Source organism: Oncorhynchus mykiss, chromosome 23 (genome assembly GCF_057628025.1).
Source record: "Oncorhynchus mykiss isolate SJ-2025 chromosome 23, ASM5762802v1, whole genome shotgun sequence".
Taxonomy (NCBI): Eukaryota; Metazoa; Chordata; class Actinopteri; order Salmoniformes; family Salmonidae; genus Oncorhynchus; species Oncorhynchus mykiss.
The window spans coordinates 1,800,034-1,944,212 of NC_143044.1; the positions used below are offsets into that span (position 1 = coordinate 1,800,034).

Below are 144,179 nucleotides of genomic sequence, written 5' to 3' on the forward strand. Positions count from 1 at the left end.
CCGCCAGTGCCGCCCGTCTGCCAGGGGCCGCCAGTGCCGCCCGTCTGCCAGGGGCCGCCAGTGCCGCCCGTCAGCCAGGGGCCGCCAGTGCCGCCCGTCAGCCAGGGGCCGCCAGTGCCGCCCGTCAGCCAGGGGCCGCCAGTGCCGCCAGTCAGCCAGGGGCCGCCAGTGCCGCCAGTCAGCCAGGGGCCGCCAGTGCCGCCAGTCAGCCAGGGGCCGCCAGTGCCGCCAGTAAGCCAGGGGCCGCCAGTGCCGCCAGTAAGCCAGGGGCCGCCAGTAAGCCAGGGGCCGCCAGTGCCGCCAGTAAGCCAGGGGCCGCCAGTAAGCCAGGGGCTGCCAGTGCCGCCAGTAAGCCAGGGGCCGCCAGTGCCGTCAGTCAGCCAGGGGCCGCCCGAGCAGCTGCCCCTCTGTCCAGAGCAGCTGCCGCCCCTCTGTCCCAAGCTGCTGCCACCCCTCTGTCCCGAGCAGCTGTCCCTCTGTCCCGAGCAGCTGTCCCTCTGTCCCGAGCAGCTGTCCCTCTGTCCCGAGCAGCTGTCCCTCTGTCCCGAGCAGCTGCCCCTCTGTCCCGAGCAGCTGCCCCTCTGTCCCGAGCAGCTGCCGCCCCTCTGTCCCGAGCTGCTATCGCCCCTCTGTCCCGAGCTGCTATCGCCCCTCTGTCCCGAGCTGCTATCGCCCCTCTGTCCCGAGCTGCTATCGCCCCTCTGTCCCGAGCTGCTATCGCCCCTCTGTCCCGAGCAGTTGTCCCTCCGTCCCGAGCAGTTGTCCCTCTGTCCCGAGCAGCTGCTTCACCTCTGTCCCGAGCTGCCCCTCTGTCCTGAGCAGCCCCTCTGTCCAGTGGGGTCATTGAGAGGGGTGGCCATGGTGAGTAAGCCAGGGAGGCGGACAATAAGGCGGACTAAGACAATGGTGAAGTGGGGTCCGCGTCCCGCGCCAGAGCCGCCACCGCGGACAGACGCCCACCCAGACCCTCCCCTATAGGTCAAGGTTTTGCGGCCGGAGTCCGCACCTTTGGGGGGGGGGGGGGGGGGGTACTGTCACGTTCTGACCTCTTTCTGTTGTTTTGTATTTATTTAGTATGGTCAGGGCGTGAGTTGGGTGGGCAGTCTATGTTTGTTTTTCTATGTTTTGGGGCATTTCTATGTTTTCGGCCTAGTATGGTTCTCAATCAGAGGCAGGTGTCATTAGTTGTCTCTGATTGAGAATCATACTTAGGTAGCCTGGGTTTCACTGTGTGTTTGTGGGTGATTGTTCCTGTCACTGTGTTTGTCGTCACAGGATAGGACTGTTTTGCGTTCTCACATTTCTTGTTTTCGTTAGTTTGTTCATGTGTAGTGATTTATTAAAATATGAATAACCACCACGCTGCGCTTTGGTCCGCTTCTCCTCCTCCTACAGACGAACGCCCTTACAGCAATTCACTTTTTGGCTTTAATACAAAGTGTTAAGTTCGGGGCAAATACATTACTAACTACCACACTCCATATTTTCAAGCATAGTGCTGGCTGCATCATGTTATGGGTATGCTTGTAATCATTAAGGACTAGGGAGTTTTTCAGGATAACAAAGGAATGGAATGGAGCTAAGCACAGGCATAATCCTAGATTAAAAACCTGGTTCAGTCTGCTTTTTGACACTGAGAGATCAATTCACCTTTCAGCAGGGCAATAACCTAAAACACAAGACCAAATCTACACTGGAGTTGATTACCAAGAAGACCGTGAATGTTCCTGAGTTTCCGAGTTACAATTTAGACTTAAATCTACTAGGAAATCTATGGCAAGACCTGAAAATGGTTGTCTAGCAATGATCAACAACCAACTTGACAGATCATTTAGAAAATAATAATGGGCAAATGTTGAACAATCCAAGTGTCACGTCTGGAGGAAACCTGGCACCATCCCTACAGTGAAGCGTGGTGGGGGCAGCATCATGATGTGGGGATATTCTTCAGAGTCAGGGACTGGGAGACTAGTCAGGATCGAGGGAAAGATGAACAGAGCAAAGTACAGAGAGGTTCTTGATGAAAACCTGCTCCAGAGAGCTTAGGACCTCAGACTGGGGTGTAGGTTCACCTTCCAACAGGACAATGACCCTAAGCACACAGTCAAGACAATGCAGGAGTGGCTTTGGGACAAGTCTCTGAATATCCCCATCCAGCTTGACAGGATCTGCAGAGAGTAATGGGAGAATCTCCCCAAATACAGGTGTGCCAAGTTTGTAGCGTCATACCCAAGAAGACTCGAGGCTGAAATCGATGCCAAAGGTGCTTCAACAAAGTACTGAGTAAAGGATCTTAATATTTATGTAAGTTTTTCATTTTGAATACATTTTCAAAAATGTCTAAATACCTGTTTTTGCTTTGTCATTATGCTGTATTGTGTGTACGTTGATGAGGGGAAAAACGATTTGATCAATTTTAGAATAAGGCTGTAGTGTCACAAAATCTGGACAAAGTCAAGGGGTCCGAATACTTTCTAATGCACTGTACATAGCTAGCTCAAAGCTAGGATAGGTTAAAGATACTACTAGTAGCTAGCGACTCAGTTGCCACCTAATCATTAGCGTCACAATAAACGGGAGGCAACGGTCATATAATATAATTGGCTTAACAGCCAATGTGTATGATTTAACATAAATATTAAAATAATACCCACTTATAGGAATGGGTCATTTTTTACAAGTTGCTAGCTATTCCATGAAGCAATAACCGAAAATCAAATATTTTCATCTTCAGTGGTTTGTTCTTCTACAGACTCTGGGTGGACTTAAAATGCCAGCTGGTCAGCACATGCTCTGTACGCGTTCTGGTAATCCGTCTGTGAATGTTAACCTGTTTAAAGGTCTTACTCATATCGGCTATGGAGAGCATGATCACACAGTCATCCTGAACAGCTGGTGCTCTCATGCATGGTTCAGTGTTGCTTGCCTCGAAGCGAGCATATAAGGCATTTAGCTCGTCTGAAGGCTTGCATCACAGGGCAACTCGCGACTGGGTCTCCCTTTGTAATCCGTGATAGTTCGCAAGCCACGCCACATCCGACAAGCATCAGAGCCGGCATAGTAGGATTCAATCTTAGTCCTGTATTGACGCTTTGCCTGTTTGATGGCTTGTAAGAGGTCGTAGCAGGATTTGTTATAATGACACAAAGTTTGGAAAATGTAAAAGTATGTGGTGTCCATCTCGCAATGAAGCCTTCAACCGCAAGCGGGCGTTGCGATTCCATCACCTTGTGGATGTCCCCATTGAAATGCATGACATCCGGCGCAGTGTAATGGAGTGCTTATGGGTAACGTGAACAAGCCTTTAGATTACGAGCGTTTTCAAGTGCAACGTTAATAACGATGGTTTTGGGAAACAGCTCAGAGATTTAACAATGCTCCTACAAAGGTTCTAAAGACGAACTTAGCCTTAATCTGTTTTTTGGAAACCGGGCACAGGTCAGTGAACCTGAAGTTTTCGCATCCTCTGCCACAGAAGTTGAAACTTTGTTTATGGTACAATGTTTATAACTGGCTTCCAAACATTATTGTCACCATTCTATGGAGGACCAAGACAGCCAAAATAAAAAATAAATGAATAAATAAATAAATCTATAAATATACATGCACATAAATGTAAAAATAAATGAATGTACATGGAAATCAATCAATACATAAACCCAATTTGATATAAATGAGTACTTTTGCACCATTTATTCCTGTATTTATTTATTTGCTTATTTCTTTATTTCTGTCAACTTTTCTTCATTAATTTATCTATTTATTTACGTTTTTCTTCATCCCTATGCAAATGACGAGGCTGTCAATCAAGCATGTCACTGTGACCTTACTCCCATTGGTTGATCGGTATCAGAGCACAAAGTTCGACTTCACATGCCTGGTTGCTATGACACAGACACTACGCAATATGGCTACACACATGCAAGAGATAGCCAGATATTTGAGAGTGTTGGCTAACCTTGCTGAAAAGGCTAGTGCTGAATCTGATTATTTACTTTTTCGTATGGAGTCTCTGGCTGACAATTTGTTACAGTTAGCTGCAACTACTGACACAGAGGTTGACCCTTTAGTGTTCAGCAATTTGGATGAAGTGTGCCATCGCCTGAATCCTTCAATCCAACATTCAGATGACACCGGAGCAGTTGGATGCCCTGCTCACATACTGCCTATGGATGCTGTAGAAAGTTATTTGTTCGTGACATTGCAACTCTTTTTGGGGTTGGTTAAAGAACAGTTCACCATCAAATGGTAGAGCATGGGATAAGGGGAGTGTACCTGATATCATGTGGGAACAAGCCCCCAAAAGAGTCGGTGTGTGAATGTGTCTTGAGGTTAAGGGTAACGTTAGCTGTTTAGATTTGTATGTTTTTGTCTGCTACTGGCTTAAAAGCATGTGGTGACATCTAGCTGATGAGGACCCCGATCCTTAAGAAGTTTAACAATTGTTGGAAAAATTACTTTTGGCATGCACAAAGTAGATGTCCTAACCGACTTAACAAAACTATAGTTTGCTAACAAGAAATGTGTGGAGTGGTTAAAGAACCAGTTTTAATGACTCCAACCTAAGCGTATGTTAACTTCTGACTTCAACTGTATATTTATTTATTTATGTTTTCATTTATTTTTTATTTTGGCCATAATGGTCCTCCATACCATTCAACATCATCTTCACTAGATGGTTATTTATAAACAATGACATATTATATTGACACATTTGGATTCAATTACTTTTTATTATTACAATTCAATACACACAGCTGCCTATATAGAATTTTTATTTTATATATTTTTATTTAATCTTTAACTAGGCAAGGTTGAAGGACCTTCATTTAACTAAACAGTCTTTTACCATCATTCTAGCTTGAGCGACCAATGTGTCTGGGCCAATAAAACATTTAAAACATGAACACAAACCATGAGGTCCATCCCTTTGACATCCTTGTGCGCATTGTTTGGATAGAGGGAGGTATGTACAGTGCATTCGGAAAGTATTCAGACACTTTTTCCACATTTTCTTAGGTTAAAACCCTATTCTAAAATTACATTTTTTCCCCCCTCATCAATCTAAACACAATACTCCATAATGACAAAGACAAAACAGGTTTTTAGACATTTCTGCAGATTTCTGCAAAAAAAAAACAACTGAAATATGACATTTGCATACCTATTCAGACCCTGAACTCAGTACTTTTTTGAAGCACCTTTGGCAGCAATTACAGCCTCTAGTCTTCTTGGGTAAGACGCAACAAGCTTGGCACACCTGTATTTTGGGAGTTTCTCCCAGTCTTCTCTGCAGATCCTCTCATGCTCCTTCAGGTTTGATGGGGAGCGTCGCTGCACAGCAATTTTTAGGTCTCTCCAGAGATGTTCGATCGGGTTCAAGTCGGGGCTCTGGCTTTGCCACTCAAGGACATTCAGAGACTTGTCCCGAAGCCACTCCTGCGTTGTCTTGGCTGTGTGCTTACGGTCGTTGTTCTGTTGGAAGGTGAACCTTTGCCCCAGTCTGAGGTCCTGAGCGCTCTGGAGCAGGTTTGCAGTTTGCTCCGTTCATCTTTCCCTCGTCCTGAGTAGTTCCTCAGTCCCTGCCGCATACCCACAGCACGATGCTGCCCCCAACATGCTTCACCGTAGGGATGGTGCCAGGTTTCCTCCAGACATGACGCTTGGCATTCAGGCCAAAGTGTTCAATCTGGGTTTCATCAGACCAGTTAATCTTGTTTCTCATGGTCTGAGAGTCATTTAAGTGCATTTTGGCAAACTCCAAGCGGGCTGTCATGTGCCTTTTACTGAGGAGTGGTTTCCGCCTGGTAAAGGCCTGATTGGTGGAGTGCTGCAGAGATTGTTGTCTTTCTGGAAGCTTCTCCCATCTCCACAGAGGAACTCTGGAGCTCTGTCAGAGTGACCATCGAGTTCTTGGTCACCCCCCTGACCAAGGTCCTTCTCCCACGATTGCTCAGTTTGGCTGGGCAGCCCGCTCTAGGAAGAGTCTTGGTAGTTCCTAACTTCTTTCATTTAAGAATGATGGAGGCCACTGTGTTCTTGTGGACCTTCAATGCTGCAGACATTTTTTGGTACCCTTCCCCAGATCTGTTTCTGGACACAATCCTGTTTCGGAGCTCTACGGACAATTCTTTCGACCTCATGGCTTGGTTTTTGCTCTGTCATGCACTGTCAATTGTGGGACCTTATATAGACATGTGTGTGCATTTCCAGATCATGTCCAATCAATTAAATTGACCCCAGGTGGACTCCAATCAAGTTGTAGAAACATCTCAAGGATGATCAATGGAAACAGGATGCACCTGAGCTGAATTTCGATTCTCATAGCAAAGGGTCTGCATACTTATGTAAATAAAGTATTTCTGTTTCTGCAAAAATGTCTAAAAACCTGTTTTCGCTTCGTCATTATGGGTTATTGCGAGTAGAGTAATGAGGAAACATTTTTATTTAATACATTTTGGAACAAGGCTGTAAAATTTGGAAAAAGTCCAGGGGTCTGAATATTTCCCAAATGCACTGTATGTACAATATTAGTGAATGAGGACCTAGGGTCTTGTTCAGTAGGCTTAAAACATAAAGAATAGTCCAAAACCGGGAGGTACTCTCTGAACGTGTTCAATAAGAAACCCTCGTTTTAATTTTCTGTTGCAATTTTTTTTTCTGAGGAGTGTACTAATGAAGATGACCCAGGACTCTATTACAACAAGCATGATCAGTGTCACAAAAACAAAACAAATTCCCCTCTCTCTCCCTCCAGTTGTTTGGAGGGAGAGAGAGGAGAATTGAGAAGCGGTGATGCTGTTTTGTGGAGGATATGGTAGATGTGAAGGATATTGTGGTGGTGTGTCTGCTGCTACCAGAGGACTTGACTGGTGCTGCCAACAGCAGATAATGTGCCTCTTCAACACCTCATCATGTTCAACTATTGTTCTCTCAGTGTCAAAGCCTGAGGGATATAAAGGACCAACAGACGGAAAGACACCTCAACTCGCCAAGTCCATCCTGTTTAGCCTGGCTTATTCCCCCTCTGACTTCTGCAGCTATCTGCAGGCACAGCTCTCCACAGACATACTGGGGTAGACCTTGAGCACCAGATTACCCCTTTCATCCTGGTAGAGAACCCCCAGGAGGCTCATCTTCTCTGGGACACAGCAGGGCTCTGGGACCCCTGGAACTATCCCAACCGCACAGACTATACTCTGGATGGTAGCATGGTTAGAGGGATGCAGTACCTAGTAGAGAGAGGGAAGGGTGGGTGGAGTAGAGAAAGAGGGAGAGAGAGAGGTTACAGCATTTACTGGCAATGCCGATAATAATTCAAATGGAAAAATTACATTAAGGTTACTCTGTATTTAAAAAAAGGAAAAGTGGTCTTGATAAAAGCCGTCTATGATTTAGAAGCACAATGGTTCATTCATTTAATAAAGTGCAAGTTGGAAAACATGATACAGTTGTACAATTAAGTACATTTAAGTGTGTCTGCAATGGCCAGTAATGCTGCTGAATTATACTATTTCCTAAGTGTTGTAGTCATAACATCAGACTATGAGCAACGGAGCAGTTCTAAGTTGGAAACCATAAAAACATTCTCGGCTGTTGTGCTCACCTTAAAATAAGTGTGACGTTATTCCTCTCTGTCCTATCGTAGCTTTGTTCTGCTCTCTAACATTGACCATGTTTATTACGACTGCTTTAGTTCAGAGGAAGACCAGATTTGAACCAGTTTCAGATTTGACACAGGTTCGTCACAGTCTTTACCTTGGGAGCAGGGATTCCACAGGTGCCAGCGCAGTAGTAGCAATCGAAGGCTTTGGGCACCAGGACCCACTCACTCCAGCCAATGTCTGCAAAGTCTACCCTGAGTGTCCTCCTAGCTCCTAACCTGGGGCTTCGAGCCCCACTGTTTCCTTTTTGCCTTATCCAAGGTTGGCTCATCAAAACTCAGCATTGAAGACTTACCTCCTCCTTCATTCCCTATATCACTCTTTCCTTCCCTCACTGTTGTCTTGCGACCTACTACCTCCAACGCTGCTCTTTCTTGTGGTCCTCTCATCCAAGCTCAGGACTGGCGAATTACCCCCTCCATCCCTCTCCCCATCTTTCACTTCTTCCCCCTTCCTCCTCCAAGCGTGGGCTTGATGGGTTTCAGGGCATGGTAGGCAGTTTCAAATGAGTCCTCTTTCATGGATCCGCTAGGCCTGTACTCCACTTCTGGCAGTTCGTTGTTCTGGATGGAGTATGGGAGGGATGGTACAGTGCCTTGCGAAAGTATTCGGCCCCCTTGAACTTTGCAACCTTTTGCCACATTTCAGGCTTCAAACATAAAGATATAAAACTGTATTTTTTTGTGAAGAATCAACAACAAGTGGGACACAATCATGAAGTGGAACGACATTTATTGGATATTTCAAACTTTTTTAACAAATCAAAAACTGAAGAATTGGGCGTGCAAAATTATTCAGCCCCTTTACTTTCAGTGCAGCAAACTCTCTCCAGAAGTTCAGTGAGGATCTCTGAATGATCCAATGTTGACCTAAATGACTAATGATGATAAATACAATCCACCTGTGTGTAATCAAGTCCCCGTATAAATGCACCTGCACTGTGATAATCTCAGAGGTCCGTTAAAAGCGCAGAGAGCATCATGAAGAACAAGGAACACACCAGGCAGGTCCGAGATACTGTTGTGAAGAAGTTTAAAGCCGGATTTGGATACAAAAAGATTTCCCAAGCTTTAAACATCCCAAGGAGCACTGTGCAAGCGATAATATTGAAATGGAAGGAGTATCAGACCACTGCAAATCTACCAAGACCTGGCCGTCCCTCTAAACTTTCAGCTCATAAAAGGAGAAGACTGATCAGAGATGCAGCCAAGAGGCCCATGATCACTCTGGATGAACTGCAGAGATCTACAGCTGAGGTGGGAGACTCTGTCCATAGGACAACAATCAGTCATATATTGCACAAATCTGGCCTTTATGGAAGAGTGGCAAGAAGAAAGCCATTTCTTAAAGATATCCATAAAAAGTGTCATTTAAAGTTTGCCACAAGCCACCTGGGAGACACACCAAACATGTGGAAGAAGGTGCTCTGGTCAGATGAAACCAAAATTGAACTTTTTGGCAACAATGCAAAACGTTATGTTTGGCGTAAAAGCAACACAGCTGAACACACCATCCCCACTGTCAAACATGGTGGTGGCAGCATCATGGTTTGGGCTTTTCTTCAGCAGGGACAGGGAAGATGGTTAAAATTGATGGGAAGATGGATGGAGCCAAATACAGGACCATTCTGGAAGAAAACCTGATGGAGTCTGCAAAAGACCTGAGACTGGGACTGAGATTTGTCTTCCAACAAGACAATGATACAAAACATAAAGCAAAATCTACAATGGAATGGTTCAAAAATAAACATATCCAGGTGTTAGAATGGCCAAGTCAAAGTCCAGACCTGAATCCAATCGAGAATCTGTGGAAAGAACTGAAAACTGCTGTTCACAAATGCTCTCCATCCAACCTCACTGAGCTCGAGCTGTTTTGCAAGCAGGAATGGGAAAAAATGTCAGTCTCTCGATGTGCAAAACTGATAGAGACATACCCCAAGCGACTTACAGCTGTAATCGCAGCAAAAGGTGGCGCTACAAAGTATTAACTTAAGGGGGCTGAATAATTTTGCACGCCCAATTTTTCAGTTTTTGATTTGTTAAAAAAGTTTGAAATATCCAATAAATGTCGTTCCACTTCATGATTGTGTCCCACTTGTTGTTGATTCTTCACAAAAAAATACAGTTTTATATCTTTATGTTTGAAGCCTGAAATGTGGCAAAAGGTTGCAAAGTTCAAGGGGGCCGAATACTTTCGCAAGGCACTGTACCTCCCTTCTCACATGATCCTTTGACCCCAATTTAGCGTGAAGAATAGAACGGTGAGGAGACTCTTTCTCCTCCTCAGGATCATACCTCTGTAAAGTCTGTGCCAAACTATTGGGCTCATCTAGCTCCTGGTCGTCAGCATACACCAACAAATAAGGTAGGCGGGCCCCAAACAGTATGTCCTCTGGTTTTCTGTGGTACTGCAGCCCAAAGTCCACCTCCACCGACACAAAATGGCTTCCCTTTCCCTGGCCTCCTTTATCGCTGTGGTTACGTCTTTAATCTGCCAATAATAGCCCCCCTTCTTCTCAATTTCCATTTCTGAAAACTGCTGTTCACAAATGCTCTCCATCCAACCTCACTGAGCTCGAGCTGTTTTGCAAGGAGGAATGGGAAAAAATTTCAGTCTCTCGATGTGCAAAACTGATAGAGACATACCCCAAGCGACTTACAGCTGTAATCGCAGCAAAAGGTGCAGCAAAAGGTGGCGCTACAAAGTATTAACTTAAGGGGGCTGAATAATTTTGCACGCCCAATTTTTCAGTTTTTGATTTGTTAAAAAAGTTTGAAATATGCAATAAATGTCATTCCACTTCATGATTGTGTCCCACTTGTTGTTGATTCTTCACAAAAAAATACAGTTTTATATCTTTATGTTTGAAGCCTGAAATGTGGCAAAAGGTTGCAAAGTTCAAGGGGGCCGAATACTTTCGCAAGGCACTGTATATAACATTATATAGGGATTCTGTATGGAGATATGAAAGAACAGAGTATTATTTCCGAATATGAGGCTATTCTATATGTATAGAAAGATGCATATGTTGCATTTCCTATGTAACGACAGGAGAATCGTTGAAGATGCACATGAAGTAATAAGGGAGATTACTGAGTATGTTTGGGAATAGTACTAAGTGAATGTGGATGTGAAAGTTTTGTGAGTGTGGAAAGGATGTGTTAGCTGATTGAAATTTGGATGATAAACTGATTGATTGAAATTTGGGACAGAGGTATGAATTATTGAATAAGGCAGGTTTTTGACCATTTCCAATTATTAATAATCAAATCTATAGTTTGGGTAGCACCAGTTCGTACAGAACTGTATTTCAATGCAACAGGTCAAAATAACAATGATTACAAGAGAGGGGCTCTGGGATTGTTTACTTTAGAATGTGCCAATTCAGCTTGACGTAATGGTAAGACCTGGCCATTTGGTTTGTTTTTACCCTAAGAGTTTTACCACACACACACCAGCACCCACACACAACCCACCTGTTAATTCATATGTGTTAGTGGTTAATACTCTGATTTATTGTGTGGTGTATATTTATTTTTGTTTTAGTGGGTTGGAAAGGATGCAACGGTAAACAAATTAATTTATCAATAGTCCTATAGTCCTACGAGAAGGAGAGCGTCAGAACGGTTTGGCCTACAAAATAATATGACCACTATGGATGAGACTCTCACGAAAACGATGGCGTTCTCCATTTCTATTTACGACCCCCACAAGCCTCACAAACTAGTCTTAAATCGGTACTGCTGATGTGCCAACTTCTGTCTGTAACCATTTGGGTTACAAACTACACATAACAAAAATATCAACGCAACATGTAAAGTGTTGATCCCATGCTTCATGAGCTGAAATTAAAGATCCCCAAAATGTTCTCCAATTTTGTGCACAATTGTTTTTGCATCTCTATTCGTGAGCATTTCTCCTTTGCCAAGATAATCCATCCACCTGACAGGTGTGGCATATCAAGAAGCCCCTTGTGCTTGGGACAATAAAAGGCCACTCAAATGTGCAGTTTTGTCACACAACACAATGCCACACATGTCTCAAGTTTTGCGGCAGTGTACAATTGGCATTCTGACTGCAGGAATGTCCACCAGAGCTGTTGCTAGAGAATTTAATGTTAATTTCTCTACCATTAAGCTGCCTCCAACTTAACATTTTAGAGAATTTGGCAGTACGTCCAACCTGCGGTTTGCTGATGTCAACATAGTGAACAGAGTGACCCATGGTGGTAGTGGGGTTATGGTGTGGGTAGGCATAAGCTACAGACAACGAACACAATTGCATTTTATTGATGGCAATTTGAATGCACAGAGATATCGTGACGAGATCCTGAGGCTCATAGTCATGCCATTCATCCGCCGCCATCACCCCATGTTTCAGCATGATAATGCACATGATAATGTCGCAAGGCTCTGTACACAATTCCAGGAAGCTGAAAATGTCCCAGTCCTTCCATAGCCTGCATACTGTTCTCACCAGACATGTCACCCATTGAGCCTGTTTGGGATGCTCTGGATCGACATGTACGACAGAGTGTTCCAGTTCCCGCCAATATCCAACAACTTCGCACAGCCATTGAAGAGAAGTGGGACAACATTCCACAGGACACTATGAACTGCCTGATCAACTCAATGTGAAGATGTTTCACGCTGCATGAGACAAAGTTTGAGCAATTGTTGCATGTTGTTAAATTTAGTTCAGTATATTATGACCACACTATGGAAAGGGGATACTCTCACGAACATGATGGTGTTCTACGTTTTGCTCTATGCCCCTCATAACTGTCACAGGACTCGTCTGAATGTAGTTAAATATGAGTTAAATATGTGTCCAAAAAAAAGTAATATTTGCTGAGCTTTCGTATGTTTCCTAGATATTGGACAGACACTTCAAAATGTTACTCCTTATGATATTTTTTGGACCTTCTGTTTTGCCATTTCTGCGGGCTATAGTTTTTTCTAATAAGTTTTATTATATTATTTCATACTTACAGGGATCCTAAAATTCAGAATCAAATAGATAAATGATCCATGGTATGACCATCTTAAAACAATTCCATATGTTAGCTTAGTAGCAACCCCCCCGAAGGAATAGATTTGTATGAGTTCAAATTAAGTGTATCTTGAGGGGTACTTACTTGTAATTAAAGTGTCCTTATACAGTACATTACCCATCCTGACAACCTGGCCCTTTTTTAAGCTTCCATCACCATCCAAGTGAGAAAATAAACACACTAATACACCACAGAATGCATGTAATATCTGCATAAGTACAAGGTAATTACAAGGTGTATCTTGAGGGGTACTTACTTGTAATTATAGTGTATCTACAGTACATAGTAGGGATGTGACAAATGTACAATTGTTCTTAACATTTAAACCGCAATCATAAAATAACGTCAATTCAGAAATGGTCCTGTATATGACCCAATGATGTATGTAAACCGTTGGTATGACTGTTAGGGGGCAATGCAGTTCTACCACTGTCCTGGCTACATAACAGACAGCGCTCACCTTATGCTGGGCATACACTACACAACTTCTAAAATCTTAACAACTTGGATGTGCTCACATTTCGCAAATTCCGTGTCTCAGATCTTTCATTCCATCCATCCTCAACCCCAGGACGTGGGTGCTAGTTGATCCTGCCCTGTGTTTCTCAGTAGGTGTAGAAAAAAATGTAGACACGCAAACATTATGTAGACACATTAAGAAACATTAAAAAAGAGGCAGAGTTGCAGAACATGGAATTAATATGAAATAATAATAATATGAAATTCATTTTTTTGTTTCTGTCATAGTAGGACGCAGATGTACTACTGGTGGTGTTCATTTTGCATGGCCCGGTGCCTAGGGTGGGTGGAGATTTCATTTAAGGACCATTGGAATGGTCTAAAATAATCAAACTCCGCCCCATGTAAAACAAACTTGCCTGTTGAAAAGGCAGCGGTGTTCTCTCCACAGCGCCTCCAATCTGTCTTCTATCACCTCGGTCCACACGGTGCGTGTTGTTGCTTTCCTCTTCACCATCTTTGTTTTGGTTTTAGATGCTGGATGGTCATTGGCTATTGGCAGCAGTCCTTGCCCAATTGCATCATACCACAGCTCATACTACAAGTGGCACGACCAACATTTCTGAACTCAGAAAATTATTGTGAATATCAGACATTGGTCTGGAGAATGGAACAGCCATCATCGGTGTGTCCTTGACCTGCTCGAACTACGTGAGTCCCGACGTACTGAATCTAGCCCAAGTTCAAAGGATTTCACCCCGATCATGAAAATTAGTCTTGGACTGGAAAAAATTGTGTAGTGTATGCCTGGTATTACATTCACCCACTGAGCAACGATGGTAGTTAATGCCGTTTTAGGTTCTCTGTTGTGTCCCTCTCCTCCATGTTCTCAGTTGCCAGTACATGGAACTTCATGTCCCACTTCTCATCAATGTGAAGGCTTGTTGCAGTGAAGTATGAAAGCGTGTTCATAGACAGCCAACAATTTGCTGTTACCGCAAGCCGTGTATGGTGTTGGAAAGCTCACTCTTTGTATAAAATTATGAAATAACACACATGGAATCATGTAGTTACCAAAAAAGTGTTAAACAAATCAAAATATATTTGATATACCTCAAAGTAGCCACCATTTGACAGCTTTGCACACTCTTGACATTCTCTCAACCAGCTTCATGAGGTAGTCACCTGGAATGCATTTTAATTAACAGGTGTGCCTTGTTAAAATACATTTGTGGGATTTCTTTCCTTCTTAATGCATTTGAGCTAATCAGTTATGTTGTGACACGGTAGGGGTGGTATACAGAATATAGCCTTATTTGGTAAAAGACCAAGTCCATAATATGGCAAGAACAGCTCAAATAAGCAAAGAGAAATTACAGTCCATCATTACTTTAAGGCATGAAGGTCAGTCGCAAAAACCATCAAGCGCTATGATGAAACTGGCTTTCACGAGGACCGCCACAGGAAAGGAAGACCCAGAGTTACCTCTGCTGCAGAGGATAAGTTCATTAGAGTTACCAAACTCAGAAATTGCAGTCCAAATAAATGCTTCACAGAGTTCAAGTAACAGACACTTCTCAACATCAACTGCGTGAATCAAGCCTTCATGGTCGATTTGCTGCAAAGAAACCACTACTAAAGGACACCAATAATAAGAAGTGACTCGCTTCGGCCAAAAAACACTGGACATTAGACCGGTGGAATGATATGTTAATGATATGTTAGAGGAAGAACCCAATTAACAATTTAGAACATTAATAACCCTATTTGTCTTGGCAAAATGTATTTTATAACATAAGGAAGTGAAATGTCATCACCAAAGTGTGCTTTCACCCACTCTGGTCAGAGTTCTACACATTCTGCAATGCAGTTCTACAAATGCATCCCTATACAGTGTTGGATTCGGGCTTAACTTTGAATATTGAGATATTAAAGACATGATAGACGCATAGTATATAAAGGAGTGAGATCTGTAGAAAGACAGAGTGGCTGTGGAATGTGTTGGGTGGACGGGAGAGAGTCACGGGATTGCGATAGGTGATACGAGAGGACATCTGTGGATTAGGCGAAGGAGGGGTTGAGGTCAGGAGGTCAGGTCAGATCCCCTGTATCCTGTTACCCTCTTCCTGTTAAACCATACGATGTAAAGATTAGAGAGGAGTGTCCAAAGTGGGGTATATACACTTGTGATGGTGAGAGCACGTTTTTTTGTCTGAATACAGCTGTGTGGACCCTTTAGGAAGAATAAACTTGGTCAAGCTTCTCTAGGGTTAGGGATAGTCTGAGTTATTTACCCTCGACTCACGTTGGTTGATATCCCTCTCCTTATATAGAAAACTATTCAAATTAACAACTATTTATATAAAACTAGGAAGGCAAGTAGGATTTATGTAACTCTATAAACCTATAAAAGTGACTGGACCCTGAATAACCCACGTCGGGCCTATCATGCAATAACTCACAACTATAATAAGGTCTGGGTGAGAGAGGGAAGTAGGGAAAGAGTGCGAGAGAGGGAATGAGGAAGGGACTTAGTGAGTGAATGAGTGAGGTTGGGAGTCCTGATGGAGACACTGAGTGGGAGAGAGGGAGACTGTACAACAGGGCTTTCCACAAACTCAGGTTTTAAGATTTCCCACTCCAGAGCCTGTGTGTGTGTGGCTAGCTGTTTCCTCTTAGGGAGCATACTGTTAGATTTTTTTCTCTCCCATACAGTCACAAGGGCCCCTCTGAGATCACTTATTTACCCTTCAGTAAGCCTGCAGAGGGACTCTTTTCCATGTTCTGTCAGTTAGCACTTGTAGGTAAATCTCTCACTCTCTCTGCTTGTAGATATTACTATAGCCAACTGCCTTGTCATATACCGCACCTGTGACCTACCAAATAAAAAATATCAGTTTCTAATTGTGATCCAGCCCTTACGACGCCGTGAAACAAAGCAGTATTTCAGAACAACTTTTATTTGATGGTCCAAGGTAATAGGAGGATCAGTGATCAGACCGAGGCTATACTGTACTGGTAGTGAATGTTACAGCATATTATCATGCTACTGAAACTGCAACTACAATGGTGATGTTACTGTACAATGATTTTGTGCATTTGACCCCCATTATATTTCAAACTTCAAGCACTTGTTCAGTGGTCATAGAGATTAGACTGCAAAATGAATAGAGTTTCACTACTGTGCTGCAAAATTCACACACAGTAAATCAGAGTTTTGGGACAACAAGATTTGAACAAAAACAGTATCGGACAGACATTCCTTACAGAATCACACAGAGCATTTGTACTGAGGTTACTGTTCAATCAAACCTGGTTTCCAGGTTTCTGGGGGTGAAACAAACAAAAATATGAGTCTCTTAGCACTCCAAGATCGCATGTTTGGATTCCCCCCCAGAAACCTGGATTATTAATCAGTGTCACATAAAGCTGCAAGTCTTTCCAAGGCACTTGATTCTATTCACTTTTGGTTTCAGTCATGGACAGAATTAATAAATGATTAACATGCACTTATTTCACAATTTTTAAAATACTATAATCACAGTTTGAGAACACAGAAAGAACCAACAGTAAGAATGTCTACCTCCATCAATAAATGCATAACCCAAATATCAAAACACTGCAGAAACATAGCCTGGTCTTCCATCTATACAGTGCCTTGCGAAAGTATTCGGCCCCCTTGAACTTTGCGACCTTTTGCCACATTTCAGGCTTCAAACATAAAGATATAAAACTGTATTTTTTTGTGAAGAATCAACAACAAGTGGGACACAATCATGAAGTGGAACGACATTTATTGGATATTTCAAACTTTTTTAACAAATCAAAAACTGAAAAATTGGGCGTGCAAAATTATTCAGCCCCCTTAAGTTAATACTTTGTAGCGCCACCTTTTGCTGCGATTACAGCTGTAAGTCGCTTGGGGTATGTCTCTATCAGTTTTGCACATCGAGAGACTGACATTTTTCCCATTCCTCCTTGCAAAACAGCTCGAGCTCAGTGAGGTTGGATGGAGAGCATTTGTGAACAGCAGTTTTCAGTTCTTTTCACAGATTCTCGATTGGATTCAGGTCTGGACTTTGACTTGGCCATTCTAACACCTGGATATGTTTAATTTTGAACCATTCCATTGTAGATTTTGCTTTATGTTTTGGATCATTGTCTTGTTGGAAGACAAATCTCCGTCCCAGTCTCAGGTCTTTTGCAGACTCCATCAGGTTTTCTTCCAGAATGGTCCTGTATTTGGCTCCATCCATCTTCCCATCAATTTTAACCATCTTCCCTGTCCCTGCTGAAGAAAAGCAGGCCCAAACCATGATGCTGCCACCACCATGTTTGACAGTGGGGATGGTGTGTTCAGCTGTGTTGCTTTTACGCCAAACATAACGTCTTGCATTGTTGCCAAAAAGTTCAATTTTGGTTTCATCTGACCAGAGCACCTTCTTCCACATGTTTGGTGTGTCTCCCAGGTGGCTTGTGGCAAACTTTAAACGACACTTTTTATGGATATCTTTAAGAAATGGCTTTCTTCTTGCCACTCTTCCATAAAGGCCAGATTTGTGCAATATACGACTGATTGTTGTCCTATGGACAGAGTCTCCCACCTCAGCTGTAGATCTCTGCAGTTCATCCAGAGTGATCATGGGCCTCTTGGCTGCATCTCTGATCAGTCTTCTCCTTGTATGAGCTGAACGTTTAGAGGGACGGCCAGGTCTTGGTAGATTTGCAGTGGTCTGATACTCCTTCCATTTCAATATTATCGCTTGCACAGTGCTCCTTGGGATGTTTAAAGCTTGGGAAATCTTTTTGTATCCAAATCCGGCTTTAAACTTCTTCACAACAGTATCTCGGACCTGCCTGGTGTGTTCCTTGTTCTTCATGATGCTCTCTGCGCTTTTAACGGACCTCTAAGACTATCACAGTGCAGGTGCATTTATACGGAGACTTGATTACACACAGGTGGATTGAATTTATCATCATTAGTCATTTAGGTCAACATTGGATCATTCAGAGATCCTCACTGAACTTCTGGAGAGAGTTTGCTGCACTGAAAGTAAAGGGGCTGAATAATTTTGCACGCCCAATTTTTCAGTTTTTGATTTGTTAAAAGAGTTTGAAATATCCAATAAATGTCGTTCCACTTCATGATTGTGTCCCACTTGTTGTTGATTCTTCACAAAAAAATACAGTTTTATCTTTATGTTTGAAGCCTGAAATGTGGCAAAAGGTCGCAAAGTTCAAGGGGGCCGAATACTTTCGCAAGGCACTGTATGTGCTATAGCCAACTGTTAATAGTCATGTTAGGCATGACAACAAATAAAGTAGTTGGCTAAAACACATACTTACAGTGCTCATAACAAAATAAACTGCTAACAAATGTATAACTTACACAGTCAACTATTCAAATATTACACATCTTCATTGATAAAGTATATTCTTTGGGAAGGTGGGAAGTAACTGGTTAAACAAATTGGGGGCTCTCGGGTTGCCATCGGCTACTGTGTTTGTGAGGGCCCATAAGTTTGCGGGGGGCTCTCGGGTTGCAATTTGCGGGGGCTCTCAGGATGCCATCGGTTACCATGCAGCTGCAGGATGCCCTGTAGAACCTCCAACCATACCTTGTAGCAGAACAGGTACTGTTCCTATGCAGAGACAAGACAGGTGTTACAACATGCGCGCGCGCACACACACAGTCTTTCATAACTAACCTCAATTCAGTCTCATTGAAGATCCTATTTTCCCTAAGCCTAAACCTAAACCTAACCTCAACCCTAAACTTAATCCTAACTCGAAAACGAGCCCTAGCTCCTAACTATTAACCTAATTCTAACCCTAACACTAATTCTAATCTTAACTAAATCCCCCCCTAAAAATAGCATTTGACCTTGTGGGGACTAACAAAATGTCCCCAGTTGGTAAAATGTTTGTTAGTTTACTATTCTTGTGGGGACTTGTGGTTACACACACACACACACACACACACACACACACACACACACACACACACACACACACACACACACACAGAGTGCAGTAAAGAGCCGACTGTAGTCAAATTATTATAGGATGTTTTAATGACTAATGATGTGGTACATTAGTGGTTAGGGGGAAATAGCTTCTGGGTGGAAGCCTCTTTCTCTAGCTCTCTGGGGGTCCACTTACTCTATTCACACACTGTCATTAATGATGAGGGTGGGTTTCTCGTAAGTTTCTTAGCTAAAATACTTTCTCTGGTCCAACCAGACTCAGGCCGCATTGGTTTTATTGTTGTTACTCTCTTGCTGCTGTGTGGCAGAGAAAAATAAAATACAACTAGCTATGAAGTCTTTGGAAACCCACACCAGGTTAGTACGTCCAAAGTACTACTACTCAACCTGGGTTTCTGGAATATGTGTCATTTAATATCTGACTATGTAGGAAACAATAGAGTGGACAGGATTATGGAAGCCATAGACAAAGAATCATTGGTACCCTGAATGGCCCAAAAAACGTTTAACCCCTGACCTATGAACACTAACCTCTGTATGGTAGGCCTACCGTACTGACCTTGGTCTGAATCATGCCATATCGCTGCAGTCTCATCTCCCTAACAATGCTACTGACCTTGATCTGTGGACAGAGAGAGGGACAAGGAGTTACTGTAGGTTCATGGTGGTCAGTACAGGTATATGTCTGTGATATACACACAAACTTTTGTGAACACCAACTGAAGAGCATAGTTTGTGTCCTTATTTTAAGGTAAGGAGTGTGTGCGTGTATGTGTGTGTGTCTGGGTGCGCACCAATGATGTACATAAACACTAGAAGACAGTCTGTCAGTCAACAAGGGTGGCCATTTTAACAAAACCCATTCGGGTTTCCTGTTAGAATAAAATAGGGTTGAATCATTCCAAACAATCTAAAAATGACTTTGTAATGTTATCTACCCACTAAATAAACCCCACAATTAATGTAGACAATAATGCTGATCATAAAATACTCAAGACCTTCATGGGGGTCATATTGAGGTCCTTTTAACCACAGTCCAGCGGCGAGGCGAGAACATTTTGGACTTGTGATAGTCACCAAATTTCACACACAGCTGGAGCATGTCTAAAGAAGATTTTGCCCATTACCCCCTGGTGGCCAACCAGCTACATGGGGACATATTGGACAAGATTTTCTTGGTCATACCTCCATCAATAATTTGTAAAGTAGATACAGCCCAATGGCTTAAAATTGTGAAAACACAATAAAATGGCCCAGAAATGCCACATATAGATGCATCCTTTAAGTAGAAATGTGGTGAAAATGCATGCCAAAATACAGTTTTTGTCAATGTTTTCATTGTTAGTTCCAATAGTTTACAAGTAAACACAAAAAAGTAACATGGGTGTTCCCTGAAGTCTACTGTGATTGCAGTGATATATAATATGACATTCTGTTTTGTTTCAATTGTAAAAAAATAAAATAAAGAGGAAACCTGCCCTGTACACGTCACTTTAGGGCAAATCCCATTGGAATGAATACATGTCCACCAGAGAGACAGGTAACCGAGGGTTCGCCCCAGGATTTTGTAACCCATTTTAACAAAATACTTTTATGTTGAGACCTTTCAGCTAATTGTGAAAGATAATTATTATTGTTTTACGGGTGAAACATCCAAGCTGCATCCGAATGGCAGTTTTAACTGCATCATGAGAAAAATTGTAACCATTCAGCACACAATTTCAAGAAAGGTGACAAGAAACCTTCCCTGTATTGGGGCGTGAGGTTTCCTAGTGGTTAGAGCGTTGGGCCAGTAACTGAAAGGTCGCTGGATCGAATCCCCGAGCTGACAAGGTAAAAAGCTGTTGTTCTGCCCATGAGCAAGGCAGTTAACCCACTGTTCTCCGGGTGCCGAAAATGGCGATTAAGGCAGCCCCCCTGCACCTCTCAGATTCAGAGGGGTTGGGTTAAATGCAGAAGACACATTTCAGTTGAATACATTCATTTGGACAACTGACTAGGTATCTTCCCTTCCCTATTTAGGAAACATGGATGTGAAGCCATTCCAATAGAAGTCTACCTTTTTAAATGGGATGTATGGGACTACTAAGGCTGCCATTATGCACATGTTGTATATCATTTTAATCCACAGATATCACACAGTATTGTGGAGCATGCTGGAGCATACTGAACCATAATCCGCTCAATTGAGATATGAAAATATCATCAAAATCTGTGATTTAGACAGCATTTTGGGCAATTATTTTGTTTATTTTCAAAAACATCTTAAAAAAACATACATGATTCATTATATTATATTATATTGTATTTACCAAGCTATCCTGAACAAGTTAAGCTATCATTAGGCTAAATAGACCACTTACTAATGAAGTTATGGCCAATTCAAAGTTTTAGGGGGCATTTTCACCACAAGGCATACTTGGGTCATTTTATTGTGTTCTCCACACCAGCACAAACATTTTAAGCCATGTATGTACCAATTATTTATGGCGAAATGGCCATGTGAATCCTGTCCAATTAGAACCAATGTAGCTGGTTGGTGGTTATTTTGGAAAACTGGTCTTTTAGAGTATAATAGCTTATTACATCTGCGATGGCACTATAGCTAGACATCTTTATGTAGTAGTTGACTCACTTTGTGTAAAGACCGAAAGGTATAATATTAATGGATTACCTGTCTGCTGGACACAATGCATTCCTATTGGATTTTACCTAAAGTGATGTGTACAGGGCTGTTTCGTTTCTTAAAATTGACACAAAACAGAATATCATATTATACTGTATATCATTGCAGCTGTTTGGCAGCTGTACAAAAGCCCTCGGAGTGGAGCAGCATTCAACTGAGATTAACTTGATCAACCAAGTTGATTTCACCTGTTGGCTCTCTCTCTCAATGCCACACTCTTGCCACTCATTATCAGGACTGCCCTGATAGGCCGCCCTGGTTGACTGACAGTCTTCCCAGACTGAATATGATCTTTAAAATGTTCCTTAAGGTATCTAGTATTAGTGTACCATGTTTGATACTTGTATCATAAAATGAAACAATGATTTCACCTACCTGCTGGACTATGTGATTTGTATGTGAACTGTATGTCCAATTACACAAAAAAACCTGTTCAGTAATAATCTCACTTGTTAGCTGGTAGTGAATTATGTGGCCATTGAGGACAGCAGTGACGATCAAATGGAAAACTATCTTCTTATACCACTTGGTAGTTTTCCAAGCACATTCCACAAATGTCTGCTTTATCCACTGCCCCCATTTTGAGGTTATCGTCAAGTACAGTCTGACTTGATCTTTCTCTTTCTCGTTAGGTCATGCAGACTCCTTGTGGCTGACATGGTTGCGGTATGGCAAGGATCCTCAACAAGATTCAGCCGTGGGCCAATTGTTTCTTGGGCCAGGGGGCCAGAATATAATAAAACAAATATTTTTAGATTGCAAATTGACTTCAAGAAGCCTAAACAGATATAATATTTGACTTAAATAATCAATTCAAATCTTCATTACATTTGGGGACATTGCCCTGCGTAGGGTGCCGTCTTACAGATGGGACGTTAAAACGGGTGTCCTGACTCTCTGTGGTCATTCAAAGTCCCATGGCACTTATTTTACGAGTAGGGGTGTTCACCCCGGTGTCATGGCTAAATTCCCAACCTGGCCACATTCAATCATGGCCACCTAATAAGCCCACTCATTCCTAATTCGCATATATCACTCCTCACCTGATAGCTGATGTGTGGTGAGCAATCTGGCACAAAAATAGTCGGGTGCTACACATTGATGGTGGATGAGGCAAGTTTCTCCCTAGAGCTCTTTGAGTACCTCAGTTGGTACAAAATCACTATATAAATCAAATTAATTATGATTTATTATTAGTATATGACCACATATGTCTCTATAATGCATGATAATATTTGGGAACAAATTTCCTAAATAAAATTACTTGGAGCTGATTTCCTGGTGTTTTTATAATTGTTGTCATTGTTGATAGACAAAAAAAAATGTTTTCACCTCTTCCACACTCACTTTACAGAATTCAAAATTACAATTTGTGTCTTTCATAATTTGGTCAGATATAGAGTACCAGAAAAAAGTTTGGACACACCTACACATCAAGGGATTTTCTATATTTGTACTATTTTCTACATTGTAGAATAATAGTGAAGACATCAAAACTATGAAATAACACATACGTAACCAAAAAGGTGTTAAACAAATCAAAATATATTTGAGATTTTAGATTCTTCAAAGTAGCCACCCTTTGCCTTGATGACAGCTTTGCACACTCTTGGTTTTCTCTCAATCAGCTTCATGAGGTAGTCTCCTGGAATGCGTTTCAATTAACAGGTGTGCCTTCTTAAAAGTAAATTTGTGGAATTTCTTTCCTTCTTAATGCTTTGTGAACAAATCAGTTGTGTTGTGACAAGGAGGTAGGGTATACAGAAGACAGCCCTATTTGGTAAAAGACCAAGTCCATATTATGGCAAGAACAGCTCAAATAAGCAAAGAGAAATGACAATCCAGCATTACTTTAAGACAAGTAGGTTAGTCGATCCGGAAAATGGCAAGAAATTTGAAGGTTTCTTTAAGGGCTGTCGCAAAAACCATCAAGCGCTATGATGAAACTGTCTCATGAGGACCGCCACAGGAAAGGAAGACCCAGAATTACCTCAGCTGCAGAGGATAAGTTCATTAAAGTTACCAGACTCAGAAACTGCAGCCTAAATAAGTGCTTCACAACAGACACATCTCAACATAAACTTTTCTGAGGAAACTGTGTGAATCAGGCCTTACATGGTCGAATTGCTGCAAAGAAACCACTAATAAAGGACACCAATAAGAAGAAAATACTTGCTTGGGCCAAGAAACACGAGCAATGGACGTTAGACCGGTGGAAATCTGTCCTTTGGTCTGATGAGTCCAAATTTGAGATATTTGGTTCCAACCGCCGTGTCTTGTGAGACGCAGAGTAGGTGAACGATTGATCTCTGCATGTGTAGCATGGAGGAGGAGGTGTGATGCTGGTGACACTGTCTGTGATTTATTTTTGAATTAAATTCACACTTAACCACCATGGCTACCACAGCATTCTGCAGAGATACGCCATCCCATCTGGTTTGCGCTTAGTGGGACTATTATTTGTTTTTCAACAGGACAATGACCCAACACACCTCCAGGCTGTGTAAGGGCTATTTGACCAAGGAGAGTGATGGAGTGCTACATGAGATGACCTGGCCTCCACAATCACCCAACCTCAACCCAATTGAGATGGTTTGGGATGAGTTGGACCGCAGAGTAAAGGAAAAGAAAAGTAGCCAACAAGTGCCCAGCATATGTGGGAACTCCTTCAAGACAGTTGGAAAAGCATTCCAAGTGAAGCTGTCATCAAGGCAAAGGGTGGTTACTTTGAAGAATCTGAAATATACTTTGATTTGTTTAACACTTTTTGGTTACTACATGATTCCATATGTGTTATTTCATAGTTTTGATTACTTCACTGTTATTATACAATGTAGAAAAACCCTTGAATGAGTAGGTGTGTCCAAACTTTTGACAGGTACTGCGACATGTATGCTCTAGTCGGCTGGCCCTCGCTACATATTTGTCGCCAGACCCACTGGCTCCAGGTCATCTACAAGTCCATGCTAGGTAAAGCTCCGCCTTATCTCAGTTCACTGGTCACGATGGCAACACCCACCCGTAACACGCGCTCCAGCAGGTGTATCTCACTGATCATCCCTAAAGCCAACACCTCATTTGGCCGCCTTTCCTTCCAGTTCTCTGCTGCCTGTGACTGGAACGAATTGCAAAAATCGCTGAAGTTGGAGACTTTTATCTCCCTCACCAACTTCAAACATCTGCTATCTGAGCAGCTAACCGATCGCTGCAGCTGTACATAGTCTATCGGTAAATAGCCCACCCATTTTTACCTACCTCATACTGTTTTTATTTATTTACTTCTCTGCTCTTTTGCACACCAATATCTCTACCTGTACATGACCATCTGATCATTTATCACTCCAGTGTTAATCTGCAAAATTGTAATTATTCGCATACCTCCTCAAGCCTTTTGCACACAATGTATATAGACTCCCCTTTTTCTCTACTGTGTTATTGACTTGTTAATTGTTTACTCCATGTGTTGTCTGTTCACACTGCTATGCTTTATCTTGGCCAGGTCGCAGTTGCAAATTAGAACTTGTTCTCAACTAGCCTACCTGGTTAAATAAAGGTGAAATAAAAAATTAATAAAAAATTAAATATGTTATTGATATTATAATAAATATATAATATACAGTGCCTTTGGAAAGTATTCAGACCCCTTGACTTTTATCATATTTTGTTAGGTTACAGTCTTATTCTAAAATTGATTACGTTGTTTTTTCCCCTCATCAATACCCCACAATGACAAAGCAAAAACAGGATATTAGAAATGTTGCTAATTTATTTACAAAAATAAATAAAATGAATATGACATTTACATAAGTATTCAAACACTTCACTCAGGACTTTGTTGAAGCACTTTTGGCAGCGATTAAAGTCTAGAGACTTCTTGGGTCTACACCACAAGCTTGGCACACCTGTATTTGGGCAGTTTCCACATTTTTTCTCTGCAGATTCCCTCAAGTTCTGTCAGGTTGGATGGGGAGCGTTAATGCACAGCTATTTTCAGGTCTCTCCTGTCACGTCCTGACCATAGAAAGCCTTTATTTTCTATGGTAGAGTAGGTCAGGGCGTGACTAGGGGTTTAGTCTAGTTTATATTTTCTATGTGGGGTTCTAGTCTGTTTTTTCTATGTTGGTGTTTTGGTATGATTCCCAATTAGAGGCTATCGTTGTCTCTAATTGGGGATCATACTTAAGTAGCATTTTTTCCACCTGTGTGTTATGAGATATTGTTTTGAGTTAGTGCACGTAGCATCTCTGTAGTCACGGTTAGTTGTTAGTTTATTGTTTATTTGTTTTTGTCTTTGCTTAGTTTCACTTTCTAATAAATAATGTGGAACTCAACATCCGCTGCGCCTTGGTCCGATATTCATTCCAACGAACGTGACAGAATATCCCATCAAACCAGGACCAAGCAGCATGTTCACCAGGTGAAGGATTTCTGGACATGGTAAGAAGTGATGGGTAGATACGAAACCCTTCCTTGGCGACAGACACAGGGTGGTCGGCGAAGTTGAGGGGTGAGTCAGAGACCGTCGAGGAGTTATTGGATAAATTGGAGGAGAGTGAACGGAGGGGAGAGTTAGAGACCTTCGAGGAGTTGTTGGATAAATTGGAGAAGAGTGAAGCAAGAGAGCTGTTGGTTTGGCATAGTATGCACGGCATTCGCCCTGAGGAGCGTGTTAGCCGTCCGATGCCACCTGAGTCAGCTCCCCGTACTCCTCCTGAGAAGTGTGTTAAAGTTCCGGTACAATTGATTCCGGCAATACGCACCAGGTCTCCAGTGCGCCTTCACAGCCCAGTACGTCCTGTGCCAGCTCCTCGCACTTACCGGGTGAGGTGTGTCATCGAACCGGTACCATTGATGCCGGCTATACGCACCAGGTCTCCAGTACGTCTCCACAGCCCGGTACGTCCTGTGCCTGCTCCTCGCACTCTCCCTGAAGTGCGTGGCCCCAGTCCGGTACGTCCTGTGCCTGCTCCTTGCACTCTCCCTCGAGAGCGTGTTCCCAGTCTGGTACGTCCTGTGCCTGCTCCTCGCACTCTCCCTGAAGTGCGTGTTCCCAGTCAAGTACGTCCTGAGCCTGCTCCCCGTACTCGCCCTGAAGTGCATGTCACTAGTTTGGCGCCATCTGTCCCGCCGGCTCCACGCACTAGGCCTCCAGTGTACCTTCCCAGTCCGGTGCGTCCTGTGCATGCTCCTAGCCCTGAGGTGCGTGTCACCAGTTCGGTACCATCAGTACCGGCCCCACGCACCAGGCTTCCTGTGACAATCCCCAGTCCAGAGCTTCCGGCGACATTTCCCAGTCCAGCACTTCCGGCGATAGTTCCCGGTCCGGAGCTTCCGGCAACGTTTCACAGTCTAGAGCTTCCGGAGACGTTTCACGGTCCGGAACCTCCAACAACGGTCCACGGTCCGGAACCTCCTGAGACGTTTCACGGTCTGGAACCTCCAACGACGGTCCACGGTCTGGAACCTCCAACGACGGTCCACGGTCCGGAACCTCCTGAGACTGTCAACGGTCCGGAATCTAGTCCCACTCCATGGCAGGAGTCTTCTTCTGCACCTAGGTCCAGTCCAGGCACAGTGTTCAGACTGGGACTATGGCTGGATCTGCGGGATCAGCGGGTTCTTCGTCCCGCACCAGTACCGCCCTCGATGCACCAGAGCCTCACCAGAGCCGCCCCCGCCCTCGATGCTGGCAGATCCGCGGGATGAGCAGGTACTTCACCACGCACCAAAGCCGCCACTGATACTAGACACCCCCCCCCCCCTAACCCTCCCTTTTTGTTTCAGGTTTTGCGGTCGGAGTCCGCACCTTTGGGGAGGGGGGGAGGGGGGTACTGTCACATCCTGACCTTTATTTTCTATGGTAGAGTAGGTCAGGGCGTGACTAGGGGTTTAGTCTAGTTTATATTTTCTACGCAGGCTTCTAGTTTTTTTTTTTATGTTGGTGTTTTGGTATGATTCCCAATTAGAGGCAGCTGGCTATCGTTGTCTCTAATTGGGGATCATACTTAAGTAGCCTTTTTTCCACCTGTGTGTTTTGGGATCTTGTTTTCAGTTAGTGCACGTAGCACTAATAAATAATAAATGTGGAACTCAACATCCGCTACGCCTTGGTCCGATATTCATTCCAACGAACGTGACATCTCCGGAGATGTTTGATCGAGTTCAAGTCTGGACTCTGGCTGGGTCACTCAAGGAAATTCAGAGACTTGTCTCAAAGCCACTCCTGCATTGTCTTGGCTGTGTGCTTTGGGTCATTGTCTTGTTGGAAGGTGAAACTTCACCCCAGTCTTAGGTCCTGAGCGCTCTGGATCAGGTTTTCATCAAGGATCTCTCTGTACTTTGCTCCGTTCATCTTTGCCTCGATCCTGACTAGTCTACCAGTCCCTGCCGCTGAAAAACATGCCCACAGCATGTTGCTGCCACCACCATGCTTCACAGTAGGGATGGTGTCAGGTTTCCTCCAGGAGTGACGCTAGGCATTCAGGCCAAAGAGTTCAATATTGTTTTCATCAGACCAGAGAATCTGGTTTCTCATGGTCTGAGAGTCTTTAGGCTGTCATGTGCCTTTTACTGAGTAGTGGCTTTTGTCGTACCATAAAGGTCTGATTGGTGGAGTGCTGCAGAGATGGTTGTCCTTCTGGAAGGTTCTCCCGTGCCCACTGAGGAACTCTAGAGCTCTGTTAGAGTGACCATCGGGTTCTTGGTCACCTCCCTGACAAGGGCCCTTCTCCCCCGATTGCTCAGTTTGGCCGGTCGGCCAGTTCTAGGAAGATTCTTTGTGGTTTCAAACTTCTTCCATTTAGGAATGATGCGGCCTCTGTGTTCTTGGGGACCTTCAGTGCTGCAGACATTTTTTGGAAACCTTCCCCAGATCTGTGCCTCAACAGAATCCTGTCTCTGAGCTCTACGGACAATTCCTTTGACCTCAAGGCTTGGTTTTTGCTCTGACATGCACTGTCAACTGTGGGTCCTTATATAGACAGGTGTGTGGCTTTCTAAATTGAAATTCATTGAATTTACCACAGGTGGACTCCAATCAAGTTGTAGAAACCTGAGCTCAATTTCGAATCTCATAACAATGGGTCTTTCTGTTTGTTTTATTTTATTTATCTTGGCAAAGAGTAATGCTCACTAACAGGGATGTTTTGTTTGTCACATGCGCCGAATACAACATGTAGACCTTACCGTGCATATCAAAAAGCTGATTAAACAGCACGTTCATTACACAGGTGCACCTTGTGCTTTGGACAGTAAGGCCACTAAATATGCAGTTTTGTCACACAGCATATCCCTAAAGTTTTGAGGGAGCATGCAATTTGCATGCCGACTGCACGGATGTCCACCAGAGCTGCCCGAAAACTGAGTGTTCAATTCTATACCATAAGCCTCCGACCTAAAAACAGCAGACCAAAAACCGCAGACACTTATCTCCCTCACTAGCTTTAAGCACCAACTGTCAGAGCAGCTCACAGATTACTGCACCTGTACATAGCCCACCTATAATTTAGCCCAAACAACTACCTCTTTCCCAACTGTATTTAATTAATTAATTAATTTTGCTCCTTTGCACCCCATTATTTTTATTTCTACTTTGCACATTCTTCCATTGCAAAACTACCATTCCAGTGTTTTACTTGCTATATTGTATTTACCTTGCCACCAAGGCCTTTTTTGCCTTTACCTCCCTTCTCACCTCATTTGCTCACATTGTATATAGACTTGTTTATACTTTATTATTGACTGTATGTTTGTTTTACTCCATGTGTAACTCTGTGTTGTTGTATCTGTCGAACTGCTTTGCTTTATCTTGGCCAGGTCGCAATTGTAAATGAGAACTTGTTCTCAACTTGCCTACCTGGTTAAATAAAGGTAAAATAAATAAATAAATAAAAAATGTGCAACCATGCCAGCCCAGGACCTCCACATCCGGCTTCTTCGCTGGGCCTGGCTCCCCAGTGGGTGGGACTGGCTCCCCAGTGGTTGGGTCTGGCTCCCCAGTGGGTGGGCCTATGCCCTCCCAGGCCCACCCATGCTTGTGCTCATGCCATGTGAAATCCATAGATTAGGGCCTAATTCATTTATTTCAATTGACTGATTTCCTTATATGAACTGTAACTTGGTAAAATCTTGAAATTGTTGCATGTAGCATTTTACATTTTTGTTCAGTAGCATTTTAGTCCAATGTTTGTAAACAAAGTGAATGTAAACACACACTGTAAAGCATCAAAACATGATTAACAACTAAAATTTTGGTCAGGCGTTGCATCCATAGCTCAGTCTATGAATATGAGAGTGGTTACAATTTTCCAGCCCCATACCTCAGATGTTTATCGAAACAGTGGCGGGGAAACACTTTGTTAATGTTTCAATTGCAGATTGAAGAGCGTCTGAACTAACCAATATTGTCTGGGCTTTTCTGCTGCTCAAAACAAGATTTGTTATGTTCGCTATATCGTACCCTGACATTTGTTGTTCTTTGTCCATCTTGAGTCACCATAGCAACAACATTGCCACTACTACTTTTTTCAGAATTAATCTTTGATGAATCAGGAAGAAAACTTGACATTTTTACAGAGGTTTTAGTCGCACAATTTTACATCTAGCTAAGGTGTTTTGTGCATTATTTCTGAAGAAAAACAATTTCCATTTAAAGTAGACAGTGTAGACAGCTGACACAACATTGTTTAGAAACATGCTGTCAGTACGGACTGATTTCTGAGAACACTTATTCATCAGAAAGAGGTCAAACTATTGTCAATAAAGAACAAGTACATGTTGTTTATCAGTGCCTAAAATCAGTAACTAGTAAGAACATAGCTCTGTTTATCAATTTGAAATTGGTTACATTTCTCCTGGCCCATCCGTCAGCTTTTATTGTGTCAACTGTGGATTGCCCCTTTAAAATAGAATTTGTAGAGAGTACTAATGTTACTGTCCCCACTACAACAATAAATACTTAAATACAGTGTACATTTACTTTTGTCCTTGAAACATTTAATTGAAATACTGTAGAATTCCATTCAATCCGATGGAGGAATGCTCCTTCTGAGGAGTACCAATATGGTGGACGGGGGATTCAAAATCTCTCATTGCCAAAACATAGCATCAGTAATCTAGCGTTTACATCATTGGTGAGCACGTGTGCTCCAACTTACCGGGAGATCGTATTCTATGAGACTCAGTATGACATCGGTGCAGATCAGTACTCCTGTTTGTCCTATTCCAGCACTACAGTGTACAGTGACAGGTCCTTTATGGTGGACCGCTCGGAGGTAACGGATAAACCTGACCAGCTGCTCTGAACACTGCGGCACACCATGATCAGGCCAACGGGTAAACTTCAGGTGACGGACAAAGTGGGTCTTACCAGACTGGAACAGGAGGGAACAGATATCAATCAACTGATCAATCAATAAAATGTAAAATTATAATATTTGTACAAATGCATTTTAACATAACAAAAACCAGGGCCTAAACCCTCTAAGAGATGACAGTGGCTTATTGACGACTTAATTGAAATGAGAGAGATTGTGCATCCTTCAAAACTGCTTTCATTGGATTTAGTAGATACAAAATTAGCACATTATACTCATGCTAATTCATGCTTTACATATTTCAGTTTCTACTATCCTCTCTCCGTCACATCTATGAGTAGATCGTATTTGAGCTGTGTTCTCTTTCTGTCATCCCTCTCTCCCCCTCACCTCTTTCTCCACCATGCGGATGATCTTGATGTGGAAGTATTCCTGGATCTGCTGGTTCTCCAAGCAGAGATGGAAGCGTCCCGTGTCCAGGGGACAGCTAACCTTCTCTGGCCAGTAGCGGTGACACTTCACCCTGCCTCTCTCCACATCCTGGGTCATCATGGCTATCACATCAGACCTGGGAAGTGGGGGAGGAGGGTTGTTAACAACTTTGTCCTGTTCAATTATATGCTATAAGATTTTAGTTAGAGGTCAGCACTGACACACCAGTATAGTGTTCATTAGGCATCAAATAGAAGAAAACAGACTGAAACAGGGAGGGAGTACATGGGCTAATAAACATGGAATAATAAATGCAGATTTTCTACTGGAAAATGTTTTCTGTCAAAACACTTGTGTGTGCACTGATGTCATGTACTGTCTGTAAACACTTTTCACAACACAGTAATCACCACAGACCTGTTCTCCCAGACCATCTGCCAGAAGTCAGGCACGGTGGAGGGCAGAGGACCCTGGCAGGAGATATAGAATAACTCCTCACTGCCAACCTCCATACGGATATAACTGGCGTTAATATAGTCCTGGTTATCACCCACTAGAACACGCGCCTTATCATCTAGAGAATGGGAAGAGAGAGCGAGAGAGGGGTTAGAGAGGGACAGAGAAAGTTAGTTACAGTGGGGCAAAAAAGTATTTAGTCAGCCACCAATTGTGCAAGTTCTCCCACTTAAAAAGATGAGAGGCCTGTAATTTCCATCATAGGTACACTACAACTAAGACAGACAAAATGAGAAAAAAAATCAAGAAAATCACATTGTAGGATTTTTAATTAATTTATTTGCAAATTATGGTGGAAAATAAGTATTCTTTCTTTGACGAAAAGCTCATGATCATTAGAAAGCAAATTACAGACTCCTCTTTAAATCTGTGTATTTCTCCAAAGCTCATTTGCAGTCTGCACAACACTGCCAGGACCTAGTATCAAGGGAGACACTCAAGTTTTTCAATACTATATCTCTTGACACGTTGATGAAAATAGTAATGGACCATAAACCTTCAAGCTGCATACTGGACCCTATTCCAACTAGACTACTGAAAGAGCTGCTTCCTGTGCTTGGCCCTCCTATGTTGAACATAATAAACGACTCCCTATCCACCCGATGTGTACTAAACTCACTAAAAGTTGCAGTAATAAAGCCTCTCTTGAACCAGAAAATATAAAAACTATTGGCCTATATCAAATCTCCCATTCCTCTCAATTAAAAAAAAAAAGCTGTTGCGCAGCAACTCACTTCCTCCCTGAAAACAAATGTATACGAAACGCTTCAGTCTGGTTTCATACCCCATCATAGTCTGAGACTGCACTCGTGAAGGTGGTAAAATACCTTTTAATGGCGTCAGACAAAGGCTCTGCATCTGTCCTTGTGCACCTAGACCTTAGTGCTGCTTTTGACACCATCGATATCCACATTCTTTTGGAGAGATTGGAAACCCAAATTGGTCTACATGGACAAGTTCTGGCCTGGTTTAGGTCTTATCTGTTGGAAAGATATCAGTTTGTCTTTGTGGATGGTTTGTCCTCTGACAAATCAACTGTAAATGTCAGTTTTAGGACCACTATTTTTTTCCCACTATATATTTTACCTCTTGGTGATGTAATTCGGGAAACATAATGTTAACTTTCATTGCTATGCGGACGATACACAGCTGTACATTTCGATGAAACATGGTGAAGTCCCAAAATTGCCCTCCCTGGAAGCCTGTGTTTCAGACATAAGGAAGTGGATGGCGGCAAATGTTTTACTTTTAAACTCAGACAAAACACAGTTGCTAGTTCTAGGTCCATAAAAACAAAGAGATCTTCTGTTGGATCTGACAATTAATCTGGATGATTGTACAGTCGTATCAACTAAAACTGTGAAGTACCTCGGCGTTACTCTGGACCCTGATCTCTCGTTTGAGGAACATCAAGACAGCTTTTTTAGATCAACATAACATTGCAAAAATCTAACTTTTTGTCCAAAAATTATGCAGAAAATTTCATCCATGGTTTTGTCACTTCTAGTTTAGACTACTGCAATGCTCTACTTTCTGGCTACCCAGATAAAGCACTAAATAAACTTCTGTTAATGCTAAACACGGCTGCTAGAATCTTGACTAGAACCAAAAAATATGATCATATATCTCCAGTGCTAGCCTCTCTACACTGGCTTCCTGCTTCCTGTTTCAAGGTTTTACTGCTAACCTACAAAGCATTACATGGGCTTGCTCCTACTTATCTTTACGATTTGGTCCTGCTGTACATACCTAAACGTACCTTATGGTCACAAGACGCAGGTCTCCTTATTGTCCCTAGAATTTCTAAGCAAACAGCTGGAGGCAAGGCTCCTATAGCGCTAAAGTCACTGTGTACTACTATAATAACACACATCATATATCATAAAAATCAAATTATTTTTCTATGCCACATACTCTCTGGTCAGTTTCATAATCTTCCCTAACCATGTTTCCTCATTACAGGAGTTAACTCGAGGACAAACCCATAAACCATTTTAGGTTTATAAACACTACATTTATTGTCCATGGAACGTCCTGTGAAACACACATTCCTCAGTAGTTTTCCAAAATAGAACAATAAAACAGCATTTCCCAACCCATTCAGGTCAGACATATTGCACACAAACACACACACACACACACACACACGCACGCATGCACACACACACTTTACGAGGTGACCAGTGTGTTCCACTGGTCAACAGTCTAACAATGCTCTGTTGTTGTTTTACCAGGAACAGTTCAGTCCAGGGAATAGTAAATACTACATAGAGGAAAACAACATAGAGGAAAAAACATAGATTAACGAATAAAGAGAGGGCACTGGGGAGTAAATGATGTGGGAGGAGAGGCATGATAGACATAGGGTGAGAAAAGAGGAGACGAGTGATGGAGGGAGGAGAAGAGAAGGAGACGAGTGTTGTGTATATACATACAGTGGGGCAAAAAAGTATTTAGTCAGCCACTAATTGTGCAAGTTCTCCCACTTAAAAAGATGAGAGAGGCCTGTAATTTATGACAGACAAAATGAGAAAATAAAAACCAGAAAATCACATTGTAGAATTTTTAATGAATTTATTTGCAAATTATGGTGGAAAATAAGTATTTGGTCACCGACAAACAAGCAAGATTTCTGGCTCTCACAGACCTGTAACTTCTTCTTTAAGAGGCTCCTCTGTTCTCCACTCGTTACCTGTATTAATGGCACCTGTTTGAACTTGTTATCAGTTTAAAAGACACCTGTCCACAACCTCAAACAGTCACACTCCAAACTCCACTATGGCCAAGACCAAAGAAGTGTCAAAGGACACCAGAAACAAAATTGTAGACCTGTACCAGGCTGGGAAGACTGAATCTGCAATAGGTAAGCAGCTTGGTTTGAAGAAATCAACTGTGGGAGCAATTATTAGGAAATGGAAGACATACAAGACCACTGATAATCTCCCTCGATCTGGGGCTCCACTTAAGATCTCACCCCGTGGGGTCAAAATGATCACAAGAACGGTGAGCAAAAATCCCAGAACCACACGGGGGGACCTAGTGAATGACCTGCAGAGAGCCGGGACCAAAGTAACAAATCCTGCAATGCCAGACGTGTCCCCTTGCTTAAGCCAGTACATGTCCAGGCCCGTCTGAAGTTTTAATAGAGAGCATATGGATGATCCAGAAGAAGATTGGGAGAATGTCATATGGTCAGATGAAACCAAAATATAACTTTTTGGTAAAAACTCAACTCGTCGTGTTTGGAAGACAAAGAATGCTGAGTTGCATTCAAAGAACACCATACCTACTGTGAAGCATGGGGGTGGAAACATCATGCTTTGGGGCTGTTTTTCTGCAAAGGGACGACTGATCCGTGTAAAGGAAAGAATGAATGGGGCCACGTATCGTGATATTTTGAGTGAAAACCTCCTTCCATCAGCAAGGGCATTGAAGATGAAACGTGGCTGGGTCTTTCAGCATGACAATGATCCCAAACACACCGCCCGGGCAACAAAGGAGTGGCTTCGTAAGAAGCATTTAAAGGTCCTGGAGTGGCCTAGCCAGTCTCCAGATCTCAACCCCATAGAAAATCTTTGGAGGGAGTTGAAAGTCTGTGTTGCCCAACAACAGCCCCAAAACATCACTGCTCTAGAGGAGATCTGCTTGGAGGAATGGGACAAAATACCAGCAACAGTGTGTGAAAACCTTGTGAAGACTTACAGAAAACGTTTGACCTCTGTCATTGCCAACAAAGGGTATATAACAAAGTATTGAGTTAAACTTTTGTTATTGACCAAATACTTATTTTCCACCATAATTTGCAAATAAATTCATAAAAATTCCTACAATGTGATTTTCTGGATTTTTTTTCTCATTTCGTCTGTCATAGTTGAAGTGTACCTATGATGAAAATTACAGGCCTCTCTCATCTTTTTAAGTGGGAGAAATTGCACAATTGGTGGCTGACAAAATACTTTTTTTGCCCCACTGTATATATATATATATATATATATATATATATATATATATATATATATATATATATATATATATATATATAGTTGCACAATTAGTTAATACAGCCGGAAAGGGCTAGTGTAGGCCTAATTTGGCATGTTTTTTTTTCGTGCAACAGTACCTTATACATCACAGAAATAGGCAAAGCATGAAAATATTATCTACATGAAGCAAGAAAAAGAAAAGGTCCCACTCCCCTGTTAAACACCCTGTCACAAAATAAATCCGTAGAGATCTTAATAGTATTCTAATTCCTAATTCTATGAACAGATCCCTGGATTTTTCATTGAAGTCGGAAGTTAACATACACTTAGGTTGGAGTCATTAAAACTCGTTTTTCAACCACTCCACAAAGTTCTTGCTAACAAGCTATATTTTTGGCAAGTCTGTTAGTACATCTAGTTTGTGCATGACACTAATAATATTTCCAACAATTGTTTACAGACAGATTATTTCACTTATAATTCACTGTATCACAATTCCAGTGCGTCAGACGTTTACATACACTAAGTTGACTGTGCCTTTAAACAGCTTGGAAAATTCCAGAAAATTATGTTATGGCTTTAGAAGCTTCTGATAGGCTAATTGGCATAATTTGAGTCAATTGGAGGTGGACCTGTGGATGTATTTCAAGGTCTATCTTCAAACTCAGTGCCTCTTTGCTTGACATCTTGGGAAAATCTAAAGAAATCAGCCAAGACATCAGTAAAAAAAGTAGGCCTCGACAAGTCTGGTTCATCCTTGGGGGCAATTTCCAAAACGCCTGAAGGTACCACGTTCATCTGTACAAACAATAGTACGCAAGGATAAACACCATGGGACCATGCAGCCGTCATACCGCTCAGGAAGGAGACGCGCTCTGTCTCCTAGAGATGAACGTACTTTAGTGCGAAAAGTGCAAATCAATCCCAGAACAACAGCAAAGGACCTTGTAAATATGCTGGAGGAAACAGGTACAAAAGTATCTATATCCACAGTAAAACGAGTCCTATATTGACATAACCTGAAAGGCCTCTCAACAAGGATAAGCCACTGCTCCAAAACTGCCATAAAGAAGCCAGACTACGGTTTGCAACTGCACATGGGGACAAAGATCGTACTTTTTGGAGAAATGTCCTCTGGTCTGATGAAACAAAAATAGAACTGTTTGGCCATAATGACCATCATTATGTTTGGAGGAAAAAGGGAGATGCTTGCAAGCCGAAGAACACCATCCCAACCATGAAGCACGGGGGTGGCAGCATGTTGTGGGGTGCTTTGCAGCAAGAGGGTCTGGTGCACTTCACAAAATACATGGCATCACGAGGGAGGAAAATTATGTGGATATATTGAAGCAACATCTTAAGACATCAGTCAGGAAGTTAAAGCTTGGTCACAAATGGGTCTTCTAAATGGACAATGACCCCAAGCATACTCTCAAAGTTGTGGCAAAATGGCTTAAGGACAACAAAGACAAGGTATTGGAGTGGCCATCACAAAGCCCTGACCTCAATCTTATAGAAAATGTGTGGGGAGAACTGAAAAAGCGTGTGCGAGCAGGGAGGCCTATAAACCTGATTCAGTTACACCAGCTCTGTCAGGAGGAATGGGCCAGAATTCACCCAACTTATTGTGGGAAGCTTGTGGAAGGCTACCCAAAACGTTTGACCCAAGTTAAACAATTTAAAGACCAAATACTAATTGCGTGTATGTAAACTTCTGACCCACTGGGAATGTGATGAAATAAATAAAAGCTGAAATAAATCATTCTCTCTACTATTATTCTGACATTTCACGTTCTTAAAATAAAGTGGTGATCCTAACTGACCTAAGACAGGGGATTTTTACTAGGATTAAATGTCAGGAATTGTGAAAATCTGAGTTTAAATGTAGTTGGCTCAGATGTATGTAAACTTCCGACTTCAACTGTACATTCTAACTGTAGAATTAGAAAAATGATTCTATTTCTATAATTTCAACAGATCACCCAAGTGTTTTGATCTAAATCACCAGTCAAAAGGAAATAGCAATATTTGTTTAAGGCCTAGATTTTTTTGCCCATATTGTGCAGACCTATGTGGCAGTGTGTAAATGATCTCAAATGAGATAAACTTTTGGTTGAAGTTTGAGTAATGAAACAATCAGAAAGCCCCACTGAAATGGCGAAAACCCCATTGAAATGGCGAAAACCCCATTGAAATGGCAAAAACCCCATCGAAATACTTAAAATGTATGTGTTGCTAAGCTAGGGTCATGCACAACTCATAAAGCCAATGTAGAACTTTTATTATTCAGAAAATACCGTAAAAAATAGAATTATATGATATTCTGTCTATATCGCCCAGCTCTAGTGTGTGTGTATGCATTTGAGGATCAGGTCTGATCTTTTCCCATGATAATGTTCTCAACCCCTCTAACGTGCTAAACTGTTAATGTTTGGAGAACTTTCTGTCTCCATCTTGTAAGAGGGAGAGAAGTCTCTGACAAGCAGACTTGCCTCACCTATCACTCACATAGCCGTAAATGACCACAGCAATCGGATTCGTTTCATTTAATTGCCATGCTGCATGTAGTCCAGTGTGTGTGTGTGTGTGTGTTGTATGGATTCAAGTGCTCCACTGTTCACCTGTAAACGTGTACCTTCTGTTACACTCTTTCCATCCTGTCACTAGCTGCTGTATATGGGGGTGCTGTGGCAGTTTCCTCTCAGGTAATAGTGATCAGTCAACACAGTAAACATGCTGACTAAAAATGTTTCATTTGTGAGAGAAAAGAAATATCCTAAATACGGGAAGTCATAAAATAAGGGATAAGATTGGTGTAAACACTGCCCAGCAAGCAAAACTGGTTGCAATGACGATATTATGATCAGGTTATATACTGGTTGTATAAGGACGTTTTGTTGATGTCTTTAAAGCGGCAACCTGCGATTGCTACATCAATTTCTGGACTTTTAAATTTATGACATACTGTATACCCATTGATTCTTGAAGAATATAACTTGTGAATGCCTCATGAGCTTAGTTCAACTGTGCTACCCCTTCAGAACCCAAAATAAAAGCAATGTTTGTAACCAATGTCATTGTAAACAAACACTGTATAGCCTCAAAACATGGCTAGAACTGTACAATTGATCTCATGGATGGTAAGTCCTTGCATCCATAGCTCTCTCTATGAATTTGAAAGTGGTTACATTTATCCAGCCCCATCCCTCAGCTCTTTAAGCTACCACAAAAAAAACAATATTTATCTTGAACTATTAACTGACCAGATAACAACCAAAATATGACATCTTTCCCATAATGTCTTGTTATTGTCATTAAAAATACCTCTTCATCTGGTTGCAACAAGGACCACTGGGTTGTAATCTTACAACCAGAAAGTGATGACATTAAGACGTCTTGTGTCAATTTGGCCCGCAGCTGTTCTCTCCAGCCCCAGCCCAGATGAGATAGTTCTAGTGCAGACTACACAGCAGGGTAAAAGGTACTGTAGTTTAACTAGTTTAACAGAGCTTACAGGGCAGGATGTCCCGGTAGAGGTTCCTCTCCCGGTTCTCAGGAGCTTTCCCCACCAGACAGTTATCAAATGGCTGTAGATGCTCCAAGGCCTAAAACAAACAACACAAATAACAGCAACTGAAAATGTTTGCTTCTTCTATTGAAAAGGCAGACCAACGTGCATGATATGGTTAGCATACTTCATTAGTGTGTGTTTGCGTGCGTGTATGTGTATGAGGAACACAAACTGTATACCCACCATGAACTCTCGGACCAGTTCTTGCTGGTCTAGTTGATGTTGTAGTATCTGTATCAGGGCTTTCACTCTGGGTCCAGAGTATTGACTGGTTTTAGCTGGACTGATCATGGCTAGGCTGGCCAACTCTTCTTCTGAAACTATAGATGGGCCTGGAGAGAGAGGGGAGGGAATCAGTTCTTACATTTTAGTCATTTAGCAGACCCTCTTATCCAGAGCGACTTACAGGCACAATTAGGGTTAAGTGTCTTGCTCAAGGGCACATCGGCAGTTTGCTAACTAGTCGGCTCGGGGATTCGAACCAGCGGTTTTTGTAGACCAACCATTTAACAGTGCTTGAAAAAGAAAAAGCCATGATGCAAGAGCTCCTGGAGCAGTTTAGTGGTTAAGTGCCCTTGCTCAAAACATTTTGGGGATTTGAACCGGTGGCCCTGCCTTGTACCTGAGGAAGGTGACATCGTCTCCTGACCATTAGCTTCAAACGCCCCATCATCCTCATCCACGCTGCTCCAGCCGTCTGATTGGCTGTTCTTGCTGCCCGTGATGGGTTCGCCCAATGTCGTCACAGAGATTTGGTTCCTGGAAGGGGGGGGGGGGGGGGGTCAGGGATGAGACCATTCCTACTCTTCTGTAGGGGTCAGACCAGACCATATATAGTGTTCTGTAATAGGGTTGAAATCGTGCAAGGCTGACCCTCCTTTCCCTGCTTCTTTTTTACCTGACCTACAGGGTCGCGCTTTACATGACTTTTAGCTTATAAAGGCTTCCTAAAACCGTACTAATGCTTTCATAAGCACTAAGCATCTATAACCATATGTCATGCTTTATAAAGGGTTCATAAATGTGGCATAACTGTGTGACAATCACCAATGTCAAATGTGACATAACAAATGTGACATATAATGAAAACATGTGCTTTATTAAGGATGACATTTTGGGCTGAAGGATGGCATACGCTCTAAAGGGATGACATCTTAGACACATTACACCTAATCTCATTCCTAGACACTTCCGCCCAAATGTGCAAAAGGTCTGGTGGACCAACGCATCAAACTTCATTAGTTAGGGTTAGGTTTAAAATACAATTTTAAGAAGATAAATTATGGAAATGGGAAAGGTTAAGTAGTGTTAAGTAGTGACAATGACAAATACTTTACTCAGTAAGGTCATTCCTATAGAATTCTATGGTCACTCCCACTAAGGCCAAGTTGGTTGATAGATATTCACAGGCTTATATGTGCTATGTGTGCAATAGCCTGGGGATGACGCTACCACAAGAAACACTTGATGAAAGCCCCCAACCTAATGAAATTGAAAGTGTCTTTCTTCTGGAACCAAGTTACATGTTCCTTAGTACACAAACATGCACACAACAAAAACATTCACACCCTACAAATACCTCTCACACCCTACAGTAACCACCTGCGGATCATGAAGGAACCTTCATAAATAAAAAGAACATTAATAACCTATTTATTGACACTATGTGGTGTCCTGTAATACTTTGTTTAAAGTGAGACACCTTTGGTCATTCATAACACATACTTAAATGCCTTGTATCATATGACGATGTACTTACTGTAAAGTCTGACACCTTTGGTCAATCATAACACATACAGTGCCTACGGAAAGTATTCAGACCCCTTGACTTTTTGAAAAACAAATTATGTTACAGCCTTATTCTAAAATGTATTCATCGTTGTTTTCCCTCATCAATCTACACACAATACCACATAATGACAAAGCAAAAACAGGTTTTGAGAAATTTTTGCAAATTCATAAAAAATGTAATACTGAAATATCACTTTTACATAAGTATTCAGACCCTTTGCTCAGTACTTTGTTGAAGCACCTTTGGCAACGATTACATCAGCGAGTCTTCCTGGGTATGGCACTACAATCTTGGCACACCTGTATTTGGGGAGTTTCACCCATTCTTCTCTGCAGATCCTCTCAAGCTCTGTCAGGTTGGATGGGGAGCATTGCTGCATAGCTATTTTCAGGTCAATCCAGATATGTTCAAGTCCGGTCTCTAGCTGGGCCGCTCAAGGACATTCAGACTTGTCCCGAAGCCACTCCTGCTTTGTCTTGGCTGTGTGCTTAGGGTCATTGTCCTGTTGGAAGGTGAACATCACCCCAGACTGAGGTCCTGAGTGCTCTGGAGCATGTTTTCATCGAGGATCTCTCTGTACTTTTCTCCATTCATCTTTCCCTCAATCCTGACAATTCTCCCAGTCTCTGCCACTGAAAAACATCCCCACAGCATGATGCTGCCACCACAATGCTTCACCGTAGGGATGGTGCCAGGTTTTCTCCAGAAGTGACACAAGGCATTCAGGCCAAAGAGTTCAATCTTGGTTTCATCAGACCAAAGAATCTTGTTTCCCATGGTCTGAGAGTCTTTAGGTGCATTTTGGCAAACTCCAAGGGGTTGAATACTAATGTAAATAATGCTGTAATGCTGTAATTCTGTTTAAAAAAAAATATATTTTGCAAAAACGTCTAAACCTGTTTTCGCTTTGTCATTATGGGGTATTGTTTGTAGATTGCTGAAAAAAGAAAAATATTTAATACATTTTAGAATAAGGCTGCAACGTAACAAAATGTGGAAAAATCAGTGTCTCATTACTTGGGAAAGTATTCGGCCCCCTTGAACTTTGCGACCTTTTGCCACATTTCAGGCTTCAAATATAAAGATATAAAACTGTATTTTTTTGTGAAGAATCAACAACAAGTGGGACACAATCATGAAGTGGAACGACATTTATTGGATATTTCAAACTTTTTTAACAAATCAAAAACTGAAAAATTGGGCGTGCAAAATTATTCAGCCCCCTTAAGTTAATACTTTGTAGCGCCACCTTTTGCTGAGATTACAGCTGTAAGTCGCTTGGGGTATGTCTCTATCAGTTTTGCACATTGAGAGACTGAAATGTTTTCCCATTCCTCCTTGCAAAACAGCTCGAGCTCAGTGAGGTTGGATGGAGAGCATTTGTGAACAGCAGTTTTCAGTTCTTTCCACAGATTCTCGATTGGATTCAGGTCTGGACTTTGACTTGGCCATTCTAACACCTGGATACGTTTATTATTGAACCATTCCATTGTAGATTTTGCTTTATGTTTTGGATCATTGTCTTGTTGGAAGACAAATCTCCGTCCCAGTCTCAGGTCTTTTGCAGACTCCATCAGGTTTTCTTCCAGAATGGTCCTGTATTTGGCTCCATCCATCTTCCCATCCATTTTAACCATCTTCCCTGTCCCTGCTGAAGAAAAGCAGGCCCAAACCATGATGCTGCCACCACCATGTTTGACAGTGGGGATGGTGTGTTCATTGTGATGAGCTGTGTTGCTTTTACGCCAAACATAACGTTTTGCATTGTTGCCAAAAAGTTCAATTTTGGTTTCATCTGACCAGAGCACCTTCTTCCACATGTTTGGTGTGTCTCCCAGGTGGCTTGTGGCAAACTTTAAACAACACTTTTTATGGATATCTTTAAGAAATGGCTTTCTTCTTGCCACTCTTCCATAAAGGCCAGATTTGTGCAATATACGACTGATTGTTGTCCTATGGACAGAGTCTCCCACCTCAGCTGTAGATCTCTGCAGTTCATCCAGAGTGATCATGGGCCTCTTGGCTGCATCTCTGATCAGTCTTCTCCTTGTATGAGCTGAAAGTTTAGAGGGACGGCCAGGTCTTGGTAGATTTGCAGTGGTCTGATACTCCTTCCATTTCAATATTATCGCTTGCACAGTGCTCCTTGGGATGTTTAAAGCTTGGGAAATCTTTTTGTATCCAAATCCGGCTTTAAACTTCTTCACAACAGTATCTCGGACCTGCCTGGTGTGTTCCTTGTTCTTCATGATGCTCTCTGAGCTTTTAACGGACCTCTGAGACTATCACAGTGCAGGTGCATTTATACGGAGACTTGATTACACACAGGTGGATTGTATTTATCATCATTAGTCATTTAGGTCAACATTGGATCATTCAGAGATCCTCACTGAACTTCTGGAGAGAGTTTGCTGCACTGAAAGTAAAGGGGCTGAATAATTTTGCCTGCCCAATTTTTCAGTTTTTGATTTGTTAAAAAAGTTTGAAATATCCAATAAATGTCGTTCCACTTCATGATTGTGTCCCACTTGTTGTTGATTCTTCACAAAAAAATACAGTTTTCTATCTTTATGTTTGAAGCCTGAAATGTGGCAAAAGGTCGCAAAGTTCAAGGGGGCCGAATACTTTCGCAAGGCACTGTACTTTTGGGTCACGAGATTAAAATACAAAATCTAACTAAAAGTCCCCCACGTAATAGTAGAAAAGTGTCAATAACTATTCATGATATATGTACATGTCTAAACATTAACAATGATTTATATTTGTTCATATTTAAGTGACATGCATTAAATGACTGTTTTAAAACATGTTCCATTGTCAAATAAATGAAGACAATGCGAATCACTGTATATGGAATACATATTGGCTTAGAGAAATAACTCATTCTGCAACAGCAAAATAATTGTAGTGAATACTCAGTAGGGTCTGTAGAATGTACTGTATGGTAACATTTCATGGCGGTCTGAATGATACAGAGTGGCCTTTTCCTCCACCCATTCCATTGGCGGCCGAATCACATTCAATGTGCGCTTACTGCATTACAGAAAATCTGCTAACCAAACAACAGTGCAGGGCATGCTCACTGAATTAAAGGACAAGTACACTCAAAAATCAATGTTTCTTAGATTGTTTCCAGACCTCAAAAGACATCCCCTGATGTGGTTTAAGCAAGAAGTTGAGATCTCAACTTCCCCCAAAATGTTGGTACGGCCTTTTAAAATCAGTTGAAATGTTTTGCCTACTTCTGTTTTTTCTAATATTCCGTTTTCTTGGTTTTGGTTTTCCAGGTTTCGGTTTACCCCAATTTCAGGTCCAATATTGAATATGCACCCTAGTGGGAAAGAGGTTTGGCCATCCTAAAAATGTTTTAGTGAAATATAATATAATTAATAAAATGTACCATACAGTCATGCGTGAATACATTCTTACGTATGGGTTGTCAAGGGAATTGAATCCAATATGTAATCCTTTATGAAGCACAGGTTTATGTCATATTTGACATAGTGGGTTATGTCAGATTTGACATTGGTGGTTATGTCACAGAGTTAGGCCAAATGTATGAACCCTTTATAAAAGCATGACATATGGCTATAGATGATTTGTAACACATTTATGTAGGGTTTATGAAGGCTTTATAAGCTGCATGTAATTTAAGCGGGACCAAATACGGTCTAGAAAAGCTGCTATTATATCTGATATCAAACGAGATGGTAATTTTACATGAAGTAAAATGATGTGCCTTGCTTCATCTCTTTAAAATTGTTTTTTCTAGTACTGTAAGAAGTGTTCTGGCTTTAGATTTGAATAGTTGAGAAGTAAGATCAATATTTCATACCCACTAAGTTTGTGTCAAAAGTGCTGGTAAATGGTCAAAATTTCTGTTATTTGTAAAAGTTGAGATGAAAAATAGTTGATGTGGTTACTAAAACAGAGGTCACTCTTGATTTCTGTTCTGATTTTAGATTTGAAAAGCAGAAAAGTAGACCAAGATGTCATACCCTCCAAGTTTGTGTCTAAGTTGTTGGGAAATGGTCAAAGTAGATGATTTGTATCAAAAGTCATAATGTTTACTCATCGTCTCAGGCTTAGAATGTTATAAAGGAAATACTGTAACTTGGAAAGTATACCCACTACATGTATAACGTTTCCTTACTGTGCTTTGAGCATGTATTATTAAAAATGATGAACGTGTTTTTGTTCAGAGTGGGATGTGATTTGATTAGCTATAAGAAGTAATTGTTTTTTTAAGACTTTGCAAAGTGTGTAGTCACCGCCACTGAGTGAGATCAGAAAGTGTGCCGGAACTGCCCTTTTCCTACAAACTGTATAAATGATGGTAAATGCAAAGTATATGGTTACTGTAAGTGACAATCATTTCTGAATGTACTAATGCTAAGTGTCTCTGTCCCTCTCTCTCTCCATCTCTTCTTTAACAAGCAGCCATATTGTTGTCATTCTGCGAGGGACCTGTCTTCAGCATATTAAGTCAATAACCGATGCAACGTGAGAATGTTTATCCCGTGTTCCCATTTAATTAGCTAGTAAATAAATAATTAAACCAATTTGTGTAGTACTGAATCATAAGTAAGGCTCAGGTTTTTGCAGAAGCAAGGAGGTTACAACTGTTCAGAGTGATGATATGATACGAGGTTATGATTAATAAGTTAACTGATTATAGATGTGACAGCTAAAGACATTTTAGAGTTTAATTCAAGAGATGGTAACACTTTAAAGAACTGCTTTCATGGTGCCCCAGATCCTAATGAGATAATTGTTACATTAATTTAATCTGGTAACAATTAAATATAGTTAGTTAATTAGATAAATAAGTCTTCAGATTGATGTTAAAGTAAAGTTACGACACTCTTAATTGGTAGAAGATAATTGTGTTCTTATTCCAGATTTAAATAGCAGAGAAGTACATCAAGATGTCATGCCCTTTAAGTTTTTGTCTAAAGTACTGGGAAAGTGGTCAAAAATTCAGTTGTTTCTAAAAGTTGAAAAAAATGGAGTTGATGCAGTTACAGCTGTATTGTTTTGATTTTATATTTGAAAAGCAGAGAAGTAGATAAGGATTTCATACACTCTTAAGTTTTGTTTTAAATTATGGGAATGTGGTCAAAGTAGCTGATTTGTGTCTAAGGTCACAATGCTTAGAATGTGCTCACCCAGTGCTATAATTAGACATTTCTGAAAGGTCTTTAACAATTAATTCAACAGTAGGAAGTTAGCTAATGAAAGTAGTTGATGCGGTAACTAAAACAGCTCTACCTCTTGATAGGTAGTAGATAATTATGTACTTATTCCAGATTTGAATAGCAGAGAAGACAAAGATTTCATACATTTTAAGTATTTCTCTAAGTTGTTGGGAAAGTGGTCAAAGTAGCTGTTCTGCATCAAAAGTTACACTGTTTAAAGTGAATAGAATGTTGAAAGTCATAGCTTCAGCACGGGAGTTTTTAACAATGGGAGGTTTACAATGTTCAATAAATCCCATTAAAAGGTAGATGAAGTTTAATACATATTAGTAGTAAATAGGTCAATCGAATGCAGACCATGGGAGATAGAAGGACACTGGATTGGCGCACATTTAACACATCTGTCTAACAGTGGATATTTGTCAAATCTGTCATGATTGATGTATTATAACAGGCCCACAGGTCTACAATGTGGTTACTAAAATATTAGATTTAGATATATAGATTTAGATATATTTGGCTGCATAGCATTTAGAAGTTGTCCCTTTTAAGGTTTAGAAAAAGTGACTGCCAAATGCTAACTCCCATTCGTATAAGCTGGTAGCATAGCTGGCACACAGAAATCGGTTATGGAAGTCAAAGTAGTTTTTAACTGTTATGTAGTTGATTGATGACAATGGGGTTGAAATCCATACAAGCATTATACTCAGATTTTTACTTCAACTTTGTTTGAAATACACAAATAAACAATAGCCTAAATGTAGGCTAATTTAGCTGAGAAATTTGGTATTGAGATGCAGGTGGGAAAACAGGGCAGTCTTTTTATTTCATGCTATCTTGGCTGAGCTCCTATGTCAAGCACCGGGAAATGAACTCCAACATCTCAGAAGAGGTAAGGTATTTTCATTGAGCCAGTTGCTTGAAATTAACTGGATGGCTATAGAGATTAGCCCTCAATCATTACGAGTAGCGCAGTACAGAAAAATGTATTGGATGTGAATGACAGCTCCCTGAAGTGCAAAAAGCATGAATGCTCTGACTTTTGGGCAGTAAATGCTGTATGGCCACTGCAGTTCGGATTGACCATGAAGAGCCTTTAAGAGTCAAGTCAACTTCTATTCAACTAGAACATTCTATTGTGATATGGTTATATCATCATAGGAAACATGAGTTTGTGTTTTATTAGTGACTCTTTGCTCCCTCCTTGTGGTCAAAGTCAGTCTACACTACAGTAATGTGTAGTAACAGTGTGTGGTCTGGCACTACAGATGTACACAGGGTACTTTGAGAACAACAACTGAAACATGACTTTAATATTAATACACAGAGCTTACATGGCAGTTAACTCATCATGTAAACATCTATTTTGTGTCTGAAACTGATCATTCAAGTAAAGTGAATTTAGCTTTAAGAATCCAAATCGCACAGGCCCAAATGTGCGATTGTTATTGAGAGACAGATGGAGCAGAGGAAGAGAAGAGAGGAGGATAAAATTAGTCTTACCTGTCAGAGGCATCATGCAGCAAGTTAGCCACACTCTTGCTAGACAGGCAACAAGCCGGATGAGAGGGTATACTGGTACAGCTCTCCTACACAAAACACACACACACAGAGAGAGAGAGAGAGAGAGAGAGAGAGAGAGAGAGAGAGAGAGAGAGAGAGAACAAGAGAGAGAACAAGAGAGAGAAAGAGAGTGAGGTGACAGGTGGCTCTTAAGATACACTGCAATGTTACAGTGGTGTGTGGGTGTGTATGTGTGTAAGGCTCTAAAGTGCAAACATTTTGTTACATACAGAAAATATTGACTTTTCCCACATTTTGTTGTGTTACAGATTGCATTTAAAATGTATTAAATTGAGATGTGTCACTGGTCTAAACACAATACCCCATAACGACAAAGTAAAAACATGTTTTTAGAAATGTTTGCAAATGTATTGAAAATGAAGTACTGAAATATCTAATTTACAACAGTACAAAAGTATTCACACGTTAGAATCACATTTGGCAGTGATTACAGCTGTGAGTCTTTCTGGGTAAGTCTCTAAAAGCTTTGCACACCTGGAAAATAACAATATATGTGACCGACTGGCTCAAATCATGTAGCAAAATTTGAAATTGTGTTTTTTACATTGGATAAAAGTAGAGACTAGGAGCTAGGAAATGGTATATCATACACTACAGTTAAGGAGCAATGGGGAAGTTATTTTGCTTTTAAAGTTTATAAACTCACTTTTGAGAAAATGGCCTTTGAATGTTTTGCTACTACTACTGGAGAGACTTTCTTTGTCTACACCCACTCAGCATCGTTCACACCCTTTTAAGCTTTATCCCACCCATCTCTTTAAAGGTTTATCTGACTTTTTTTAGTCAGATTCAACATGTCTATTGATAACAAATTTGTATTTTGTGGTTGTGACCCAAAGACTCTTGACCATTTATTTTGAGACTGTTTTGTCAGAAGATTTTGGAGTACGTTAGAAGATTTTATTATAAAATGAACTACTCTTAATGTTAATTTTTTATGATTCATATTTTTTTTTACCCCTTTTCTCTCCCCAATTTCATGGAATCCAATTGGTAGTATTTACAGTCTTGTCTCATCGCTGCAACTCCCATACAGACTTGGGAGAGGCGAAGGTCGCGTCCTCTGAAACACAACCCAATCCAACCCAACCAAGCCGCACTGCTTCTTGACACAATTCCCATCCAATGATGTTTTATTTTGATCCAAATTATACGGACCCTGATTTAACTTACATTGTTAATTTGTTTATTTTTCACAGCAGATTCTTTATCCATAAAATGAAGTGTGTGGAGAACAAACCCATCTTTACATTGTTTAAAATATAATCTAAATATTATTTTGAAATTATCAGTACGTATAAAAACAAAAAAGCAATACATACCATTAAACTTTTTGACAAATTGAAAATGTATCATCTCGATATGTAATACTGTTAGGTTTATGTACTCTTGTTTGTATATTTCTGTTTTTGCATTTGTTTTGTTGATAATAATAATAATAATAATAATAATAATAATAATAATAATAATAATACAAAACACATTTTAACTTCTAAGGGCTAGGCCCTTTTTTTTCTCAATTTCCGCCTGGAAATGTTTTTTTTTTTTGAGAGACCATCCTCTTAGAAATACAAGAGAAAGGTCATTGAAAATGAGCTCCTTGGATGGAATTCCTATGGCTTCCACAGGGTGTCAGCAGTCTATGTTCAAGGTTTCAGGCTTGTAACTTCAAAAATGAATAAGAAATAATAGTTTTAGTTGAAGGACACAGTCTTAGAAATTCGTATTTGCATGCGTCATGAAGAAATTACGCAACTGCTAAAATTTCCTAAATAAATATTATAGTTTGATTACATTTTAGGGTATCTGAGGGTTAAATAGAAATGTATTTTGACTTGTTGAAACAAAGATTTTCGGATTCCTTTCTCTGCAAATTGAACGAGTGGATTACTCAAATCGATGGCGCCAACTAAACAGACTTTTTGGGATATAAAGAAGGATTTTATCTAACAAAATGACACTACAAGTTATAGCTGGGACCCTTTGGATGACAAATCAGAGGAAGATTTTCAAAAAGTAAGTGAATATTTAATCTTTATATGTAAATGTATGAAACCTGTGCCGGTGGAAAAATATGTTGATGTGGGGCGCCGTCTTTAAACAATCGCATGGCATGTTTTCGCTGTAATAGCTACTGTAAATCGGACAGTGCATTTAGATTAACAAGAATTTAAGATTACATCTGATATAAGACACTTATATGTACCTAAATGTTAAAATCCATAATATTTACGATTATTTATTTGAATTGTGTGCCCGCTAACGGGACACCGATCCTGATTAAAAAGCAGTCAGGCACCCAAGCTAACTTTCTAGCTACTTCCAGACACAAGTGATGGAACAGCTCACTGAACATTGCTCGCTATAGCAGAGCTGGTTAGGCTGTTATGTTATCCAGAGCGTTGGTAACTGCAACTGGATAAAGCACTAAATAAACTTCAGTTAGTGCTAAATACGGCTGCTAGAATCCTGACCAGATGTCACGGATGACTCGGAGGTGATGGTAGGAATCAGGCGCAGAGAGCAGAGGGTTCACGGAAAAATGCACTTTAATCCGGCACAAAATGGTCATGCCCAAAACACAGGGCGGAAAACACAGACCAATCCAAACACAGGGTAACAATGGTCCGGAGCACAATAACACCTCCAATACAAGATGTGAACAAAATATAATCCCGCACAAACAAGGGCGGGCTACACAAGCTTAAATAGGAAAGCAAAATAAGAAATCACAAATACAGTGCCTTGCGAAAGTATTCAGCCCCCTTGAACTTTGCGACCTTTTGCCACATTTCAGACTTCAAACATAAAGATATAAAATTTAATTTTTTTGTGAAGAATCAACAACAAGTGGGACACAATCATGAAGTGGAACAACATTTATTGGATATTTCAAACTTTTTTAACAAATCAAAAACTGAAAAATTGGGTGTGCAAAATTATTCAGCCCCCTTAAGTTAATACTTTGTAGCGCCACCTTTTGCTGCGATTACAGCTGTAAGTCGCTTGGGGTATGTCTCTATCAGTTTTGCACATCGAGAGACTGACAATTTTTCCCATTCCTCCTTGCAAAACAGCTCGAGCTCAGTGAGGTTGGATGGAGAGCATTTGTGAACAGCAGTTTTCAGTTCTTTCCACAGATTCTCGATTGGATTCAGGTCTGGACTTTGACTTGGCCATTCTAACAACTGGATATGTTTATTTTTGAACCATTCCATTGTATATTTTGCTTTATGTTTTGGATCATTGTCTTGTTGGAAGACAAATCTGCGTCCCAGTCTCAGGTCTTTTGCAGACTCCATCAGGTTGTCTTCCAGAATGGTCCTGTATTTGGCTCCATCCGTCTTCCCATCAATTATAACCATCTTCCCTGTCCCTGCTGAAGAAAAGCAGGCCCAAACCATGATGCTGCCACCACCATGTTTGACAGTGGGGATGGTGTGTTCAGCTGTGTTGCTTTTACGCCAAACATAACGTTTTGCATTGTTGCCAAAAAGTTCAATTTTGGTTTCATCTGACCAGAGCACCTTCTTCCACATGTTTGGTGTGTCTCCCAGGTGGCTTGTGGCAAACTTTAAACGACACTTTTTATGGATATCTTTAAGAAATGGCTTTCTTCTTGCCACTCTTCCATAAAGGCCAGATTTGTGCAATATACGACTGATTGTTGTCCTATGGACAGAGTCTCCCACCTCAGCTGTAGATCTCTGCAGTTCATCCAGAGTGATCATGGGCCTCTTGGCTGCATCTCTGATCAGTCTTCTCCTTGTATGAGCTGAAAGTTTAGAGGGACGGCCAGGTCTTGGTAGATTTGCAGTGGTCTGATACTCCATCCATTTCAATATTATCGCTTGCACAGTGCTCCTTGGGATGTTTAAAGCTTGGGAAATATTTATTTGCTCTCTGCGCTTTTAGCGGACCTCTGAGACTATCACAGTGCAGGTGCATTTATACGGAGACTTGATTACACATAGGTGGATTGTATTTATCATCATTAGTCATTTAGGTCAACATTGGATCATTCAGAGATCCTCACTGAACTTCTGGAGAGAGTTTGCTGCACTGAAAGTAAAGGGGCTGAATAATTTTGCACGCCCAATTTTTCAGTTTTTGATTTGTTAAAAAAGTTTGAAATATCGAATAAATGTTGTTCCACTTCATGATTGTGTCCCACTTGTTGTTGATTCTTCACAAAAAAATACAGTTTTATATCTTTATGTTTGAAGCCTGAAATGTGACAAAAGGTCGCAAAGTTCAAGGGGGCCGAATACTTTCGCAAGGCACTGTAGGAACAGGTGCAACTCATAAGACTAAACTAACAGAAAAGGGGAAAAGGGATCGGTGGCGGCTAGTAGGCCGGTGACGACGACTGCCGAGCACCGCCCGAACAGGCAGGGGAGCCAACTTCGATGCAAGTTGTGACACTAGAACCAATTTTTTAAATCATATTACTCATTTGCTAGCCTCCCTACACTGGCTTCCTGTTAAGGCAAGGGCTGATTTCAAGGTTTTACTGCTAACCTACAAAGCATTACATGGGCTTGCTCCTACTTATCTTTCCGATTTGCTCCTGCCGTACATACCTGCACGTATGCTACGATCACAACGCTGAGGCCTCCTAATTGTCCCTCTAATTTCTAAGCAAACAGCTGGAAGCAGGCCTTTCTCCTAGAGCTCCATTTTAATGGAATGGTCTGCCTACCTATGTGAGAGACGCAGACTCTGTCTCAACCTTTAAGTCTTTACTGAAGACTCATTGCTGTCTCTGCCTGGCTGGTTCCTCTCTCTCCACTGGGATTCTCTGCCTCTAACCCTATTACAGGGGCTGAGTCACTGGCTTACTGGTGCTCTTCCATGCCGTCCCTAGGAGGGGTGAGTCACTTGAGTGGGCTGAGTCACTGACGTGATTTTCCTGTCTGGGATGGCACCCCCCCTCCTTGGGTTGTGTCGTGGCGGAGATCTTTGTGGGCTATACTCGGCCTTGTCTCAGGATGGTAAGTTGGTGGTTGAAGATATCCCTCTAGTGGTGTGGGCGCTGTGCTTCGGCAAAGTGGGTGAGGTTATATCCTGCCTGTTTGGCCCTGTCCGGGGGTATCATCGGATGGGCCACAGTGTCTCCTGACCCCTCCAGTCTCAGCCTCCAGTATTTCTGCTGCAGTAGTTTATGTGTCGGGGGGCTAGGGTCAGTCTGTTATATGTGGAGTACTTCTCTTATCTTAGCCGGTGTCCTGTGTGAATTTAAGTATGCTCTCTCTAATTCTCTCATTCTCTCTCTCGGAGGTCCTGAGCCCTAGGACCATGCCTCAGGACTACCTGGCATGATGACTCCTTGCTGTCCTAAGTCCACCTGGCTGTGCTGCTGCTCCAGTTTCAACTGTTCTTCCTGCGGCTATGGAACCGAGACCAGTTCACCGGACGTGCTACCTGTCCCAGACCTGCTGTTTTCAACTCTCTAGAGACAGCAGGAGCGGTAGAGATACTCTTAATGATCGGCTATGAAAAGACAACTGACATTTACTCCTGAGGTGCTGACTTGTTGCACCCTCGACAACTACCGTGATTATTATTATTTGACCATGCTGGTCATTTATGAACATTTGAACATCTTGGCCATATTCTTTTATAATCTCCACCTGGCACAGCCAGAAAAGGACTGGACACCCCTCATAGCCTGGTTCCTCTCTAGGTTTCTTCCTAGGTTTTGGCCTTTCTAGGGAGTCTTTCCTAGCCACCGTGCTTCTACACCTGCATTGCTTGCTGTTTGGGGTTTTAGGCTGCGTTTCTGTACAGCATTTTGAGATATCAGCTGATGTAAGAAGGGCTATATAAATAGATGTGATTTGTTGATCATTGCTAGACAGCCATTTTCAAGTTTTGCCATATATTTTCAAGATGATTCAAGTCAAAACTGTAACTAGGCCACTCAGGAACATTCAATGTCGTCATGGTAAGCAACTCCATTGTATATTTGGCTTTGTGTTTTAGGTTTATTGTCCTGCTGAAAGATGAATTTGTCTCCCAGTGTCTGTTGGAAGCAGACTGATCCAGATATTCTTCTAGGATTTTGCTCATGCTAAGCTCTATTCTGTTTCTTTTTATCCTAAACTCCCAAGTCCTTACTGATGACAAGCATACACATAACATGCAGTAGTGGAAAAAGTACTAAATTGTCATACTTGCTTGAGTAAAAGTAAAGATACCTTAATACAAAATTACTCAAGTAAAAGTCACCTAGTAAAATACTATTTGAGTAAAAGCATTTGCAATAAGCATCACTGTACTGCTGTTTCCAAGTGCCCTAGAGAAAAAATTAGTGCAGATTTGTGACCGTGGTGGTTGTACCATTACTACATTGAAAACCGCTTGTCTCTAGCCCAAACTGTTCAGAATTTGTGACCCATATAATCTACGTTGCAGCTGGATGCATCTCAATTGGCGGGCCACATTTTACAGTCATAAATCATCTTGTTTTAAAACTAATTGTAGGCTGTTAACACCTTGTTCATGTTACCTCAATAGGTAGCTAGCTAACCACCTGCCAACTTTACCAGTATATCCAAGCATTTTGGGGCACAGAAAGAATGGAAATTAGAGATCAATGATCATAGCAATTAATGAATGGCATATTTGCATGTTGTCACTCAGAACGTCACTGACATTCTTAAAGAGGCAGTGAACAATTTTCAATGTAATGCATCTCAATTGGAAACAGTGCACTTTGTAATTTCAATGACAGGTATTTGTATCAAGATTTTAGCTTTTATAATAAACAAATGTCTTTACAGGGTTACATATTTGTTTCTAGGGCACAACATCTGCTTGAAAACTATAATAACTAGAATTATCATAGGCCCAATAAAGACTGTCTCAATCAACAAGAAATTGTATTTTCTGGTGCTCCTAAATGTTACGTGGTACTCCTAACTTTCTAAAGTTGGGAGCACCAGTGCCACCATTTATGCTATTTTATTTAGAGCTCTGTGAGTTTGTGTGTGGGTGTTACCTGTCCAGCCATGCCTTCTGTCAGGGCCTGCAGGCGGTGTGCGGGATGATGGGGAGGAGAGAGGTGGGGGGGAGAAAGGGGGGCATCCTCCTCTACATAAGGTACTGGATCTGAAGTCAACTCTGGAATCAAACACACAGGCAAAATTACATACAGTATAACTCAATTATTTAAGTACATTTTGTTTAGGTTTGAGGACTTCAGATTGGAATATATACTTAGCTAAAAATAGCTAAAAATACAACTTTTTAAGTATGAAACCCCCCCAACAAACATTAATTTGGGATTAACTGGCCCTCTTATATCTCACCAGGGGGAAGGTCCTCCTGCTGGACATCAGGTAAGGAGCAGGCAGCAGGTTTAGAGACAAGCTCTGCTTTATCCCCCATGTTGACTCCTTGGCAGGTCATCATATTTGACCCTGGACAAGGGGAAATATTTGATCCAGGACAGGAGGCCATATTGGATCCAGTACAAGGGGCCATATTTGATCCAAGACAAGAGGCCATATTGGATCCTGATCCAGGACAGGAGGCCGTATTTGACCCAGGGCAGGCGGCCATGTTGTCTCTAGGGCAAGAGGCCATATAGAAGAAACCATCAGTGCAGGGTGCTGTATTGGCCCGTTGTATGATGTCTCTACAGATGTTGAGCTGGACGTTTCCCTTTACCTTACGGAGGATATCCACCACCTTACTGTGGCTCAGACCTGATACTATTATCCCATTCACCTAAAACACATTGGAATACAACAATGACACATACAATGAGCTCCAAAAGTATTGGGACAGTGATACATTTGTGTTGTTTTGGCTCAGTACTCCAGCACTTCGGATTTGAAATGATACAATGACCATGAGGATAAAGTACAGACTATCAGCTTTAATTTGAGGGTATTTTCATCCATATCGGGTGAACAGTTTAGAAATTATAGCACTTTTTTGCATAGTCCCCCTATTTTAAAGTATTGGGACAAATTCACTTATATGTGTATTAAAGTAGATAAAAAGTTCCATATTTAGTCCCATATTCCCAACACACAATGGCTACATTAAGCTTGTGACTGTACAAAAGTGTTGGATGCAAAGTTACATTCATGTGGGAAGTTGCTTGTTACGGTTTTCTTCTGGTGAAAGAGAGGCGGACCAAAACGCAGCGTGGTTATCTTTATACATCTTTAATGAAAGATGAAAATACGAACAATTTACAAAAAAAAATAAAAGTAACAGAAAACCGAAAACAGTCCTAACTGGTGCAACAAACACAAAGACAGGAAACAATCACCCACGAAATACCCAAAGAATATGGCTGCCTAAATATGGTTCCCAATCAGAGATAACGATAAACACCTGCCTCTGATTGAGAACCACTCTAGGCAACCATAGACTTTCCTAGACAACTCTACTAAACACAACCCCATAAATCTAATAAACCCCTAGACAAGACAAGACACATAAATCACCCATGTCACACCCTGGCCTGACCAAAATAATAAAGAAAACACAAAATACTAAGACCAGGGCGTGACAGTACCCCCCCCCCCCCCCAAAGGTGCGGACTCCCGGCCGCACACCTAAACCCATAGGGGAGGGTCTGGGTCGGCGTCTGTCCACGGTGGCGGCTTTGGCGCTGGACGTGGACCCCACTCCATCATAGTCTTTGTCCACCTCCTTAGCGTCCTTAGATTGGCGACCCTCCCCGTCGACCCTGGCCTACTAATCTTAACAAAGGGCCCCACTGGACTGAGGGGCAGCTCCGGACTGAGGGACAGCTCGGGACTGAGGTAGCTTGGGACTAAGGGGTAGCTCAAGACTGAGGGGTAGCTCAGGACTGAGAGGACGCTCAGGACTGAGAGGAAGCTCAGGACTGAGAGGAAGCTTAGGCAGGTTGACAGCTCTGGCAGATCCTGGCTGAATGGCGCTTCTGGCAGATCCTGGCTGATCCTGGGAGACTCTGGCGGCTCATGACAGACGGGAGACTCTGGCGGCTCATGACAGACGGGAGACTCTGGCGGCTCATGACAGACGAGAGACTCTGGCGGCTCATGACAGACGGGAGACTCTGGCGGCTCATGACAGACGGGAGACTCTGGCGGCTCATGACAGACGGGAGACTCTGGCGGCTCATGACAGACGGGAGACTCTGGCGGCTCATGACAGACGGGAGACTCTGGCGGCTCATGACAGACGGGAGACTCTGGCGGCTCATGACAGACGGGAGACTCTGGCGGCTCATGACAGACGGGAGACTCTGGCGGCTCATGACAGACGGGAGACTCTGGCGGCTCATGACAGACGGGAGACTCTGGCGGCTCATGACAGACGGGACACTCTGGCGGCTCATGACAAACGGGAGACTCTGGCAGCTCATGACAGACGAGAGACTATGGCAGCCCTGGAAAGGCGGGAGACTCCGGCAACGCTGGCGAGGAGGGAGGCTCCTTGATTTTTTTGTTTGTTGGGGGGGTATGATATGTATGTCTCTGTAACTTTAACAATAAAAGTGACTCCAAAAGGACAATACATTATTTACCATGAATTACTATTGGGTACAAAACAATTTGAAACACAAGCGAAACAAACAGCAAATGCATGCAACAAATTGTAGAGTCACAAGCTTGATGTAGTCATTGCGTGCTTTGAATATGAGACCAAATACTTCACTTTTTACTATTTTTATACATATATAGTAAGTGAATTTGTCCCAATACCTTTGGTCCTCTAAAATTGAGGGACTACATACAAAAAGTGCTGTAATTTCTCAAACGGTTTACCCAAAATGCACTTTAACCTCATAGTCATTGTATCATTTCAAATCCAAAGTGCTGGAGTACAGAGCCAAAACAAAAACAAAATGTTACTGTCCCAATACTTTTGGAGCTCACTGTATTTACTACAAATATATTAAAAGTAATGTTAGGACTCATAATCAGTTATTGATAAGTGTGTGTGTGTGTACGTGCTTGTGCGTACCTCGAGCAGTATGTCTCCCACTCTGAGCCGCCCGTCTTGGTGGGCCACGCCTCCAGTGCAGATCTTCTTCACTCTGAGCACGCTCCCATTGCATCCTCCAATCAGAGCAAAGCCCAGCCACCCTCCCTCTGGCTTACAGAGATCTATCTGCAAGATACAGCTCTGATAGAGGAAAAGGGGGACGTTACAAATCCACTCATAAGGGGTCAATTCTAACTTCCACTTAAAGTCAAATTTGCACTAAGTCTCCCATTGATATCAATGCATGATTAAGTGAAAATTCAGTTTAGGAAGTTAGGCATTTCCCCATACCCCTTGTACCCAGACAGTAAAAATATAAGTGCATTAAGCAATTCTCTGCCAACAGGCTGAAGTGAGCAGTGTTTGAGCAGTAAAATATGAATGCATTAATCAGGTGAAGAGAATGCCCACACAGCCCCCCAGAGCCGAAAGCACAGATGACTCTAGCTTCAACCTGTGTCATCACTGAGAGAAAGAGAGAGGAAGAGAGAGAGCGATAGAAAGAGAGAGAGATAGGTAGACAGCGATATTACTTACATCTTGATCTGAGGTGACAGAGAGACGTGATCTGAATTTCCCAGTGGTCTCGGTCACGGCTTTAGCTGCAGAACAAACACAAAGAGACGGAACAAAATGAGACAGAGGAGAGCTTAAAAAACATATCTCTGCAAGAACATAAAAGTTTGCTATGTTATGTAAGTCCTATGGTCAACGCAAAGGCCAGTAGGGCAGGTAAGGTAATTGATAGCTACTGTTCCTCAACCCTGATCAACGTAACCAAATCTACTGAGAGGCAAAAGCTATTTGCAAAGTATTAGGAACAACCATCATTGATCAAATTAAATCAAACTTTATTTGTCACATGCACCCAATACAACAACAATACAACATGAAATGCTTACTTACAGGGGGGAACTAAGCACAGACCCCTGAATATTGTTGCCTACCCTTACCACCTGGGGCCGACCCGTCAGGAAATCCAGGATCCAGTTGCAAGAGGGAGCTGTTTAGTCTAAGGGTCCTTAGCTTAGTGATGATCTTTGTGGGCACTATGGTGTTGAACACTAAGCTTTAGTTAATGAACAGCATTTTCACATAGGTGTTCCTTTTGTCCAGGTGGAAAAGGGCAGTGTGGAGTGCAATAGGGGCGGCAGGGTAGCCTAGTGGTTAGAGTGTAGGACTTGTAACCTGAAAGGTTGCAAGTTCAAATCCCTGAGCTGACAAGGTACAAATCTGTCATTCTGCCCCTGAACAGGCAGTTAACCCACTGCTAGGCCGTCATTGAAAATAAGAATTTGTTCTTCACTGACTTGCCTAGTTAAATAAAGTTTAAAAAATTAGAGATTGCATCATCTGTGGATCTGTTGGAGCGGTACGTGAATCAGAGGGGAGGTTACCCGGGATGATGCTGTTGATGTGAGTCATGACCAGCCTTTCAAAGCACTTCATGGCTACTGACGTGAGTGCTACGGGGTGGGTTAATTTAGGCAGGTTACCTTCACTTCCTTTGGCACACAACCTTTGATGGTCTCCCTGAAACATGTAGGTATTACAGACTTGGTCAGGGAGAGGTTGAAAATGTCAGTAAAGTCACTTGCCAGTTGGTCCGCGCATGCTTTGAGTACATATCCTGGTAATCCGTCTGGCCCCGCAGCTTTTTGAATGTTGACCTGTTTAAAGGTCTTGCTCACATCGGCTACCGAGAGCATTATCACACAGTCGTCCGGAACAGCTGGTGCTCTCATGCATGCTTCAGTGTTGCTTGCCTAAAAGTGGGCATAAAAGGCATTTAGCTCATCTGGTAGCCTCGTGTCACTGGGCAGCTCGCGGCTGGGTTTCCCTTTGTAGTCTGTAATAGTTTTCAAGCCCTGCCACATCCGACGAGCGTTAGAGCCGGAGTACTAGGATACAATCTTAATCCTGTATTGATGCTTTGCCTGTTTGATGGTTCGTCTGAGGGCGTAGCGGGATTTCTTATAAGAATTAGTGTCCCGCTCCTAGCCTTTATCTTGATGCGGATGTTGCCTGTAATCCATGGCTTCTGGTTAGGATATGTACGTACGGTCACTGTGGAGATGATGTCGTCGATGCACTTATTGATGAAGCCGATAACTGAGGTGCTATACTCCTCAATGCCATTGGATGAATCCTGGAAAAAAGTCCTATCTGTGCTAGCAAAACAATCCTGTAGCGTACCCTCTGCATCATCTGACCACTTCTGTATTGAGCGAGTCACTGGTACTTCCTGCATTAGGTTTTGCTTGTAAGCAGGAATCAAGAGGATAGAGTTATGGTCAGATTTGCCAAATGGAGGGCGAGGGAGAGCTTTGCATGCATCTCTGTGTGTGGAGTAAAGGTGGTCGAGAGTATTTTTCCTCTGGTTGCACATGCGACTTGCTGGTAGAAATTAAGTAAAAATTATTTAAGTTTCCTCGGCAACACTAGGTGAGCATTTTCTTGTTTTTCTTATACAGCTGGTTGAGTGCGGTGTTAGCGCCAGCAACGATTTGTGGTGGTAAATAGACGGCTACAAACAATATTTGTAGATGAAAACTCTCATGGTAGATTTTGTGGTCTACAGTTTATCATAAGGTACTCTTCCTCAGGCGAGCAATACCTCGAGACTTCTTCAATATTAGACATCGCACAGCTGTTATTGACAAATAGACACACCCCCGCTCCTCATCTTATTCATAAGCAAAGGTACCATAACCAATACAGACTTATAGTGAAACAAGATTAATCTAACACATACACTGTATCAATGCCTGTTTGACCTTGAAAATAGTTATATCCCTCCAGTCACAAAACAAAGCCTCTTCAAGAGCCACATTTCTTTTCACTTCAACAATATACAGTGCATTCGGAACGTATTCAGACTCCACTACTTTATCAACATTTTGATATGTTACAGCCTTATTAAATTATTTTATTCCCTCATCAATCTACACACAATACCCCATAATGACGAAGCAAAAAAGGTTTTTACATATTTTTGCAAATGTATTAACAATAAAATCTTGAAATAACACTTTTTAAGTATTCAGACCCTTTACTCAGTGTTTTGTTGAAACACCTTTGGCAGCTATTAGAGCCTTGAGTCTTCTTGTTTATGCCGCTACAAGCTTGGCACACCTGTATTTGGGGAGTTACTCCAATTATTCTCTGCAGATCCTATCAAGCTCTGTCAGTTTGGATGGGGAGCGTTGCTGCAGTTATTTTCATCAGAAATGTTCGATCGGGTTCAAGTCCGAGCTCTGGCTGGGCCACTCGGGGACATTCAGAAACATGTCCCGAAGCCACTCGCGTTGTCTTGGCTGTGTACTTTGTGTCATAGTCCTGTTGGAATGTGAACCTTTGCCCCAGTCTGAGGTCCTGAGCGCTCTGGAGCAGGTTTTCATAAACCTTTTGCGTGTAGGGGGCAGTATTTTTGTTTTTGGCAAAAAAACGTACCCATTTGAAACGGCTTATTTCTCAGCCCCAGAAACTAGAATATGCATATAATTGTCAGATTAGGATAGAAAGTTTCCAAAACTGTAAAAGTATTGTCTGTGAGTATAACAGAACTGATATTTCAGGAGAATCCAATCAGGAAGTGCCTCTTATTTTGAAACCTCTCTGTTCCTATGCATGCCTATCCTCCATTTAAAGGGATATCAACCAGATTCCTTTTTCTGTTGCTTCCCTAAGGTGTCAACAGTCTTTAGACATAGTTTCAGGCTTTTATTTTGAAAAATGAGCGTGAAAGATCACATTGCGTAAGTGGATAGGTGGGGGCTCTCAGAGTGAGTTTTGCGCTACAGAGTACAGCAGCCATTGTTTCTCCCGGTGTTATTGAAAAACCTACACACCCGGTTGATATATTATCGAATATATATTTTAAAAACAACCTGAGGATTGATTATAAAAAATTTTTGACATGTTTCTGTGGACTTCAAAGATTTCTGTGACCGCTCTTTCCTGTGGATTTCTGAACATAAAGCGACAAACAAACGGAGGTATTTTGGGTATAAAAATAATCTTTATGGAACAAAAGGAACATTTGTTGTGTAAAAGAGTCTCATGAGTGAAAACATCCGAAGATCATCAAAGGTAAACGATTAATTTGATTGCTTTTCTGATTTTCGTGACCTAGCTACTTAATGCTTACTGTACATGTTTTGCTATGCTATCGATAAACTTACACAAACGCTTGGATTGCTTTCGTTGTACAGCATCATTTCAGAATCTGATACGACAGGTGGATTAACAAAAGGCTAAGCTGTGTTTTGCAATATTGCACTTGTGATTTCATGAATATGAATATTTTTTAGTAATATTATTTGACTGTGGTGCTATGCTATTCAGCGGATGCTGACGAAAATGATCCCGCTAACGGGATGGGTAGCGTCAAGAAGTTAAGGATCTCTATGTTCTCTGCTCCGTTTATCTTACCCTCAATCCTGACTAGTCTCCCAGTCCAAACCGCTGAAAAACATCCCCACAGCATGATGCTAACACCACCATGCTTCACCGTAGAGAAGGTGCCAGTTCTGCTCCAGACATGACATGTTAGGAGGGTGTATTGGAGGTGAAGTCAGGTGCAGGAAAGCAGAGTGTAGTGAACAGGCGCACTTTTTTATTCCGGTCCAAAATGACAGCACAAAGTAACATAAAATGTGCCCAAACACGGAACATAGACAAAAAGTAATGCGCGTAACAATATCCATAATTCCAAAATACACGTAACACAAATAATCTTACACAAAGACATGATGGGGAACAGAGGAATAAATACATATGGATTGATTGGGGAATGCAAACCAGGTGTGAAGGGAACAAGACAAAACAAATGGATACATGAAATATGGAGCGGCGATGGCTAGAAAGCAGGTGACGTCGAACCGCCAAACGTCGCCCGAACAAGGGCGTGACATGGTTTCATCAGACCAGAGATTCTTGTTTCTCATGGTTTGAGAGTCCTTTAGATAATTCCTTCGACATTTCCAAAAGTAGCTAACGTCACGTTAGCAAGCCATCTTTATTTTTTTTTAAATGCATATTTGGACAGTCCTTGCATAGAGAGTAATTGGTTAGTTAGTGATACTTTGTCGGGTGGTGAACAGAGCTCCAGCAGTCAGATTCAGTGTCCAGATAGCTAATCAATAACTGTACTGTCAAAACTCTGCTCAAAAATTTGCTAGGTTTCTAATTAAGCAGCACTGCTGCTAGCTAGACTGGGTAGTCCCTCACGTTAATTAGTTATCTTAACATTATCTGTCAGTGCAGCTTTTGAGTCAACATGTTTAAATGTAAGTTAGTCGAATCTGTCTTAATGTGAGGTCAATAACTGGGCTAACAAAATGTGCTATAGTAATAGCAAGCCAACAAAGTTCACCTCCAGTTCTCCTTCTCATCTTTACACTTTCTTGTAAGTCGGTGATGCGTTGTGCAGACCTCACTACCCTCTGGAGAGCCTTACGGTTGTGGGCGGAGCAGTTGCCGTACCAGGCGGTGATACAGCCCGACAGGATGCTCTCGATTGTGCATCTGTAGAAGTTTGTGAGTGCTTTTGGTGACAAGCCAAATTTCTTCAGCCTCCTGAGGTTGAAGAGGCGCTGCTGCGCCTTCTTCACGATGCTGTCTGTGTGGGTGGACCAATTCAGTTTGTCTGTGATGTGTACGCCGAGGAACTTAAAACTTACTACCCTCTCCACTACTGTTCCATCGATGTGGATAGGGGGGTGTTCCCTCTGCTGTTTCCTAAAGTCCACAATCATCTCCTTAGTTTTGTTGACGTTGAGTGTGAGGTTATTTTCCTGACACCACACTCCGAGGGCCCTCACCTCCTCCCTGTAGGCCGTCTCGTCGTTGTTGGTAATCAAGCCTACCACTGTTGTGTCATCCGCAAACTTGATGATTGAGTTGGAGGCGTGCGTGGCCACACAGTCGTGGGTGAACAGGGAGTACAGGAGAGGGCTCAGAAAGCACCCTTGTGGGGCCCCAGTGTTGAGGATCAGCGGGGTGGAGATGTTGTTGCCTACCCTCACCACCTGGGGGCGGCCCGTCAGGAAGTCCAGTACCCAGTTGCACAGGGCGGGGTCGAGACCCAGGGTCTCGAGCTTGATGACGAGCTTGGAGGGCACTATGGTGTTAAATGCCGAGCTGTAGTCGATGAACAGCATTCTCACATAGGTATTCCTCTTGTCCAGATGGGTTAGGGCAGTGTGCAGTTTGGTTGAGATTGCATCGTCTGTGGACCTATTTGGGCGGTAAGCAAATTGGAGTGGGTCTAGGGTGTCAGGTAGGGTGGAGGTGATATGGTCCTTGACTAGTCTCTCAAAGCACTTCATGATGACGGAAGTGAGTCGTTTAGCTCAGTTACCTTAGCTTTCTTGGGAACAGGAACAATGGTGGCCCTCTTGAAGCATAGGGAATAGCTACACTGTTTGTATTCGGTCATGTTTCTGGTCACCTTGCCCTGATTAAAGGCAGTGGTTCGCACTTTCAGTTTCACGCGAATGCTGCCATCAATCCACGGTTTCTGGTTTGGGAATGTTTTAATCGTTGCTATGGGAATGACATATTCAACGCACATTCTAATGAACTCGCTCATCGAATCAGCGTATTCGTCAATGTTGTTGTTTGATGCAATACGAAACATATCCCAGTCCACGTGATGGAAGCAGTCTTGGAGTGTGGAATCAGATTGGTCGGACCAGCGTTGAACAGACCTCAGCGCGATGGAGCTTCTTGTTTTAGTTTCTGTCTGTAGGCAGGGATCAACAAAATGGAGTCGTGGTCAGCTTTTCCAAAAGGAGAGCGGGGCCTTATATGCGTCGCGGAAGTTAGAATAGCAATGATCCAAGGTTATTCCAGCCCTGGTTGCGCAATCGATATGCTGATACAATTTAGGGAGTCTTGTTTTCAGATTAGCCTTGTTAAAATCCCCAGCTACAATGAATGCAGCCTCAGGATATATGGATTCCAGTTTGCAAAGAGTCAAATAAAGTTTGTTCAGAGCCATCGATGTGTCTGCTTGGGGGGGAATATATACGGCTGTGATTATAATCGAAGAGAATTCCCTTGGTAGATAATGCGGTCGACATTTGATTGTGAGGAATTCTAGATCAGGTGAACAGAAGGACTTGAGTTCCTGTATGTTGTTGTGGCCACACCACGTCTCGTTCACCATGAAGCATACGCCCCCGCCCCTCTTCTTACCAGAAAGATGTTTGTTTCTGTCGGCGCGATGCGTGGAGAAAACAGCTGGCTGCACCGACTCCGATAGCGTCTCTCCAGTGAGCCATGTTTCCGTGAAGCAAAGAACGTTACAGTCGTGGGAGGTGGTCTATTAGTTTACCTCCACAGCATCCAGCAAACTCTGCTGCTGAGCCGGAGAGAGAATTTTCAGCATTGCGTCATTGGGGCTGTTGTCTTGATTCCATTTTCCCTTAGACGGACCCTTCCAATAAGAACACGTTATATTTCCCGACATCCTCGTTGCCAGTGACCAGAAATCCCTCAATGACATTCACCAGGTTTCTCTTCTACTGAACGAATAATGTTGGTTTCACTCGGAACCTGCACAACTCGGACAGCCGGTTTATTACGTTGATTGATGTCTTTCTCCATTCGTGACAACCTGTTGCCAAAGTTTTGTCTCTCCCAGTCATTAGTTGTGGAAACATGTTGACTCAAAGCCAGGCAATGCTGACCAGATGCTTGAAACCTGATCTGCCTTGCGCGACTCAGTGTGGGTAGATTGAGTGAACAAAGGGTCCACATGTTGGAGCCAAGTCTGTTTTTATGACCATTGCCTATAATTGTTGTATTTCTACTTTCAAGGTTTTTATCGGTTCACCAAGAGCTCTCAAACTATCTTTATCTCTCTGCAATGTCCTGTCATGATTCTCCAGAAACAATTTCTCATCCCGTTTTCTTACTTTGGCAAAACAGTTAAAGACCATCTTGTTTTTGTCAACTAGTTAGATTTCCTCTATTTTTCCCCAAGCTTTTTGTATATCAGACAGATTCCATCTTTGTCAACAATGACAGAGTATTTCTTTGCCTACCTTTCTACTTTGAAATGGTTCTTCAGATCACAAAATCGTTTTCATGCTCACAAGAGCTGTCCCGCCCTTTCCAAAGTGTTTTTTTCACTTAACAATGGCATTGGACGTTGGACTAGTAACCGGAAGGTTGCAAGTTCAAACCCCCGAGCTGACAAGGTACAAATCTGTCGTTCTGCCCCTGAACAGGCCGTCATTGAAAATAAGAATTTATTCTTAACTGACTTGCCTGTTTAAATAAAGGTAAAAAAAACAAAAAAACAATTACATTAACTTCAAAAGTTGTATAATGTATTTTTTTAAACCCCCCCCCCCTCCCATGTTTGAAGGTAGGCCTTGAAATATATCCACAGGTACACCGCCAATTGACTCAAATGATGTCAATTAGGCTGTCAGAAGCTTCTAAAGGCATAACATCATTTTCTGGAATTTTCCAAGCTGTTTAAAGGCACAGTCAACTTAGTGTATGTAAACTTCTGACCCACTGGAATTGTAATACAGTGAAATAATCTATCTGTAAACAATTGTTGGAAATATTACTTGTGTCATGCACAAAGTATATGTCCTAACCGACTTGCCAAAACTATAGCTTGTTAACAAGAAATTTGTGGAGTGGTTGAAAAACGAGTTTTAATGACACCTAGGGCTGGGTTGTAAAGCTACATCCTGTCTCTTTGTTCTGTGGAGAGAATCGCTGAGGACAGGGGAGAATTAACCTACCTCGCCGCACAATTAGTTCTCTTTGAATACATTTATTTTCCTCCACCTGCTTTGGGTTCTAATTAAAATAGTGATAAAGGAAACTGTTAGGCAGATCATTCCCAGAGCTTGTGGCTTGTGGCTGAGCAGGCTGAGCAGTACCAGAGCAAAAATTGAGCAGGAGAGAAGGCCGATACAATTTAATTAAAATCTGCTTGAATTATGCTCTGCTCCAAACTCTCCCCTTTACATGCTCCAGTATTTAAAAGCAACTCAGCTTTAGGCTATCAAAGAACTGTCAATGAATGAATGGCTGCATCCACCATTACATGGTATGACAAACTGCATAATAAAAGAGGCCTAATTAGACAAAACAATTAAGTCATTCAAAACTAAATACTAAGGTGTTCAAACAAGGTAACTGCAACAACAAAAAATGGGGGGGCTTGGGCTTCAGTGCTTCCATAGGAAAGCACAATTTATAGTCCAATATTTACATGTCTTGGGGGGCAAGTGTTTAAATTGTGCAGTATGTTGGGGTTGTGATGTGTGTGTAGCATGAATGTCTATGTGGGTGTGTGTGTGGATGAGTGTATATCTGTGTGGGTGTGTGCGTGAGTGAGTGCATGTGTGCTAAGGTGCGGAGAGTTCGTGCAGGTGGTTAGTCCAGTTCATGTGCTCAGCAGACTGATAGCTTGTAGATAGAAACGGTCTCTGAGCCTGTTAGTATCAGACCTCATGCTCTGATACTGTCTGCCCGACGGTATAGGTGTGAACAGCTCATGGCTGGGGTGTGTAGGGTCTTTGAAGATGCGGGCCTTCCTCAGGCACTGTTTCAAGTAGATATCCTGGATGGGTGGGAGCACGTTTCCAGAGATGTACTGGGCTGTCTTCACCTTGTGATCTTGGATTGATCAATTCCTGTACCAGGCCGTGATGCAACCATCACGCTCAATGAATCAGCGGTAGTATTTTGAGAAGACCAGGGGAAGCATGCCAAACTTCTTCAGCCGCTTTAGGAAGAAGAGATGCTGTTGTGCCCTCTTGACGAGAGTGGTGTTTTTGGTCCATGTCAAGTCCTCAGTGATGTGAATGCTGACTCTCTACTGCAGTCCCGTTGGTGTGAATCAGGGCATGTTCCCTTTGCTTCCTGAAGTCAACCACCAACTCCTTTTCTTTTGCTGACGTTTAGGGAGAGGTTGTTGTCCTGGCACCACAATACCAGTTCACTTACCTCCCTATAGGCTGATTCGTCGTTGTTGATGATTATCAGGCCTACAACCGTGTGGTCGTCAGCAACCCCCCCCCCCCCCCCCCCCCACACACACACACTCACACACAGCACCCTGTCTATTAGCACCAGTCTATGGCTACAAACACAGAAAAAGAGACGAGAAGAGAGAAAGAATGAGCGAGAAGTTTCTTACCCTGCTCAGTAGGTGTCTCTGGCTCAGGAGAGACAGGTTCCTCAAAATGAGTGAAATACTTCCATTCCTTCTCCTTCTTCCACTCTCTCAGGTCACTGAGACCTAGACAGACAGGACCCAGAATCACACTGTCATGCATTTTTGTCAATTAGCAGATGCTCTTATCCAGAGCGACTTACAAGATGATGACTCAATTAGAGTTAAGTGCCATGCTCAAGGGCACATCAGATGTTTCACCTAGTCGGGTCTGGGATTCAAACTAGTGACCTTTTGGTTACTGGCCCAACGCTCTTAAACGCTAAGCTACCTGCCACCCTATTTTGAAACCAGTAGAGGCTGCTGAGGGGAGGACGGCTCATAATAATGGCCAGAATGGAGTGAACAGAACGGTATCAAACACATGGTTCTCATTGTTTTGATACCATTTCATTCACTTAATTAAAGGCCTTTACACTTCATTACAGCCATTATTATGAGCCATCCTCCACTCAGCAGCCTCCACTAGTTGAAACGCCAAACTATTAAGCCTCTGTCTCTGTCTGAGGTATGGGTATCAACTGGTAACGATTGATCTGAGAATAGCATCTAATCCTCAATGAGGTGTCAATCTACGAACCTCTCATTATATCAACTTAACCTATTGCACCACTTGGCCACCTTCCAGAGTTTCTGTTTCTCTTTGAACCAGCAGTCATCCACATCAAGAGGAGTTCTGAACTGAACATAGTGCTCATCATCTCCCTATATGGTCTGATACACACCATTCCTCTTGGCTTTGGGCGTCACAGGCTGATCATCTCTACAACAAGAAAGAAACTTAATTTAACACAAAAACACACACTTGAGTGCACACACACACGCATGCATGCAGAAGATACACACACACAAGCACAAGGGCACGCAAACACACACACACCGCCCTCCAAAAACACCTGGTGGCCTTGAGTTTCACTTTGCGTGGAGCGTTCTCGCAGGCCTTGACAGCATCCTCCAAAGTCATTCCCATGGTGCATCGGCCACAGATGTACAGGATCCTGTCGTTTGGTTGGACGCTGCCTTCCTCACAGGCAGGTGAACCAGGAACCACCTCCAGACAGTAGATCCCCTGCCTCTTGCTGCCTATACCACCTGTCAGCTTTATACCTGAGAAATGTTCATTAGACTTGACTAACAATGTTTTCATCTTACAAATATTTGCTAAGGTGTGCCCTAATGAACACCATCCAGATATACAGTTCTGAAAGTATTCATACCCCTTGACTTAATCCACATTTTGTTGTGTTACAGCCGGAAGTCAAAATGGATAAATCAAAGATTCTTTCCCCTAACCCATCTACACACAATACCCCACAATACCATTTTTAGGTCTTGCCATAGATTTTCAAGTAGCTTTAAATCAAAACTGACACTCAGGAATGTTCAATGTTTTCTTAGTAAGCAACTCCAGTGTATATTTGGGCTTGCATTGTTTTCCTCTAGGATTTTGCCTGTCCTTAGGCTCCATTCCGCTTTTATCCTGAAAAACGGTTCTTAACGACTACAAGCATACCCATAAGATGATTCCCTCAACTAAATCCTAATTGTTCCGCTCCCTCTCAGTTTTTTACCAAGCTGTCCAGTAGGTGTCTTGTGTAGAATGATGTCTTGCAGGTTGTCTGGAGAAGGTGGAGCTATCAGGTTGGTCACTGCCCTCCCCAGAGTCATACTCAGCCTCCTAGGAGATGACCTCAGGATCGACATGGCAACCTCATCTGTCACGTTTGTCACATCCTGGCCGTTGACCTGGGAGAGGGGAAAATGGAAGAAACCGGTAAGGGATAATGTGTGCCTGTGGGTGTGTGTGTACCGTAGTGGAGACTGCTGAGTGGAGGACGGGTCATGATAATGGCTGGAATGGAATCATATCAAACACGTGGTTTCAATGTAGTTGATACCACTCCATTGACTCCATTCCAGCCATTATGAGCCGTTCTTCCTTCAGCGGCATCCACTGGTGTACCGTGACTAGTCTGTCCCCTGGTCTGAGCCGTCCGTCAGTCTTAGCAGGGTTGTCCAGTATGTCCTGGATGTAGTAGCAGGCATCCAGTTTGCTGCGTGTGATGGTGAACCCAAAATTTCCGCGCCACAACTTGGTCAGAACAACACACATCTCAAACTCCTTCATCATACCCTGGAGGGAAACAAAGATAGATATATAGACCAAATGACTGGACACCATCTCTGCTGTTTTATATTACATTCTGTCAGAACATGTTATTGTTAGACATCAGGAATCCTATAGAGAGGAGAAGGGCCAAAGTCTGGTTCCTGTCAACAGGACAGCCGTGAGTTGGGGAGGAATGAGGAATCTGGGCCGAGGTCAGGTCAGATGAAATGAGAAAGAACAGGTCTCACTAATGTCCTGTCTAGCAACAGAGATGTATTGGCTGTCCAGATGTGTAAGGAGGAGACACAGCATAGAAGGAAGGTATAAATACCAGTGCTTGTGTAAATAAAGTGCATTCAGAAAGTATTCAGGCCCCTAGGCTTTTCCCACATTTTGTTGCACTACAGCCTTATTCTAAAATTGATAAAATATTTTTCCCCCCTCAATCATATACATACACACACACACAAACACACAATACCACATAATGACAAAGCCAAAACGGGTTTTTAGAAATATTTGTTTTTGCAAATGTTTGCAAATTCATACAAAAAAAAGAAGGAAATATGACATTTAAGTATTCAGACACTTTACTCTGTACTTTGTTGAAGCATCTTTGGCAGCGATTACATCCTAGAGTCTTCTTGGATATGACGATACAAGTTTGGCACACCTGTATTTGGGGAGTTTCTCCCATTCTTCTCTGCAGAGCCACTCTAGGTCTGTCAGGATGGATGGGGAGCGTCGCTGCAAAGCAATTTTCAGGTCTCTCCAGAGATGTTCGATCAGGTTCAAGTCCGGGCTCTGGCTGGGCCACTCAAGGACATTCAGAGACTTGTCCCGAAGCCACTCCTGTGTTGTCTTGGCTGTGTGCTTAGGGTCATTCTCTGTTGAAAGGTGAACCTTTGCCCCAGTCTGAGGTCCTGAGCGCTCTGGAGCAGGTTTTCATCAAGGATCTCTGTACATTTCTCCGTTCATCTTTCCCTTGAACCTGACTAGTCTCCTGGTCCCTGCTGCTGAAAAACATCCCCACAACTTTGACTTGTACTGTGGGTCCATTTTTTTTTTCTTTACTTATCTTTTGTTTACCTAATACCTATTTTTTACTTAAAAGTTGCACTGTTGGTTAGGGCTTGTAAGTAAGCATTTCACTGTAAGGTCTACCTACACCTGTTGTATTCGGCGCACATGACAAACTTTGATTTGATTTGAGTGTGGAAGGAACGTAATAGAGTCTAAAGAACTAAACTAGATTTTCTCTTTTGCCGCAGATGGACATAAGGTGCCGGGGTTATAAATCAGCTGAAAGTCAGGTTTCAGATTAATGCTACCAGAACTAAAACCATTTCAGGAGGTTAATAGCATTGACACAACCATTGCTGACAATGGAGCAGCAAAGGATAGTGTTGGGGAAGTGCTATCGCGTAAAAGGAGGTTTTATTCACCAGTGATGCCCCTTAGTACAGCAACTAAGGGAGTGAAGTGGTCAGGGAAAGTTTTAGACACCAGTGGACTAAGAACATGGGGAAAGATATCTTGTTGGGGGTAATTATACTCTGGACAACATCCTAAGGGGTGAATATGGGAACCAAATAATTCTTACGATCAAGCGTCAGGGGGAAGTCTCAATTAGAGGCTGAACTAGTGACTGAGACAGAAATCCATCAGTGTAAATGGTATGATGGCGGGGGAGGGTCAAGGGTCAGTCTTATGGAGTGTTGGTTGCAGATTATGGCATGACCGATGTCAGTGCATTCTATGGAGTCCCAAAAACCAAGGTGTTAACATCACAGGGAATTGGGTAAGCAGAATTTAATATGACTGTGGCGGAGATTTGGCTAATAAATTAAGGAAGTGGGTAATAGAGTCTCTGGCAACGATACCACTCCTCTATGTATATTGTTACAGAGGACAGCTCGTAGGAGAGGAAGGACAGCTAACTGTGCACAATAGTGACTACTATGAAGTTAAATTCAACGTCACACATACCCAGATCATGGCTGAGAGTAGCAGAGATCGTGTTGTCATTTCAGACACTATTATCAACTTTCAGCGATGGGATTGTCAAAGAAGGTACAACGCCTGAAAGAATAGCCACAGATCCCTGTATACAGAAGGCCATATCACCGGAAGAGAAGTTTGCTGTGGTAGTAGCATCACATCTCCCGCAGAGTGAAGAAACATGTGACTTAGAGTTTTTTAAGGTTGGATACTCTTCCAACACCACTAATCTCTCCCCCAATCCTAACAGCCAGCAAACACTTGACACATCTCCCAGAAGAATGGGACCGAGTGACGTTAAACGGAAAGTGTCAGAAGGTGGCTGCTTATCAACCATTAGGACCCAAAGTTTACAATAAAGAGGGCGTTCACAAAGGGGTGGGGTGTATATCGGCCTTGGGATGAGCGATGTTTACCTAACCTGAGCACAGGGAAGTGTCATCCACAGGTACCGACTGTAGCAGAAAACAGGAGTTCATTGGAGAGGTTGGTGACTATGGAACTGTGTATGAGTTGGGAGACAGGTAGGGAGTATCTGAAAGTTTCAGTCCTAGATCCATCAGTGAACCACGAAGGCAATAGGAGAGCAGGAGACAGATTCCATGTAATAGCTATTCTCACGGCAGTCACAGTAGGGACAGTAACTGAAGGAGTGATAGTAGTAGTGAAGGATGCTATAGTCACAGCATGGAACTGGACTAAGGCGCAAATGAGGGGTATTTTGAAGTATGCGTCATGGGCAGTGTTAGTAGTAGCAGGGGTTAGCTTGATAGAATTGTTGGGATATCATCTTCTGAGGGCATTTATGTTGAAACTTATATACAGTGCTGATTTTCCTCAGGGTGAGGTAAAGTTGATTAGGGCCACAGCATGGTGGCCATGGAGGAGGAAGGAGATTGGGAGCAAAGTGAAAATGACATGGCTTGGGAACACCTCTAGTAACCAGTGTCCGGACGGGAAAGACAGGGTGAAAGCAGTTTTCATATTTGTGTAACCCAGCAGAAAATGTTCCAGAAGGCATAGATTCAGGTGAAGAGAGTGGGTATCATCATGTTATTAAACTTCAGATTTTCTTTGCATATATAATTATGCATAGCTTAACACAATATTAATACTTGTTATGTTTTGTGTTTCTTTCTGCTTTTCAAGTCTTGTGCTATCACTCTCTTAGGAATCAGAAGTAAATGGAGAAAGTAAAAAGCTCCAGCTGAAATGGAGGAAGTCAAAAGCTTCAGCTGAAATGTCATTCTCAGTTGTCTGACGAGAGATGGAAATGAGTGTGCATAGTGTAAGTCTAGATCAGAGGCCATACATCTTGGAGGTGTAAACATAATAATCAACTGTGAATGTTAATCATGTGTTCTTTTCTGTTCGTTTAAAAGTCATTTCCAAGTTTATATAATTTGTATGGAGTTAATGTTCATGAGGGGGGATTGATGGGTACAGACTTCTAATCTTGAAATATGAAATATCCTTATTCATGTTACTGAGGGTAGAGAGGGGAATGCAGAAAGTTTACATTCTGTCAGAACATCTTGTTAGACATCAGGTATCCTATGGAGACGAGAAGGGTCACAGTCTGGTTACAGACAACAGGACAGTTGTGAGTTGGGGAGGAGTGAGCATTCTGGGCCGAGGTCAGGTCGGATCAAGTGAGAATGAACAGGTCTCACTAAAGTCGTGTCTAGCAACAGATGGATTTGCTGTCCAGAATTGTAAGGAGGAGACGCAGCATAGCAGGAGGGTATAAATACCAGTGCTCGTGTAAATGTCTTGGTCTTTGCAGGTGTTTGATCCCTTTGGTGAATGAACGTGGTTTGAGCTTTGACTAGTTGTTTGTTCTAACAAAGAGAGTGAAAAACAATCCCTTTATTTACATATGTATTCAGGCCCTTTGCTATGAGCTCAGGTGCATCCTATTTCCATTGATCATCCTTGAGATGTTTCTACAACTTGATTGGAGTCCACCAGTGGTAAATGCAATTGATTGGACATGATGTAGAAAAGCACACACCTGTCTATATTAGGTCCCACAGTTGAACGTGCATGTCAGAGCAAAAACCAAACCATGAGGTCGAATGAATTGTCCGTAGAGCTCTGAGACAGGATTGTGTCTAGGCACAGCTCTGGGGAAAGGTACCAAAACATTTCTGCAGCATTGAACATCCCCAAGAACACAGTGGCCTCCATCATTCTTAAATGGAAGAAGTTTTGAACAACCAAGACTCTTCCTAGAGCTGGCCGCCTGGTCAAACTGAGCAATCGGGGAGAAAGGCCTTGGTCAGGGAGGTGAACAAGAACCCAATTGTCACTGACAGAGCTCCAGAGTTCTTCTGTAGAGATTGGAGAACCTTCCAGAAGGACAACCATCTCTGTAGCACTAGATCAACAAGGCCTTTATGGTAAACGGAAGCCACTCCTCAGTAAAGGACACATGACAGTCCATGTAGTGTTTGCCAAAAGGCACCTAAAGGACTCTGACCATGAGAAATAAGATTCTCTGATCTGATAAAAGCAAGATTGGCACCATCCCTACGGTCGAGCATGGTGGTGGCAGCATCATGCTGCGGGGATGTTTTTCAGTAGCAGGGACTGGGAGACTAGTCAGGATCGAGGCAAAGATGAAAGGAGCAAAGTAGAGAGAGATCCTTGATGATAACCTGCTCCAGAGAGCTCAGGACCTCAGACTGGTGCGAAGGTTCACCTTCCAACAGGAAGCCGACCCTAAGCACACAAAGACAACGTAGGAATGGCATCGGGATTAATCTCTGAACGTCCTTGAGTGGCCCAGCAAGAGCCCGGACTTGAACCCAATCGAGAGACCTGAAAATAGCTGTGCAGTGACGCTCCCCATCCAACCTGACAGAGTTTGAGAGGATTTGCATAGAATTTGGGAGAAACTTCCCAAATACCCAAGAAGACCCAAGAGTGTAATTGCTGCCAAAGGTGCTTCAACAAAGTACTGAGTAAAGGGTTTGAATAATTATGTAAATGTGATATTTTATTTTCTGCTTCGTCATTATGGGGGATTTTATCAATTTTAAAATAAGGCTGTAACGTAACAAAATGTGGAAAAAGTCAAGGGGGCTGAATACTTTCTTATGGCGCTACCGCAAGCGCTTAGATTGACCATTGCATTAGGTTTATTACAATAGAGCCCTAGGTCTTACCTTTCTGGGATCCTCATCATCATTTTCATCCTCCTCCCCTTCTGTCTCCTGTCTCCAGCTAGTACATGTGCATGGGAGGGGTGCAGGCTGAATGGGGGGAGAGAGTGAGAATGGGGGAGGCTGGGGAGAGGGGTGGTGTGTGGGGGGTTGAGAGAGGGGCAAGGTGTCAGGGGGCTGGGGATGGTATTGGATGACTGTACTAGTGAGGTTGGAGGCATTGGTAGTCTTAAAGGTGATGCTGAGTTTGCAATCAGAGGTGATGCTATGTTTACGAATGGAGGTAAAGCTGTGTTTGCGATCGGAGGTCCTGGAGTTAGGGTTTGCAGTATGGGAGGAGAGGCTGGGAAGAGGGGGTGTAGCAGGCTGGGGCTGATGCACAGAGTGGCTGATGTTGAGGTCAGACATCCTAGAAGAGAGGCTGGATGGAGGCCTAGAAGAGGGCTGAGATCGTGTCTGCTGGACGGAGGTGGTTTTCGAGGACAGATTGGGGTTTGTTGAGCTTGTGGTCTGCGAGGACAAGCTGTGGGGGATGGAAGTACAATTTTGGCTGGTGGATCGGACACTAGTAGGGGTGGTGGATCTGGGCCTGGGTGTATGAGAGGTGGTGTGTGAAACCACACTGGGGGTACATGAGGTGTTTGAGGTGAGGCTAGAGGGAAGTTGAACTGACGGTCAAGTACTCTTTATCAGTCAGAATGGTTATTCGATCACCCATAAGGCAATATGTCAAACCGCCATCCGCCCTGTCTCTGATGCCACTGGAAGTGCATACAGAGTTCAATCACAGTTAGGTTGTGTGTGTTAATTTATTTGATCCTTTAATTATACGGGTATATCCCATTGAAAACAAAAATGTATTTTACAAGCGAGACCTGTTTCCAAAAGGCAGCAATCAATAATATGTTACTGTATATAGAATGTTCAATAATGTTACCTGGTGTACATGGGACTAACGCTGGTCTTGGATCCACCAGATGCCAAGCTAATTTCTTTGGAAACTTCCTCGTCCACAACAGACAACTCTTCATGGTCTGCTGGGTCACTTCTGCTGGCGAGGGAAATCGGGGAGGGGGGTGAGGGAGGGGTGGGAGAGAGTGAGGATGGCTGTTTCTCAGCTGCTTTCATCTCGCTGTCCTGACTCTCTTGACCGGAGGCTTGTTCCTGGGCATATGATGACTTCATAGGCCCCTTCTGGGCCTGGTTCTCCTTGTTGTACTGATGGTTCTGGTGAATCTGGTGTGACTGTAGCTTGAGCAGCTGGCTGTAGTCTTCTCCCAGCCTGATGTCTAGAGACTTGGACCTCACCCCACTGGTAGGAGATGGGAAAGGAACCTATTTAAAGAGTGAGATAAAACTCAGTGCTCAGTATGTGTTTGCCTGTTACTGTGTGTGTGTGTGTACAATCACCAGTGTGTCAGCGTCCAGTTGAGACGGTACTCCAGGAACAGGTCTGCAGAGAGTCAGGTGGACCTCAGACAGAGTCCCACTGAGCAGGAACAAGACCCTCTGTGGATGAGAGGTCAAGGGTCAGTACAAGGAATTATGGGTGTGTGTGTCTGCTGCGGAGGGCAGGGGCATATTGGTAGGGAGGTCTGCAGGCTTTTACTAACCACAACAAATTATCTGAATTAGCCTCAATTTATTTTTCCCCATACTTGTGCACTAATGTAAAATTAGATTGTGTGGTTACATTGGTGGGCCACAGATACATACAGTATCAATTTGCACCAAGCATTTCATGACAACAACTAATTTGCATGTTAACTAGACTGAGGCAGACAGTCTGATCGCTGTGTAATCCTGAATTCAGAGTCAGTGGAAATGAGACACAGAGCTAATTTCTACTAGATCAGATAATTAAATGTAACATGGAACAGAGAGGAGGAATACATAAATAAAGCACAGAGCTAACATACAGAGACACACACTGCATTTTAACACTGAACTAACCCTATTTTCAGAAACCAGAACCAAATCTTGCATGCTTTAGCTAGCTAGCTGACTAACATAACTACCCACACTTTCTGGTTAAAATCCTAGCTTCCTCTTCAAGCAACTACTCCATAAATTTTCAAAATAATCTGTGATGCTGACTCACCAAAAAACATAAAAGAGAAGACCCCCATGAAATGGAAAAAAATGAAGGGCATCTTACTAGCATTGGGCAAAACATATCCACAATCGCAAATACCACTGAAATGGACAGTAGTTCACATGGCAAATGCCAAGTGTCATTCTCCAAAAATTCCAAAAGCAGTGAACACGCTCCACCATAGGATTTCATATGGGAAATGGTCAAAGTCAGGTCTCAAGGGTGAAATCTTCAAAACCTCATAAAAAGTGATTTTTGGACTGTTTTTCGAGAGAAAAAAAGGGGGGGAAAGTGTCAACTATGCATATGTAGCAACCGTAAGGACATACATTTCTTATTTTATTGAATTTGTCCATAAGGCCTATGTTTTGTCCGTTTGCCATATATGATCATAGGAAGTCAGCCAGAGCCCAAAAGTCAGTGAACCATGTACAAATGGCATATATCAGTATTGAAAGTACTAAATCAGTATGTTATGTCCATTTGCCATATATGATTATAGGAAGTTGGACAATATAGCATATGTGTAATAGACACTGTCCAATCGCTCGTTTGTGTTGATTTCAGTCTGTCCATTTGGTGATGGAAAATCCCTCATTAAATACATTGGAAAAGTACAAATGTACACTGTCCATTTGCAATGTATTACAATAGGCATTTGGCATCACAAGGTGGACATGCTCTAATATACTGCTGAAATGCCCAATTGTCTGGCACGTTGAACTCAGGATGGCCTAGCAGTGATAGTGTTTACCCTCATTCGCTTGTTGGTGTTGATTTCAGCCTTTCCATTTTATGATGGAAAATCCCTCATTAAACACATTGGAAATGTACACTGTCCATTTGCAATATAAAATGTACAATCCGAATATATTATACTGCCATCAAGTCAGCCATCAGTCAGTATGATTTCATACCGACACCAAACTTATACAGTGGGGAGAACAAGTATTTGATACACTGACGATTTTGCAGGTTTTCCTACTTACAAAGCATGTAGAGGTCTGTATTTTTATCATAGGTACACTTCAACTGTGAGAGACGGAATCTAAAAATCCAGAAAATCACATTGTATGATTTTTAAGTAATTAATTTAATTTAATTTAATTTAATTTTATGACATAAGTATTTGATCACCTACCAACCAGTAAGAATTCCGGCTCTAACAGACCTGTTAGTTTTTCTTTAAGAAGCCCTCCTGTTCTCCACTCATTACCTGTATTAACTGCACCTGTTTGAACTCGTTACCTGTATAAAAGACATCTGTCCACACACTCAATCAAACAGACTTCAACCTCTCCACAATGGCCAAGACCAGAGAGCTGTGTAAGGACATCAGGGATAAAATTGTAGACCTGCACAAGGCTGGGATGGGCTACAGGACAATAGGCAAGCAGCTTGGTGAGAAGGCAACAACTGTTGGCGCAATTATTAGAAAATGGAAGAAGTTCAAGATGACGGTCAATCGCCCTCGGTCTGGGGCTCCATGCAAGATCTCACCTCGTGGGGCATCAATGATCATGAGGAAGGTGAGGGATCAGCCCAGAACTACACGGCAGGACCGGGTCAATGACCTGAAGAGAGCTAGGACCACAGTCTCAAAGAAAACCATTAGTTACACACTATGCCGTCATGGATTAAAATCCTGCAGCGCACGCAAGGTCCCCCTGCTCAAGCCAGCGCATGTCCAGGCCCGTCTGAAGTTTGCCAATGACCATCTGGATGGTCCAGAGGAGGAATGGGAGAAGGTCATGTGGTCTGATGAGACAAAAATAGAGCTTTTTGGTCTAAACTCCACTCGTCGTGTTTGGAGGAAGAAGGATGAGTACAACCCCAAGAACACCATCCCAACCGTGAAGCATGGAGGTGGAAACATCATTCTTTGCGGATGCTTTTCAGCAAAGGGGCAGGATGACTGCACCGTATTGAGGGGAGGATGGATGTGCAGGATGCATGTGTCGCGAGATCTTGGCCAACAACCTCCTACCCTCAGTAAGAGCATTGAAGATGGGTCGTGGCTAGGTCTTCCAGCATGACAACGACCCGAAACACACAGCCAGTGCAACTAAGGAGTGGCTCCGTAAGAAGCATCTCAAGGTCCTGGAGTGGCCTAACCAGTCTCCAGACCTGAACCCAATAGAAAATCTTTGGAGGGAGCTGAAAGTCCGTATTGCCCAGCGACAGCCCCGAAACCTGAAGGATCTGGAGAAGGTCTGTATGGAGGAGTGGGCCAAAATCCCTGCTGCAGTGTGTGCAAACCTGGTCAAGAACTACAGGAAACGTATGATCTCTGTAATTGCAAACAAAGGTTTCTGTACGAAATATTATGTTCTGCTTTTCTGATGTATCAAATACATTTGTCATGCAATAAAATGCAAATTAATTACTTAAAAATCATACAATGTGATTTTCTGGATTTTCGTTCTGTCATAGTTGAAGTGTACCCATGATAACAATTACAGACCTCTACATGCTTTGTAAGTAGGAAAACTTGCAAAATCAGCAGTGTGTCAAATACTTGTTCTCCCCACTGTACATACAGACACCAAACCCACTTTGTCCAACTCTTTTAGAAGCCAACTATCACATATTTCCGAGCCGGCCCACAATTTATAGCACCTTCTGTTAAAACCATAAAAAACCTTCAGAAACATAGTTACATTCGAGCTGGAGGTCCAGTTCTGACATTATGTGTAGGCCTAGCTGAGGCGACCTCAAATCTTGGCTCGATAGGTCATTCGGAGCCCGAGCAGTGATGTTAATTAGTGCTGAAAATGCACTTATTTTGGGGGTTGCTACAGGGTCCTTGAACGAGCTAGCGAACAGAAACGTGTAGGGTCAGTCTATGGGCCGAGGCGGTTTCAATGCACCTAGTCTTGTGATTCTGGGCCTTTTCTAAATGTCGTCATTTTTACAACGTTAAAAATGTATTGAATATATTGCAAATGGATGAGGCTGTTTCTCAGCCTGAGAACCTTCTAGAGCCACATAACTCACCGTGCACTACTGACTTAGGCTCTAGAACAGGTTTATTAAGTTTCAGCTCTCTAGGTCTGACGGTTCTTTGATGGTGTGAACGCCGGTAACTATTACAGGCTCTGTGTGTCTGTATGTACCACACTGTGTCACTACATCCTGGCAGTGTGTGTGTTTTTTCTTGGACATCTGATGGGAGAAATGACTGATTTACAATTCATGAGGGTTGCCTAATCACACATATGACATTTTGGAAAGATGTGACCTTTTTAACCCTTTGAAACAGCCCCTATGACCCCAATTTATGGCACTTCCAGTTATCACTGTAAGCTGAAAGTAAACATATCCTCCTTGGGACAGGCTTTTACAGAATCCTGAGTTTCACGTCTTTATGTTAATTCATCCCCTTTACAGAGGGATGAATGCCGTATCTGTCACTAACTGTAGGTTGTGAAATCAAAACCACTTTTAAGGTAAATTTAACCACTTCCGGTTGTTCCAGGAAAATTGAAATCAGCAGGCAGGCAACGTATTCCTATGGGGAAAGATGTAAATGTAAACTGTTAGAAGAAAACACCCTGTTTTCACGCTTAAGGGTTAATTCCACACGGTCAGGTTATGCTTGTACAGATTGGGAGGACCTTAGGAACGTTCCTGTGGTTGAACTGTTTCTAGCCTCAACGGTGATCTGCCACTGTCACCCAAAAGCACCTCAACTTTAGGTCAGGCTTAATTTTGGGCCTACTTTTTTGCACGCTCGCTGCTGTCAGGACGAGCGAGCTACGGTCAAGTGGGGGCATGTCCTTGAACTCAGCACGGCCTAGAGACTATGGAGAGGTTGTCCTGGTACCACACAGCCAGGTCTCTGACCTCCTCCCTATAGGCTGTCTCATAGTTGTCGGTGATCAGGCTTACCACTGTTGTGTCATCAGCAAACTTAATGATGGCGTTGGAGTCGTGCCTGGCCATGCAGTCCTGAGTGAACAGGGAGAACAGGAGGGGACTAAGCACACACACCTGAGGGGCCCCCCGTGTTGAGGATCAGCATGGCAGATGTGTTGTTACCTACCCTTACCACCTGGGAGCTTCCCGTCAAGAAGTTCAGGATCCAGTTACAGAGGCAGGTGTCCACGTGTCCCTTTTGTCCACGTGGGAAAGGGCAGTGTGGAGAGCAATAGAGATTGCATCATCTGTGGATCTGTTGGGGTGGTATGCAAATTGGAGTAGGTCTAGGGTCTCTGGGATAATGGTTTTGATGTGGGCCATTACCAGCCTTTCAAAGCACTTCATGGCTACAGATATGAGTGCTACGGGTCGGTAGTCATTTAGACAGGTTAGCTTAGTGTTTTTGGGCACAGGGACAATGGTGGTCTGCTTGAAACATGTTGGTATTACAGAGTCAGACAGGGTGAGATTGAAAATGTCAGTGAAGACACTGCTAGTCAGTCAGCGCATGCTCGCAGTACTCGTCCTGGTAATCCGTCTGGCCAGTGCTACTTGCCTTGAAGCGAGCATAGAAGTCATTTAGCTTGTCTGGTATGCTCGTGTCACTGGGCAGCTCGCGACTGTGCTTCCCTTTGTAGTCTGTAATAGTTTGCAAGCCACATCTGACGAGTGTCGGAGCCGGAGTAGTACAATTTGATCTTATTGATGCTTTGCCTGTTTGATGGTTCGGAGGAGGATATAGTGGGATTTCTTATAAGCTTTCGGGTTAAAATCCTGCTCCTTGAAAGCGACAGCTCTATCCTTTAGCTCAATGCGGATGTTGCCTGTAATCCATGGCTTCTGGTTGGGGTATGTACGTACAGTCACTGTGGGGACGATGTCATCAATGTACTTATTGATGAAGCCAGTGACTGATGTGGTGTACTTCACAATGCCAATGTTAGAATCCCGGAACATATTCCAGTCTGTGCTAGCAAAACAGTCCTGTAGCATAGCATCTACTTCATCTGACCACTTTTTTATTGACCGAGTCACTGGTGCTTCAGTTTTTGCTTGTAAGCAGGAATCAGGATAGAATTATGGTCAGATTTGCCAAATGGAGGGTGAGGGAGAGCTTTGTATGCGTCTCTGTGTGTGGAGTAAGGGTGGTCTAGAGCATTTTTCCCCTGGTTGCACATTTAACATGCTGATAGAAATGAAGTAAAATGGATGTAAATTTCCTTGTATTAAAGTCCCCGGCCACTAGGAGTGCCGCCTCTGAATGAGCATTTCTTGTATGCTTATGGCTGTATACAGCTCATTGTGTGCGGTCTTAGTGCAAGCATTGGTTTGTGGTGGTAAATAGACACCTACAAAGAATAGATATAAACTCTCTTGGAGTGTGGTCTACAGCTTATCATGAGATACTCTACCTCAGGCGAGCAAAACCTTGAGACTTCCTTAGATATCGTGCACCAGCTGTTGTTTACAAATATACATAAACCGCCACCCCTTGTCTTACCAGAGGCTACTGTTCTATCTATGCCGATACAGTGTATAACCCACCAGCTGTATGTTATTCATGTGGTCGTTCAGCCACGACTCGGTGAAACACAAGATATTACAGTTTTTAATGTCCTGTTGGTAGGATATACGTGCTTGTAGTTAATCTATTTTATTATCCAATGATTGTACGTTGGCTAATAGGACCGATGGTAAAGGCAAATTACCCACTCGCTGCCAGATCCTTACAAGGCACCATGACCTTCGTCCTCGATATCTCTGTCTCTTTCTCCTGCAAATGATGGGGATGAGGGCCTTGTCAGGTGTCTGGAGTAAATCCACCTCGTCCGACTCGTTGAAGAAAAACATTGTATTTTAATACGAGGTGAGTAATCGCTGTCCTGATTTCTAGAAGCTCTTTTCGGTCATAAGATACAGTGGCAGACACATTATACACAAAATAATTTACAAATAACGCAAAAAAAACACAATTGGTTAGGAGTGTAAAACGGCCGCCATCCCCCCGTTCACTCAGATTCAGCAAGGTACGTCAACATATGTAAATATTTAACACCGAACAACACAAAGAGATTTGACAAAGGGATTGACAAAGGGATTTGTACAAAAAAAGACATTGCGTACCTGGTAGCTGAGTCCTGAAACCCATCTTCCATTGACAGTCAATATGATGTCTCCCTCTCTGATCTGTCCTGACTCCTGGGCTGGTTGACCCTGGAACAGAGTTTTGATCTGCACCACACTGCTGCCCTGGTCAGAACCACTGTTCAACTCACTGATGTAGAAGCTGAAGCCCAAACCACACAGACTCTTCTTCAACCGCACATCCAGAGTGTTGTCTGAGAAGAGTGCATTTTTATTTAGCTGTGTTTGAAAGAGGGGGGACGGTGTGTGTTTGTGTTTAATTTAAAGCTGCAATATGTAACTTTTTGGGTGACCCAACCAAATGTACCTGCAATAACAAGGCTAAGAAGCGGTATCCCTGTTCTATGTGCACTATTTCTATGCTTCCCGTACTTAAGTTCCATTTTTGCGTCTTTTACATTTGGTTTTGTACACCAGCTGAAAATGCAAAATCTTTGTTTATGGAAAAGATATTAAACAACGGTTTAGATGGTACAATGATTCTCTACACTATACTTCCTTGTTTTGTCACAAACTGAAATTAGACTAACTATTCTAATTTTTGCAAACAGGAAAGGGCAGAGTGATTTCTGCTTAGTGCACCATTAATTCAGCTTCACATTATTTACATGCAACAATGAGCATGTTCTACTGTTAAAAAATGACTGAGTACATTATGCCCCTCCACCAGATTGGAATGTGTGTAAACCGTAAAACCCAGATTGTGCTACTGACTCGGAACACACACACACTCACGTGCAAGTGCACTGTGGAATGCACACACGAACACTGAGCTGTAAGGCATCAGTGTGCCTGTGTGACAGTCATCACAAGGTAGCTGTCAGATAAGTCACAGGAGTGTGTGTGTGTGTGTGTGTGTGTGTGTGTGTGTGTGTGTGTGTGTGTGTGTGTGTGTGTGTGTGTGTGTGCCTGTGTGTGTGCGTCCTCTCACCATCAGTGACAAAGCTGTAGTCCTTGCCACTCAAGGTCATCTCCATGGAGCTGTCTCTCCTGAGGCTTCCTGATTGGCTCTGTGAAGCCACCTGGAGCTCTTTCTCTAGAAGCAGGCGCACCACCTAAGCACACACAGCAATTGCACATATAACATAACGATCATTCACCCACAGCGATCATACACTCAGTGAACATACACAGAAAAAAAAACAAACATCAAAAAGCACTTACTGTAACAGCTAAAAACACACAATGCTGTCCGTAAAGGTTTAGACACGGGTGTTTAGAGACTCATTATGCCAGTGAAGTCATGTGAGGAAAAAGCTAGATTTGTTATGTTACTAGTTATTGTCCTGGAATCTGGGCTTTATATACACATTGCATTCGGAAAGTATTCAGAATTTATTACATTTTTATACATTGGCAAAAATTTATAAAAACCTGTTTTTGCTTTGTCATTATTCCTATCCTATACCTGACAACTATTTTAAGTGACATTTAAAAGGCCGTCAATAGTGTAACACAAAATTCATATGAACACCACAACCCTTCACTTGACCTCTGCACAAAGTTTTCAAGCATACACAGCTTCTGACACCTGCTTTTGGTATAGCCGTAGATTTGTTGTACTTCCAACAACGTGTGACTCGTTTCAGGAAACGAGGCGTAAGTCGCACGTCACTACTTCTTCACAGGAGAGGCATTTGAATGTAAACTTTTTTTCGTAATGCGTTTTTTTGGCCTAAATGCCTTCTGGAACAACTTTCATGTGCCTTAATAACAAATTTGTATGTTGTCTGTAAATACAAATACCATCTGGTTTAGCCACAGAAAAATACAGGAACCGTCCAGCTAGCCATGATTGGCTGAGATAATAGATGGGATGGACATGCCGAGAGATGAGTTCAGATTGGTCTGCCATATAGCACGCTTCTGTCTATAACATGAGCTGGTCAGTATGTGTAGGTAATCCTTTTTAACGCTGATTATTTTTTAAAGATATTATGTAGTACAACTGCAAAAGTGTTGCTCTCCATGGTGAACACAAGAGCAGACTCAGATGAAGACACTGGCATGAGGTAAGCAAGATATTTATTGAAACACAGGGGAGAGATGGGGTGCAGGCCACATGGTGAGAAGTAGAGGGCGTGGCAGGAGAAGATGTAACATCCACTTTCTGGAAGAACGAGTTTTGAAATTAGTGGAATGTCCGGTGGAATTAGAGTATGATATTAGGAGATGGAGAAAATTCTGGCGTTTGATTGCAAATATGCAGAGGGAGTCGAAAAGAGAACACACAAAAGGCTGTTGTATAAAACATCTGTCTCCGGAACACATCTTCAAACTAAGGGCAAGCATGGCATCCCTGACAGAGAGGGAGAAGTGCCCATCCAAGTATACGGGTAAGATAGTCTAGCTAGCTGTTAAAGCATACTGTTAGCTAGCTAGTTAGCTAATGTTAGCTGGCTGGCTCACTAGCTAACGTTACGTGTATGTACGTGTAGTAATATTACTTGTATCGCAGAGCCATTTGCATTGCTAATTATAGCCTAATGTTAGCTAGCATTGAACCTGGTTAATTAGCTACCTGCAGATTCATGCAGGGTAGTAACGTATGAGTTGGGATTATGGTTCATTGTTTAGCTACCTATATGTCTAAACAAAAGACTCCACTATGCAAGTGACTAATATACTTGGATTTTATTTGATATAGTATGTGTTTACCAGAGACATGACCTGCACCAAAGTCAAATTAGGATATAACGTTAGGCCAACGAGACAGTGTCCAAGTTCTAAAATTCTCTGGTAGAATGTCCTGCTTTTATTTTGTCACACTCAGAACCATAAGCTATACTCAGTAATTGGCTCGCCATTAACTTGTGAATAATTATCTTTTGTGGTTTATTTTCCTGTAATAATGAAGACAAATTTGCTAAAGTGAAGACGTTGTCAGCTATACAATATGTGACTCATTTCAGGAAACTAGGCGTATATCGCATGTCTCTACTTCACAAGAGAGGAATCTGAATGTAAACATTTGTGTTGATCAAAAGGCATTTTTTGGCAGAAATGCCTTCCGGAAGATGTGAACTTTCATGTGCCTTAATAACAAACTTGTATTACATCCATAAATAAGAATCAAATTGTTACTTTTCGAGCCTAGTTTGTTTAGCCATGGAAAAAGTCAGGAACCTTCCCACTAGCCATGATTGGCTGAGATAACAGATGGGTTGGACATGCTGGGAGATGAGTTTGGATTGGTCTGCCATAGAGCATGATTCTGTCTGTAACATGAGCTGTTCAGTATGTGTTGATAGTCCTTTCTACCGCACCGTTTTTGAAAGATATAACATTAGCCTTATAGAACTACAAAAGTTTTGCTACTTTTCTCAACAACATTGATGCCCTAAATGTATTATGTGCTATCGACAGATCAGTTGGAAAAAGTGATTGGCTACTTTCTGCACACGCTACAGTCAGTGTGTGAACTGGATTGCCTTGACACAACACTGGCCAAAAATGATGTAGCTACAAACAAAATATAGTTAAAATGGTTCCAGTCTGCCATGAATCATTCATCCATGTATACGGGTAAGAGTCTCGCTAGATTTTCAGAAATAAGTTTCTAATTTTGTCAGAAAGTTATTTTCATTGCAAGTTAAAGCACTCTGTTAGTTAGCTAGTGAACGTTAGCTTGCTGGCTCGCTATCTAACGTTACGTGTATGATCAGTGTAGTAATATTATTCCAATCAAAATCCATCTGCATTGCTAGTTATAGCCTAATGTTAGCTAGCTAATGTTGAACCTAGTTTGTTAGCTTAAGCTACCTGCACATTCATACTACATATTTGACAATGTTTGTATTGGTAGTAATATGAGTTGGGATTATGCCGGTTCATTGTTTAGCTTGCTAGCTAGCTACCTAGCTAGCTACATGTCTAAGCAAAAGACTCCACTTAGGTCGGATTATTACATGACCCATCAAATTAGCCAGGTGTGTCTGGGGGTGATTACGGCCATCTATTGTATTTCATGAACATGAGTACATGTTCAGACAACAGTGACCCATCCACTTACTGTTGCTAGATGTGGCTGGGTGGGTTGGTTATAGTATTTCCTTCACATTACCCATCAATTTAGACAAATGTGTCGGGTAAGCGTCATCTAATAATTATAAAAATGTTATAAAATATTTTTTATCTGGACACTCTGTTTTTGATATTTCTACTACTGATGTCAACCCATGTGTCTATCAGCCTAAGTTAAACATTCTGCCAAGAACATCCAACCATACATCAAGAATAACATGTGTGAGATGGTTGCTTCGTCCTCCAGGACAAATAAATATTTGTCAAATAAATAAGAGATGATGGAGACCTTGTCTGTGATATCATTCACCATACTCGCAAATAGACAATTTCATTCTTCCATGTGCCTCCACAGAATTCATCACAATATCTCAAATATCAGCAAATGCAAAAATATTTATCCCAAGGACCATCAGCAAGGCTATGTCTGCCCTATTATAGTCAAAACATAGTGGTCCCTCTGTTGCACAGTTTTGCAAGGTAAGATCAGACCTATTGGAATAGTTTGATTTGCAATTATGGTCAATATTATATGGTCTACTAATGTATATTTCCCCAGGTTCTAATCTCAGAGAATGTGGGCCAGAGCATTGTGGTTGGAAAATAAGGAAGTAGGTGCTATTCCAGAGCACTGGATCAAAGACCAAACTGTGTTGGCCACCAAATAAATATGACAAAGCAATAAAAGATTGGTGCAAACCCACTTTGAAATGGAAGTTTCTGAGGATAAAAGATATATAGCAGGTATTTACACTCCTTGACTTGTTCCACATTTTGTTGTGTTACAGCGTGAATTGAGATTTTGTGTCACTGATCTATCTACACACATGTCAGTGGAATTTTGTTTTTTAATTTTTTTTATAATTAATTAAAAGTGAAAAGGTGGAATGTAATTGAGTCAATATGTATTCAACCCCTTGTTACGGCGAGACTAAATAAGTTCAAGAGTAAAAATGGTGCTTAGCAAGTCACATAAATTGCATGGATTAACTATGTGTGCAATAATTGTGGTTAACATGATTTTTGAATGACTACTACATCTCTGTACTCCAAAAATACAGTTATCTGTAAGGTCCCTCCATCGAGTAGGGAATTTCAAGCACAGATTCAACCACAAAGACCAGGGAGGCTTTTCAATGCCTCGCAAAGAAGGGCACATATTGTATGATGGGTAAAAAAAATAAGCAGATGCTGAATATCCCTTTGAGAATGGTGAAGTTATCAATTATGCTTTGGATGGTATATCAATACACCCAGTCACTACAAATATATAAGCGTCCTTCCTAACTATATTGATGGAGAGGAAGGAAACCGCTCAGGGAGTTTAATGGCTGCGATAGAAAAAAACTGTGGATGGATCAATACTAACCTGCATGACAGAGTGAAATAAGGACGCCTGTACAGAATAAAACATATTCCAAAACATGTATCCTGTTTGCAATAAGGCACTATGTAATAATGCAACAAATGTGTCAAATAAATAAATGTTTTCGTCTTGGTAAGCAACTCCAGTGTATATTTGGCCTTGTGCTTTAGGTTATTGTCCTGCTGAAAGGTGAATGTCTCCCAGTGTTTGTTGGAAAACAGACTGAACCAGATTTTCCTCTAGGATTTTGCCTGTGCTTAGCTCTATTCCATTTATTTTTATCCTAAACTCCCTAATCGTTTCAGGTTAAGCATTTTTAAGGTTAGGGTTAAGTTAAGGAATTAACTCAAATCTTAAGGTTAGGCATTAACCCCAAATATTAATGTACGGGTTAAGGTTTGGGATAGGCTTAAAAAAAATTCTTAGAGCTGGGGTTGGCCTATTTTTAGATTCTTAGAGCTGGGCTATTTTCCTGAATTTCCACCTGACTGACGTGCCCAAAGTAAACTGCCTGTTACTCAGGCCAAGAAGCCAGGATATGCATATTATTGGTAGCATCAGATAGAAAACACTTTGAAGTTTCTAAAAATGTTAATATAATGTCATAGACTATAATAGAATTGATATGGCAGGTGAAAATCCAAAGAAAAACCAACTAGATTTTTTCATTTTTTTAGGTCCCAGGCTCTTATAATGGAAAGCTATGGGTCCTATGTAATTTTGGCTTCCAGATTGCAATTCTTATGGCTTCCACTAAATGCCAACAGTCTTTATTCAAGGTTTCAGGCTTGTTAGTTCAAAACATAGCAAGATTTTGGAGTTTCTGTGAAAAGACCCCTGGAACAATATCAGTCTTTCGGTGAGGAAGAGGGCGCGCACTTACTAATTTTACTTTCCTATTGAACATACAACTTTCCGTATGAAATATTATAGTTTATTTACATTTTAGGGTACCTGAGGATTAAATAGAAATGTTGTTTGACTTGTTTGGATGAAGTTTAGCGGTAGCTTTTTGGATTCTTTGTCTGCATGTTGAATAAGTGGATTACTGAAATCGATGGCGCCAACTAAACAGACTTTTTGGGATATAAAGAAGGATTTTGTCTAACAAAACTACCATTCATGTTGTAGCTGGGACCCTTGGGATTGCAAACAGAGGAAGATTTTCAAAAGTAAGTGATTATTTAATCGCTATTTGTGATTTTGTGAAGCCTGTGCTGGTTAAAAAAATATGTTGATGTGGGGCGCCGTCCTCAGACAATCGCATGGTATGCTTTCGCTGTAAAGCCTATTGTAAATTGGACAACGCAGTTAGATTAACAAGAATTTAAGCTTTTAAACTATATATGATACGTTCATGAATGTTTAATATTACGATTATTTATTTGAATTGCGCGCCCTCCAATTTCACCGGATGTTGTCGACTGGTGTCTATCCCTAAGAAGTTTAAATTAAAAGAAAATCTGGAGAAAAAAAAACATTTTATCACTGGATTTGAACTTGCAACCTTTGGAATCTGAGGCAGATGCTTACCCCCAGCCGCCATAACTGTCCACAACACTGAAACCTTCTTGAAGGTAACAATGCTCACTGTTGCCTCTAGTGGCCGGTTTCCACGTCATCTCCCAAAATCCTCAGACTTGGATGGACGTTGAATACTGACTTGTATCACGAGTGACCTGTCTGATTGACTCAGCGGGATGAATACTTTTATAGTCAAGATATTTTCCATTAAAGATTGAAGTATTATAATTTGTCTTCCACTCTGCCATTACAGATTATTGAGCGTAGATCGTTGACAAAAAAATGACAAATCAATTTTAATCCCACTTTGTAGCATGACAAAATGTGGAAAAAGTTAAGGGGTCTGAATACTTTCGGAAAGCACTGTATATTATACTTAAATGCAGTAAGTATTAACTGATCCCTTCAAATCTACAAATGTGTGGCTAGTGGGAAGATGGTCTCAACCCAGATGGAATAACTCCATGTTTCACCATTGTTAGTGTAGTGAAACAAAAGTGAAACTGAGCTGAAATTCATCTGGATTTCCAGGGTAGGGGCTTGTGTGGTTAACTTCGGCATGTTGTAGAATTTGGGTTTCAAGTTTGGTAATGTGTTTAGGTTTACTTTTTAAAAGTCTTCTTCCACCTCCGTATCATTGTATTTGAGAAAGGTATTCTAATTGTAAAAACAATCATCATGATGTTGTCCAATCATCTTGGTCTCTCACATGGCTTAACATTGGAGCATGAGGGCTCGAGGTCATGAGGACTTGTGTCTTCTTAATTGAGGGATCCCCTCACCAAATAGCTGCAAATGATCAGACACTTTTCCTGTGACAGACACAAGTATGAAACTCTCCATTTAGAATTTTGATTTAAAGTTTGGTAGAAATTAGATTGGCTTTAGGTAGAAAAATTGACTTAATTTTACACTTGCATGTGTTCTTATTTTAGGCCTACCCAAGCCCCCACTAAAATCTGCTCTGATGTGCCAGTGCCATTTTAGTCAGAAGACGCTCTTATCCAAAACAACTTATAGTAATGATTGCATACATTTTCAGACTTGGAAATCGAAGCCACAACCCTGGCTTTGCAAGCACCATGCTCGACCAACTGAGCTACATGTGACACTAAGTGCCACAAGGCTATAACACCCTGCAAGCCACCAAGTATTGGGGATGAGGGGAAATGGTAAACTAAAACACCACACAAGCCACCAAGCGAATACAGTGAAGAAGACCGTTTCACAACGTAAACCCCTTAAGTAAAATACATGATATTGAAATTAGGCTGTTATATTTGGAAATGAACAAATATAAAACTACTTTGTTTCAGAATTTAAAAAAAAGAGTCCAATATCTCCTTTGTGAGATCCGTGACATTTGTAAAGGCCGGTAGCCTGAGTCAGGTTGAGGAATTAATCTTTAAACTGAAATAGCCAAAGGAATATTTACTAAAGATGGAAGAGCAGCTAATGGAGAATGATTTTCTAAAATACATGGTGAGAAATTATATGTTTCATTGTTGTGAGTTGATGTAAAAAGGGCTTTATAAACAAATTTGATTGAAATTGGCGTGTTGCTTATAAAGTACATATTTTGTGTTCTATACAGAACCTTCACAAACGGCCTCATGTCAACGATGAATATGAAAGGAAACAAAAGGAAGAGGGTATTTGAGGTCTCCAACCTTTGCAGCATAATTATAGGGACAGTGGAGACCAAATGATGACATTTTACATGACATTTGAATACCTTCTCTAGCCGTTTTCCCCTTTTGCAGCAGGTGTGAGTCTTTGCGAATCAAAGGCTACATAGTCAGAAATACTACAGGCGATGTCAACCTGCCTGAAACATGCACCTGATTGAAAGAGGGGCAGTGGGAGGACCAATGACAAAGGAGATAAAATAGTAATTAAGAAGTTAAAAGCATTAAAGCCTTTACCGACAGTGACCTTCACTGGTTATTTGAATTTCTCATGTGTGTTTCCAGAAGCCTGTGCCAGAAATGACTTTTTGGGGCTTTTTATTTTTTAAATGGCTTCTACATCTACAGTATTTTATGGTGCATAGCATTTTATTTTAAAGTGTAATAAAATGTGACCGTTTTATTTACTTTGCATAACAGTTTTTACATAGACAAAGGTTTACACAATGCTCTTCCAAGTTACTGCTCTAATTGTGGTTACTGCTCTAATAAATTACAATTTCGTGGATTGATGGTAATCCTTGTTGAATTCATGGTGTGTTTTGGTCAAATCAGATCACAATGTTTTCTTAACCTCACTCCAATATTTAAATGTAGTTGATTATTAGTTGTGTATAGTTTTCAAACTAGTACTGAAATTAAAAAATAACTGTTGGATGTCTTTATGAGTTGGTGAATAAAGGTTGAAATCTCATTGATCAATGTCTCAACCAAATATTACTCATATTTCCACGATGAAATGACGGTGTGCCCAGTGGGCAGTGTTACCTGAGCGTCTAGGATCCGGACCACAGGGTTGTGGAGTCTCTTGACATGTTTAGATGTGGCCATGTTAGACAGGGCTGCCTCTGTCCCATTCAGGGTGGTCTGGGACCCAAAGCCCCTCTCCAACATCAGACCCTGAGTACTGCGGGCCAGATAAGTCTTACTGTCCCTCAGAGAATCTGCATGGAGAAGAGAGAAAGGACTCAGAAGGGCATTTCACACTAATGAGCCGTATCGAGCCGAGCCAAGCCAAACCAAGCAGTACTGAGCTGGTCTGGTTACTCATCCACCACAGTTGCTGGAAACGTGCTGAAAAAGACTATGTAAAAAGAAAATGTCCAGCCCAGCACAGTTTGGTTCGGTTTGACACGATAGTCTGAAAAGGGTAATATAGAAGTTGTTACTGTTTATACAGCACCAGATGGTGGGTGGCTTTTTGAACTCCCTCTCCAACATCATAACCTATACTGCCAAAGAACAAAAGTGTTTAAGTCAATTCTTCAATGTCATACCCCGGGTACTGGGAGGCCGCGAGCTCTCATTGTCCCTCAGAGAACCTGCATGGAAAAGAGGGTAGAGGGAGAAACAGACAGACAAGGTCTGTCAGAGAGTGTATGACAGAGAGAGAGAACTGTGACAATGAGAGAGTATGTAGCGTATAGTTGGGTGGGGATGTATTTTATTGTAATAGGTTCTACGTACATTTGGGCTGTGAGACGATGAGCTCCACCTCATCAGGGCTGCTCTGGAGGATGGCTGCTGCATTGGTGAATGTCACGCCCTGCAGACTGATCTTATTCAGAGAGATCAGACGACCGCCTACAACAAATCAAATCAAATGTATTTGTCACATACACATGGTTAGCAAATGTTAATGCGAGTGTAGCGAAATGCTTGTGCTTCTAGTTCCGACAATGCAGTAATAACCAACGAGTAATCTAACCTAACAATTCCAAAACTACTACCTTATACACACAAGTAAAGTGTGTATAAGATAAAGAATATGTACATAAAGATATACAGTGGGAAAAAAGTATTTAGTCAGCCACCAATTGTGCAAGTTCTCCCACTTAAAAAGATGAGAGAGGCCTGTAATCTTCATCATAGGTACACTTCAACTATGACAGACAAAATTAGAGAAAAAAAATCCAGAAAATCACATTGTAGGATTTTTTATGAATTTGTTTGAAAATTATGGTGGAAAATAAGTATTTGGTCACCTACAAACAAGCAAGATTTCTGGCTCTCACAGACCTGTAACTTCTTCTTTAAGAGGCTCCTCTGTCCTCCACTCGTTACCTGTATTAATGGCACCTGTTTGAACTTGTTATCAGTATAAAAGACACCTGTCCACAACCTCAAACAGTCACACTCCAAACTCCACTATGGCAGAGACCAAAGAGCTGTCAAAGGACACCAGAAACAAAACTGTAGACCTGCACCAAGCTTGGAAGACTGAATCTGCAATAGGTAAGCAGCTTGGTTTGAAGAAATCAACTGTGGGAGCAATTATTAGGAAATGGAAGACATACAAGACCACTAATAATCTCCTTCGATCTGGGGCAAGATCGCACCCCGTGGGGTCAAAATGATCTCAAGAACGGTGTGGAAAAATCCCAGAACCACACGGGGGGGCCTAGTGAATGACCTGCAGAGAACTGGGACCAAAGTAACAAAGCCTACCATCAGTAACACACTACGCCGCCAGGGACTCAAATCCTGCAGTGCCAGACGTGTCCCCCTGCTTAAGCCAGTACATGTCCACGCCCGTCTGAAGTTTGCTAGAGAGCATTTGGATGATCCAGAAGAAGATTGGGCGAATGTCATATAGTCAGATGAAACCAAAATATAACTTTTTGGTAAAAACTCAACTCGTCGTGTTTGGAGGACAAAGAATGCTGAGTTGCATTCAAAGAACACCATACCTACTATGAAGCATGGGGGTGGAAACATCATGCTTTGGGGCTGTTTTTCTGCAAAGGGACCAGGACAACTGGACAACATTCATTCTTTCCTTTTAAAGTGGCTAGTGATACATGTATTACATAAAGATGCAGTAGATGATAGAGTACAGTATATACATATACATATGACATGAATAATGTAGGGTATGTAAACATTATATTAAGTAGCATTGTTTAAAGTGGCTAGTGATATATTTTCCATCAATTTCCATCAATTCCCATTATTAAAGTGGCTGGAGTCCTCACCTGGTATGGAGGAGGTTGTGGAGGGGGCCTCTGAGAAGCCCTCAGAGTCCTGTTTCTGTAGCGAGGCATTGGAGATGATTCTGGGGATGGGCTCTGGAGTACTGGAACACAAAAACAGTCATGGGTTTACATAGATAATCTGATGGAAATAATTCTGGAGTACTAGAACACAACGACACAGTTTTTTCAGATGAATGATTATCAACATCAAAGGATGAAGTCAATGTAAGTAAGCTGAGGGTCTCTCCATTTGTGGATGAATAAACAAATGGTTGTACGGATGTCAGATCTTAATATGTCCCATTTTGTTGAGGGAGGGAAAACAATCCTGCAGCAGGAGGATTTCAAGGGATATTAAAGGATATTAAAAGAAGCACTGCCACGGGACAGCTGGAAGAGGTGTTTGTATGCTATACAATCACTTAGACTGCAAGTCCACTGAGCGTCAGTTCAAGTAGCCTATGTAAGCTACGTGCAGGCTACCGCCCGTCTTGTATGAATTCTTACAGTGCGTTCAGAAAATATTCACATGCCTTGACTTTTTCCGCATTTTATGTTCTGTTACAGCCTGCATTTTAAGGGCGGGAGAGGGAGAAACAACATTGTAGTGTAACCTTCTCACCAGGCTTGGATATGACTCTCACAATATTAACTTACGTAGAGTATCTCAACAGCATGGGATGTTAGGTGAGAAGGACATCTCCAATAATAATTCCTATTGTAAACTGTCTAGGGTGATGACAATTGGTATTAACTTCAGATGAAATTATTATAGGTTTCTGTTATTGTATCAGGATAGGCTATCCCATGCATTAAATTAGATTGAATAATTGAATGACTCCACCAAGGCAACATACATAAGGTTCAATATGTGTGTTATTACATATTAACATAGCACAATATCAAAATAAATACAAATAATAAACCCCAATGAGTCGTGCACAACCCATGTCCAAATTATTTCAAGCTTGCTTAATAACCCGTTGGCGCTCGTTGGAGCTAAAAAAAAATGACGACAAACATAAAGTCCAGAATCACCTCACCTTGTGGTTACGCACTACTTGTAGATTTTCCTTCAGCGAAGTATGGCAGTTCCTTGCAGGTTTCCTCACACGATCCACAGCAAGCACCGCTATCAATGCAGACGGACCTCCTTAGCCATAACCGACATCCCATGGGAACATGAACTCGTTAAGCTTTCCCAAGCAATTCTCTCTCAGTGTTACACGATGCTAGGCTAACCTCAAGGCTGTCAAATACATTCACTATGAGACGGTAGCTTCAGTCTTCACTAAGTCCTAACACAATTATAACAACTCTCTTATAAAATAAAATCGGCATTTCCCTTCATGTCTTAGTAGGTATGGGTTTTGTTCTAGTTTTGTCGTCTTCTTTTATAATTTTTCTTCACCAACGATCCTAAAGTAAAACCCATCCTTTTCTCAAGGTCTCTCTCCCTCTTTTTCCCAAGCCTCTGTAACAGTATAAGTTTAGACCGTCCCCTCGCCCATACCCGGGCGCGAACCAGGGACCCTCTGCACGCATCAACAACAGTCACCCACGAAGCATCGTTACCCATCGCTCCACAAAAGCCGCGGCCCTTGCAGAGCAAGGGGAACTACTACTTCAAGGTCTCAGAGCAGGTGACGTCATCGATTGAAACGCTATTTAGCGCGCACCGCTAACTAAGCTAGCCGTTTCACATCCGTTACACCTCCTATTAAGGAGGTCCACTCCCATTGGCCACAGCTTAACAAGCGACTTTATGGGTCAAAACTTAAACTTAAAAGTAAACTAACCTATTCACTTATACATTAAATAAATATTTATTCAAAATAAATATTTATCAACATTACAATTTAGGAGCAATTCAATCACCTTTTAAATCTAATACCAATTGATGATAACAAATAAACTCACTACTTGGTTTGCAGGGTATTGCAGTAGTTAGTCCACAATATAGTTAGTCCACAGGGTATTGCAGTAGTTAGTCCACAATATGGAAGAGTGTACAGAATATAAATATTCCAAAACATGCATCCCGTTTGTAATAAGGCAACAAAGTAAAACTGCCAAAAAATTGGCAAAGAAATGTACTTTATATCCTGAATACAAACCGTTATGTTTGGGGCAAATTCAACACAACACATCACTGAGTCCCACTGTTCGTATTTTCAAGCATGGTGCTGGCTGCTCAGGTTATGGGTATGCTTGTCATCAGCAAGGCTAAGGGACTTGTTATGATAAAAAGAAAACAAATAGAGCTAAGCACTGGAAAAATCATTAAGGAAACCCTGGTTCAGTCTGCTTTCCAACAGACACTGGGAGACAAATTCACCTTTCAGCAGGACAATAACCTGAAACCAAGATGACTTTGAATGTTCCTGAGTCGCCTAGTTACAGTTTTGACTTAAATCAGCTTGGAAATCTATAGCAAGACTTGAAAATAGCTGTCTAGTAATGATCAACAACCAACTTGACAGAGCTTGAAGAATATTAAACAGAATAATGTGCAAATATTGTACAATCCAGGTGTGCAAAGCTCTTAGAGACTTACCCAGAAGGACTTACAGCTGTAATCGCTGCCAATGGTAATTCTAACACGTATTTACTCAGGGGGTTGAATGATTATCTAATCAAGATATATTAGTGTTTTACTTTTCATAAATGTTTTATAAATGTTAAAATGTAGTTTTTTTAAAAGACGTTTAAAACTATTTTAATTCCACTACAACACAACATAAAGTGGAAAAAGTCAAGGGGTGTGAATACTTTCTGAAGGCACTGTATGCGGATTATAATAAATGTACAATATTTGAAGGGGGTAGATGTCAAATCTGTTTTTTTAGATCAATGGTTTATTATATGTTCAGGGCAAGCATCAGACAATATATATATTATCTCAGTGCCTGTGTGGTCCAGCAGTTACTGCTGCTGACAACAGCACACGTGCCAGAGTAGGCATGGGTTTGAATCTGGCCCACTACTTACCTTTACATTTTTGGAGGAACTAGTACCTTTCCTAGTTACTCTCCTTGGGTTTTACTTGACATTTCAAGTAATTTCTGAAGGAAGTAACTTACATTTGACCAAATCTCTTCAGTTGCATAAGATTTACAATGGCTACGGAAAGTATTCAGACCCCTTGAGTTTTTTCCCGTTACAGCCCTATTCTAAAACTAATTAATTAGTTATTTTTCTCATCAATATAATAATGACAAGGCCAAACAGGTTTTTAGAAATTGGTGCTAATTTACTGAAAATATAAAACTGAAATATCACATTTACATAAGTATTCAGATCCTTTACTCAGTACTTTGTTGAAGCACTGTTGGCTGCGATTACAGCATTGAGTCTTCTTGGGTATCATGCTACAAGCTTCGCACATCTGTATTTGGGGAGTTTCTCCCATTCTTCTGTGCAGATCCTCTCAACCTCTGTCAGGTTGGACGGGGAGCGTTGCTTGACAGCTATTTTTAGGTTTCTCCAGAGACGTTCAATCCAGGCTCTGGCTGGGCCACTCAAGAACATTCAGAGACTTGTCCTGAAGCCACTTCTGCGCTGTCATGCCTGTGTGCTTAGGGTCGTTGTCATGTTGGAAGGTGAACCTTCACCCCAGTCTGAGGTCCTGAGCGCCCTGGAGCAGGTTTTCATCAAGGATATCTGTACTTTGTTAAGTTAATATTTTCCTTGATCCTGTCTAGTCTCCCAGTCCCTGCCTCTAAAAAACATCCCCACAGCATGATGCTGCCACCTCCATGCTACACTTTAGGGATGGTGCCAGATTTCTTTAAGATGTGACGCTTGGCATTCAGGCCAAAGAGTTGAATCTTGGTTTCATCAGACCAGAGAATCTTGTTTCTCATGGTCTGAAAGTCTTTATGTGCATTTTGGCAAATGCCAAGAGGTTTGCCGTGCCTTTTACTGAGGAGTGGCTTCCATCTGCAGAGATGCTTTCCTTCTGAAAGTATCTCCCATCTCCACAGAGGAACTCTGGAGCTCTGTCAGAGTGACAATTGGGTTCTTGTTCACCTCCCTGACCAAGGCCCTTCTCCCCCGATTGCTCATTTTGGCCGGGCCGCCAGCTCTAGGAAGAGTCTTGGTAGTTCAAACCTTCTTCCATTTAAGAATAATGGAGGCTACTGTGTTCTCGAGGATGTTCAATGTTTTGGTACCCTTCCCCAGATCTGTGCCTCGACACAATCCTGTCTCAGAGCTCTACGGATAATTCCTTCAACCTCATGGCTTGGTTTTTGCTCTGACATGCACTGTCAACTGTGGGACCTTATATAGACAGGTGTGTGCCTTTCCAAATCATGTCCAATCAATTGAATTTACTGCAGGTGGAATCCAATCAAGTTGTAGAAACATCTCAAGGATGATCAATGGAAATAGGATACACCTGAGTCTCATAGCAAAGGGTCTGAATACTTGTGTAGATAAGGTATTTGTGTCTTTTGTTTTTAATTCATTTGCAAAAATGTCTAAAAACCTGTTTTTGCTTTGCCGTTATTGGGTATTCTGTCTAGATTGCTCAGGATTTGTATTTATTTAATCCATTTTAGAATAAGGCTTTAAAGTAACAAAATGTGGAAAACATCAAGCGGTCTGAATACTTTCCGACGGCACTGTATATTATTATATCATTTCTGTCGGAGGGAAACCACCTAACCAAATGTTGTGATTTTCATTTTTTTTACATGAACCGATACTATTGGTTCCCTTTTATGTCTGTATGAACGTTTCACAACCTCTTGACCAATTCAATGTATTCAAAATAGCTTCTCATAAAAAATCTTAAGTCCAATAGCTCTCCAAGTTGTCCATCAAACCCAGTTTTATCTCCACCAAGGCTCTTGACGTGAAGCACACTTCAATTTGTTCTTGGGTTCTCAGCCAGACGCGATCAGAGGTATGTTGGACTTTAATGAACTTCTGCCTTTGTAATATTATATGTTTCTGGAGTAAGAAATGTATTTCTAAGATATAATTCTGCTGCTGAAATGGTGTTTTGTGGACAAGTGCAAATTAATTGGCTAAGTAGCTAACTAGCTAGATAGTTAACTAGTTTAGGCTGACCCAGATTCTGAAAGAAAAAGTTTAATATCCATTTTTATATTGCCACATAATCTCTGTTTTTTGGCTAAATAAAGCATGCACAGATTCATCAAATATGTGTGGCAGTGGGAAACTAGCTATCACATTAGGATGCCACTAAAAAAACTGGCTAAGCTATCTAGCTAGCTGCAGTGTCAACCATGTAGTTAACTAACGTTAGCTAGACCATTGGGTCAGTCCACCACAGCATCCTCACATTGCTCTCTCTCACTCTCTGTGTATGTGTGTGTATGTTTGTTTAAATGTCATTCTGTTTTTTTTTCAGCCCAATTTTGTGTTATCCAATTGTTAGTAGCTACTATCTTGTCTCATCGCTATGGGAGAGACGAAGGTTGAAAGTCATGCGTCCTCCGATACACAACCCAACCAAGCCGCACTGCTTCTTAATAACAGTGTGCATCCAACCCGGAAGCCAGCCGTGTCCGAGGAAACACCGTGCACCTGGCAACCTTGGTTAGCACGCACTGCGCCCGGCCCACCACAGGAGTCACTGGTGCGCGATGAGACAAGGATATCCCTACCGGCGAAACCCTCCCTAACCCAGACGATGCTAGGCCAATTGTGCGTCGCCCCACGGGGCGGCCGGTTACGACAGAGCCTGGGCGCGAACCCAGAGTCTCTGGTGGCCCTTAACCACTGCGCCACCCGGGAGGCCCGTCATTTTGTTTTTATGACAAGGTCAATAAGCCCCTCTGCCATACAGTCAGTATATCATCTCCATAAGCTTTTGGTGCCATATACTAGACATCTAGTTTTTCTGTGTCTTTTTATTTACAGCTTGTAGCGACACAACCAAGGGGGATGAGAATGGGCCAGCCAAGAAATTAAAATACCTTTCAAAGTGGAAAAGAGCGGTAAGAAGGAGGATGGAGGGTAAATCCAGTTTTGTCTGGAAGGGACACAGCTTTTGTCAAAAATGTATTTTTTTTTGTGAGAACTAATATTGCAGTTATATCATTGCATATGTCATTTTCTCTTAGGCCACCCATATACATTTTAGTAATTTAACAGACACACTTAATAACCTCTTGGATTTAGGGGGCGCTATTTACATTTTTGGATGAAAAACGTTCCTGTTTTGAACAAGATATTTTGTCACGAAAAGATGCTCGACTATGCATGTAATTGACAGCTTTGGAAAGAAGACACTCTGACGTTTCCAAAGCTGCAGATATTGTCTGTGAGTGCCACAGAACTGATGTTACAGGCGAAACCCAGATAAAAATCCAACCAGGAAGTGCCGCATTTTTTGAAACCGCCTCATGCCAATGACTCCTTATATGGCTGTGAATGAGCTACGAATGAGCTTACGTTTTCCACGTATTCCCCAAGGTGTCTACAGCATTGTGACGTCTTTTTACGCATTTTCATTGAAGAATAGCTGTAAGGGAGCATATTTAGCAAGTGGTCACATGGTGTCTCCCGCAGAAAATCTTGCGTAAAATACTGAGGCAGCCATTTTTCCAATCACTTCTTATGAGAAACCAATTGCCTCAACGGATATATTATCGAATTAATATGTTAAAAACACCTTGAGGATGGATCCTAAACAACGTTTGCCGTGTTTCTGTCGATATTATGGAGTTAATTTTGAAAAACGTTTGGCGTTGTAATGGTAGCATTTTCCAGTCGATTTCTCAGCCAAGCATGATGAACAAACGGGAGCTATTTCGCCTACAAAAACTGGGAGTCTCCTATCTAACTGGGAGTCTCCTGAGTGAAAGCATCCGAAGTTCTTCAAAGGTAAATGATTTAATTTGGTTGCTTTTCTTATTTTCGTGAAAATGTTGCCTGCTGCCAGCAGAGCTAGCGTAGCATTATGCCATGATAAACTTACACAAATGCCTGTCTAGCGTTGGCTGTAACGCATATTTTGAAAATCTGAGATGACAGTGTTGTTAACAAAATTATTAGGTTATTCAATTATTGCATCTGAGCTCCTAGTGTGTGCGGCTCTCCTTTAATTTTTCAAGTGTTCTACTCCGCTAGCCAGCACCTCGCCTAAAAAGGTGTGCGTTTCTTTCACCTCTAGCTAGGTGACGTTAGTCATAAGGTTATCCCCTGATGAGTCACTCGCATAATGTGTGCCTTGCCAGGCTACTTACTATAGCCAAGTGAACATCAGTAGCTCATCAGAATAACATTAGCTTTTTTCTTATTCACTGTTTCACCATCAGCCCATTCAACAGCTTCAGATCGAACTAAGTGCAGTGCAGACAAACGTAAACCGTAGCACCAGGTTGTAAACAGGAAGTAATGAGTACGCACATGTACATGATTTGTAGGTGGTTCCAAATTAACTAAAGCGTGATAAAGTCGTCCCTCGCAAGACGTATAGTCAGACATAAATGTACATAATTTTATCATGAAACACACAGCATAGACGCGAAAAGATCTGAAGTTTAACTTCGGATTTCCCTGTTCAAGACCAAATATATCATACTTTGACAAAAACTATGACTTATTGACTTAAATCATTGAGCAACATCACGGGTAAGCTCCGGGCATCGTCTTTCAGCTGAAAAAAAGTGGATTTCCGCTGGTGTGGGTGTTTAAAATCAGGTGAAATAAATAAAAAATGTCACCAAGTTACACTACTCAAAAGGGACTCATTTCGTGGAAAAACACAGTAGATGAGGTGAATTGCCACCATAGAAAGCAGGACGCTCTGAGCTCAAGTGAAAAGCATTTTATTGATGAGGAAGTCCATTGTGCTGTAGCGTTATTGTTATGTACAGGTAACTGCCAAAATAAAGGAAACACTTGAGTAAATGAAGGATGCAAAGCCTATTGAAAGCAGGTGCTTCCTGAGTTAATTAAGTAATAAACATCACATCATGCTTAAGGTCATGTATAAAATGGCCAAATCTCAACCCAATTAAACACTTATTGGAGACTGCTTTCCAACTGTAAAACACCAAAGTATGGAATTTCTCAGGGAAGAATGGTGTTGCATACCTCCTATAAAAGATCCAGACAATTTTAGAATCTATGCCAAGGGGCATTGAAGCTGTTCTGGCAGCTCTGGGTGGCCCAACGCCCTATAAAGAAACTTTATGTTGGTGTTTCCTTTATTTTACCAGTTACCTGCAAGTAGTGTTATGTAGTGTTATGTAATGTTACCTCAAGGCCTGTTCCTTCACCTCTGACAGTCGGCATGGCTCGGGTAGATCTCTGTTGATTTCTCTCATCTCACTTTGTTGCCGTAGACATGCCTCCACCTTCGCTGTGATGTCATCACACAACTTACTTAGCGACTCGCGTTGGCTGAGGTTGGCCGGTATCTCTACACTGTTCAGGACGACCTCGGAACATGAAAGACGCTTCATATGGGAGTCACGTGTCCGACAGATAGACTGGTACTTCTCAATGTTCTCATCTGAAATGACAACAAATAATCATAATGAATAAACAAATGTGTGTGTGTTTGTGTGTGTGCGTGCATGCGTGCCTTCCTGCCTGACTTTGTGCTCTAAGAGCCCTGTACCTTGAGCGATGCTGTAGTTCAGTTGCCTGGAGGTCATTTCACTGTGGAACTTGTGCTGCGCGGAGCAGAGACTAAGGAGGTACTGAGCAATCTTAGAACTCTCTGTCACAAAACTGTGCTTCTTACTGCTGGGACCACCACACTCTATTGTCAGCTTACGACGCTGGGGAAGGGGGAGAGAGACAACCGTCAGGGGCTTGTCTTTTAAATCAAGAGCATTGCAGCTGTTAATGTCAGACACACATCTGAAAGCACAGTATAGAATACAACACTAGTATTCCAGTAGTACTCACATTGGCAGAGATGGTATCGGTCTCACTCCAGAGGAATCGCTGTGTGACGGTACGGAGGTGGTTCTTCAGCTCATAGACAATGATTCCAGTGGCACAGACTCCCAGCACCAGCTCCCCCACCACCGGCTTCTTCTCCCGGCATACCCGATGGAACACCATCCCATACTCTGGAAGCTGCTGAGCGATCTAGAGAGTAGATAGAACAAGTGTGTTGCAAGGTTGATCTCAGTAAAGGAGGAGAACATGCTCAATTCAACATCTTCTTGTGTATACATGTAAAAAAAAGGGTCCTGGGAACCAAAATAGATTAAAGAAAATTGAAAGGGCAAGCACTCAATTGATTGTGATTTGCAATAATAGAAGCTTTGTTTTACTGTATCTTTAAGCTCAGTTGAGATACATCAGCAAAAATAAGACGAGACAAAACTACCCAGTTTTAGAATGTTGTGTTGTAAAATTGACTGAAGACCGGGCATTCAGATCAAACAAACGAGACGTGCAGTTGAGACCATTTCCACTTTAATGGTGTCTCTTTACAATGACGTGATGAAATTTTGAAACAAGTGGCCACTTGTTGTAGCAAGTTGTTGTAGCAAACTAGTATTATGAAATACATGCACCAGAAACAGACCACACATTGGTATTTTGTCAGAGAAGTATCAGCAAGCTAGGCTAGCTAACTAACTGCTTGGCTAACTAACTGCTTGGCTAAAACAGAACATCAACTCATTGTTCTCTGAATGGATAAACAGATCCGTCTCATTGCAAGACTTTAGCAAAAGATTTGACATGTTGACTCCAGCAGCAGACATGAGCTGTTCTAAAACTAGGCTGTTCAGATCAAGCAAACTTCGTTCTAAAACTGCAGGAAACTGTCTTGTCTCGTCTTATGAATCTGAACTGGGGATTAATTTCCAAAACTTTGATTTCTGCAAATAATAATAGATTTTCTTACTTTTAGGAACTCGGTCTCAGCCTCCTCGGGCAGCATCTCGGCATTGTTAGCGTGGAACCGTGACAACTCCTCCTTTAGAGTGGGCAGAGCCATCTTCTCCAGCATTCTCTTAGACACATACTGCTCCGGCTGGTAGTAGTTCCTACCATACAACTGAACAGAGATAACAGGCCTGTCAATGACATATACTGACACTAATGTAGCAGTCTTTACCATACAGATATAACAGGATTGCATTCAATAGGTACCAAACTCAATAAAACTAACTGCAACAGAGAGGGACTACCATGACTTAATTTTTTTTCTGTTTCAAAATGTTTTGTTTGTGTGTGCCATACTGAACATTACCCAGGTCTGTCAATAAGATACATTGCCATTGATGTTTTACAGGACAGATATAACAGGTCTATCAATGAGATACTACTTCCTCATAAACATACTGCGTTGGCTGGAAGAATGATGAAGAGCCATACAATCGCTCAGGATTTTATGGAGAACCTAATCCATTATGGGGTAGCATGTAGCCTAGTGGTTAGAGCGTTGGGCCAATAACCGAAAGGTTGCTAGGTTGAATCCCCGAGCTGACAAGGTACAAATCTGTTGTTTGCCCACTGTTCCTAGGCTGTCATTGTAAATAAGAATTTGTTCTTAACTGACTTGCCTAGTTAAATAAATAAAAAATGTAGATCATTAAAGAAAAGAAAAACCCTAAAGAAAAATTATGTTTCTGAGACAGTGGTTCACTCAGTTTACCTCAGACATGTAGTCCCCAAACTCTGCCTGAAGAGCAAGAGCCGCCAGGAACATGCACGTCTCCTCATTGCAGTACAACCTGTCCTCTAGGATATCCTTCCGCAGCTGCAAGTAGTATTGGTGACGTGTCAGCCTGTGTCTGGAACACCCAATATGCAGTTCTTTAAAGAGACAACTAACAACTGCATTTCCCTAACAGTTCATGACACCAAAACTAGATACTTTTCAGTAAAATGAAAGATATAAAATAATGATCAGACTCACAATATGAAAGAGATGTCGTCAACGAAAAACTTGACCCGTAGAAAAACAAGAAAAGAAGTCGACACTACTTTTTTCCAACTGTCAGGAGCAATTTTTGAGATTTTAATCTCGTGGTCCAGGAAAAAGTATTCATCATCTAAAAGAAAGAATAACATAGTATATGTAGTATGACTATAAATCAATAAATCAACTACAGTATATGTTTATGAGACACATAAGATGGATTGTTGTCAGTTTCTTACCATCGATGAAGGCCAGTCCGAAGTAGAAGTGCTCTACCAGGTTAGCGTGAGCCACCACCATGTCGAACACGTCTCTCCCTCTGGAATTTTTGTCACATCTGACCAATACAGACTGACCACTGGGCAACACCACACTAACCTCTCTCTGGGACGAACAAGACCTGCCCTTCTTAGACTGGTCGGAAGAATATGGATTAGGTGGAGGGGGAGAGAAGGAGAGAGAGAGAGAGAGAAGGAGGGAGAGAGAGACAGAGAGAGGATAACCAATCTTTAGTCAACAAAAAATAGACTCAAAACCCAAAAACGTAAATCTTCCAAAACAATTCTAGAATTTTTTAAAATGTTTTTACCACTATGGATCCGGGAAGCTCCAGACCTACATGGGGTTCGTCAGCCATCCTGATAAACTCAGGACCCAGAGCCTGAAAAGACACAACACGATGTAAACACAGCAATGCAGATACACAATCACATCATGCTAACATCACTACACATGGAAACAATTCATACACCACAATACACACACACACCTTCACACACACAGGATGCATCAGTCCTGACTATGACCGTCACCATGCTCCAGCAGCACTGCAGTTTCAAGTCAAGACTGATAAACCAGAACTGGGTCGGAGGTGACAGCTACCTCGATCTAACTGGGGCAGTGACGTCACAGGCTACGCTGACTACACCCAGCTTACTGTATCTTCGTTTCATCCCCATACACATTCTAGTTTTCAAAGTACGCTGTGCGTACACATCCTAGTTTTCAAAGACAAATGATTTTCAATGAACGTTCATTGAGTAACATACAAATCAATCTAATTATCATATTTGCTTTAGTGTATAAGACTGGGATTATATCTTAAACTGTGAAGGAGCTGCATGCGTCAGAGGGAAAATGTTGAGAGTAAAAAGAAGTATGGAATCTACAGAATGTATGACTCAGAGTCATGCATTCTGTTGCATATTATTTGTATATTATCACCCCCAGAGCTCAGAAGATAACTCGACGGGGTCTCAGAAGAACATCAACCCACATCACAGGGTGCCATAGATCAGGGATCATCAACCAAACTCAGCAGCGGGCTGATTTTTTCTCAGGTCAGGGGGCCGGAACATAATTACAAATAAATTGTAGACTGCAAATTGTCCACAAAAAGCCCAAACAGATATAATATTTGGGTCCTTCTTTAAATCACATTCCGGTTAATGCCTTCATAAGCACTGCATAAATGTGTTACAAAGCATCTATAAGCGTATGTCATGCTTTATAAAGGGTTCATAAATGTGGCCTAACTGTGTGACATAATCACCAATGTCTAAAGTGACATAACACGGTATGTCGAATATGACTTAAACATGTGCTTTATAAAGGGTGACATGTTGTGCTGAAGGATGGCATACGCTCTACAGTGATAACACCTTAGTCACATTATAGCTAATCTCATTCCTAGATACTTCTGCCCAAATGTGCAGAAGGTCTGGTGGACCAACCCATCAAACTTGGGACTTCATTAGTTAGATTTAAAAATAAATATAAAAAAGATAACTTGTGGAAATGGGCAGGGTTTAACAATAATTATGACTTTTTGACTGTGTTATGTGTTCTATCACAAATACCTCTCACACCCTGTGGATCATGAGAGAACTTGATAAATAAGCAGAACGTTAATAACCTATTTATTGACACTTCATGTAGTGTCCTGTAATACTTTGTTTGTAGTGAGACACAGGAGATAACCGAGAGCACGGGCTGAATTCTGGAGATTGAGTGTACATAAAGATACACCAGGCGGGGGTGTTGGGACAGCGTTGGTCTGGTCCACACACAGAACTCCTTGCAGCACCTACAGCGGTAATGATTGTCATGTCTCTCGTCGGTGGGTTCACAATTCTCATGTGAAGAGAGATCCAGCTGCATAATGGGTGAGCTTGAAGATGCTATGACAGAGGAAGTGGAGCTAAAGAGAGAGAGAAATACTAGATTCCACTGTAGACATGCAGAGGGGTTGGGTCTGGGAGCTACCTTAACCGCCATAATTGGGTTGGGTTAGTTTCTTTACTGATTAATGCATCATATAAAAGGATAGATGTTGGGGTAATTGTACTCTGGACAATAATCTTGAGGCATTGATGTGAAAGCATATACAGTCATGGCCAAAAGTTTTGAGAATGACACAAATATTAATTTCCACAAAGTTTGCTTGCTGCTTCAGTGTCTTAGATATTATAGTCAGATGTTACTATGGAATACTGAAGTATAATTACAAGCATTTCATAAGTGTCAAAGGCTTTTATTGACAATTACATGAAGTTGATGCAAAGAGTCAATATTTACGATGTTGACTCTTCTTTTTCAAGACCTCTGCAATCCGCCCTGGCATGCTGTCAATTAACTTCTGGGCCACATCCTGACTGATGGCAGCCCATTCTTGCATAATCAATGCTTGGAGTTTGTCAGAATTTGTGGGTTTTTGTTTGTCCACCCGCCTCTTGAGGATTGACCACAAGTTCTCAATGTGATTAAGGTCTGGGGAGTTTCCTGGCCATGAACCCAAAATATCGATGTTTTCTTCCCCAAGCCACTTAGTTATCACTTTTGCCTTATGGCAAGGTGGTCCATCATGCTGGAAAAGGCATTGTTCATCACCAAACTGCTCCTGGATGGTTGGGAGAAGTTGCTCTCGGAGGATGTGTTGTTACCATTCTTTATTCATGGCTGTGTCAAAATTGTGAGTGAGCCCACTGCCTTGGCTGAGAAGCTACCCCACACATGAATGGTCTCAGGATGCTTTACTGTTGACATGACACAGGACTGATGGTAGCGCTCACCGGACAAGCTTTTTTCCAGATGCCCCAAACAATCGGAAAGTGGATTCATCAGAGAAAATAACTTTACCCCAGTGCTCAGCAGTCCAATACCTGTACCTTTTGCAGAATATCAGTCTGTCCCTGATGTTTTCCTGGAGAGAATTGGCTTCTTTGCTGCCCTTCTTGACACCAGGCCATCCTCCAAAAGTCTTTGCCTCACTGTACGTGCAGATGCACTCACACCTGCCTGCTGCCATTCCTGAGCAAGCTCTGTACGGGTGGTGCCCCGATCCCGCAGTTGAATAAACTTTAGGAGACGGTCCTGGCGCTTGCTGGACTTTCTTGGACGCCTGAAGCCTTCTTCACAATAATTGAACCACTCTCCTTGAAGTTCTTGATGATCTGATAAATGGTTGATTGAGGTGCAATCTTACTGGCAGCAATATCCTTGCCTGTGAAGCCCTTTTTGTGCAATGCAATGATGACGGCACGTGTTTCCTTGCAGGTAACCATGGTTGACAGAGGAAGAACAATGATTCCAAGCATCACCCTCCTTTTGAACTCAATCTGCATGACAGAGTGATCTCCAGCCTTGTCCTCGTCAACACTCACACCTGTGTTAACGAGAGAATCACTGACATGATGTCAGCTGGTCCTTTTGTGGCAGGGCTGAAATGCAGTGGAAATGTTTTTGGGGGGATTAAGTTAATTTGCATGGCAAAGAGGGACTTTGCAATTAATTGCAATTCATCGGATCACTCTTCATAACATACTGGAGTATATGCACATTGCCATCATACAAACTGAGGCAGCAGACTTTGTGACAATTAATAGTTGTGTCATTCTCAAAACTTTTGGCCACGACTGTATATGCTTTCACATCAATGCCTCAAGATTATTGTCCAGAGTACAATTTTTTGGGGCCACGACTGTACAGTGCTGCGCTACCTCAATAGGATGTGGCATTGATTAGAGACACGCACTTGCCTATCAGGTGACGTGCCTATCAGGTGGCAATGGAGGGAGATGGAGATGGGAAACAAAATTAAAATGACATAACTTGGGAACACCTCTCGGAGCCTGTGGCCGGAAAGGGGCGACTGGGTGAAAGCATGAGGTTCTCTAGGGCCTCATGGAGGCATAGAGTCAAGCGAAGAGAGAGTGGGAATTTTCATGTTGTCAGACTTTGTTTTTTCTGTGCATATATAATTATGCCTAGGAACCAGGAGAAAGTTGAAATGGAAGAAATCAACAGCTCCAGTGGACAAGTTATTATCAGTGTTCTATGAGAAATGGAAATAACAGTGTGCATGGGGTGACTATGGAACAGAGGCCATAAGTCTCTTGAGTTTATAAACCTCACTGTGAATGTTAATCATGTTTGTTTAATTTAATTTATAAGTAATGCCCAAGTTTATTTTAGTTGAACAGTAGGAAGCTATTGTTCAAGAGGAGGGACTGTTGGTTTCTGATTCATGAAATATACATATTCCTTTCACTGAGGGAGAGAGGGTCATTTATAATCTTTACATTATGTCAAGACATGTTATTGTTAGCCATCAGGGATCATATGGGAGGAGGAAAGACGCAGTCTGGTAAGAGTCAACATGACAGCCATGAGTTGGGAAGGAGTGAACACCTTGGGGCAGAGGTCAGGTCAGATGAAAAGAACAGACATCACTAAGGTTCTGTCTAGCAACAGAGATGCATTGGCTGTTCAGATATATAGGAGGAGACTCAGCATATTAGAAAGGGTTAAATATCAGTGCTTGCGTGAATATGTCTTTTGTCTGTTCAGCTGTTCGATCGTTTCGGCTGAATAAACTTGGTTTAAGCTTTCATAGTGTCAGTTGAGGTTAGACTCTGATATTTAGAACCTAACAGATAATTCATAACACATCATTAAAGACTCTATATCGCATGACGCTGTACTTCATTTAAACTCAGACTCCTTTGGTCATTCATAACACATATCTAAATGTCTTATATCATATGACGCTTTACTTACTATAAAGTCAGACACCTTTGGGCATTCATAACCAATACATAAAGGCTCAATGATGTAAACACTTAGGGAATTATCACTAACAGCTAAAGCAAATAAACATTAAAGACATGTTTAAACCATACATTTCCATTTATTTGTACATTGTTAAAACAATAGAAATAGTTTCAAAAAGTTTCAAAAAGTCTGGCAATAAAATTACATTGAACTTTACACAGGGCTGTGAATAGTGTAGCTTGTCCCTGTGCTGGCAGACAAATGGTTCTAGCCTCTCTTCCTGCTGGAGGCACGGCGTGTTGGTTCCAACCTTAAAAGTAACAACAAAGTAAGTTAGCAGGTCTGTTAGGAAATTCCTTTGTCACACCATCTGGATAAGGGAAATTCTGTGCACCAGAAACTCTAAATGAGAACTCGATTCAATTCGTATTATGTACAGATTCTTTCATGTACAGATCTCATGGCATGACTGAGACATGGCTGTATCTAGGGGGATTTGCATTTAGCTGAGCATTCTAGCTAGCAAAATGTTGGCTAGATAGCAATTGCTGTGAAGTCACCGAAATTGTTTATAATGTAACTCAGCACTTAACTACTACTACAAGTTAATTTAAATTACAATAAAGGTTTACTTACCTGTTTTTCGCTGTCTAGTGGCAGTACACGTGGGGCCTTTGATTTGTGAACTCCTCACATGATCAGCGACTCATCAGCAACACTAAAAAAGTGCTTCCAGGTCACGAAATTTCAGAAATTTTTCAAAATAAACGTCCCACACGTTATAGTACAAACGTGTCAATAACCATTCAGCTAAGAGGTTGGGTAGATGCAATTGATATTTTATGTTGACCTGCAGACAGCAGACAGACTGAAGTCCTGAAGTTAAGTTTGAGCTGGCTGGATAACAGATCCTTCACCAGCAGACTGACTGAAGTCCTGAAGTTATTTTTGAGCTGGCTGGATAACAGATCCTTCACCACTACTAATATTCAACTTCGACTTGAATAATGTCTCTCCAGCACAACTAGCTAGAAATTTCTAGCTAGCTTGCTGCCCATTGCAAACAGGCTGCACAGCTAGCTAGCATTACAGATCGACAAATAAGTCTATAACGTGTTATGCCGGCTAGATATGTATATGCGGTGTCATTTCATTGGGCTCTGAATAATACGGTGTTGCTGGCCTTTTACTTCACCCAGTCCATTGGTGGCCAAATCACATCATGTGTGCTTACTGCACAACAGAAAACCCGCGAATGTTGTGGAAAATGTTTAATCAAATACTTCTCAGATACCGGAGTTTGTAAATTCAATTAGACTTTTATTACAAAAGTAACAGTTGCCGAGCAGTTCCATGGAAGAACTGAATCTTCATTCTTAGTGCTAGGTTTTTATAGTCTTACCCTTACATAACGTCATCACCCCATTTTACGAATCTTGTTTTGTTACATAATTTCCATTCTCTTATTGGCTCAGATATTGGGGCATAGATTTTATTGGTGGCATGACATGCTAATGTTCCTGTCCAAAGGACTTCACAAGTTCAGACCTGTTTTGTCTACAGTATATATGATTAACCCATGTGTGTGTCCAGTAGCCTTCACAAGATCAGACATGGCCCAGACCAGACACATCCTGTTGGTTTACCTTGCTTAATCCACACAGATTCTGTTTACGTTCTGTTTTTACATGTCCAATGATCAATTTGATATTGATCCAGCTATGTACACTCACATGGGCTTCAGCCTTCATTCTGCTTACACATGCCACATTTTTGAACTCTTTATAAAGCATAATACATAGTTGTAGATGATTTGTAACACATTTATGTAGTGTTTATGAAGGATTTATGGAGGCTTTATGAAGCCTTTATCAGCTGCACATCATTTAAAGCAATATTTGACTAAAACATAATCATGTGAAACCTTGCTTACATACAATACCAGTTAAAAGTGTCGACACACCTACTCATTCAAGGGTTTTTCTTTATTTTTTAATATTTTCTATATTGTTGAATAATAGTGAAGACATCAAAACTATGAAATAACACATATGGAATCATGTTATAACCAAAAAAGTGTTAAACTAATCTAAATATATTTTATATTTGAGAATTTTCAAAGTAGCCACCCTTGATGACAGCTTTGCACTGTCAAAGGTACCCTTTGCCTTGATGACAGCTTTGCACACACCTGGAATGCATTTCAATTAACAGGTGTGCCTTCTTAAAAGTTAATTTGTGGAATTTCTTTCATGTGTTTGAGCCAATCAGTTACATTGTGACAAGGTAGGGGTGGTATGCAGAAGATAGCCCTATGTGGTAACAGACCAAGTCCATATTATGGCAAGAACAGCTCAAATAAGCAAAGAGAAACGACAGTCCATCATTACTTTAAGACATGAAGGTCAGTCAATATGGAACATTTCAAGAATTTTCTTCAAGTGCATTTTCAAAAACCATCAAGCGCTATGATGAAACTGTCTGTCATGAGGACCGTCACAGGGAAGGAAGACCCAGAGTTACCTCTGCTGCAGAGGATAAGTTCATTGGAGTTAACTGCTCCTCAGATTGCTGCAAAAATAAATGCTTCAGAGTTTAAGTAACAGACACATCTCAACATCAACTGTTCAGAGGAGACTGCGTGAATCCGGCATTCATGGTTGAATTGCTGCAAAGAAACCACTACTAAAGGACACCAATAATAAGAAAATACTTGCTTGGTCCAAGAAACATGAGCAATGGACATTAGACTGGTGGAAATCCGTCCTTTGGTCTGATGAGTCTAAATTTGAGATTTTTGTTTCCAACCGCCATGTCTTTGTGAGACGCAGAGTAGGTGAACAGATGATCTCCACATGTGTGGATGAGGAGGTGTGATGGTGTGGGGGTGCTTTGCTGGTGACACTGAAAGTAATTTATTTAGAATTCAAGGCACACTTAAACAGCATGGCTACCACAGCATTCTGTAGCGATACGCCATCCCATCTGGTTTGCACTTAGTGGGACTATCAATGGTTTTACAATAGGACAATGACCTAAAATACACTTCCAGGCTGTGTAAGGGCTATTTGATCAAGAAGGAGAGTGATGGAGTGCTGCATCAGATGACCTGACCTGGCCTCCACAATCACCCAACCTCCCAAATGGGTCAGAAGTTTACATACACTCAATTAGTATCTGGTAGTATTGCCTTTAAATTGTTTAACTTGGGTCAAACGTTGTCAAATTATGTCAAATTGTTTAACTTGGGTAGCCTTCCACAAGTTGGGTGAATTTTGGCCCATTCCTCCTGACAGAGTTGGTGTAACTGAGTCAGGTTTGTAGGCCTCATTGCTCGCACAAGTTTTTTCAGTTCTGCCCACACATTTGATATAAGATTGAGGTCAGGGCTTTGTGATGGCCACTCCAATACCTTGACTTTGTTGTCCTTAAGCCATTTTGCCTCAACTTTGGAAGTATGCTTGGGGTCATTGTCCAATTGGAAGACCCATTTGCGACCAAGCTTTAATAACTTCCAGACTGATGTCTTGAGATGTTGTTTCAATATATCCACATAATTTTCCTCCCTCATAATGCCATCTATTTTGTGAAGTGCACCAGTCCCTCCTGCAGCAAAGCACCCCCACAACATGATGCTGCCAACCCCATGCAACCCTCCCCCTTTTTCCTCCAAACATAACGATGGTCATTATGGCCAAACAGTTCTGTTTTTGTTTCATCAGACCAGAGGACATTTATCCAAAAAGTACAATCTTTGTCCCCATATACAGTTGCAAACCGTAGTCTGGCTTTTTTTTAAAAACAGTTTTGGAGCAGTAGCTTCTTCCTTGCTGAGCAACCTTTCAGGTTATGTCGATATAGGACTCGTTTTACTGTGGACATAGACACTTTGTACCTGTTTCCTCCAGGATCTTCACCAGGTCCTTTGCTGTTGTTCTGTGATTGATTTGCACTTTTCGCACCAAATAACGTTCATCTCTAGGAGACAGAATGTGTCTCCTTCCTGAGCGGTATGACGGCTGCATCCTCCCATGGTGTTTATACTTGGCTATTATTGTTTGTACAGATGAACGTGGTACCTTCAGGCATTTAGAAATTGCCCCCAAGGATGAACCAGACTTGTGGAGGTCTACAATTTTTTCTGAGGTCTTGGCTGATTTCTTTTGATTTTCCCATGATGTCAAGCAAAGAGACACTGAGTTTGAAGGTAGGCCTTGAAATACATCCACAGGTACACCTCCAATTGACTCAAATTATGTCAATTAGCATTTCAGAAGCTTCTAAAGCCATAACATAATTTTCTGGAATTTTCCAAGCTGTTTAAAGGCACAGTCAACTTAGTGTATGTAATTTTCTGACCCACTGGAATTTTGATACAGTGAATTGTGAGTGAAATAATCTGTCTGTAAACAATTGTTGGAAAAATGACTTGTGTCATGCACAAAGTAGATGTCCTAACAGACTTGCCAAAACTATAGTTTGTTAACAAGAAATTTGTGGAGTGGTTGAAAAACAAGTTTTTTTTACTCCAGCCTAAGTGTATGTAAACTTCTGACTTCAACTGTATAACTACAAAGGATCTGGGGGACAAACCAGAGACTTTCTGTCGACTGACTCTCCAGCAGACGGACCGGCGATTTCAACAGAGAGACAACAAAGGCATACAATCGTAAATATGTAAATGGAAAAATCCTTTGGAATTAGTGGCATTTCCATGAGCATAGTTATCAGCTGTGTGTACGATAGTAGAGTCCTTTGTCTTTTCACCCACTCTTTCTTACATGCCCCTCCCTTTTCATTTGGTGTAACAAGCCGTCATATCGGTTTAGTCTCCTGGGGATTGTTCATTGTATCATGTTAGTAACCAATGTATAACCTAGCCTGTGTGTTTATGTACTTCTGTGTGATTAGTTAGTTAGTAAATAAATAGTTAAGCCAATTGGTATACCGCTGATTCATCACTTATGCTAGATTTCCAAGAGTTTGCAACATTCCGAATATGACTGATGAGGTAATAATACATTAATAAGTGACTGTTATTGATAAGATATGAAAATATCTGAAGAGAGTTCAATTCAGGAAATAGTAACTCTTTAAACAACATAGACATAGAGAATTTATTTGATAATATAAAAGTCTTCACATTAATGATAGTCCAAGACACGACATCAGCATATGTGAGAACTCCTTCAAGACTGTTGGAAAAACACTCCAGGTGAAGCTGGTTGAGAGAATGTCCAGTGTGGGCAAAGCTGTCATCAAGGCAAAAGGTGTCTACTTTGAAAAATCTAAAATATGAAAAATATTTTGATTTGTTTAACACTTTTTTGGTTACTATATGTGTTATTTAACAGTTTGTATATATTTACTATTATTCTACAATGTAGAAAATAGTGAAAATAAAGAAAAACCCTTGAATGAGTAGTTGTGTCCAAACTTTTGAATGGTACTGTATGTATACTATCACATCTCTTTGTTATGATTGGGAATACTTTGGAACAGATTTCCAAAATGAAGATCAATTGGAGCTGATTTGCTGTTTTTTTTACAGTCTTTAATGGCAAATAATTAAACCTGGGGGGCCAAATAAAATCCCCCGTGGGTCAAATTCAGCCTGCTGGCCGCCAGTTGAGGAACCCTGCCATAGATAGATCATAGACGGATGGATGGAGTGACAGACAGACAGATTTACCTTGACTTTCCTCTCGGTGAGGCTGGCTGAGGAGTCACTGAAGGTGATGAAGGGGCTGTGGGGTTGGGGTGCACCCTTTGAGGGGGCACCAATGTAGGGGCTCTGACACAGCCAGCTACTGCTACTTTCCATGTGTCTGAGATTTTGTGGCAGTCTGAAGGGACAGTGGAGAAAGAGAGTCAGAGAGAGAAGAGAGTCAGAAAGAGAGATTCAAAGAGAGAGAGAGAGAGAAAGAGAGAGAGAGAGCGAGAGAACATTCAGAAGGGGAAAGGGGAGGGGAGAAAGGGAGATGAGCGACAGACACTCAAGTTAAAGACGACAGTTAGCGAGAGACAGATATAGAAAGTTCAGAAAAAGTGCTTCAACCGTACGCCTCAATCCCAAAAAATCTAAACACTTTTTCCAATACTTTTACAACATTAGTTGCTCATTATCAAGTTGATTGTAATCAACATAAAATTATGTATTTATGTCCATTATTGTATAGGACACAGTAATGGATGTTTGAGTGCGTATTTCCCCAGTCTTACTTGTTGTTAACTGCCTGAGGTCACACACAGGTCAGTCCCACAGTTGTGTGTGTGTCTGTGCAAATGTGTGTGTGTGTGTGTGTGTGTGTGTGTGTGTGTGTGTGTGTGTGTGTGTGTGTGTGTGTGTGTGTGTGTGTGTGTTTATCTGCTTTGTTAGGCATGTATACCTGTCTATGTTAGGTGGGTATGCAGGGGTGGGAGAACCTCTGGGTTTCTGTCTCCAGGGTTTGTGAAGTAAACTCTCTGTAACACAATCACCAAATGACACTGATAAAACACATACTTAAGGAATAGACAGGCCTAATACAAACATTTGTTTCGTTCAAAGATACTTAAATATTCTAAACATACAGTGCCTTGCGAAAGTATTCGGCCCCCTTGAACTTTGCGACCTTTTGCCACATTTCAGGCTTCAAACATAAAGATGTAAAACTGTATTTTTTTGTGAAGATTCAACAACAAGTGGGACACAATCATGAAGTGGAACGACATTTATTGGATATTTCAAACTTTTTTAACAAATCAAAAACTGAAAAATTGGGCGTGCAAAATTATTCAGCCCCCTTAAGTTAATACTTTGTAGCGCCACCTTTTGCTGCGATTACAGCTGTAAGTCGCTTGGGGTATGTCTCTATCAGTTTTGCACATCGAGAGACTGAAATTTTTTCCCATTCCTGCTTGCAAAACAGCTCGAGCTCAGTGAGGTTGGATGGAGAGCATTTGTGAACAGCAGTTTTCAGTTCTTTCCACAGATTCTCGATTGGATTCAGGTCTGGACTTTGACTTGGCCATTCTAACACCTGGATATGTTTATTTATGAACTATTCCATTGTAGATTTTGCTTTATGTTTTGGATCATTGTCTTGTTGGAAGACAAATCTCCGTCCCAGTCTCAGGTCTTTTGCAGACTCCATCAGGTTTTCTTCCAGAATGGTCCTGTATTTGGCTCCATCCGTCTTCCCATCAATTTTAACCATCTTCCCTGTCCCTGCTGAAGAAAAGCAGGCCCAAACCTTGATGCTGCCACCACCATGTTTGACAGTGGGGATGGTGTGTTCAGCTGTGTTGCTTTTACGCCAAACATAACGTTTTTCATTGTTGCCAGAAAGTTCAATTTTGGTTTCATCTGACCAGAGCACCTTCTTCCACATGTTTGGTGTGTCTCCCAGGTGGCTTGTGGCAAACTTTAAACGACACTTTTTATGGATATCTTTAAGAAATGGCTTTCTTCTTGCCACTCTTCCATAAAGGCCAGATTTGTGCAATATACAAATGATTGTTGTCCTATGGACAGAGTCTCCCACCTCAGCTGTAGATCTCTGCAGTTCATCCAGAGTGATCATGGGCCTCTTGGCTGCATCTCTGATCAGTCTTCTCCTTGTATGAGCTGAAAGTTTAGAGGGACGGCCAGGTCTTGGTAGATTTGCAGTGGTCTGATACTCCTTCCATTTCAATATTATCGCTTGCACAGTGCTCCTTGGGGTGTTTAAAGCTTGGGAAATATTTTTGTATCCAAATCCGGCTTTAAACTTCTTCACAACAGTATCTCGGACCTGCCTGGTGTGTTCCTTGTTCTTCATGATGCTCTCTGCGCTTTTAACGGACCTCTGAGACTATCACAGTGCAGGTGCATTTATACGAAGACTTGATTACACACAGGTGGATTGTATTTATCATCATTAGTCATTTAGGTCAACATTGGATCATTCAGAGATCCTCACTGAACTTCTGGAGAGAGTTTGCTGCACTGAAAGTAAAGGGGCTGAATAATTTTGCACGCCCAATTTTTCAGTTTTTGATTTGTTAAAAAAGTTTGAAATATCCAATAAATGTCGTTCCACTTCATGATTGTGTCCCACTTGTTGTTGATTCTTCACAAAAAAATACAGTTTTATATCTTTATGTTTGAAGCCTGAAATGTGGCAAAAGGTCGCAAAGTTCAAGGGGGCCGAATACTTTTGCAAGGCACTGTATATCACACATTATACTGTTGAATCTATTTCAATAAAAAGTATACACATATCACTAATTTACTAAAAAAAGGAAGGTTTCCCTTTGGTCACATTTCAGCAGCTTCCATGGTCAACTACAATATTATCTCACTGACTGTACTGAGCAAATTAACCATTAGGAGTGCCTAATCTAGACCATCTACAACATTCTTCAAAAACAGGTGAAACATAGAAATCTAATTTGTTGTACAGTATTAACAAATATACAGTCTTAAAAACACTGAGCCCTGTCTAGCTACCCCTTTGCACATCCAAAATGTATTCACACAATGTACAGTGCATTCATTAAGTATTCAGACCCCTTGACTTTTTCCACATTTTGTTACGTTACAGCCTTATTCTAAAATGGAGTAAATTGATTTTTTCCCTCATCATTCTACACACAATACACCATAACGACCAAGCAAAAACTATTTTTTTGAAATGTTTGCAAATGTATTACAAATGAACATCGGGAATATCACATTTACATAAGTATTCAGACTCTTTACTTAGTACTTTTGTCACGTTCTGACCATAATTCTTTTGTGTTTTCCTTGTTTTAGTGTTGGTCAGGACGTGAGCTGGGTGGGCATTCTATGTTGTGTGTCTGGTTTGTCTATTTCTATGTTTGGCCTGATATGGTTCTCAATCAGAGGCAGGTGTTAGTCATTGTCTCTGATTGGGAACCATATTTAGGTAGCCTGTTTTGTGTTGGGTTTTGTGGGTGGTTGTTTCTTGTCTTTGTGTTTTCTGCACCAGATAGGGCTGTTTCGGTTTTCACGTTTACTGTTTTGTATCCTGTTCATGTTTGAGTTGCCTTATTAAATTACCATGAACTATAACCACGCTGCGTTTTGGTCCGCCTCTCCTTCCCAGGAAGAAAGCCGTTACAACTTTGTTGAAGCACCATTGGCAGCGATTACAACCTCAAGTCTTCTTCGATATGACTCTACAAGCTTGGCACACCTGTATTTGGGGAGTTCCTCCCATTCTTCTCTGCAGATCCTCTCAAGCTCTGACATGGGACCTTATATAGACAGGTGTGCGCCTTTCAAAATCATGTCCAATACATTGAATCTACCACAGGTGGATCCAATCAAGTTGTAGAAACATCTCAAGGATGATCAATGGAAACAGGATGTACCAAGCTCAATTTCGAGTCTCATAGCAAAGAGTCTGAATACTTATGTAAAGAAGCTTTTTCGGTTTCTAATTTTTAATACATTTGCAAAAATGTCGAAAAACCTGTTGTCGCTTTGTCATTATGGGGTATTGTGTGTAAATCATTTAATCATTTTTAGAATAAGGCTGTAACGTAACAAAATGTGGAAAAAGTCATTTCCCGAATGGACTGTACATCATTATTTTTTTTCAGGAGTCACTAAATGAGAGAAAACAATTGTCCAATAAGAACACTAATTCTCCTATTCAAAACACTTTCTATCATTTGTTCCTACCAAAGCAGTCTAACCCATGCATTTTACCTGACTTGGTGTCAGAGTTGTTAGAGTACTGTCTGCTCCCTGCTCCTGCCGCACAGCCCTCACTGTAGTCAGGATACCGATCATGCTTATCTGGTAAAATACCAGGTGAAATACCAGGTAAAACAACACATAAAACCAGGGGTGTGTTCGTTAGTGAACATCGTAGCAAAACATAAGAATATGTTTTGCAGCAGGAAATGGAAACAAGTTGTCTTCCGTTTAGTGCTTTGTGAATACAACCCAGGTAAACAACCAGGTGACTAATGGCTTTACCTGGTTTAAAGGTTCAAATCAATGTTCCACAAATACCATAGACTTTCCATAGCACAGTGTTGTTTTTTCAGTTGAAAAATGCAAATCTTACCCAGCTTCGTTAGCTGTCTATGTCTTTGTTTGTGGCGTTAAAGCCAGTTAGTCCATAGATGCCAAAATAGTATGGTCCGCGATCAAAGAGTTTACAGTTTATTTTCTTTAAACTTCTAACACAAAGTTCCAGAAATAGGGCTAAGTATGGCTGCCTGTCCGTTTGACCTGGGTAACTACTCCATCTTCGAGTTTGTAAGTGTGTGTTTGTGTGTGTGCGTCTACTCTGCATCCGCAGATTACTAGTTATCACTGCAGGTCCTAATCCTTGCTGTGCCTCAAGGTTAAACTCTTAATCCTTTTTTACCAAAGTCTTACCGCAGGAACAATTTAGGTGGTCTACATCTTTGTGTTGTCAGTAACGCTAAAAAAGGTAAAAATGACCTATTTACATTTACACGCGACATACCTAATCCAAACTATTAGATGCGATTAAAGGTAGACTCAGCAATTTGAAGACTCAGCAAACAGAAGTCAAATCACATTGGGAAGATAATATAGTGGCAGTCAGGGGGATTAGAATTTTGTTTTTGTTTACGACTCTATTTATCCCTATTACCCACTATTATCACTCTGTTATCATGGAAACAAGAGCTGACAGAGGATGTGATGTACGATGATGTCATGCTGCTGTTTGTCAGGGTAGTAGTTCAAATCTAGAGCTAAGAGCCTCTAACAGTGATAGGGGACCTGGACACTCTGACCTGTCCCAGTTTACTAGTACTACTACCGGATTCGTTTATTGTAAGGTCTGGAGATTAGGTCCAATGAAAGATCTGGACATAATGTCATAAAAAGCTAATCAGACAAGATCCCAGACAGGGCTATAGAGATCATTTAGAAGCGGTCCTTACCGTTAACCCTTTCTCTGATCATCTGACTCCTCCCACACAGTGGAACAAAGGGCTCAGACCCATGGTCCACCTGAGAGAAAAGCATTCTACTGATTAGATTGCGGCATTACAGAGAGACAGACACACACATACACATAGATAGACTCCCCCCCATCTCCCCCGACACACACTCACAGCTTCGTGAAAGACATCCTCCACCAGCTGTCGTATTACTCTGTTGGGCGGAGGCAGGAGAGAGGCTTTGTGCTGAGACTCACAGGACTCCAGGATATTGTTCAGATTGACCCTGCGGTGGGCCAGGTCCTCGCACATACTCACTAGCAGGCCGTTCAGGTGGTCACTCAACTGGACCGGCTAGGAGAGACAGGAATAGAGACGATAGACGAGGTATCGATAGCTCTCCAGGTACTAATACCAATACGGGAATAGAGAGAATAAGAGAAGTGTAGTGGTGTGCCCGAAACCACTGGAAGACAGAACATGCTTGAGAGAAAGACTTGAGAGACTAACTTTGTTGTGTAACAAGTTTAATGCTTCTCTGATTTTAAATAAATTAACGTTGAGGGCCATAGTAATGTCAGAGAGCCACATTTGGTATCACTGCTCTGATAAGTCTTATAAGTCTATATGTGGTGTTTGAAAATAAAATGGCCTCACCTGATTCTGAGGTAGATGATAATTGACAGACCAGTAGAGAGTCATACCCAGTGAATACACCAGCATCTGGCAGAAGACAGACAGATTAGACCATGACACTTAATATGAGTCAGACATAAAAAAAAACACCCCTGTTTGCCAAAACAATTCACCTCAACAGCGCAGATGGTGTATCCTGGTGTATTGTGTTTGGTTTACACAGGCAAAGCAGTGTCTACACAAGGGCAGCACTTAAAAAACGGTTTTCCTCTCGAGTACCATTAGATGGGGTTATGTGCGAGTTATTACTTGAGGCTCACTGCTGTAAGTGCTTCCATCTACTGTATCAGGAGTACGCACGCACACACACACACGGCACACATGGCACACACACACACACACACACACACACACACACACACACACACACACACACACACACACACACACACACACACACACACACACACAGTATGTTAGTGCTGCCCCCTTGTGTATTAGCTTCAGTACAAGGACTTAGCTCGCTGCAGCAGTGTTTGTGCTGATAGTGCCATTAATTCTTTAAGTTAGTGGTGCTGGCCCGAGGCCATGTGAGGGATGGATTACATCATACTGTAAATCCTCTCTCTCTCTGAGGGGAACCATGAAAAACCACATTCACACCTCTCTAACGGTCAACAGCAGAACTGCTTCTAATGTCAACATCAGAAATCACATTGTGATAGACGCTAATCTAATCTTAGCTTTACATTTATGCCCCCTGATATCTAAGGATAGGATTTGGGAGGGTAAGCTGATTCTAGATCTGTGCCTACGGGAAACGTGTGTTTGGAGCTGGGACTTGTGTCCGGTGTGTGATACCTTCTCCATAACATCTTTGGTTGAGGAAGCACAGCCTTGCAGCATCTCTGGCGCAGTAAAATTGCACTCCTCGTCTGATAGGGCACAGTTCTTAAACGCCAGTGTGCCGGTGCCCGAGAGCAGCAGGGAGGAGGGGCTTATGATTCTACACATACTGTTATGTCCTGGGAAGGGAACAGAAATAAAGATACTGGAAATGACATGCAATAATGTGTAGAATAGCAGGAAATTAGCAAAGGGATTCTTGAAAGTCAGGACAATCCTTGTCCGGCAGTGAAACTTTATTTTGATGTAAAGAAAATTATTTTGTTGCATTATTTGAGCTTAAAATGTACATTTAGAGGAAAAAAGTGAAAAAAGTTGTTTTTTTCACAATATTTTCTATATCAATAATTTCCATGCCTGATCAATGCCTGGAAATGCCCTTATCTGGAGAAAAGGATCTCAATTTCAACCTCTCACAAAAATTGTTTAATGTAAAAAAATAACTGGCAAAAATTGATATTAACTGAAAAATTGTCTTATGGAGTTTATTGCAATAGCCCTATGTGACTTTAAAAATCTTTCATGTCAAAACTTACATTCCCAAAAGATCTGTCCAGAGAGTTGGTTTATTCCGTCAGATTTGTCTAAAATCCTAAATTAATCAGGAATGAGCATTGTCAGCTGTACCATACCCTTATTCATGTGCCCATTACATGTAGTGCAACAAGACCATTAATGTCTGTAAGCAATATTGTAATCACCATGTTCACAACCATAAACTGTCAACTCCATCTGCCTGATAGAATATGAATTTTGGTTCAAATCTGTTACATGTAATTAGGGTGAAGGGTCACAAAGCAACTGAGGAACAACTAAATTGTCACTTTGTATATCACTTGAATGAAGAAGAAAAATTACATTTTTGTTTACTTCGCAAAACATGAACTCAGTCAGATATTTGTCCAACGTCAATTCCGGCAGAGTGCTGAAACATCTGATAGAATGTTTGCTTTTATTGGGGATTTTCAAAAAATAATTTTCCAAATTTTACAAATGTTTGTATTAAACTTTTATTTTTAGAGGCAAAAATATGTATGTTTTCAGTATCTGTTGTCAACTCTGTCAGTGGGTTGTCAATTTGTTTGTCAATATTGTGATAATAATATTGTAATTATTGTTCTGCAATGTATGCTTAAACAATTTAAGTATTTGCTGTGTTAGACCTAAGGGATAATGCTTGCTTTATAAATGTTGCTTTACGTTCTAAATCTAGAAAACATGACAAAATGCTAATGAAATTAGCCCTGGAGCATGCTCTAAAAAATTTAAAAAGAAGTCTGGAGATATGTTTTACATATTTGAATAATCACATTTTAGAAGGAAACAATCAAAGCATTTAAACACTTGTTGGAAAATAATTGTAAAAATCAAATGCCTTTAATGTTGGCTGACTGAGTTGACATAAATTCAGTTAGTTGCATTTTTTTATTGAGGTTGTTCCTTTACATGGTGCGATAGCTGATACTTTGGTCCATCAAAAAAATATATATATTTCAAATTCTATTAATATGAATACAAATATTTGAGATTGTCCCTTATTTCAAGGATCCAATAGCAACCCTTAATCTGACCTTGTGGGGGGGACCTGCGAAACACCACTGGTGTGATCACGTAAGTGTTCCAAAAATGTTTTTCTGTGATCACATGTGATCTTATGTGAAGTTAATGCAAAATCATGTGGTTTTTCAGTAAGGGTTCCCAGGAGGAGTATTAGTATTATTTAGTATTTAATAGTAGTGAGTTAGCACATCAGTCGTATTATTGCACCTTTGTATGAGACATCAACCAGGGATTCTGTGGTGCCCAGGAGGAGGGACCACACTTCATCCTCCAGAAGGGGACCTCCTCGAGTCTCCAACACCTCTGCTAGCGTCACAAATGTTCTGCTCATCCTGCTCACACACCTGGAAAATGAGACATTTATCAACTTTTAATTTATCATCAAATCACAGCCTACTTCGCCAAACGGTGATGATTTAACAAAGGCGCATTCGCGAAAAAAGCACTATTGTTGCACAAATGTTCCTAACCATAAACATCTTTTGCCTTTCTTAAAATCAATACATGGAAGTATTTTAAACCTGCATATTTAGGGAAATTGTGTCACTTCTCTTGTGTTCATTGCATGCAGAGTCAGGGTATATGCAACAGTTTGGGCCGCCTGGCTTGTTGCAAACGAATTTTCCAGAATTTACCATAATTATGACGTAACATTGAAAGTTGTGCAATGTAACAGCAATAGTTAGACTAACACGGAACCCAAACTGGCTGCCACGTGCGCCATCGTGCACTATCGTGCGTAAATGTATTTTGTCCCCCTACACCAAACGCGATCACGACACACAGGTTCAAATATCAAAACAAACTCTGAACCAATGACATTAATTTGGGGACAGGTCTCAAAGCATTAAACATGTATGGTAATTTAGCTAGTTAGCTTGCAGTTGCTAGCTAATTTGTCCTATTTAGTTAGCTGGCTGTTGCTAGCTAATTTGTCCTGGGATATAAACATTGAGTTGTTATTTTACCTGAAATGCACAAGGTCCTCTACTCCGACAATTAATCCACACATAAAACGGCCAACCGAATCGTTTCTAGTCATCTCTCCTCCTTCCAGGCTTTATCATCGTTTAACTTATATGGTGATCTCATGTAAACTTTCATTGTATTACCGGGAAAAAGTTCGTCTTTCAGTCACCCACATGGGTATAACCAATGAGGAGATGGCACGTGGGTACCTGCTTCTATAAACCAATGAGGAGATGGGAGAGGCATTACTTGCAGAGCGATCTGCGTCAGAAATAGGAATGACTTCTATTTTAGCCTTTGGCAACGCAGATGCTCGTTGGCGCATGCGAGCAGTATGGGTGCAATAATTGAATAACATGGATTTCTACATTTATTTTGCGACGCTCGCGCACGCGACGTGTCCGGTCTGGTCAGCATGTTAGGGCTGCCACCCGTTTGATAAAATACGTAACAATTCCTTATTTCACTGAAAGAATAAAAGTTTTGTTCTCGAAATGATAGTTTCCAGATTTGACCATATTAATGACCAAAGGCTTGTATTTCTGTGTTTATTATATTATAATTAAGTTTATGATTTGATAGAGAGCTGGTAGTAGGCAGCAGGAGGCTCGTAAGCATTCATTCATACTTTACTTTGTTTGCCAGCAGCTCTTAGCAATGCTTGATCACAGCGCTGTTTATGACTTCAAGCCTATCAACTTCCTGAGATTAGAATGGCAATTTTTTGTTTTTTTATTTTACCTTTATTTAACTAGGCAAGTCAGTGAAGAACAAATCCTTATTTTCTTTGACGGCCTAGGAACAGTGGGTTAACTGCCTTGTTCAGGGGCAGAACGACAGATTTTTACCTTGTCAGCTCGTGGATTTTATCTTGCAACCTTTCAGTTACTAGTATGTATTATATTAAGTTAAAATAAGTGTTCATTGTTCATTCAGTATTGTTGTAATTGTCAATATTACAAATATATACAGTTGGGCTACACAATAATAGTTTGGGCTACACAATATTATGACCACTCTGTGGAAAGGTGAGACTCTTATGAACTTATACATGTTGTTTTGTTCTAGGATGCCCACAGGCCTCATGACTTGTATGAAGATCACATTTCCCACTCTTTGCACTGCATCCACTCCGGATGCACACCACACACCCTCTCTTCCACCATTTTCTGTCTGTGTGTCAAACATTGTGATAGGTCCTCAGTTGGTCAAGATGGTCAACCCTGCCCATTTTCTTGTTGTAATCCATTACAAGCTCTGGATCAGATATACTGTAAATTCCTACCACTTTTAAAAACAACTCCAAAACCACTGCCACTGTCACTTTAGGTCCAGGTTGTGTGGTACAAGGGTGAATGGTGGGACTTGGGGCAGACACACTCCATGGAAATGTAGGCTTCTGACTGCAATCTTCAATGTGATTGCATCTACTGATAGGAGACATTTTTTTAAATAAAATGTATGGATTGAAAACTATAGGATAGTTCTAGAAGAGGCTTCCCACTGGTGATTATGGTTCAAGTAGTAACATCCCTGCAACATCATTTTCCAGAGTGACGCCCAGTCCATCGCTTAGGCCCATGTTGGCCGTTTGAGACATTTGTGGCAACTTTGTCACATGTGTAGAAGTTCTGAGGGTGCTAAAAACAAGCAAACAAATAGCAGATACCACTGAAGTGAACAGCGGGATAATCAGAATTCTGAAGTTCAGCACCACAAAGCAGTGGACAGCAACCTCTCAGGAGCAGCCCACTCATTTCTAGAAAATCCTTAAAGATAAATGGGAAAAGCCCTAATCAGGAAGTAAGAACCCTATCAGCCAGGAAGGGGAAGGCTCCCCTATAAACTTGGTAGAATAGTAGCACATGTAATAGAATAGTAGATTAGAGAATAGGATAGGACTACTTTGTATATAGTACTACTGACTGTATCCAAAATAAACACTGTACATTACACACTCAACGTAATACACACATTACCCATGTCATACATATTGTACATGTCTCGTACAACCACATACATAATGCGTATTGCACACTGCCCTCACACATTATGCCAGTGGTGTATTAACACAGCTCAACTACGCTGTTTAGGTATTTAATAGACATGGGAATAAAGCAGTGCTTATGCATGTTCAGCATACACACATATTGGGACCCTATAGCGTCTGCCTGAGGGGAGAAGCTGATACTCGGGGTGAAGTACATGGAAGGGGTCTGAAATCATTTCTGAGCTTGTCTGATAAGTGTCTGTTCCAAAATGTTCTGCAGGGAGGGATGCTGCCTAAACAAAAACTTAACAAAAATAAAACTCTCCATTGTATCTTTGAATTTACACCACAACACACAACACATCAGACAATCAGTGGCTCCCAGTCATTTACAGTAGGCTTGGTGATGTATCCCTTTAAATGTGCCACATGCCAACAATCCCGCATATCATGACAACCAATGACATAAAGCAAAAGCTGCCGTGTGAAATCACTGTACTGTCGTGGTCTGACACTAACTGTACATCTTGTCACGTGAATGACAAAGACATACTTTGAATCATATTTTAAATATTTGTTTCAGACATTGAGAGGGATATCTATTGTAGAGAGTGAGTCTGGGAACTGTGTGTGTGTGTGTGTGTGTGTGTGTGTGTGTGTGTGTGTGTGTGTGTGTGTGTGTGTGTGTGTGTGTGTGTGTGTGTGTGTGTGTGTGTGTGTGTGTCTGTGTGTCTCTGTGTGTGTCTGTGTTGGAGTTTGCCCATGATATGTTTACAAATCACTGTCAGACTCAAACAGAAATGTACTTTCATTCATACTTTCAACACTTTAGGCTGAGTATCTACCAAAGAACAACCTACAAAGGCAAAGACTAGAAGTAAGTATGCAGTTGTTGAGTAGCCTATATAAGCCCATAAACTTTAAGCCTACCTTTTTGTATTTTGTTTGGCATGAAGCCAACATGGATATGGTAATATACTGTATGGTCTATAATGTTTAGGCCTACTTGTATCAACACCAAAAGTGATACAGTGGGTTTACAACAGGATACAGAACAGCCCCTAACTATCCAATTATCTCATTTTATTAGCAGGTGATATACTAAGTTACACTTCCCGGTTTAAATAGATAGAAAGAAGAACATTCTGTTTATGTGGGCTTCATTTTACCTGGTCACAATCGATATGTGAAGAACTCGAACCTTCAGTAATATCCTTAGCGTCTTCAACACTGCTCCAATATAATCCTTGTGATCATTGCATGTAGTTTACTCGTCCTCTCTGTAACTAGGAGCTACAGTCCATCAAGCAACGCAAGACTGTAACCAAACTGTACTCCATGCCAGTGCCTCAACACAAAACAGCCAAATCCATTTCTTCCATTACCAGATCCTTGAAATGTTACGGTGTTTCAAAACGTTTGGTTTCTTCCTGTAAATTGCCACTATTATTAGCCCGCCCTGGCACTAAGAAGTCAATTGGATTACACATGCGCAGTTTGACAGGCATCAGGTCAGAGGCGCGACTGCCAATACCGAGCAGGGAAGATCTGTGTTCACAGTCCCCATTAACTTAATATGTCTGACCCCCAGAACCAGCGCCGCATGACAGTAGTAGCTGTAGAAAGCACTAGTAGTAACCTAATGGCTTTTAATAGGCACTTACTCCGTTGGCCAAAGCCTATGAGGAAATGAATGGGGTTTTGTAGTTTTTTTTTTTATAAATGCAGAGGTCTGTGGTAAACACAGGCTTAGAAGATCTTATATGTTTTGTCCAATGATATAACCTTATGTGAATTTTGAAAAGTGTATGTAATCAAAACAAGTACATAAAGGCTTCATAATTCACAAAGGTCATGTTAACTGACTGATATTTTTCAAACAAAACCACAAGACGGAGGTGTCCTGGCATCATTGCTCTAAACTACACTGAACAAAAATATGAATGCAACATGTAAGTGTTGGTCCCATGTTTCATGATCTGAAATAAAAAAAATCCAGAAATGTTAAAACTTCTTTGGGAGGTTCAAAATACAAAATACAAAAATTCAAAAAACAAAAATTGTAATATTAAACACTCTCTATATTAAACTCACTCTATGAAAATACAAGTGTCATACATCATTTAAATGCTTAACTTCTTGTTAATCCAGCCGCTTTGTCATATTTCAAAAAGGCTTTACGGCGAAAGCATACCATGCGATTATATAAAAGCATTAAAAACAGTTCCAAACCAGCAGAGGCTTCACAAAACTCAGAAATAGCGATGAAATAAATCACTTACCTTTGAAGATCTTCCTCTGTTTGCAAATCTCAAGGGTCCCAGCTACACAACAAATACTATTTTTGTTCTAAAGTCCTTCTTTATATCCCCAAAAACTCAGTTTAGTTGGCACGCTTGATTCAGTAATCCACCTGTTCCACTCGTTCAAAATGCATACAAAGGAATCCAAAAAGTTACCAATAAACTTCATCCAAACAAGTCAAACAACATTTATAATCAATCCTCAGGTACCCTAATATGTCAATAAAAGATAACATTTAAGACGGAGAATAGTGTGTTCAATACCGGAGATAAATAACGAAGTGCGCGCCCTCATCCATGCTCGCCACAAGACTATAGTCAAAATGAGAGCCACCTTGAAAAACTACAAATTCTAGCTCATTTTTCAAAAAACATACCTGAAACCCTTTCTAAATACTGTTGACATCTAGTGGAAGCCATAGGAACTGCAATCTGGGAGGATTTCCTTTGAATTTCCCATTCAAAAAATACAATTCAGGATGAATTTTCCTCGAGTTTTCACCTGCCATATCAGTTCTGTTATACTCACATACATTATTTTAACAGTTTTAGAAACATCAGAGTGTTTTCTATCCAATTCTACCAATTATATGCATATCCTTTATATGCATAGCTTCTGGGCCTGAGTAAGAGGCAGTTTACTTTGGGTACGTCAGTCATCTGAACTTCCGAATACTGCCCTCTATCCCTAAGAAGTTTTAAACACACACAAATAGCTTATTTATCTCACATTCTGGGCAAAAATGTGTTGACATTTTGTGCAGTTTTATCACACTACACAAGTTTTGAGGAAGAGTGCAATTGGCATGTGGACTGCATGAATGTCCACCAGATCTGTTGCCATAGAGTTTAATGTTAATTTCTATACCATAAGCCACCTCAGACGTCAGAGAATTCGCCAGTACGTCCAATCGGCCTCACAACCACAGGCCACGTGTATGGCGTCGTGTGGGCGAGTGGTTTACTGATGTCAATGTTGTGAACAGAGTGCCCCATGGTGGCGGTGGGGATATGGTATAGGCAGGCATAAGCTACGGACAATTGCATTTTAACGATGGCAATTTGAATGCACAGAGAAACCATGATGAGATCCTGATGTTTACAATTCCTGGAAGCTCAACATTTCCCAGTTCTTCCTTGGCCTGAATACTCACCAAACATATCACCAATTGAGCATGTTTTGGATGTTCTGGATCAATGTGTGTGACAGTTTGTTCCAGTTCCCACCACAAATGTGTATAAACGATCATACAGGAGGTTTTGTAATGATTCCTATGTCGAAGATGTGAAAAATATTTGTTGGTCTGATGTGTGTAACGAGGAACATCCGGACGCTGCACTTGAAGCACTTAAGAAACTGCTTCTTTCGGTTACTGATAGGCATGATAGGCCCATCATGAAACTGACTGTTAGAACTGCCAAATCCCCATGGATAGTTGATGAATTTAAAAAATGTATGGCTGAGAGGGATGAGGCAAAGGGAATAAAAAAATAATTCTGACAACACAGCAGACATACAGTAGGCAAACATATAGTAAATTGAAAATTCACATAACTAAACTAAAAAGAAGAAGAAGAAACTATACTATGGAACCAAGATAAATGATATGAAGAATGATAGTAAAAAGCTCTGGAGTACTTTAAATGATATTCTAGGCAAGAACGCAAACTCGGTTCCATCTTTCATTGAGGCAGAAGGGTTGTTCATAACAACCTGAATTGCTGAGGTTGGTAGCAGAATACATTGTGGCTCCATTTTGCCACATCTCAATTTAAGCCTAGAAGACAGTGTGAGCCCTCAGACATGGGGGGGTGGCAAAGGTCATTCCGCCACCCAAGAGTAGTAGAGCACTCTTTAAAGGTTCAAACAGCTGACAAATTAACTACAGACTTTCAGCATGCTTATAGGGAAGGGCAGTCAACATGCTCAGCACTGAAACGAATGACTGATTATAGGTTAAAGTTATTATGTTGTGTTAGACTTAAGTGCAGCTTTTGATGTCATTGATCTTATCCAATGTTGAAAATGTTATGGATTTTCCTCCTCTGCCTTATTATGCATTGTGAGATACCTATCAAATAAAAAACAAAGGGTTTTTGTTCATGGAAGCATGTCTCGTGCAAATTCAGTTGAGTGTGGTGTACTGCAAAGCAGCCGGCCAGGGTCATTATTGTTTTCTGTTTTTACAAATGACCTTCCATTGACCTTGAATAAAGCATGCGTGTCTATGTACGCTGACAACTTAACAGTATACTGTACACATCGGTTTCAACAGTAAAATAAATAACAGAGAAACTTAACATAGAGATCCAGTCAGTTTTAGAGTGGATAACTAGCAATAGGCTTTTGGGACAAATCACTTGCTCATTGCTAAACTTTGTTTAGAACTATTACTGAATAATAGCTCATCACTAACCTAAGGAACCTGGGACTAAACACCTCCCTCTGCAACTGGATCATGGACTTCCTGATGGGCTGCCCCCAGGTGGTGAGGGTAGGTAGCAACACATCTGCCACGCTGATCCTCAACACTGGAGCTCCCCAGGGGTGCGTGCTCAGTCCCCTCCTGTACTCCCTGTTCATCCACGACTGCATGGCCAGGCACTACTCCAACACCATCATTAAGTTTGCTGACGACACAACAGTGGTAGGTCTGATCACCGACAACGACGAGACAGCCTATATGGAGTTGGTCAGAGACCTGGCCGGGTGGTGCCAGAATAACAACCTCTCCCTCAACGTAACCAAGACTAAGGAGATGGTTGTGGACTACAGGAAAAGGAGCACTGAGCATGTCCCCATTCTGATCGACAGGGCTGTAGTGGAGCAGGTTGAGAGCTTCAAATTCCTTGGTGTCCACATCAACAACAAACTAGAATGATCCAAACACACCAAGACAGTCATGAGGAGGGCACGAAAAAGCTTATTCCCCCTCAGGAAACTAAAAAGATTTGGCATGGGTCCTGAGCTCCTCAAAAGGTTCTACAGCTGCAACATCGAGGGCATCCTGACCGGTTGCATCACTGCCTGGTAAGACAATTGCTCTGCTTCTGACCGCAAGGTACTTCAGAGGGTAGTGGGTATGGCCCAGTACATCACTGGGGCAAAGCTGCCTGCCATCCAGGACCTCTACACCAGGCGGTGTCAGGGGAAGGCCCTAAAAATTGTCAAAGACCCCAGCCACCCCAGTCATAGACTGTTCTCTCTACTACCGCATGGCAAGCGGTACCGGGGTGCCAAGTCTAGGACAAAAATGCTTCTCAACAGTTTTTACCCCCAAGTCATAAGACTCCTGAACAGGTAACCAAATGGTTACCCGGACAATTTGCATTGTGTTCCTCCTCCCAAACCCTCTTTTTACATTGCTGCTACTCTCTGTTTATCATATATGCATAGTCACTTAACTAAACATTCATGTACATACTACCTCAATTGGGCCGACCAACCAGTGTCTGTGTATAGCCTTGCTACTCTTATTTTCAAATGTCTTTTTACTGTTGTTTTATTTCTATCCTTACCTACACACACACACATACTTTTTTTCTCCGCACTGTTGGTTAGAGCTTTGTCATGACGTTGCCCTCTTTGGGTACAGCAAGCCCCATCCCCATCTCCCTGTCCCCCCCTTTCCGCCTTCAACTAGGCTGCTGTGGTCAGAGAGAGGTCGTAAATTCCTGAGGAGAAGACCCTGCCACATGGCCACACAGTATAAGAGGCAGAATACATTTTCATAGAGAGCAAAGGAATTTCTTCCACCTCATAGAACTTGAGGTACGAACACATTTCATGTTCCGGAGAAAGTATAAACGATCGGTGAAGAATCCAGTTACGAACTGGTCCATTTGTTATAACTTGGGGAAGCTCATGGGAGACGGTGTGGCCACATTACCATAACGCTGTTTATATAATAGCCTCAGATATGAGGTATACATCAAATGTTGTATAAGATGAATGAGTGAGTATGATACTGTTTATAAAATTGTGTAATATGATTTTGGACTGTTTAATGAAGGAAAATCCAATTCCCTTTTGATTTGAACTAAATCAGAGGACCGCCCCTGAGCCCAGTTAGGGTCAGGCATCCTGGGACAGCCCCTTTTCTGCAATTCCGAATAAAACCCAACTTTGAGAAATTATCACCAGACCATGTTTTTCTCCATTAGGAGAGGACGAAGGTTGCAGACCATTGCTGAATCTTTTACCCATACCACGTGGGTAAACTCTTAGACTATCGATACCGACAGAATAAGAACAAGTCTTTGATATGAATTACTAGTCTGCAGCTAGGAATTCGGTATTATTGAACACGAAGAACGACAACCGCCGAAACATCCATTCTATAACGAATTAAGGACTGTCACTCAACAATCCACTCTAACCACAACAGAGAGAGAGAGAGAGAGAGAGAGAGAGAGAGAGAGAGAGAGAGAGAGAAGGAAGGAGAGAGACGGGCAATTCTACAAAAGAAACAAACTTTTCACCAGCGATCAAAACGACACACTGAGAGTAAATATATATACAGTATATTGATTTCAATTGTTCCCAAATGAGTGAGCGTTCATGTGCAAAGGATTAGCATTTCATTTGTTATAATTATCACTCTGTAGTGACTTTTCAGCTGACTCCCCCTTTTGTCCACCAAGCCGCGATGCCAGTTTAGCCCACTAGGGCACATTTCCTTATCATTTCTTGTAACCATATTGACTTTGTTTGTTTGTTTATGCATTTCTGTGAATTACTTAGTTTGTAATAAATAAATGATTTAAGACAATTTGATGTATAGTGAAGACTGGGTTCATGCAGATAACCAACAATTTACGACGTTTGGAATGAGACTAACGTGAGGTAAAGTAAATAATTCATTAATCAGAAGACTATGGATCAGATATGAAAATATGTGTAAGGTTATATTGGGAAATTATAACCTTGTAATCTGAATATTTTCCTTGCTGCCCCGACTTCCTAGTTAATTACGGTTACATGATTAATCAGTCTAATCGCGTAATACTAATTACAGAGAATCTTTGATAAAACTAAATCAATTTAATGATAGTAAAGACACGACAGCCTGTAAGTAAGTATTTCACTACCTGTTGTATTCGGCACGTGACAAATAAACTTTGATTTGATTTGACCAATGGTCCATGTTAGGACTACAGGAGGGTGTAATGTACACCATGCAGAGCGCAAAGCCACCGGCTACAACCACGGCATAACAGTTGCGCTTGCGGTTGTCCTGCTCTTGGTGCACTGGTATTGAGGTTTTGCCCGAGTCATGTGGGGTGGAGTATGTCCTCCAATACCTGCAGTCTCGCTTGGATGAAGGCTTGGCAGCTTCTACACTGAGAGGGTATTTGGCCGCTATATCTGCCTGCCATGTGGGGTGGATGGACAGGCCAGTGGGGCACCATCCCTTGGTCTCCAGGTTTATAAATGGGGTTCGTCTTCTGCATCCAGCTAGGACCCACTCAATGGCGAGCTGGGATCTGGATGTGGTCTTGGCAGCTTTGGCGAAGCCGCATTTAGAACATTTGGAGTCTGCCTCACTGAAACACCTCTCTATGAAGGTGGCTTTCCTGGTAGCGATTACTTCCATGAAGAGGGTGGGTGCGCACCATGCTCTTTTTGTAAGTTCTGAGTGCTACCGGATGGACCCCGGTGGGAGGAGTATATCTGTGCTGCGGCTAGCTGTGCTTCCTCTTGCACCTTTGCTAGGTAAATGTGGCACCTTCCTTTGTGGTTGGTTCAGTGGTCCTGGGCCTCCCCTTCTGGGGACTGTGGCGGGACCCCACTTCCACAATGACGGCCCCTGCGTCTCGATCCTGCGCTGGGTCTTCGCCCCCGGCTGGCTAGGTCCCTCTAGCACCTACTAAATCTGGTACAGGTATACCAATATATTGGAGTGATCCAATATAGTGAAACATAATGAAGGTTATGTACAGTTGAAGTCAGAAGTTTACATACACTTAGGTTGGAGTCATAAAAACTTGTTTTTCAACCACTCCACTAATTTCTTGTTAACAAACTATAGTTTTGGCAAGTCGGTTAGGACATCTACTTTGTACATGACACAAGTCATTTTTACAACAATTGTTTACAGACAGATTTCACTTGTAATTCACTGTATCACAATTCCAGTGGGTCAGAAGTTTACATAAACTAAGTTGACTGTGCCTTTAAACAGCTTGGAAAATTCCAGAAAATTATGTCATGGCTTTAGAAGCTTCTGACAGGCTAATTGACATCATTTGAGTCAATTGGAGGTGTACCTGTGGGTGTATTTCAAGGCCTACCTTCAAACTCAGTGCCTCTTTGCTTGATATCATGGGAAAATCAAAAGAAATCAGCCAAGACCTCAGAAAAAATTGTAAACCTCCACAAGTCTGGTTTATCCTTGGGAGCAATTTCCAAATGGCTGAAGGTACCACGTTCATCTGTACAAACAATAGTACACAAGTATAAACACCATGGGACCACTCAGCCGTCATACCTCTCAGGAAGGAGATGCGTTCTGTCTCCTAGACTTTTAAATTACTTTGGTGCGCCAAGTGCAAATCAATCCCAGAACAACAGCAAAGGACCTTGTGAAGATGCTGGAGGAAACAGGTACAAAAGTATCTATATCCACAGTAAAACGAGTCCTATACTTAAAAAGAATCATCCAGCGATCATACAATGTTTACCAGGGGGAAGGGCTACCGACGTTAAGGCTAATCTGAAGATGGTGCTTGCTAAAGCTAAAACTGGCGATTGTAGAGAGTATAGGGATATTGTTATCCACGTCGGCACCAATGATGTCAGGATGAAACAGTCAGAGGTCACCAAGCGCAACATAGCTTCAGCATGTAAATCAGCTAGAAAAATGTGTCGGCATCGAGTAATTGTCTCTTGCCCCCTCCCAGTTAGGGGGAGTGATGAGCTCTACAGCAGGGAGAGTGCCAGAGCCCGCCTGGGATTCTCTGGAGCAGTGTGAGGAGGGATACCGGCGAATGGAGTCAGCACGGCGGCGCAGTAGGAAGCCCGAGAGGCAGCCCCAAATACTTATTGGGGAAGGCACACAAGGAGTGTGGTGAAGCCATGGAGGAGGCCTGCGCCAACTTCCTGTGCTTACCGGAGAGCGAGAGAGACCGGGCAGGCACCGTGTTATGCTTTGGAGCGCACGGTGTCCCCGGTGCGGGTGCATAGCCCGGTGCGGTACATTCCAGCTCCTCGTAGCGGCCGGGCTAGAGCGGGCATCGAGCCAGGTGCCATGAAGCCGGTTCTACGCATCTGGTCTCCAGTGCGTCTCCTTGGGCCGGCGTACATGGCACCAGCCGTGTCCCCGGTTTGCCAGCACAGCTCAGTGCGGCCTATTCCATTCTATCCATCCGCACTGGTCGGGCTACGGGGAGCATTCAACCAGGTAAGGTTGGGCAGGCTCGGTGCTCAAGAGCTCCAGTACGCCTGCACGGTCCGGTCTATCCAGTGCCAACTCCACGCACCAGCCCTCCGGTGGCAGCCCCCCACACCAGGCTGTCTCTCCGTCTTCTGCCTACAGGGTCTCCCGCCTCTCCAGCGCTGCCAGAGCCTTCCTCCTCTGCAGCGCTGCCAGAGTTTCCCGTCTGTCCAGAGCTGCTAGAGTCTCCCGTCTGTCCAGAGCTGCTAGAGTCTCCCGTCTGTCCAGAGCTGCTAGAGTCTCCCGTCTGTCCAGAGCTGCTAGAGTCTCCCGTCTGTCCAGAGCTGCTAGAGTCTCCCGTCTGTCCAGAGCTGCTAGAGTCTCCCGTCTGTCCAGAGCTGCTAGAGTCTCCCGTCTGTCCAGAGCTGCTAGAGTCTCCTGTATGTCCTGAGCTGCTAGAGCCGCCAGTCTGTCCTGAGCTGCTAGAGCCGCTAGTCTGTCCTGAGTCGTCAGTCAGCCAGGAGCTGCCAGAGCCGTCAGTCAGCCAGGACCTGCCAGAGACGTCAGTCAGCCAGGACCTGCCAGAGCCGTCAGTCAGCCAGGATCTGCCAGAGCCGTCAGTCAGCCAGGACCTGCCAGAGCCATCAGTCAGCCAGGACCTGCCAGAGCCGCCAGCCTGCCAGGAGCTGCCAGAGCCGCCAGCCCGCCAGGAGCTGCCAGAGCCGCCAGCCCGCCAGGAGCTGCCAGAGCCGCCAGCCCGCCAGGAGCTGCCAGAGACGCCAGCCAGCCAGGAGCTGCCAGAGCCGCCAGCCAGCCAGTAGCTGCCAGAGCCGCCAGCCAGCCAGTAGCTGCCAGAGCCGCCAGCCAGCCAGTAGCTGCCAGAGCCGCCAGCCAGCCAGGAGCTGCCAGAGCCGTCAGCCAGTCCTGAGCTACCCTTCAGTCCGGAGCTACACCTCAGTCCGGAGCTGCCCCTCAGTCCGGAGCTGCCCCTCAGTCCGGAGCTGCCCCTCAGTCCGGAGCTGCCCCTCAGTCCGGAGCTGCCCCTCAGTCCGGAGCTGCCCCTCAGTCCGGAGCTGCCCCTCAGTCCGGAGCTGCCCCTCAGTCCAGTGCTGCCCCTCAGTCCAGTGCTGCCCTTTAGTAGGGTTGCCAGTCCTAGGTCGGTGGCGAGGGTCGTCGCTTTAAAGAGGCCACGGAGGCGGGCGAAGAGGCGCACCAGAACTTTGGTGAAGTGGGGTCCATGTCCCGCGCCAGAACCGCCACCGCGGACAGACGCCCACCCAAACCCTCCCGTATAGGTTCAGGTTTTGCGGCCGAAGTCCGCACCTTTCGGGGGGGGGGGGGGGGGGGGGGGTACTGTCATGTTCTGACCTTTATTTTCCTTTGTTTTGTCTTTATGTAGAATGGTCAGGGCGTGAGTTGGGGTGGGCAGTCTATGTTTTGTGTTGCTATGTTTAGGTTTCTGTTTCGGACTAGTATGTTTCTCATTCAGAGGCAGGTGTCGTTAGTTGTCTCTGATTGAGAAATATACTTAGGTAGCCTGGGTTTCACTGTTTTTTTTGTGGGTGTTTGTTTCGTGTCTGTGTTTGTCACCACACGGGACTGTTTCGGTTTTCGTTCAAGTTCACATTTATTGTTTTGCATTTCTTAGTGTTCAGTTTGTTTTAAAATAAACGATATGGACACTTACCACGCTGCGTTTTGGTCCGATCCCTCTTCAGACGAAGAGGAGGAAATCTGCCGTTACACCCGTGGAATAAATGGAATAATATAATCCACCCGTGGAATAATCCTGGACTATCGGACCACCATTTTATTACGTTTGCAATCGCAACAAATAATCTTCACAGAATCCGACCAAGGATCATCAAAAGCCGTGCTATAAATTCTCGGACAACACAAAGATTCCTAGATGCCCTTCCAGACTCCCTCCACCTACCATAGGAAGTCAGAGTACAAAAATCAGTTAAATGAGGAACATGAACAGGCTAAACAAAACAAGAAAAGTGAAAACCTAAACAGTCCTATCTGGTGCAAACACAGAGACAGGAACAATCACCCACAAACACAGTGAAACCCTGGCTACCTAAGTATGATTCTCAATCAGAGACAACTACTGACACCTGCCTCTGATTGAGAACCATACTAGGACGAAACATAGAAATACCCGAAACCTAGAAAAACAAATAGACTGCCCACCCAAATCACGCCCTGACCATACTAAATAAATACAAAACAAAGGAAATAAAGGTCAGAACGTGACACTCGAATCTCCCATTCCTCTCAAAGATTTTAGAAAAATCTGTTGTGCAGCAACTCACTGACTTCCTGAAGACAAACAATGTATACGAAATGCTTCAGTCTGGTTTTAGACCCATCATAGCATTGAGACGGCACTTGTGAAGGTGGTAAATTACCTTTTAATGGCGTCAGACCAAGGCTCTGCATCTGTCCTCGTGCTCCTAGACCTTAGTGCTGCTTTTGATACCATCGATCACCACATTCTTTTGGAGAGATTGGAAACCCAAATTGGTCTGCACGGACAAGTTCTGGCCTGGTTTAGATCTTACCTGTCGGAAAGATATCAGTTTGTCTCTGTAGATGGTTTGTTCTCTGACAAATCAATTGTAAATGTCGGTGTTCCTCAAGGCCCCGTTTTAAGACCACTATTGTTTTCACTATATATTTTACCTCTTGGTGATGTAATTCGGAAACACAATGTTAACTTTCACTGCTATGCGGGCGATACACAGCTGTACATTTCGATGAAACATGGTGAAGCTCCAAAATTGCCCTGCTTGGAAGCCTGTGTTTCAGACATAAGGAAGTGGATGGCGGCACATGTTTTACTTTTAAACTCGGACTAAACAGAGATGCTAGTTCTAGATTCCAAGAAACAAAGAGATATTCTGTTGAATCTGACAATTAACCTTGATGGTTGTACAGTTTGTCTCAAATAAAACTGTGAAGGACCTCTGCATTTCTCTGAACGATGATCTTTTGACAAACATATCAAAACTCTTTCAAGGACAGCTTTTTTCTATCCATGTAACATTGCAAAAATCAGAAATGTTCTGTCCAAAAATTATGCAGAAAAATGTATCCATGCTTTTGTCACTTCTAGGTTAGACTACTGCAATGCTTTACTTTGCAGCTACCCAGATAAAGCACTAAATAAAATTCAGTGCAGAACACGGCTGCTAGAATCTTGACTAGAACCCCCAAAAATGTATCATATTACTCCAGTGCTAGCCTCTCTACACTGGCTTCCTGTTCATGCATGGGCTGATTTCATTTAATCTTTTCAGTAGGTCCTATGATTGAGTGTAGTCTGGCCCAGGAGAGTGAAGGTGAACGGAAAGACACTGGAACAACGAACCACCCTTGCTCTCTCTGCCTGGACGATTTCCCTCTCTCCACTGTGATTCTCTGCCTCTAACCCTATGACGGGGGCACAAAGAAGAACCCCGTGCTGGCGGGGGAGGCAGAATGATGAATAAACCCTGCTGCTTGGTAGTACTCGATGTAGGTCTCCATAGCCTTGGTCTCCGGATCCGACAGAGAATACAGTCGTCCCTGGGGCGGTGTGGTGCCTTTTTCCAGGTTGATCCCGCAGTCATAGGGTCAGTGTGGAGGAAGTGAAGTGACCCGGGCCTTACTTAAATCCTCCTGGAGGTCCTGGTACTCAGCGGGAATGGCGGAGAGGTCCGGGTCAAATTCCGAGCCCCCAGGAAGACGTCCTGGGGCAGACTGCGCTGACTTAAGACAATGGGATTGGCAGAACAAGCTCTAGCCCATAATGGCACCAGCAGTCCAGTCTATGATGGGATTGTGTCGCTGGATCCAAGAAAATCCCAATACCACGGGAATCTGAGGAGATTTAATCAGCATAAACTGGATTGCCTTGCTGTGGTTCCCTGATACTCGTAGGTTGATGAGAGTGGCACTGTGAGTGACCTGGCCTATAGAGCACCTGGCCAGCACTCTAATGTCCATTGGAATGGAGAGGGGCTGAGTGGGGATGCCCAGCTTGGATGCCAGGGTAGCGTCCAAAAAACTATCATCGGCCCCAGACTCAATGAGTACCTGGAGAGATTTTGACTGGTTCCCCCACAGCAGTATAGCATGTAAAGGAGTAAGGGAAGAGGAAAAGTTCTCTGTATTGCCCACCAGAGTACTCTCTCCTTCTTGATGAGCATAGGCTTTTAATGGGCAGGTAGCTACGAAATGTCCTGTAGCTCCACAATATAGACAGCTTTGGGTGTGGAGCTGGCGTAAACCCTAAGCCGGAATCAATCTAGTCCTGCCCAGGTGCATAGACTCTGAAGCAGGCAATTCGGCAGCCCTCTGTGATTCCCCAGAGAACTTGGTTCACTCAGACATGTAGACTTCGGGGGTCTCAGGGAATCTTCGGAGGCGAGGTGGGAATCGAGGGCGAAAGAGGGCGACAGGGCACAGATTCCCTCTCCCTCCTATGTTCTTGAAGCCGCCCATCGATCCAGACAGTCAAGGCTATGAGGGAGTCAAGGTCCATCTTTGATCAACTCCGATAATCCGTGAACGAGCATGTCGAACAATGCTTCCGGGTTCCAGGCACTTTCAGCCGCCAACGTGCGAAAATCCAGCGCGTAGTCTGCCACACTATGGGAGTCTTGACATAGCTGGAGCAGCTTACAAGCAGCCTCTCTCCCGGACAACGAAGAATCAAACACTTTCTGAACTTCCTCCACCAACTTGACGTTGAGACTGGTGTTTTGCGGGTACTATTTAATGAAGCTGCCAGTTGAGGCGTCTGTTACTCAAACTAGACATTCTAATGTACTTGTCCTCTTGCTCAGTTGTTCACCGGGGCCTCCCACTACTCTTTCTATTCTGGTTAGAGCCATGGAATTTCTCAGAACAAGAATAGACTGACGAGTTTCAGAAGAAAGGTCTTGGTTTCTGGCCATTTTGAGCCTGTAATCGAACCCACAAATGCTGATGCTCCAGATACTCGTCTAAAGAAGGCCAATTACATTGCTTCTTTAATCAGGACAACTGTGCTAACATAATTGCAAAAGGGTTTTCGAATGATCAATTAGCCTTTTAAAATAATAAACTTGGATTAGCTAACACAACGGGCCATTGGAACACAGGAGTGATGGTTGGGCCTCTGTACGCCTATGTATATATTCCATAAAAAATCGGACATTTCCAGCTACAATAGTCATTTACAACATTAACAATGTATACACTGTATTTCTGATTAATTTGATGTTATTTTAATGGACAAAAATTGTGCTTTTCTTTCAAAAACAAGGAGATTTCTTGCTCAAGCGACCCCAAACCTTTGAACAGTAGTGTACATGCAGGAAATATTTAAATACCTCACATGCAACTCATAATAACACAATGCAATTAGCCCATTAACTGAATTATTTGACTTCATAAGATAAATAGAAATATGCATGAACATCATAGCTGAGTTGTAGTAACAGGCAATGAAGACATTTCTGAAAATGGAATTCTAAATACAAGTGTATTTAATTATTTAAATACAATGCACAAAGCTTAAGTTACAAAGCATTAACTAGCTTTACAAGGCATTATTCTAGCATTGTCAGAGAGAGAGCGAGAGAGACAAATAAACAATGGCTTGTGCCTTGGCCCATAGTTTATGGGAGAGGGAGAAAGAAGGAAAAAGTTAAAAGACAGGTCAAAGGCAGGCAGAAGTCTGTAATCCAGTCAATAAGGTATAGAACAGCAGGCAGGCTCAGGGTCAGACCATGCCTTCCTAGCAAAAACATTATGACAACATTTTGTGACGTTTTTTTTCTTTGTTTTTGACTTTTTCAGGTGTTCTGGCACACAAAAAAAAATTCTGGAGGCAAGTCGAAGTCTACACCCCTTTGTCTGTCATTGGTCTGCAGTAAGGGTTCTTGAATAAAGGCTGTCATTCAACGAGCAACGACTCGTTTTCATGCACAATTTATCATTGAAAAATAATGCACCAAACATCTTAGTTAGATGTTAATTTGCGTGACTAAGATCTCTTATGCAAAATCATCAAAATTAATGTTAGATTTCTTCAGTTATCTTATATTAATTCGGACTATTTTGGCTACGGTGTCTCAAAGTGGACAAACAATACTATTGCC

At 42.0% G+C, this 144,179-nt stretch overlaps 2 protein-coding genes, 1 long non-coding RNA gene and 1 pseudogene across 3 annotated transcripts; all 4 read right to left on the reverse strand.

Moving 5' to 3' along the window:
• Positions 1-7,040: 7,040 nt before the first annotated feature.
• LOC110503078 (growth/differentiation factor 10-like) lies at positions 7,041-10,190 on the reverse strand (annotated as a pseudogene).
• Positions 10,191-16,117: 5,927 nt separating this feature from the next.
• Positions 16,118-69,418, reverse strand: LOC110503077 (tyrosine-protein phosphatase non-receptor type 20-like). The gene is made up of 17 exons (XM_090218042.1): positions 69,345-69,418; positions 69,174-69,211; positions 68,413-68,514; positions 58,773-58,837; positions 58,215-58,376; positions 55,886-55,973; positions 55,553-55,663; positions 55,243-55,364; positions 40,564-40,568; positions 40,288-40,424; positions 39,849-39,997; positions 39,609-39,699; positions 32,013-32,169; positions 31,554-31,731; positions 31,005-31,220; positions 19,723-19,785; positions 16,118-18,818 (listed from the first exon to the last, which is right to left on the reverse strand). The coding sequence occupies exons 1-17, from the start codon at positions 69,416-69,418 to the stop codon at positions 18,672-18,674; spliced, it is 1,905 nt and encodes a 634-aa protein (XP_090074168.1). The 3' UTR covers positions 16,118-18,671.
• Positions 69,419-70,175: 757 nt separating this feature from the next.
• LOC149972460 (FERM and PDZ domain-containing protein 2-like) lies at positions 70,176-106,636 on the reverse strand. Its single transcript, XM_090218043.1, is given in 21 exon segments — positions 70,176-70,194; positions 70,347-70,582; positions 75,730-76,383; positions 76,385-76,487; positions 76,664-77,061; positions 77,137-77,235; positions 81,867-81,935; positions 83,867-84,081; positions 84,623-84,679; positions 84,819-84,942; positions 93,257-93,432; positions 93,766-93,810; positions 93,956-94,072; positions 95,464-95,564; positions 103,705-103,960; positions 104,069-104,231; positions 104,362-104,547; positions 105,317-105,469; positions 106,070-106,208; positions 106,334-106,469; positions 106,576-106,636. Coding segments are annotated over 21 exon segments (3,507 nt in total).
• A 4,868-nt stretch (positions 106,637-111,504) lies between these two features.
• On the reverse strand, positions 111,505-112,095 carry LOC149972461 (uncharacterized). Its single transcript, XR_016490882.1, has 2 exons — positions 112,025-112,095; positions 111,505-111,698 (listed from the first exon to the last, which is right to left on the reverse strand). It is a non-coding gene; the product is annotated as an uncharacterized LOC149972461 (long non-coding RNA).
• Positions 112,096-144,179: the final 32,084 nt, after the last annotated feature.

What these genes read in the sequence shown, in the direction of transcription:
- LOC110503077 (XM_090218042.1), bottom strand. Translation starts at nt 69,418, where the DNA reads ATGGGAATGACTTTGGAGGATGCTGTCAAGGCCTGCGAGAACGCTCCA. An exon ending in AAACGTCCAGCTCAACATCT is followed by an intron (nt 55,664 to 55,885) that starts GTAGAGACATCA and finishes CCCCTTGTCCAG; the next exon opens with GGTCAAATATGATGACCTGC. An exon ending in TCATAGAATACGATCTCCCG is followed by an intron (nt 19,786 to 31,004) that starts GTAAGTTGGAGC and finishes CTCTGTCCACAG; the next exon opens with ATCAAGGTCAGTAGCATTGT.